The following is a 104,388-nucleotide window of genomic DNA, read 5'->3' as shown; positions in this document are numbered from 1 at the left end:
CATCAATTATGATTATAAGCTCTGTTAAGTCAGCGGGCCGGGGGAACCTCACATCCGAAAGCGAGTCAAATAAAATAAGTCAGGAAAAGCCCGGAAAACAATTGTTTGCGGGACTTCCCCAAAGTCTTAAATCATGTCCGGTTACTGCCTGAAGACACACAAACAACACCTGCAGTCAAAAATGCACTTTGATTTTACAGCATTAGCACGTAGCAACATGCTACGCTTGGCGCGGCTATGCAGTCCATCCCGTTGTTATTATTATTATGATGATTAAAGCTCTGATTTACAGTTCTATGTACTACAGTATTCTCATTTGTGCAATGCTTCACTACAAGCAGTTGTTTTGCTCATGTACACACGTAAGCCTGTGGAATGCCTTCATATGTATAAGAAACCAAAATGTTTATTATTATCGTTGGTCTTGTTTACAACTACGCAGGAGTATTTATTAGGGACTGAGAGAAAAATGGAAAAAGTTCAAACGTTACCAGATGCTCATAATATTTATTATGAGCTTATATCTGTTTCTTTTTGCTGTTGTTTTGACCAGTTTTACAAATGCTACTTTAATTCAGTTGGGATTTTTATACTAATATTCAGATTTTATTTATATTCAAATGCTTTGTACTTTTTTTTCTTGCAAAACTACAACTTTATTTCCAATTAATTTAGATTTTTTTTTCTACAAAATAGAACGGTTTTTTTTTCAATTAGCTATTCTAACTTTTTGCGCAATATTATAATTGTACTCCCTGTAGTTTTCTTAAACATATAAGTATACATACTGTATACAATATAGCATCTGTATACATACTGTATTTACACGTATTTGCCCGAATACTCCTTAGTACACACTGCGTTATGAAGGACTATGGTGCTAAAATGTACTCTCATGGTCATGGTCTTTTGGTCATGTCACATGACCAAAAGTGAAAGGTGTATTTATGTTTCAAAATATTGTCCCAAAAAAAATAATAATAATCAGAATGAAAACGCAAGCTGTATGAATGGTTAAGACTATTTGCAGTGTGTCAAAAATATCATTTATTGAATAACCCAGTTTATATTAGCGGGGCATTCACATTTGTTGGTGACATATTGCATTACTCTTGTTTTATGATTTTTTTTCATTTTTTTTTTAATTTCTGCTAACCTGCTTCTTTTGCAGTGCAAAAATGAAACCTGCTAAAAAAAAATCTGCCACATGTGCCCAATATACTTTTTATTTTGTGATATTTTTCCCCCTACATTTTACAATTGCATTGTATAATTTTTCTACCCTGCATGTTTAGACTTTTATTTGTTTTTAGTATATTTCTTCTACTGATGAACACCAGATGAATGTCTTTTAGAGTTTTTTTTTTTTTTTTTTAATGTACGCTACATGAGTAGAAAATATACTCAAATTGAGCTGTTGTCACGTTTACTGTCCTCCCTGACGCTGAAATTGTTTTTATTACTCCAGGTACAAGACAATTAAGTCAATTTTTCTCAATTTTACACGCGTCACTTTTTGATCTCGTCTTTCGAGACGACCAATTTGTCTTTTAGCTCATATCTCAAACTTGAAATGAACGATGGAAATCTGCAGGCATTGCGAGCAGCAGCACTTCGATGCCAGCGAGGTTACGCAGATCTTTGTCCCCGTCCGTCTTTCAGCGGGACGCCGTCCCCTTGGGCAGGATGAATGTTTGTAAACACAAGAACTACACAAATCAGATGATGCAAAACACTCCACAGGCTTTTCTCGAGCTTCTTTCACGACTTTTCTTTCTATTTCGGGAGCACTAAATGCAGAACTGCGCTCCAAAGAAAGAAAAAGAGAAAAAAGCCTAGAGGCTGGTGGGCAAGAATGGCTCAATTGCCGCGTGTGTAATCCTCCCTCCCGCCACTCCAGTCTTCTTCTTTTCTTTTCGGCTTGTCGCGATTAGTGGTTGCCACAGCGTGTCATCTCTTTCCATCTGGACCTATCTCGTGCAGCCTCCTCTCTAACACCCACTGTCCTCATGTCCTCCCTCACAACATCCATCAACCTTTTCATTGGTCTTCCTCTCGCTCGTTTGCTTGGCAGCTCCATCCTCAGCACCCTTCTACCAATATACTCACTCTCTCGCCTCTGGACATGTCCAAACCATCGAACTCTGCACTCTCTAACCTTGTCTCCAAAACATCCAACTTTGACCGCCCCTCTAAAGAGCTCATTTTTAATCCTAGCCGACCTGCTCAATCAGAGCGAGAACCTCAGCATTTTCATTTCTGCTACCTCCAGTTCTGCTTCCTGTTGTTTCTTCAGTGGCACCGTCTCTAATCCGTACATCATGGCCGGGCTCACCACTGTTTTATAGACCTTTCCCTTCATCCTAGCGGATAGTCTTCTGTCGCATAGAACACCAGACACCTTCCGCCAACTGTTTCACCCCGCTTGGACCCGTTTCTTCACTTCTTCACCACACTCTCCATTGTTCTGTATTGTTGACCCCAAGTATTTGAAGTCGTCCACCCTTGCTATGTCTTCTCCCTGGAGCTTCACTCTTCCCCCTCCGCCCCTCTCATTCATGCACATATTCTCTGTTTTACTTCAGCTAATCTTCATCCCTCTCCTTTCCAGTGCGTGCCTCCGTCTTTCTAATTGTTCGTCCACCTGCTCCCTGCTTTCACTGCATATCACACTCCAGTCAATATGAGTTAATAACGTTAAGGTTGACATGCATTCAAGTTAGCGAAGCCCCCGGAAAATCTCTTGAGACTTTGCCACCTGTGGGGCAGCTTGACAAAGATGATTTTTTTCTTTTTCTTAACTGCAGCTGAGGACCAAGCAGAAGCCTATTAGGGGCCAACCCAGAATTATTTTTGGAACCCATCCCTTGTTATTCCATGAAAATGTCAAAGAAATTAAAACTAAGCCCCATCTAGTGTAAAAATACTTCTCTGGCATCAACCTTTTAGTAGGGGGTGGGGTGGGGGGTATAAATTACTTGCAAGTTTTCACTATTTGCTGTGACATTTTTGTCATGGTGTGCCATGAGATTCTTCTCAAGTAAAAAGTGCTCAGTGGCTCTGTGACGGTCGGGAAACACTTTTATGTCACCTGCGACTGCAGCACAGGGGACTCATTTTGTGATGGACATTAAACGAAGACACAAAAACAAAATGAAATGATGAAACTGGGGCAAAATAGGTCACACTCCAACAGTAGCATTGCGACGTTGTGGTTTTAAGGTGAATCAAATATTCTATTAGGAGATCAAGTGTTCTCTCCGTGGGCCGGGTGTCACTTCCTGACACTGGCCGCCGCTTACACAGTGTTGCCGGACAGAGAATGGCTCAAATCATGCATGCGGCTCAGGGGTCGGACAGTCGGTCGTTCTGTCCGCCCGGCCCGCAGACACACACACACACACACGTTCGGAGGTCGGCGCCAGTCATAACATGGCCCCGCTTTTCCCCGTGTGCCAGGCCACAGTTGATTCTGGCACCGCGGCTTCCATCAACAGTATCCGCTCTGAAGTGTGTGTGTGCGTGTGACTGGCCCGTCCGGCTCTCTCCGTTCCCATGACCCACAATGCACCGCTTCCAGGTGCTTTTGAAACGCACAAGCGGGAGACGCGCTCCGATTGTTGCCGACGTTGGCGTGAAGCTGACCTCAGCTGACACGTCGATAACCTTTGTGTCTATAAGTGGAGGCGATCAATGTTTATTGATCAGCGAGCAGCCGTCTGATTGCATCTTGAAGCTCGGCCCATGTTAAAAAAAACAAAAAGAAAAAAACCCCCTTACCTAAGCATGTTTAAATTAGATAAAATAATTGCTGTGGAGCATTTCACACTTGTAATCAGAAAATACATGAACAAATATAGCGAAATACTTTCGTACTGTACCGCTCATGTTCACTTAGATAGACACGTGGGCAAATGAAAACATACTACACACTTGTAAATACAAACATGGGTCAAGCAGATGGGGCATGTGACAACGTGTGGTTGTTTGTGCTGCCAGGGTGGCAGCAATTATGAGCCGATGACCCATTACGTTCATATTTGTTTGTATTATTAATAGCTACTGTTATTATTTCGTTGACTGTGATTAGGCTTGGCATCATTAGTTTTTTTTCTTTTCCCAAACATAGAATATATACCATAATTTCCAGCCTATAAAATGCGACTTTTTCCCCCCCGCACGCTTTCAACCCTGCGGCTTATGCGGTGATGCAGTTAATTTGTGCATTTTTTCTAATGGCCGCAAGGGGGCACTCGAGCCGAAAAGGTAAGAGTGAGATTGGTGGAATATTGGTGCCGAGGAAGTGACTTTTATCAGTTTATCCCTGTTAGCGCTGCGCTAGCGTGTTACTGCCGTGTCTAAGTGATTTTTACTGGTATGTTTTTGTTTTGTTTTTTTAACCGGTCCTGCTAGCACAGCGCTACCGTGGCAGCACTAGGGTTAAACTCTCTGTGTACCGTCTTTCTTTGTAAATATCTCGTGTTTACATGTGGGTTTCAATGTAGGCACTTGCGGCTTTTACACAACTGTGGCGTATGTTGTACCAAATGGTATTTCCTTTACAAATGTACGTACAACCAGGTGCGCTCTGGAGGCTGGGAATGATTTCTCGGCCTACAGAGCGCATCTGGTTACAAGCTTCACCGAGTACATTTGTAAAGGAAATAACATTTGGTACATACATATGCCGTAGCTATTTAAAAGCAGCAAGTGCCCAGATTGAAACACACATTGAAACACGAGATATTTACAAAGAAAGACGGTACACAGAGAGTTTAACGCTAGCACCGCGCTAGAGCTAGCGCTAAAAGGGCCAGTTAAAATAAAACTTACCGGTAAATATCACTGAGACACGCCAGTAACACAGCAGCAACACAGTAGCACAGTGCTAATGCTAACGCAGTGCTAACAGGGCCGGTAAAAGTCACTTCCTCGGCACATATATTCCACAGGTCTCATTCTTACCTTTTTCCGCTCGAGTGCCCCTTTGGGGCTGTTAGAAAAAATGCAAAAATTAGCCGCATCTCTGCATAAGCCGCAGGGTTGAAAGTGTGTGAAAAAAGTCACGACTTGTAGGCTGGAAATTAAGGTAGATAATATTTTAATAATTTTAGCAAGAATCATGCAAGATGCACATAATTTTCTGATCTTACACTTGGGGTGTCAAGGGCATGACCATGTGGGTTCAGGAATACTTCAGAAAACCTTTATCAGTTGACACAGCTTTTATGACAAACGCAAGTTAAAACTCTACCGTGACAGTCAACAGAAATGGTGCCAGCTTGTGTGTCCGAGCTCGTCTGAGGTGGAATCACTAAAAGGAAAAGTTCTGCTCTGTGGCTGACACCGCAAGGATGACAAATCACAAAAAAAAAGATGAAAAAGTTATCTTTGACAGCACGCCCGACTGCGGTACTGAATGTGGATGTCACACGTTGACGCTCAACTGTTTGGTCAAGTGCTGACTTTGTGGTGACTCGCATGGAATCATGCCACCAGATTCCCGTTCCTAATTTGTCATGCTAAATCACAATTATGATAAAAACATGATTCAAATGGAAGGATTTGTTCAAGACAGAGAGACCATACATAATGGGCTGTTTGGACAAATTTAATAAAAAAAAAAAAGTATTTACAATGATCACTAACCTCAAAGACCTGGACATGAACAAAAAGCAGCTTTCAAGTTTACATCAAATTGTGCTAAATAATTCTTCTATGATTAGAGAAACACGTTTGGATGTTACCAGACTATAAAAGGTGAAGCAGTGCAAGCACAGAAAAGGTAGCTGCCATACTGTACCAAGAATTAATTGGAAACACTCGTCTAAACTGTACAAAGAAGGAACACAGGCTAAGATCACAGTCGACTCGATAATGAAATGTACAAAGCACGTGACAGTGTAACAATGTAAGCGGAAGAAAAACATCAGCCGTATGTGAGTACACAAACACGAAGGAACACTTTTGAAATGTCTTGCAAATCAAGCATTTTGTGTCCATAATGCTGTTTCCATATGACCTATCACTAAAATTCTGAAATAAAATTAAGAACTGTTAATGTGGATAAACTAAGTGTTGAAAACAATTTAAAAAGTGGAGTGTAAAAAGAATTTTTTTTTTTTCTTCTTACTGAACTCGACAGTTTTCTTCTTGTTCTGGCGACGTCTCCATATGAGGAGCGGCGGCTGCCTCGTACTTGGCAGGAGAGGACGGACTCTGCTGCAGTAAAGGGAACAATACCTGGGGGACAAAAAGATGACAAAAAATTACATTAATAGGAGAGAGAAAAGTAGGGTGGACATTTTTAAGTGAAACATTAGGACATAGCATGATCTTCAGTTGAGTTGATGAGCTAGTAAGCAGAACTTGACTCAAATGGACTCTCTTGCTGTTCAAACAAACGTTGCGTAGCGTTATTTCATGTGATTAATGTTGCCCACCCAACATCCTGGAAGGGGGGGGGACCCCTCCATTGGTGATCCTATCTCAAAGTTTCCTCCTTTTTTTGCCCCAAAACATGGACCTGTGAAGCCCTTTCGACTATTTTGGGGGTATTTAAATAAACTTGACTCAAACACAAACTGCGCGGCCCGACTGGCCCACCTCTCTTACGAAAGATAAAGTCGACGCCCCCCCAGCTGTATTTCTTGTCCCGTGTAGAGTTGCACGTGCTCCAGATCAAAAGTTTCCAAACATCTTTGGAAATGTTCAGCCCGATTGACTGTGAATGTTGGTTATCGTACAGCAAACGATACGAAAACGCTTACTTGAGGATTGCGTGCGTGTTGAGTTATTGCTCACCTTGCTGTCCGACGTGCGTCTGGCAGCCAGTCGAGGGCTGCAGCGCTTCACAGTGGTCCTCCTCATGATGAAGGGGCTGGCCTCCCCCAGGGGGATGTCGGCAAAGCCTGGCAGAAGCAAAGGATGACTCCACGACATTGACGCGCTATACTGCAAAGTGATCTTTTTTTTAATGGCAAAAAAAAAAAATAAAAAAAATGGATCCATACCTCTCTGTACCAACTCTGGAAGTCCCTCAGGCCTGAATTCATCCTCCCGCTCATTTCTTGGTTGGGGTGTGGTCGCAGCGTTGGCTCTGATCTTCTTCGTGAGGTTGTGAAGAGCTTCCTGAGCGCTGTCCTTGTCGGTCATAAGTTTGTGACCCCTCTTTCCGTTGCCCTGCGGCAACCTCTGAGGCGTAGAAGGAGCCGTGTTTTCAGTTTTGTCATCCAGACACTTGGCAGAGGACCTCGCTGAGCGTCTGCGGCCTTCGGCGGCGCCGGAGTGGATGATGCCATCGTTGTCGGTGGGTTTGCTCGCCGTTAAGTACTCGACCCTCGCTGTCAGCATTTCGTTGGCCTCCTCCAACTTGTGCATTTCCAACATCGAGCTGCAGTATTTTTTCATGGTATCGTCTGCCTCCTTTGTCTTCTCCTCCAAAAGCTGTTCCACTTCTTTCACGTCACCTTTCGCCTGTTCCAGAGCTCTGCTGCCTGTTTCCAGGGCGGCCTTGAGCTCCTCCACCTCTTTAGCTTTTTCCTCACGCTCCGCTCTCGCCTCTTTAAGGCACGACATCAGCTCCTCTATCTCCTTTTTCCTCTCCGCAGCTCGACTCTGCAGCTGTGTAACCTCCACCTGCGCCGCCTCACTGTGCACTCCATCTGGGGGGGAAAAGGGGGTCCCTATTTGAATTGTATTTTTTGAGTGGAACGCGTTTGTCGCAGAAATCTGCAGTTGATAGCGATCATTAATATTGCACAATTGGGGTCCAGTCCGTGTGTAGCGGGTTTTAGACAAAGGTCCCGAACCCACTGTATTGAAAACACTTTATTTCCACTCCAACATAACCAGCTGAAGAACTTCATATCTTGGAAATTGCTGCCATCTAGGGGTATTCACAGCACACAGTACTTAATGCTGTTCAGTATTTTCCATACATTTTATGCTTAAACTTGTTGTGAGTTCAAATACATCATTTCATGTACAGTGAAGAAAATAAGTATTTGAACACAGCTATATTGCAAGTTCTTCCACTTGGAAATCGTGGAGGGGTCTGAAATTTTCATCGTAGGTGCAAAGAAAAATCCAGAAATCACAATGTATGATTTTTTTATCAATTTATTTGTGTGCAACTAAGTATTTGAACACCTGTCTATCAGCTAGAATTCTGACCCTCCAAGACCTGTTAGTCCGCCTTTACAAGTCCAAGTCCACTCCATGTATTATCCTGAATCAGATGCACCTGTGTGAGGTCGTTAGCTGCATAAAGACACCTGTCCACACCCCGAACAATCAGTAAGACTCAAACTTGTAACATGGCCAAGACCAAAGAGATGTCCAAAGACAACAGAGACAAAAATTGTACAACTTCATACGGCTGAAAAGGGCTACGGAGAAATTGCCAAGCAGCTTGGTGAAAAAAGGTCCACTGTTGGAGCAATCATTAGAAAATGGAAGAAGCTAAATATGACGCTCAATCTCAATCGGGGTGGAGCCCCATGCAAGATATCACTTTGTGGGGTCTCAATGACCCTTAGAAAGGTGAGGTATCAGCCCAGGACTACGTGACAGAACTTGGTCAATGATCTGAAAAGAGCTGGGACCAATGTTTTTTCAAGGTGACTGTTTGTAATACACTAAGACGTCATGGTTTGAAATCATGCATGGCACGGAAGGTTCCCCGGCTTAAACCAGCACGTCAAGGCCCGTCTTAAGTTTGCCAATGAGCATTAGGATGATACAGAGGAGTCATGGGAGAATTTTTTGTGGTCAGATGAGACCAAAATTGAACTTTTTGGTCATAATTCCACAAACCGTGTTTGGAGGAAGACGAATGATGAGTTCCATCCCAAGAACGCCATCCCTCCTGTGAAGCATGGAGATGGTAGCATCATTCTTTGGGGGTGTTTTTCTGCATATGGGACAGGACGACTGTATTAAGGAGAGGAAGACCGCGGCAATGTATTGTGAGATTTTGGGGAACAACCTCTTTCCCTCATTGAAGATGGGTCAAGGCTGGGTCTTTCAACATGACAATGACCCGAAGCCCACACCAATGAAAACCAAGGAGTGGCTCCCTAAGAAGGATATCAAGGTTCAGGCGTGGCCTCGCCAGTCTCGAGACCTAAACGTAATAGAAAGTCTTTGGAGGGATCTGAAACTCCGTGTTTCTCAGCGACAGCCCAGAAACCTGTCTGATCTAGAGAAGATCTGCGTGGAGGAGTGGGCCAAAATCTCTCCTGCAGTGTGTGCAAATCTGGTGAACAACCACAGGAAATATTTGACCTCTGTGATTGCAAACAAGGACTACTGTACCAAATATTAACATTGGTTTTCTTAGGTGTTCAAATACTTATTTGCAGCAGTATCACAAGTCTGTAATCGTTTATAAAAAAAAAAAAAAAAAAAAAAAAGGGCAGGAGGGGTAAAACTACAATATATGTTTCTCATACAGCATTGCAGATTTTCACATATTACAGGTGGGTCTAGAATGGAACCCCCACCTTGAAAAAGGGATGAACTGTACAGTAGTTGATTTGCAGCCAGACTGGAGGAGTGTCGGGTGAACAAACCTGATCCGCTAAGTATGAGCTGCTTCTCTTGCTCCAGCTGTTTGCAGGTCTTCATGCAAAGGCTCAACTTGCTGGAGGCGGCGTCTCTCTCTTTGGACACGCGAGCAACACGAGACGACAGCTCAGACACCTGGACGAAAACAAGCAGATTGATGAAGGTATTCGACCCAGCGATTAATACTTACTTTACTGTACGTGTAAGTGTGCATTTTTATCCAGCCATCTATTATTCCATACTTGGGTGGGTGGTGCCAGGCGTCCATACCTGCTCGTTGAGCTTTGAGACAGAGCGCTGCTGAGTTTCCAGCTTCTCCTCCAAGGAGGCAACTGTGGACCGAAGACTCTGTTGCTCCTGTGACAGTTTCGCCTCGTCTTCCTCAAGTCTCTGATTCTCTTGTCCCAGCAGAGAAAGACGAGAGGACAAACTGTTCTTCTCTTCTTCCAGCAACGACATGGCTGTCCGAAGCTTCTCTGTCTCTTCCTCCAGCCTCTGCCTGTCCTCCTCTATTCTATCTCTCTCCTGCTTCAGTGCAATTTGCTTCTCCTCGCTTGAACGGAGAGTCTCGTTCTCCTGCTCGAGTCTCTCTTTTTCTTGCTGAAGTCGTTTGTTTTCTCCTTCGAGGTGTTCCTTGTCATCTGCCTCTCTGGCTTTTAAAACGTCTTCTTCCAAGCTCTCAATGCGAGCCATCAGATTCTTTTTCTGCCCTTCCCACTGCTCTCCATCCATCTTCCACGTCTCCAGCAACTTCTGAAGATGTTGTTTCTCTTCCTCCAGCTCCTCCATTCTCTGTCGTTCCCTCTGCATTTCTGCACTCTTTTCTTGGAAGGACAGCTCTCGCCGATGAGCTGCTTCAAGCTGCGCTCGGAGGTCGTCTACTCGCTTCTCGACTTGCGCCCTCGCCCCCCTCTCCAACTCCTCCACCCTGCACCTCTGCCTTTCCTGCTCTTCTCTTCGCTCTCTCTGCGCTCTGTCCAGCTCCCTCTCCAGCTCCTCCTTGGCAGCCTTCAGCTCCTCCAGTTCTACTCTTTTCTTTTGCAGCTCTCGCTCCAGTTGCTCCTTCTCAGATCTCAGGATGTCCAGAGTGCCAGAAAGCTTCAAGAGCTCCTCGTTAAGTCCTCTCTTCTCTTCCTCTACCTGGGGGCCAGAAAAGAACAGAACTTGGGAAGAATTTTACAGTATTGACCAAAACTTTATTTGCAGTCTATGCAAAAAATTACCATTACTTTTACCTCTATTTGAATATAATTTGAAGATCCAGTGTACTTTTTGTAAGGTGTTGCATCAAGCATTTGCAGTGAAAAGATCAGATGGATCATCTGATGCTAAATGGAAAAATACTGATGTACTGTAATCTCTTCAGTATAATGTGTACTGAAGTATAATGTGCACCCCTAAAGTTGACCTTAAAAAAAAAAAAAAAAAAAAAAAAAAAAAAATTGCTGCTACCCATATGCTCAAAATATCCATGGCGTTTGTGGGGAAACACAGGTTTCGCTATGGCGCCAGGTGGCTATCAAAATCACGTGAGCTCAAACTACGTAAAACGAGGGTAATGGGCACATTAGGGGGAAAAAAAAAAAACAAAAAAAACAAACAAACACGGCTGTTTTTTTTTTTTTTTTTTTTTTTTAAATGTGCCCATGATGCTCGTATTACTTAGTTTGATCTCACGTTGTTTTTATACCCACCTGAAGGCATTCAGGCAAGCTATCGTTGTTTCAGACTGGCGCGACTTCCATTTTGGCGGCGTCATCGGCACGAGTGATGGCACATTTCTTTTAAAAGTTACCGTAATAAATATAAATGGGCAACATAAGACATCGAATATCATATAGAAATTTATATACATACCTTTTTAAACCACTCTATGTACCTTTAAACAACTATACAAAGTGATTTTATTTTTCATCCATACCTAAATACAGTGTAATGCACTCTATTAACTTTTTTTTAAAAAATATTTTGGGAAAAATATGCGCATTATTTTTTAGAAATTACGGTATTTGCAGCAGTGTATAACTGCAGAGGCATGCTGGGACAACTGGTTCGCACATCTGTGTCACAGTTTTGAGGACCAGGGTTCAACCCCCCCCGTCACAAGTCTTCTTTGTCTGCTCGGGTTTCTTCCCACATCCCCAAAAGACGCTTGGTCGGTTAATTGTGTAGGATCTCATTGATCTCATGTGGTGCTGATGAGTGTATGTTGCTTTGTTTAGTAAACAGTACATCAGAATCAAACGGGCTCAACCTGAACCTCAACCTCGTACCTTTGTCCTTTCCTCCTCCAGCTCAGATTTTGTGGTCTCCGCCTGTATCAGATGGCAAATCGCAGAGTGTTACAACGGTCCGTTTCATTGTTTGTCTTTAAGCATTTTAGAATCAGAGACGTGTAAACTGTTAGCGTGTACCTGAAGGGCAGCTTCCTCGAGGTCTTGCTCTACATCTTCCTTCTCTCGCTGCAGAGCATCAATGCGGTCTTGCAGCGAGTCAGATTTTCTCTGAGCAGCTGCCGACACACGCAGTCCTGGTCAGGTTACTAACAAGACCGGGAAATTTGACGGCGCTGCAAAAGATGAGGGTGGGTTACCTTTGAGGAGTTCGGACATCTGCTGCTTCTTCCTCTCGTCGGATTCGATGCGGACGCGCAGCTTTTCAATGCCGCGCCGCATCTGCTGGACTTCCTCTTGTGTGGAATTCAGACGAGAGGCGATTTCTCCCTTTTCCAGTAGGGAAGACTCCAAAGACTGCGTCAGCTGTCGCACTTCTCCCTCCAGAGCCTGGCCAAAGGAACAGCAGGGGGATTCCACTATCCTTTTAAAAGCCGATATTTACGGACATGCTCTCGTCGCTCTTTTTACTCACTTGGATTTTGCTGAACATGGTCTCTGTGCTTTGATTGGCAGACGTGTTATCGTCTTTAATTTTTTCAAGCTGCCCAAGCAGTTGTTCCTTCTCGCCACTCTGATGACACATGGTTTCCTCCAACACGTTCATCTGCTCCAAAAGCTTGAGGCAGAAAGCATGTATCACACAAAGCATGATTGTCAAAATGTGTGGAGGAAAATAACACATTTGTTTTGATTCGAACGTGCTTATTAAAAACAATAGCAGCGTGGTATACCTGTTGCCTCTCTGTCTTCATCTTGTCCATGCTGACTTGCAGGGCTTCATTCTCCCTCCTCCCTGCTCTGATGTCCTCCTCCAGGATGGAAATTAAAGCCCTGGTGTCACAGTTGGTCTTCTCTAGGCCGTTGACCTTCTCTCGCCATTGACCTGCAGCCTGGCTCAGCTCCTCTTGTTCCTCAGTGCAGGAAACCAACTCAGATCTCAGGTGGGTTGTCTGAGGAGGAAAAGTATCATTTGCTATGCACATCCACTGTAAATGAGTTACAGTATAGACTGTTTTCAACCACGTGACTACATCCGGGGTATTTGGCCGTGTTGGATGGGTTCACTCTACTGACGTGCTGTTCACTCTAATGCTATTTCCATATAGACCGGAGTTACACAAATGTTTGTACAGCTGTTAAAAGTGAAGCATGATGTTTAAAAAGCCTTTGGAAAGTTATCGGTGCTCATTAGATGTTGTTTCAAGAAACCATGACAACAAAAAGTGTCCTTTGATCGACAATATCGACCGATATGCCTTGGAGAAACACAAATGGAGCACACAAATGTAGGTGTCGGTAACCTATCCAGACATCGGCAACTATCTCCTCTTCTCGACAAGCACTTATACCGTGGACAAACTAAAGAATGACAAAGGTCTGGAGGCCTACAACCAATTCATCAATGGCTGGGTTCGTCATGCGGCGGTATCCATTGTAAGCAACCCGTGTCTCCACACTGCTAACGTTAGTTTACCGCACAATGCAATTTAAATATGTACTGAATGATTACAGTCAGCGTTGTGTAAAATTATGTTCATTATACCAACAAAAGAGGTGTAGATTATTATTTTTGTTTTTGTTACCGAGAGGGAGAGAGAGAGAGTTTCGACCGAGACGAGTCCCAAGTGGAGCCCGCACTTTTTCCCCACATCCACGGCTACATTTTTAACTCGACTCACGAAAACAGCTAGCGGTGCATTAACTCATTTGTGCAAACTTATTATAATGAAGCAGAAAATACAGAGTTTGAAGACATGCATTGCATTCACACACGAGTATTGTGGTTGGCTGCTAGATCAGGTCTGCTAATACGAGACAGCCACAGTTGTTGCCGTTTGGTTGCTAACTGCTCCGTTTTCTCGCATTGGCTCTTGATCACAGCTGGCAGTCGAAAGAAAGACGCGTTACAACGCCCATTTGAGCAAACGATAACATAGCATTGCGCCCCCATTCATACGCCTTTCTGAAATAATTCCTGGTTAGTATGTGGGTTTAAGTTAATTCACCAAACCAAGATGGCGCCCATCTTCTAAATCAGAATGTGTGTGACGTCAAGAATGTGTCCAATTTTAGGCTGAAAGTACAGAAAACCTATTTTGGGGGGGACATGCGGTATTCGTACATTTTCTTTTCAATTTGAAAAACAACTGACTCCGAAATGACACCGCTTTCAAGGGCAAACATTTTTTTTAAAGCAAAAAGACACACACTTCGGTACAGTTAACAGCCACTATTGGCAGAGGATACAGACCGAGCCTTGCAGCAAATGTTGCCTAAAGATGACAAGATGGCAGAAAAGAATCACATGAAGGTACTCATCTCCCTTCAATGTGGTTCCCTGGTAACAAAATGCCACAAAATTGTGACAAAATAACACTTTTTGCTTAAACCTAAGCACAAAAAAACGTGCAAAACGAATACAAGGAAAAAACTCAATTGGGTAAATTTGCCAATGCCGAACAATACACATTGTAATGATTTGGGCTGACATAGAACATCGAGAATGAGTGCTCACCTCAGCAGAGAGCGTTTCTATCTGCTGCTCCAAGCCCGAGCACATCCTCCTCTGTGTTTCCAGCTCGTCCCCCAGCTTGCTTCGCTCCTCCTGCAAGGCCTCCAGCTCACACTCCATGCCGAGGATGTGCTGCTCCAGGTTGGCCTTCTCGGAGCGAACCCTCTTCAGCTCGCTCTCCTGTTGGAGGAATTTTTCGTCCCATCCGCCTGCGCGGCAAAACGGTAATATCGAACTCAAGCCGCTGTTCATATTCGCAGATGCTTGTTCATGAGTTATACAACTACAAATAATTGGCAATGTTACAATTTCACATGCATATACACACACACTCAGAATTTAACTGTATATTTACCTTTAGCCATTTCCAGTCCCTCCACCATCTCCATAACATCAGTTAGCTGGCATTTAGCCGTTTGGAGCTGCAGGGTTAATGCTTCTTTGTCCTCTGACAGCTGAGACAACTAAATTCAAATATACAGCGTTGGCATCACAATTTAATAAATTCTATACATACACACTAGGAAATGAGACTCGAACCCACCTGATCAGAGAAGCTATTGTTCTCCTTCAGAACTTTGTCTATCTTATCAGCTGCACAACGTGCTGCTTCTTCTGCTGCATCAACTTTCAGCTCCAAGTTTTGAACTTGCACTTGGAGGTCAGAGGTCAGCTCCTTCCTCAGTCCAAGGTCCGAGGTGAGCAGGTCAACCTCTGAGAGCAGGGAACGGATTTCCTCTTCCCGATTTGAGAGGTTTTCATGGCCATGTTTTAACTGCAAAAGTTCTGTCTCGGCCAAAACAAAAGGTCAACGTGAGTTATTCAACTTTTTGAATAAACAAGTGGAATAATCTATAATGTCAGACATTGTCCAGAAAATGTAAAAAGAAAACGTGTGCTCCGTTACTCACTTAAAGAGTGTAGCTCCCTAGTCTCCTCTGCAGAGGAGGAACATCGTGACGCTTCACATGTAGCGGCTTCATTTTCAAGGACGCCCAAGTGAAGGTTCTCATCAGGAACCTGCAAGCAGGTTTCAAAATTCACAGCCAAAGTCAATTTGTTCACTCAATCAGATCCTATTCGGGAAAAGCACTAAAAATAATCATTTGTGAGGAATCTGGTCGAAGGAAAACTCAACAAAACAATTATTTCATACCTGATCGTGACCAAATTGCTGCTTCTCAATAGCCTGCATTTCACGTCCATCTTCGACACAAGCGTCTCTATCTTGGTCCATGTTTTCCTCGATTACTTCCGGCTTGAGGACAGGTTCTGTTTCACTATAAGATTCGAGGAAGATGAGCCGCATTTCTCCCGATAATTGTGCTTTAATGACAAGCCGAACTGTCACCATACCTGAGGCTCTCATCAGGCTGGATCGATACTTCCTGTGATTTGGGCTCATTTACCGGCAAGGAGTCTAATGCTGGTTCCTCGGTGGGTTCAGCATAAACGTGGCTTGCTGCCTCTTCTGGAATCACCATTACAGATAAATCAGTCCCACACAGCAGACACTAAGGTTCAATCAAACCGCTTTTGTCATGTACAAGTCACAGTAATTCAAGTCTGCGCTCACCGCTGATGGCTGCCTTTCCGGGCTCTGCGGAACTCCATTTTTCTTGGGGGCTGCGTCGGTCCTGGAGTTTTGAGAGCTGCTCTATGAGGAGCTGCTGCTGGCCGACCTGCTCCAGCAGCGAGTCATACCGGTGCTTGAACTCGCTCAGCTCTTGTTGTAAGCACGACAACTTCTGATGCAGTTCGGCCTGCTCCGTTTCAAATTGCTGGTTCCTGAGACACAGTCAAGTCGCACCAGTCATTTAACAGCACATCAACAAAATGGCAGAAACACCGATAGAGTGAACCCCCACCTATTGCGGGAGATACGTTCCGCAATCCAGACCCGCGTGCATTAGTTAAAAATCTGCCATGTTGTTTTTTTTAAGGTAGTCATCACCCCTTCTCTGTGCTTTAGACACATCCGCACTTTTTAAACATGTTAACATATATGAAGATGAAAACAAACAAATGTTTAGAAAATACTGCACACATTCCAGTGTGTGTGTTATATGTGCCTTGATGAGGCGGGGCCTAATGTGTTTGTCCTGCTCTGTACTACGGAAAATGGATGGGAGAGAAAAAAAAACTCAACAGGCCAACAAAAAGAAACCAGCAGAGTGCTGGTGCAAAGAGCTAGAATTCAATTACGGTAGTTAAAGAGTGGAAGAGGAAAACCGAAAGAGTACCTGGCTAGTTTCTCTTCCTCCATTCTCTTTTCTGTCATCTCAAGCTGATCCTTCATCCTGTGACGCTCCTGTTCAGAGGACCCAAGGAGGTTTTTGATGCATTCCTTCTCCTCCCTCAGCGAAGCCACCTCGCTGTCATGCGTCTTTACGCTCGCTTGGAATCGCTGCCTTTCCTCCATTAGCTGGGCTTCACAGGATTGCAGAGCCGCGTTCTTTTCCATCAGGCGAGTATTGGTTTCCTCCAGCTGAAGTTTGTCCTCCAGTGCTTGATTCAGCTTTTTTGCCAGATCACCGAGTTGAACCCCAATCTGAGATTCCTTTTCCCTGAGAAGACCAAGAGTGGCGAGCAGCTGGGCTCTCTCTTCGGTGAGCTCCTTCACTGTTGACTCTGTGTTTTCTTTCCCTGCGGTCAATTGTTTTGTCAGTGCTTCTGCTTGCTGCTTCTCCTCAGTTAAAACTTTCACTCTGGCCTGCAGGTGTTCGTTCTCCTCAGCTAACATGTCAAGCCTGCTTTCCAACTGCTGCTTCTGAACAGTCAGCTCACTCATGTCCGATTTTAATTCCTGTTGGTCATCGACTAATTTCTTCAGAGTTGCCTCAATGTTATTTTTCTCTTGAAGTGACGCTTTGTCATCATCATCTTTGTCTCGGATTATCTGGTTGAGGGAAGCAACTTTAGCCATCAACGTAGCAACTTCCTCTTCTAATCGAGTACATTTGACAGCATCCCCCTCCAGGCGAGTTATTTCACAGCTCCTCTCCATCAGTTCCTCTGTGGCTGTCGCATACTTTGTCTCCAGCATGGAGTTCTGACACTGGACCTCATCCAACCGTGCTTCCAAAACAGAGACCTAAGAAAATTGAAAATAATTCATTCGTATTTTTCACCCAAAATTTTGTTTTTAAATGTTAACTAATTGCTGCAGAAAAAGAATCATCACAATTCACAGGCAAAATGACCGATCACTCTTTACATGTCTACCTGGGCTTTCCTGTTCTCGAGTCGGACCAGCATGTCAGACATCTGACTTTGGTTCTGAGCTAACTCAGATTCCAGTGACTGGATGGTTTCTTTTAGAGCCTCTATTTGATTTTCATAAGAGTTGACAGTGGTCTCGTTGTCCTCCAGATCCATCTGAAGCATTTCGAGCTGCACCTTTATGGGGAAAAAAAAAAAAAAAAAACTTTGACACCACCAGAGAGGTAATCAACAATGTGCATTAAAACCCATTCGTGGGCAGCGTCACATTTTTGGGACATCATGATTTTCACCCATTATATCCTTCAGTCTATACAAATATTTAAGTTCTTTAATCTGAAGCCATAACTTGGTATCAGGAGAGGATAACTCATCGGTCAAAGTTAGCACTGAGTTATTTCCCTTTGCTTCCTGACCCAACATGGCTGCCTCAAGTATACATGGAGCGTTTTCCAAGAGCAGAAAGGGAGAAAGGTCAGTATGCAACCAAGTTTGTCTTCAGAATGCTAATCCATCAGTATTATTAATGCGTAAGTGTCATTCTAGAATAAGAATGAATTAATAAACATATCTGTAGTATGTACCACATCACAGAAGTGATAACATACCCGTCCCAGTTTTGGGACGCTGCCCGCGAGAGGGTACATCTTTTTTTAACTTTGTTTTATGCGTTAAACGAAAAAGAAGTGTCATTTCCTTGATTGTGGCCTGTAAGGAGACTTTTATCTCAATAAGGCAAAAAATTACCACCCTCCCCATGAATGGGTTTAATATGTTTGTAATTTCCAGCATGATAATGGGTGGTGTTTCATTTATCCATCTTTTCAGTAAACTAAGAGCAGTGCACATTTGCTCCGCTTTGTCCTTATCTGTCTCACTGAAAAGTTACATTTTCAAGAAGGCTTGTAATGTTTGTTGCATGAATTTACCAGTTTTTATATTAAAAAAAGGTTCAATTAATATATTAAGTCACTCATCACATTAAATAAATTTTTTTATTGATTGTGAATATGGAATAGAAAAAGAAAAAAAAATGCTAAGCAGCAAACCTCGATTTTGTTCATGGCAACTATCTTCTCTTTCAGGACTTCAGTCGTCTTGGCATGTTCCGCTTCAGCGCAGTTGAGCTTCTCCTTCAGACTCTTTATGCTGGCGTCTCTTTCCTCCAAACCTTGTGAGGCTGCAGACAGAGTCGCCTTCATGGTTTTCACTTGTGTTCGGATGTTACTCGACTCGGCCTCGGCGGCGTTCAGGGCTTTCTGCGCTGCTTCACAGCGCTCTCGGAGGCTCTTTTCCTTGGTGAAGAAACTTTGGGCCTCCAAAGCTTGATTCTCAGACAGTCGGCCCACTTTCTGCCTGAGATCTGCAACTTCTTTTTCCAAAGCAGAACCCAGATTTACTCTCTCAGTCAGCGTGTTCTCTAAGTTGGTCTTGACTTCAGTCATGGAGGAGAGACTCCTTTGAAGGGTGTCCACGTGCGTTTTGAGCTCGGCGTGTGAGCGGTTGACCACCTCAAGCTCACTCTTTAAAAGTGGGAGTTTCTCAGCTGCGTCTTTGCATGCAGATATTTGATCCTCTAAAGAAGATATTTGCTCCTGCAGGTTGTTTACCTTTGCAGCATGTGTATCTTTGAGTAGCTTCACAAGAGAAACATTACATTTATTAGCAAATTGATTTTTTTTTTTTTTAAATCTATATGTGATAAGACTTTACCTCCGTTTCTTTCACCCTTTCTTGAAAAGCATTTTCCAGGTCTTCATTTTGTTTCTCAAGAGAGAAAAGCCGAGCCCGGTCTTCTCCGAGCAGCCTCTCCTTTTCTGTTACTTGGGCGCACGCCTCCCTCAGCTCATCCTCCAGCCGTTGTAGCTTTTGCACCTTCTCCGCATCGATTCTTTTGTGTTCTTCCTCACGCTCAGACATCGTCTTACTTTGTTTCTGCAGCTCTGCTCCAAACTGCTCCTGTGCCTTCAGCAACTGCTCCATCGAGGTGATCTGAAATGAGCAAAAACATGACGTGTAGTCAAAAGACTACTATAATTTTTCCTCTAAATTACAAGAGCTACCAATGAATCTGTGGTGATTTGGAGTCATTTGGGAATCCCCGTGGAAAAAAAAAAAAAAAAATCAGATCAAGACATAAGGTCGCTGATTAATGGTCATAATCATTTGTTATTGTCAAAAACAAATCGATGAGGTTTTATGGTGCCAATGAGTCTGACCCTGATAAAACACACCTGTTTTTGCGTGAGCAGGAGATCCTGCTGAGTTTCCTCCAACTGAAACTTGATTTGCGCTGTCTCCTCTGCCTTCACTGCAATGCTTTCCTCACATTGTCTCAACAAAGCCGCTTTCTCCTCTGATAACCTGGATCCAAGAGATGAACCATGTTATGAATTTGGTTTGCTTCCTTTATACGCTCAAGTCACCGTCACCCTGCAGCGAACGGTGTGACGTTTGCGGGGATGTTTCTCGTGCACCACAAGCCCGTAGCTGAGCTCAAATAAACGGAAAGAAAGTGGTTCCATTCGGAACATTCATTCAAGATTCTTTCATTTGAAGAGGTTCTCATGGAGGACGTCCTTACGCAAAGCCCACCCGTCTACTGCTGTGCAAAAAAAAAAAAAAAAAAAAACAAAGAAAAAAACTAAAATAATTGGTGTGTAAAACGGCACTGACAAACCAATTGGGTGTGCTTGCAATATTTTCAGTGTCTTTGCACACTAGTTATGTGCATCCCTGCTTCTAGTTTATGATTGAAATCCATTCATCCATCCATCCATCCATTTTCTTTTGCCACTTATCCTCACAAGGTTCGCGCGGAATGCTGTAGCCTATCCCAGCTGTCAACAGGCAGGAGGCGGGGTACACCCTGAACTGGTTGCCAGCCAATCGCAGGGCACATCGAGACAAACAGCCACACTCACAATCACACCTAGGGGCAATTTAGAGTGTCCAATTAATGTTGCATGTTTTTGGGATGTGGGAGGAAACCGGAGTGCCCGGAGAAAACCCACGCAAGCGGGGCCGGGTTCGAACCCGGCCTCAGAACTCTGAGGCCAATGATTTCCCAGCTGGTCCACCATGCCGCATCATGATTGAAATAATATTACAATTTATCATGCACTATGTACTGTATTTACCGCTCATAGATAATCTTGCACCACCTGCCATAAACTAAGAAAGCAAGTTACAGAATACCATATCTGGGCTGCATGGACTGTATTTGGTGCTGTAGTGGACCACCAATCCCTACACTGAAATACATATTACTATATATTTGATCTTGAAGGTGGGGAAAACAAACATTAAGAGATTAGGACTTTTGATAGAGAAATAGAGCAATACTGATTGGAAGGCAGGCATAGGAAAGGGAAGCATATAAACATTTCACCTTGAATTTCTCTCTTCATGCTCTGCAGTGACCTGCGCAAGGGTGTCTCTCAGGTGGCGTATTTCAGCTTGGCCGAGTTCAATCGCTTGCTCTTTGGCGTGCGCCAGGTCGGAGGCTGCTCGCTGCTCATCTTGCAACTGGGCGATGCTCCTCTCAGCCTGCTCCGCTCTGGCAATTTCCTTTTCCAGCTGCGACTGAAGATCTCTGAGCTACACACGTCAAATTATTACCAGGATGCCGTTTCTGGACCAAGTCTACAGGATAAACTAGAAAAAGCCATCGTAACTCACCTGTGTTTCTAGCTGGATCACCTGTGCACCAACAGTTTCCAGATCTTTTGCGTGTTTCTGGACAGCCTCAGAGGATTTAGTCTGGAGCTCCACGTACTGATGCTCCTTGGCCTCTAGCTCTGTACTCTTGATGAGGAGTTCTCCCTTTAGGCTGACAACGTGTGTCGACATCCTGGCTTGATCCTCCTCTGCACAGCTAAGCTGCTTCTACAACGCACACGTACTGTACAGTACACTGATGCGCTTTCCTAATATATTCTGTCGGAGGATTATCTGATGAATTTACCTGCAGTTCTTTGTTAGCCTCAGTCTGTGAACACAGAGTTTTGTCCAACTCAGTGATTTTGTCCGAGAGTTCCTTCAGTGTGGCCTCTACATCGTTAATGATGGAGTTTTTCTCATTCTTCCACTCCAGCAGTGCTTGATGTTTTTGCGTCAGCTCCTTGCATTCGTCAAGACTCGCGCCAAGACTTTTCTTCAGCTCTTGACTCTCTTTCACAGCCTCTGTCAACTTGTTGGTCAGCTGCTGGGCATCCTGCTTTTGCGTCTGCATTTCCTTCCGGGACCTACAGTGCGATTGTGACAAGGTTAATTGGCTTTCATCTAATCGAGGCGTAAGAACGGATGGTTCGTTTCTCCCGCCAACGTTTACCATTCATTTTTCGTCTCAGCGTCAGACAGAGTCTTCTTTAGGTTTTCCAGTTCCGTCTTCGAAGCTTGAGACTGCTGCTCCAGTTTGCACTGAAGTCTCTTCAGCTCTTCTTGTTGACGTTCACATTTTGCTGAGGAATAAAATAGCAATAGAGATGCGATAAAATAAATTAATATGACTAACATCAATGCAGGACCAAATTTTGTCATCAAGGAACACTTTGATCTGAGATTCAGGGAAGCGATAAGACAAAACAGCCAAAATGTGTATGGGTATGTGAAATTGTTTAAATAAACATGAATAGAAATTTGTATTGATTTTACCTTAAAATAATACATTTCAATAAAATATTCATTTGTATGTTTCTATGAGTCTTTTTTGCAGTTATTTATGTTTAATATTTTTTTAATAATACCATATTTCCGGCCTACAAGTCGTGACTTTTTTCACACTTTCAACCCTGCGGCTTATGCAGAGATGCGGTTAATTTGTGCATTTTTTCTAACAGCCCCAAAGGGGCACTCGAGCGGAAAAACGTAAGAATGAGACATGAGGATTATATGTGCCGAGGAAGTGACTTTTACCGGCCCTGTTAGCACTGCGTTAGCATTAGCACTGTGCACTGTTAATTATTATTTTTTTCTTTCTTTCTTTCATTCTCTGTACATAAAAATGGACTCTGTGAAGCTTGTAACCAGCTATGCCCTGTAGGCCGGGAATTACAGTAGATTATTTAAAAAATGCATACATTAAATGGAATTAACAGATGTATTGAAAAAAAAAATACTCCAAATATTACAGTACAGAATAAAGTAAATGCTCGCTGGGTCAGATGAAAAAGGGCGCTCTGCGGGTCATCCGTCACCTATCCTGGCTTTAAAGACACCGTTAAAATATTACCTTTCAAGTCATCCAGGAGCCCTTGGGTGCGTTTGAGAGTCTGGTCCATGGTCTTCTTCTCAGACTCCAGTTGTGACAGCCGTCTGTTGCTCTGGTCCAGCTGCACAGAAGTACTGTTCTTCTCTCGTTGATGCTCCTAGAGTCAGAAAGAGAAAAATAAATCAGAATAAAAAAACAGTTAGCTACCTCAACCAAGAAAAAACACAATAAAATACAATAAAAAGATTACATTGGGTTTAATTCCACCCCATTTGGAAAAGAAAGCAGTCGATAATCAACCACTAGAAATCTCAAAAGTCAGGGATTACAAAAATGTCACCTCGAGTTTCTTGCGGAGATCCTCCTCTTTGGTCTGGCTGGCCTGGAGGCTCTGCTGCGAGCGCAGCAGCTTCTGTTTGTGCTCTTCCACCTCCTTCTCAAGCCGACACTTCTGCGAACACATCTGGAAACACGGCAAGTGGAGATGAGCGTTGGGCAATGTTCCACTTCAAGAATGGGAATTTTAAGCAGTGTTACCTTCTCCAAATCACTCTGCAGTATATTGTTGTCTTTTTTGGACTGTTGGATCTCTTGCGTTAACTTGGTTCTGGTCTGCTCCATCTGTTGTTCTAAAGCCTGACTGGATCTTTGCAGCTGAGCTCGCTCCTACACACAGTGAACTGAAGTTTCGATCGGGTGGTACGTTTTAACCTCATATCAGGTCGCAAGTTGTGGGGCTCTGTCTTCTTTTACCTTCTGGCTGTCTCTCTCCTGGTCCTTGACTTTCTGTTCCAGGGCTCGTTTGCAGATCTCAGCGTTGTGTCTCTGACAGCTCATCTCCTCTGTAACTTGTTTCAACTTCTGCTCTCCTGAAGAACACTATGAAAAAGAAGCAACACCCTTTCGGAGATCTTTGACGCAAGGTTCTACACTTTCCTCTACTAGATGCTATCATACACAAAAATGACACAAATAAGTGGAAAGAAAGGAAATTATGACTCACCTTGAGCTCAAGCTGTTGATATCTGTCAGTGGTTTGACGCAGCTCGTTGCTCGTCTTGACCAAGTCTCGATCTCGTTCATTCAGGTCTTTGTGGGCCTGGGTCAGCTGGACTTGTAGGTCCTGCAGCTTTGCGGCCTGACTGCTAAGCTCTCTTTCGTGCGTGGACATGCTCTTCTCCAGCTCTGACACACGGCCACGAAGCTCTGAAACAATGAACAAATGCCTAAATTATGCCATATGCAATGTTCCCTCTGATCTGCGCAACTGTGCATTTGTGCACTTGTCGCAGCGCAGAGGAAAACAGATCCAGCGCAGTGAACTACAGCCGACATCTATTATTTTATTTTTATTTTTTTTGGGGAGTAAAAAAAAAAAAGTCTGGTCTGAAGCCAAAGTAGAAAGTACAGAATGAGATGGTTTCCACCTTGGCACAGCATGACTGAGGATGAAACCACAGACGATACATTGCCCAAAAAGCTAATTCTGTATTTTAAATATAGCATGACATAACATGAACCTTAAAACTGTTTGGGAGCATCATTCAGCTTTCAACATGCATTGCGAAAGATATTCGGCAAGTAATGATTCAGTTTTACACCAAGAAAAACAAACAGGGATATCATTGTCGGTTGAAAAAAAAAAATGAAACAAAGTTGGAAGTGACATTTCAAATTTATACTTCATAGTTGGCTTGGTATGTATTTGTATTGTAATGTATTATTTTGTTGTTGACATTTTCAGTGTAAGTTTACAAAAACACAAAATTGCTTGTTCTGATGGGAATGTAATATGAACCTTTTAATGAGCCATGTAACGTCAATGGATGACACTGATCGACCACAGTCCATACGTCTGAAGTTGGTCAAAGGGGGCGCTCACGGGCTTAGTGTGTTTGCTCAGACTTAAAAAATTAGAGGGAACATTGGCCTTATGTCTCAAAAGACAACTCTTCTAGGTCAAACACAATAATACAGCAGTTACAACTCAAACACTTCATTTTAAAGAAGTATCCAAAAACTCTGCTTTTGGAAAGACTTTTTTTCGTTTTCTTTTCTTTCAGGATTGAACAATGTGTCCAAAAATAGTTTACATTTGTAAACAATCTGTTAATCCCACAGTTGGTTATTGTTGTTGACCGGCGCTGCGGCGCAATGCAGGCAGAGAATGGGACTTGACCTATTTCCAGGTCACAGTCAGATATACAATATGACTAAATCCAACACCGTAAGACAAACGTCCGATCCTACATAGCAGCCATGTTGGATCTGGCGACCATATGAGGGTGGCTCTAGTGATTGGCTGTTGTACAAGAGGGCGCTTGCAGAGAGAGCAAGGTAGAGATAGATAGACAGAGATAGAGAGATCAATAGAGTGAAAGATAGAGCGAGAGCAGCATTCCTGTGGTGCCAGCTCTGATGAATACAAACAAGTCACTGGAGTCAGGAACATGCTGGTCTTGGTACACGATTTCTTTTTGTCAAGCCGTTGGCCTTTGGCAACAGATTTCGAACTAGGTAGCACACTAATTCCTTGTGTTTTTTTTTTAATTTTTTTTAAATTAAACTTCAAAAAAATTTCAAGATTTCTCTGTATTCATTTACAAATAACCTTGCACTGTACTGGGTGTTTTTGGCCTCAAATACTACATAGCAAATTTTGTTTTGTAGAGAATTATGAGTGGCAAAAAAAGTGCTTTAATATAATGGACAATGGTCAATTTTAAATTTGATTGAGCAAATCACTCTTAATAAAGTTTGCTGTTGGTAGGAATCAGAGGCTGTAGCAATTTAATTGACCGATGATTACAGATCAATGTTTTTTTTTTTTAATTGAATATATAAGGCAACGTTTCTTAACCAGAGGTGGAGTGCGCGAGCACATTGCAGGGGTTACGTGGAAACACGCTTGGACGGGTGTCAAAACACACGTTACAATTTAGGATTTAAAAAAAAACCCCGCCGGATACAGAAAAAGATGTAAAATGATTACAGGTATATTTATCAAAAATTTGGATTATTTCACAGTATCATATGCCCACAGAGAGGGGCAGGGTTGGGATAAAAGGTTGGGAACCACTGATCTAAGGGGTGAATCTTGTGAAAATGTGGTTTTAGTATTTTGCTGATATCATAATATATATATATATATATATATATATATATATAAAATATCATTGTTGTATCTGATGTACAGTCACAAGCTTATAGAGGCGTACCTATTGTGGTTTCTGAGTGCATGTCTTATAAGTACAAACAGTACCTTGATTTAGGATTTTCAGTTGCTCCATCTGTTGTGATCCACCGGGACTCGGGGCTGTTCTGGTAGAGCTCATCCGCTGGCTGGGTTTAATGGGCGTGTTTTCGTGGGATTCCCAGAGGGACGCGCCCCGCCTCTTCAGACCCGTTTCCTTCACTTCCTGAGACTGGCGGGCCTGGGCCTGATCTTGCTGTTGCCACGGGAATATAGAGGACCCAGCTTGGCGAGCGGCCACATCTTTGTGGCTCGCGCTGACCGAAGGCTGATTTGACAGCTGCGAAAGAGACCGTTTAGCAAAATGTATTGTGAGGACAACACAGCCAGTGACCCTGACTCACTTTCACATGCAGGACTTTGAGTTCATTTTCTAGCCTTTTTCTCTCTTCTACTTCCTGGTTGTATTTCTCTTGAAGGTCCTCGAGTTTGTTATCTGGAGCAAATATACAAGTTGTACGTCAAATATTTATTCACAGGTACAACAATACATATTATGGCTTAAAAAGTTAGGAAGGGCAATTTTGCAGCAGTTTGATACCTTGCTGTCTGTAAGCTGAAACCGGAGTGGGGAAACTCTTCTGCGGAGTAACAAATGGCTGCAGCTCGGAGGAAGAAAACGAAGAACTGGCAGGTTGAGAACGATCCAGCTCAGTTTTATACCTGAAATTAGAGTATTTGATTATAATTAATGAGTGCTGCACATTCACCTCAGCTTCTCTTGAATCAGAATTAGTACAAAAGCACAACTCACTTCTTCAGCTCCTGCTCCAGTCGCTCTATCGTCTTCTTACAAGTGTTAAGCTGCCCCTCCAAATATCTCACCTTTATTAAAACAACAGCAGTTATCAAAAATGGCAATTCCATTTGTATTTTAGACGTGCCCCGTTGGCATTTGGATGAATTTACCCTTACACTACGAATTTCTTGCTGATGAATTGTGTTTTTCCAAACAATACTACCATATATGTAAAATTTAAATGTATAAATCTACCATATTTGGATAGATGATTGAACAAACTCAAGAGACAAGGACTTTTCAAGACTGGATTCATATTTAAATATTTACACACTCACATTTATGATCAAACAGTTCATAATAGCATTGTAGATATGCAAGTATACATTTCCGATTGTCACAGATGTGAAATTGAAACTTACCTGCTGCTCTTTGATCCCCAGATCATGTAAAACCTTCTGGCGAGCCTTTTCCACAGAGTCACACGACTCAACTAAGGACTGGTTCTCTCTTTTCAAAGCAGATGTCTCATTGCGTTCACTGTCCACCTGCAACACAACAACAACAAATAATAAGATACAGTTTTTAATTACCGGTAGCTTTCCCCACAGTGGAATTTGCAATTTTCATCTTAGGTGCAGCCATGACACTCTAATTTCGAACGGCTGAATAACATGGTTACACCCGTTGACAGTTTCGAATCCAGCCACGATACCGTTTTGACCACTGACCTTTTGTTTCTGCTTCTGTAGAGCCGCCTCCAGAGAGTCAAGCTGGAACTGCTTTTGAGTTCTCTCCTTTTTCACTTTGTCCAGCTGCACTTCCATCTCCTGGATCTTCTGCAGGGCCTTTCCCGGAAGTCCATCCTTCCACTCCTCCACCGCCCAACTCATTGTTGCTCACCTGACAAAACAACCAACACGAGCTCGGTTAGGCAGTGATTCCCAATTATTTTGTTACGACCCCCCAAGAAGAACAGAAAACTTTGCGTCACCGCAAGTACACCTCAATATAAAATTGTATGCAAAGTATAATCTATGCTTATAAACAATGAAGAAAGTATAAAAGAAAGCCACAGACCAATTTACAATGAACACATTTATTAACGTGGTTTTCAGTGTCTAACACAAAACAAAGACCATCAATTTTCCTGAAATAGAAAATAAAAAATGAATAAATAACTTCGTTCATTTTTAAACATTTCTTCCCTACTTATATATAACAACATGGAAAACTCCTTAATTTACTAATTTATTTTTCCTATTTACGTCATAGTAGAGCAAATACTAAATAAGTGCACCACTGCCATCTACATTTACTCTTTGTTTAGTACAACTAATCGTGTTTTGCAGGGTCTCACACAAGGTTTCGGTCATTTCAAAAGGGACCCAACATCTTTAACATTAATCTGTCGTTAAACTAGTATAAGTCAGGGGGGAAAAAAAATAACACGGAGTGTAACGTTAGGCAACGGGTTTGACTATCCGCTTCGAGGAATTCGTACTACAGTAACAGAAAGATGAAAACTTACTTTGGCGCGATGGTTCTCTTCCACGATTGTTGACGACTCGTTGAAATTTCAAATTCTACACAAACGGACCGAATTTCATCTAACTCGACGCTCATTGGCTGGAGCGCATGACGTAATTTTGTTAAATGACTTCTGTCACTTGCCCTGTCACAGTGCCACCATGAGGCGAGGAGTTTTATATCCCATTATCAGGACGGCCATTGCATCGTTTGAAATTCGGTAGTATTTATTTCCCAATTTCTTTTGTATAAAACATTGAAACTTTGACCTGGAAACGCCTCGGGACCCTCCTGGAAGAGCTCGATTTAAATTGACCCAGGTCGGAAGCACTGATCTAAAAAAAAAAAAAAAAAAAAAAAAAGACTGGATGGCTCATTGGCCACCAAAACTGAAGTCGCCATCCGCTATTTTCATACTCCCAAAACAAGCATGCCGACCTGTGCAGCGACTGTGCCCGTGAGAAACAATCCACAGGTAAATTAGAAAGATTTATTTTGACACTTTTAAAGTTTGTTTGTAATTTTTTACAAATTTTCTGATGAGCTGGAACAAAGTTTTGTTTACGGTGTTTGTTGTTCACTGTTCACTCTCTGCTTCACTTTTATAGGCAGACGTTTTTTCGTGAAAAAGTGATGGAAATATTTTCCCAAACTTCATCAGCGGATAAGCAATAAAAGACATTTTTAGTGAACTTTTTTGATGATTTTCATAATACAGAACTCTGCAAATTAAATTGGATTTTAAAATCCGGGGAAATGGAGTTTAAATTTTCTATCTGAAATAGGATGTTGCAAACACAACAAATGAAAGCTGCATTTAGCATGTATTTTCCCATTCGGAATTATTTCCCAAAATATATCAAACTGAATGACTTAAAATTTAATATTTTTATGACAAAAAAATGCTTGTTTTTTGCTGTTATGATGATATTGCTTCACAGCGTATTTTGGGATAAGTTAACGTGTCACGGAAATCGGCCCTGATGTAATGATGCAAGGTTTCTTGGTCGTCACTCTGTTATATTAGCCTTTTTTGGGGGGGGCTTACCAAGTCGAATTAAAAAAAAATCCTTCATGTTACCAGAATTGAAAAAATTTAAAGGGTCACCCGACGAGTTTTAATTTTACATGCCAAATTTTGAGAAAAACAGCGCCATAATCCAAACTGTAAGTCATGACCTCAAAACGTTTTGGGAGTACCAAGATGGCGGCCAACTGGCTTCAACCAATCGACATACCGCTCGATGTGGATGCGCTATCGAGTCTTTTTTTTTGGTCAGTGGACCAGACCAGGGATGTTAGTAAATGTTCAAGGTATGTTTATATCAAAATAAACAGGGATCAAGTACTGATGCACAAATGAAATGAGCCCTGGCTTGTTCCAATATAATAAGGATGAAAGAGTTTTGGTCAAATTTGTGGCACCAAATAAGCGGGCTTACTGCATCATGAGCATTGTTCTTGTCGGTGAAACCATGATAGCCTTCGCCAAACTAAAACAAATCCATCCATCCATTTTCTTTGCCACTTATCCTCATGAGGGTCGCGGGTAGTGCTGGACCCTATCCCAGCTGTCAATGGGCAGGAGGCGGGGTACACCCTGAACTGGTTGCCAGCCAATCGCAGGGCACATCAAGGCAAACAGCCCCGCTCACAATCACACCTAGGGGCAATTTTGAGTGTCCAATTAATGGGATGTGGGAGGAAACTGGAGTACCCGGAGAAAACCCACGCAGGCACGGGGATAACACGCATACTCCACACAAGCGGGGCCGGGATCGAACCCAGGTCCTCAGAACTGTGAGGCCAACGCTTTAACAGCTGATCCACCGTGCTTCCTCCTTTTAGAAATAAGTATTGAAAATCAAACCGTTATCCATTTTTTTTATTTGCTTGTTCCAGACAAGAAAATTGAGACTTTTTTTCAATTTTAAAACAAAAATCAAACAACCAGTCATTTATCTATTATAGCTATCTATTTTTTAATATCTTCCCCCAAACCTTATATCCGTCCATTTAAATTAAAAGTAAGCTTCTTTTGGCTTGTGCCTTTCGGGGTCACCACAGCATGTCATCTCAGATGAACGCACATATATGTTTGGCACAATTTTTTTTTTTTTTTTACGCCGGATCCTGACACAACCCTTCTCAGGGAGTGGAGGCCCCAGTGGGATATGAACCCACAACCCCTGGTTTATCAAACCAGTGCTCTAACCACTGAGCTACGGGGCCTCATCTGTCTATTTAAATTATTAGGAATTATTTCAACTAAATAAAAACTCCTGATTGTAAAGGAGGACCATACTGCTATTTATTGGAATTCACTGACAAGAGTACAGAAAGAGGCTTTATGTGTGCATTCCACAATACTGTACATTCATGCCAAACAGTAGAAGTTTTGTCAAATGAAATCAACAGTTTTGTTCATGCAAAATGTATAGTGCATTGATTGTGATGGCTTGATTTTGTGTGTCTTACAATTAGTCTCATTTTATGACCCGACTAGAAACAAGGAGCATTTATAATCAATGTAGCTTTATGATAGCCCTTGAACGTGATTTCTGCAAAGCAACAGGACAGGGAGACAGAGCTGTTGTCACCTGTTGCTTTTGATTATGACACCTAATCGACAACAGTTAAGATGGACCCATAATTGTAAGAGGGGAAAAAAAAAAAAAAGGGGGGGGGTGCTACAGATGCATGCTGGCAGTGCATGAAGAAAAGACCCATTAAGACAAAAACATGAAGTTTGACAACAAAATGACATCTCTTTGTTTAAGCAAGATTTGAGTGCACAACGTATCCTGCGTTTTCAAAGCCTTTCATATATATCGGTGTGGGGAAAAAATATCACAAAAGCAATTTGCAAACCACTCATTCTAAATTAACGTTAGCTTGCATTCCAAGCCAATAGTTCCAGTCACCATTTCACGAACGGTTTCTCTTGGAAGAGTGCAAACGAGGAATTAATGCTCATTTTTCTTTATGATTCAAATGTTCAAGTGTATGTAAAAGATAAGTTGACTATAGCAAAATGACACCCTGTGTGAATGTTTGGCTTCATAAACATTTAGAGGGAGTGGGGGAAAATAGTTTAGTGTGGCTTGACAAACAAGCCAAAACAGCTACAGTTTTGCTGGCCTGAAGTCAGCATATACTTTGACATATTTACTTAAATTACTGTAAATATTCCCCCATGAGAGACTTCACTACACACATATCCAAAAACAGTATCAGAATATCAGAAATCCCAACTACAAAGATCAAGCTCAGTTTTGAGTGACATGTTGTGATTGGTATTAATTTACCAATACATCCTGGGAAGTGTTTCCTGTCGTTACATAGAGCACGCATACCAAATGTACCTAATCGTCCAATCAAAACAGAGAATTCATTATAGCTCACTGTGCTTTTGGTCAATCATAATTTTATATATATAATGTACACACACAAATAAACATACAACAGACTATAAAAACATGCAAGTCATTTTTTTCCCCCCAACTTCGGTAAAACATGACAGACTCAAGCTAATCACTGAGTGACAGTTGTTTTGCATTTTTTATTCCGTTGCTACAGAACCGCTGCTGATGTGCGATCAGTCTTGAGGTCACCCAAACCAGAATTTTAAGGCGCAAGGAAAACTGACGCCTGCTCAACTGACTGAAAACCTTTTGAAACGCTTCTCATTTTCAGTGTTCCGCTGAGAAGACACTTGATGAAGTTGCGTTTCATCCTCAACTTTGAAAGGTTGATGGAAAATCCTTCCATAAGTAGCAGGATGAAAGAAAATGGGGGGCAGGGGGGTGGGGGTGGGGGATGACATGCCATGCAGTCGGGGGTGTGTGCTTCCATCATCTTTTCATTTCTGTTCCGCAATTTCCCTTTTGACTTCTGCAACATAATGGTGATCCTTCCCGTGGGCCACCTCCATGATGGCCAGCGCCTTCACACAAGATAAAGCGACATTGACGGGTTGATTTACTCAGCTAAAATGCGAACAACCTTATCCGCTCTGGCGCGTTAATCCGCGAAAATACCTTCTTCAGAGCTTTGACGCCTTGCGTCTTCTTCTCCAGCCCCAAATACAGCCGGCCCAGCTTCAGATACATGGACGCCACGTTGAGGGAGTAGGCCGGGTAGTGCACACTGCGGCGAGAGCGATGTTGCAACATCAATGGCCACTTCATTAGGTACACCTGCTTCATAACGTGCTTAGTTTTAATTGAGAGGATTTTACTACCAGTTTGTAGATTAACAAGATTTTCACAACTGCAGTCGGTAGGGCTGGCCAAATACTCAAATTTTAAGCGTGATTTTGATTTTTCAAAACATTATGGTCAAAGAACACCAATTAATGTACCGACCAGCACTGTGTGCGTGTGTGTGTGCAAGTTCACAATGAACTCAACACAATAAAGTGGGGACATGAATCATTCCTTGAAGTGGTTCTACCTGTACGGCTGTACGATCTTCTCTCCGTAGCTCATGGCACCGTCCCAGTCCTGCATGTAGAGACAGACGCCCATAGCCTGATACATCATGTGCAGCATGTAGACATTTGTGTCTGCAAATATGGCGCCCATCTTCTCCTGGCTCAGTTCACACATCTCCAGCAGCTCGCTCGGGCGTGCAACAGTCAAGGAGTCAACAAACAAGTGTTGGCACCTGACTTATTTGAGAAAAAAAAAATGGAAAACGTGAGGACGGAGGAAAAGGATATTCTTGTAATGTTTAGCTCTTCTGAATTCCTCAATGACATTCTTGGCATATCGAACCATGGCTTGGATTTCCTCTGGCTCAGGTGCTCTGGAGATCTGGTCCCGGATTTCCATCTTTTCTTTGTCCTACAGAAAAAGAGCAATAGAGAAAAAATATTTTGGCAGTGCCTCTTCTTCTAATTACAAACAAGTGAGGATGCAGAGCTTTGAGCAATCAAACATTCTTCAGTCATCGCCTTATTCCTAATTGTGTATTGGCAAAATAATTACACACAAAAAAAGCTGAGGTAAATAATTAAATTGCTCATGTAGTCTTTATCATTGATTACTGCCAAAAAAATAAACTCACTCTATAAGTATATAAATTCAGCAAGTTTTAGTACAAATAAATGAGGGCACGTTTGAAGTTCCACATTCACAATGGAAATGAAAACTCCACATACAACCTGTTCAAATGCTGTTTTTAAAAAGAATTACATCAGGTTTTTATTATTATTATTATTTTTTTTTATTTTTTATTTTTTTTTTTAAACATCCACCGAGTATGCGGCAATACCTTTGACCTGGTGGTGCACTCAGTACACTGGCAAGTGAAAAAGTAGGAATCGAACAAGCGTTCTCTGCGGTCCTCTGTGGGGTAGAGCAGGTCGATGTAACTGTTAAAGACCTCAGGAGAGAAAACAAAGCGTGGTGAACCATCGCTTAATGGTGTTAGGAACAGATGTGATCAAGTAAGCGCCTATGCAGATGCACACCTCCTCTCCAGGGCTGATTTCCTTCACTGCTCTTACTTCTGCAACTGTGCCTTTGTAGGTCACGATGACATTTGGACTGCAACTGTGGTTCATCAGTGCTACACTGAAAGGAATCACATCATCACACCGAGTGGAGAATGGTCAAGAAAGGAACATCTACTTCATTTAATCCAGCACAGAATACTTAGACGTAAGCCCCGAACCTCCCACCAGGGCTTGAATTGGGGTTGAGCGTGGCACACCGTGGACTGGATGCTGCCCAATGGCAGGGCACATGAACACAAACATCCATTCACACTCACACTTGCACCAATGCACAATTTAGTCTTCAATTAATCCAGCGCTTCTCAATTGTTTTCTGTTATAACCCCCCAGGAAGACAAAACACATTTGCGACCCCGCCCACCTCCACGGCCAGGAACTCAGTGAATTCCAGCGTGGAACCATGACAGGATGCCCTCAATGCATCAAGTCTCGTCTTGAAATTTTGTCACTCCTGAATATACCACAATCAACTGTTTGCGGTATTGTAAGAAGTGGAAGCGTTTGGAAACGACAATCGCAAACTATAAATCACACTTCTCCATCTGGCAATCTGATAGATGAGTCTGGGTTTGGCAAATACCGGGAGAGCGGTTTTTGTCTGACTGCATTGTGCCAAGGTGGGCTTTTCTGGAGCTGGGTTTGGCTTCTTACTGTAGTGCCATTGAAAGGACTTATGAATATGAATGCTTCAGCATACCAAGAAATGAAGAATTTGGATGCTCCCCAATTTTGTGGGAACAGTTTGGAGCAGGCCTCTTCCTCTTCATACATGGATGTGCACAAAGCCACAAATTAAGATCCATAAAGACATGGACGACAGAGTGTGGTGTGGAGTGGATGAATTGACAGGCCTGCAGAGTCCGGACCTCAACTCAATAAAAAAAACCTATGGGATGAATTAAGAACGAAGACTAAGAACCAGGACCTCTCGTCCAACATCAGTGTCTGACCTCACACATGCGGTTCTGAAAGAATGATTAAAAATTCCCGTAAACACACGCCTAATCCTCATGGACAGCCTTCTCATTCGAGTTGACTTTGGAAGTAGATTAGTGCCGCTAGGATTTGAATTTCAAACATTTTCAATAGTTGTATTTCAGTGTAATTTTTCAATGTTAACAATTCAACCAACTCCAATTCGCTGTCTTGATTTCACCATCTGTGCCACCAGGCAGGGTTACTTCAGATCAGAACCGAACACCCTGCCAATCCAGTTACGCTTTCTTCATATGTGATGTCACGTGACTAAGAAAGTGTAACTGCGATGTTCTGGCTGGTGGCACAGACAGTGAATTTCAGACAGCTGTTGAAAATGCGATCACTTTACATTTCAAATTCAAATCCTGTTTTCTGTGGCATTTCAAATTCAAATCCTATTTCACTTTACAATTCAAATTCAAATCCTGATGGTACTAATCTACTTCGATATTTGTAAAGGCCTGACCAACATTATACCGAACTCTTAAGGATTAGGAATGGGACGTCACTTATGTTCAAATGTGAGTCAAGACAGGTGATGAAGTACTTTTGTCAATATCCTGTATATCAGAGAAAGTAATTGACAAGTAATTCTGCCAAATGTAAAACAGTCAAACTCCCCAGACTTGACAAAACATGTCACAATCATGATAATGCAGTTGCAACTCAAAGACAAGTGGCTAATTTAAGATGCTAAGTTGTGGTAAAAAAATGCTGAAAGATTCAGAGCTTCAAATTCAGTTCATTGAACAGAATGCATACAAACATAAAAGAAGTTCCTGCATTGTATAACTTATTTGTATGCGTCCTTGCTTAAGTACTTTGGCAATTTATTTTGGTGTGTGATATGGAAGTGTTAAATGTAAGTGTCAGACAAATGACTCATTAGTGCTTAATCTTCTTTTAAACTAGGCTGAGTAAGACCATGGCAAAACACACTATATGCCCCAAAGATGTGTGTAAAGCATAATTATGGAACAATAAAGATCATACTGACCGTCAAAATAATATAGCATTACCTCTGGTTATATGATATTGCTCTACTTACTCTGGAAATACTGCCGATCCCAAATGTGAGAGCTCCTCATCCTCTATTGTGAAACCATTGCAATTAACCTGCACACACAAAGCGCAACAGGAGGGGACAGAACAGCAGTCGTAAGTACAACCACCACAAGGACTTTCGTAACAATTATTTGAAGCAAAGCAGGCGTAAAGAAGTTTGTTGGGTAATTTTAACGCTCTCAAGATGTATGAAGAGTAAAAGAGGGGAAAAAAAAAACCTGTGCAAAAAGCTCAGTGAGCGCCTGGTCATCCGGGATGTTGCTGATATGTTTGGCGTAGAAGTGGTGCAGGGCAGCGACGTCAGTCTCGTTTATTTCGTCCTTCTGGCTATCCATTTTGTCTAAATCTGGTCAAGAAATGAACCAACAAGGACAAGGAATGGATTTTTTAAAAATGTCAATTATTGCCACGTCAACTACATTATGACAATAACTGTAACCACCAATTGCACCTCTAAAAATAAACCCAAAAAAAAAAAAAACCCACCGCATATAATAGCACTAATCCTACTACGTAGCGTTGCAGTCACAGAAATACACACAGATGGCAGCAACTGGTCTTGCTTTGCTGTGTGCGTGCGTGTGTGAATGTGAGAAATAGACACGGCATTAAATGGAGAAACCAAAAACAAGCAAGTCGAAACTTTTACAATGTGAAGACCTTTCTACAAAAAGAAAAAGAAAAAACATTCCTGTAGCAGCATGTTCTATTACACTGTCACTGATTACCTCGCTCAAGGGCACAGTGAGAGTAGTTTTGTGGAGAACATGAAATTACACCAGAAGGAGTCTTGGGATTTAGGTCCCCAGTGTGCTGAACATTTTTTTTGGTGAGAAAAACGGAGAGAAAGATAACCCAAGGACACGCTGCTAACACAATTCAATATGAAACTAATATTGCTTGTAGATGTAACAAGGGACAAGCTATAGGAGGAAGTCATTCTATGCTGTGGATGAATTTACATACTCCACTCCAAAAATATTGGAACGGCAAGCTAGTCCTTTTTTTGTTGTATGCTGAATACATTTTAGATGAAAAGATGAATAGCAGACAAAAGTTCCAAATTCATAGTATTTACAAGCTGGATTCATGTTGAGTACTGAGAAGAACAAACGAGAACGTAGAACAATAGACAGTCAATGAATAGGCAAATATTTCTTGTAAGAGTCACAGTTTTGCAAAGAGTTTTCTAGCATTTAGAGTGAATCAACCCCCCACATTATGTTAAACCCTTACCCGTTCGCGGTTCACCTTTATAGACCAGTGCAATGACAACTGTGTAAAGGGAGCCTTTTAAAGTGCGAGAGTATACAGTATATATTGTTATAATACTAATACTTATAGGACCAACAGGATATGGGGGTGTGTCCCAACAACGGCGCAAAGCAGAAAATAGTAGGTTCTGAATCTGATCAAGAATTTAATGACTTATTTCCAAGAGGGAAAAAAATAATGTTTGAATGCCTGCTAGTTCTGATTTGCAATGATTGGAAGAGCTTCGCCGACAGAAGGAGCTGAAAGAGCTGGTGGGCGGGATGTGGAGTGTCCGAAAGGATCCTGCCCACCCTGGTCCTAGTTGGAGTGATTATGCAGGCCACACCACATGATCCAAACCACTCATGACCAAAGAGAATCGGAAGGCCAGATTCATCCATCCATCTATTAGACTATAATCACAAAGGTCGCAGAAGTGCTGGAGCCTATCACAGCTATCTTGGTACACCCAACACTGGTCGCCAGTCAATTGGAGGGAAGGAGGAAATTCAATATTGCAAAGAAGTACAGATATGAGCCACAAAAGTTTTGGAACGAAGTTTTATGGCCCGATGAGACCAGGATTACCCTCTCCCAAAGTGATAAAAAGAACGGAAGGATCTGCTTATGATCCAAAACGTAGAGGCTCATCTGGTCGAGGGAATGTCATGACTTGGGCTTGCATGGGTGCTTCTGGAACAGGCTCACTAATCTTCATCGATGATATAACTCATGATGATAACAGCATCAGGAATTCTGAAGTCTACAAAATCATTTTGTCTGGAAATTTACAGAAAAATGAATTCATAGTAATCAGGAGAAGCTTCATCATACAAGAAAATAATGAAGCAAAACACTGCCAACACAACATAAGTAGGTCTTAGACTGCACAAGTCAATCACCAGACCATAACCAAATAAAGCATGCATTTTACCTTCTGAAGAGGAGGTTAAAAAATGAAAAAGGACCCCGGAGAAAACAAAAAAACTGAAAGAGGCTGCAGGGCCTGGAAAATAATTTCAAATGAAGAATGCAGCAGTCTGGTGAAGTCTTTGGGTCTCAGATTTGATGCAGTTATTGCAACTAAGGATTATAATATTATATTCAATTATTTGGTCTGATATTCATCGTTTGATCTGAAACCCTAATGTCTTCAGTACACAACAAAAACAAAGGAATCTACCTTGTCATTCCAACCCCTTTGAGGGGGACTGCAAGTTCGAAAGAGATGTCGTGTTAATTAAATAATCTACACTATTAGTGCTGAGCACAAAAGCGCAAGGGCTAGATGAGTGTGATCTCTTATTTGCTGGTTGGTTCGCGAGCAGGCTTACACAAAAATTACAATAAAAAGCAGGCCTTGGTAGCGAATCTGGACTCGAGTATTCAGACATACGCCATCCATACTTACGTGCTTCAAACTCTTTGAGCATCAGGAGTCTTTCTGACGGCGTGCGTTCTGTTGTGACTTTCTGTAAACGTGACAAATTAAAAAAAGGAATGCTAAAAATAACCATCTTTGTTGCAGCAGCAAAACAGTTTGTTGAGAACTTCTTTTTCAAACAAGCAGTACAGGCTACAGGCATGGAGGCTTTCACTGAGACTTGAATCGACTTGGGTCCAACACAATCCTTTCTAGATCAAAAACTCTCTCTCATTTGGAACAATGAGAAGAATAATAAAGAGCAGCCAGGAAAGGTTCCACTACAGGCTGTATTGTAACTACCAAAATTGTCCTATTTGCCATCACTGATACAGAATGATAGCGCCCTGAGGAAATTGCAAAAAAAAAAAGACACAAAGAAAGATGACTAATCACAATTCTGAGCCATATTTTGGATTTGTGTTCAATTGAAAAAAAAAAGGAACATTTAAGAAGTTAGATTTTACAGTTCTCTGTATTTATAAATGCATATATTCTACTTTCAAAACAAACAATTTGTAGCTATTCCCTCACGGGCTCAACGTAGTACCGATATACCTGTCGATCTACATAGACACCCCCCCCCCACACTTAAAAAAAATGTTTCAACATGCGTGGTGCTAAGCAGCTAATTTTCACTATACCTGTTTCATGATGATTCTGGCTACCAATCTGACGGTCTCAGAGGGACACCAATTTTCTCCGTAGGAACACATGGCGACACACTCCAGTTTATGCATGGGCCAGTCCCCTCTCTGCATGCATATTAAGCCACAATTAGTAACCCAGAAATTATCACATTAAAATATACCTACTCTACATTACCTGACAGTCAATGTTGCAATAGTAGGCCTGCTTACATTTCCCGCATTTAAAAAGGTCTTCTTTCCTGTAATGAATACAACACTTTATTGATGTGTCTGTGAGTGAGTTTACTCACAAAACGATAGTTTTTAAGACTAAATTGACATTGGATATGTATTTCAATGAGTAACGAACAAACTCTCTTCAAAACCTTTTCCTTTGCATCCCCGCTTTGAAGGGTTCTTTTTGGTTGGGGTGTTTCCAGTGACTAGAATGAAGCAAATGTACAACACATGCACCCCTGGCCTTCCCTTCCCCTTCACGACAGGGACACATGGATGTCTATATTTAGCGCCCTAACCTTTCACTGCTCCACAAACCTTCATGCAGCTTGGGGACGACTTGCATTTGTGCGAGGCAGCACGGGGGAGAGGATTTAATTAAAAAGACAATAAACGTCAGTTGAATTTGGCTCTCGTTTTCTCTTCGCCTACACCAGAGAACACCTGAAACGTTATACTGGGATCATGTTTCACACCCTTAACCTTTTCAGCAAACACGTTCACTTTATTTGTAGAAAATGGATGCGACGTTCCAAAGGATTTGACAACATTTTTGTAGCAGACTGCTGCATACCCAATTCTTGCTGAAATTAGCTCAAATTTAAAAAAAAAAAACATGATGATAAACCTAACAAATTTCAATGTTCAAATTTACCCGTCTGTTGTGGAAAAATGTATAACATGATGCCTAAATTAGAAGAAGTGAAATAAGCAGGATAAGTGCCTATTTAGGGTTAGGTAACATTTCCAAAGAATTTCTAAATAACTATAGAACTTTAGGACCCAGGTCCTATACAATTTCTATAGAAATTATATTGTTCTGTAGAATTTCAATAGAAAATCACAGCCAAGGTTCTATAGAACAAGTTCTTCTGTACAAATTCTATAGATTTCTCTAGATTTTTTTTTTTAGCAGGTGATTTCGGCCTTATGAGTCATGAGGTTGTGCAGGTCGGGTTAGTTTGTGTTTGACTAAATTGAGTTTAGTACAAACCCAGCGTGTGTTTGGGTGAGTGAACGTCTCCAAAAGCAATGAAGGAAAATGTATGCCATCGTGTTATTTATCAATCATTTTTACGGAAATATTACATATCACATACATCACCGACCCACTAACTTGCGCTAACTGGGCATCCAGAGCTAAAGCAAGCTAAACTAGCCAAAGCGTCAGAATGGATGCTAACTTTAAAAGACATCTTGAAGTAAAGGAAAAAGAGGTGGGAGATGAGTGATGGTGGCTAGCGGTGTGTTACCTGGTGAAGCAGTGCTCGCAGTGCGCTCCTCTCTCGGTCTCAGTCAGCACGTACGAGTAAGCTGGGCAGGCGAACACCAACTCCCCCACCGCGAAGTGCCTCAACGCCCGGAGACCTCGGCCCCTGTCCAGGCTGAGGAACCGCTCAGTCCCCTCTATGCCTTCGTTCTTCATGCTTCGCTTGTATCACAGCGTACGTGGTCTTCCACGCAGCGACTGGCTTCTGTTTCAAGCTTGAACTGAAGAATGATCCTTTTTCTTCTGTTGCGGTATACATTGCCTCGTTTCTAGTTTTATTGCCCCCTGGTGGACAGATGGCAATACAGTCACAGCTGCATAAAGGGGAAAAAAAACCTCGTGTCCACTTGTTCTGGTTATGATTACTGCGCTCCTAAAATTATAGAGATCATTATGATAAAATCATAAAACGCATTCATATATATATACAAATAATCTGATTAAGAGGCGGGAAAATCTTTGTGTAAAAGGACATTTAATTATTTTTTTTCAATGGACAGATGGACCACTTTTTTGGATGACTTAAAAATCAAGAAAAATAACAGCACAGTACTGTAGCTACAATATGTCTAAATATTTTAATTATAGATTCGTGCTATTTTTCACATCAAATGTATTACTTTAAGTTTTATTTTATAAATATACGGTGGGTCAGCTGGTAAAGCAAGTCCCGGGTTCGATCCCGGGCCCGCCTGTGTGGAGTTTGCATGTTCCCCCCGTGCCTGCGTGGGTTTTCTTCAGGCACTTCTGTTTCCTCCCACATCCCAAAAACATGCAACATTAATTGGACACTCTAACTTTGCCCCTCGGTGTGATTGTGACCAATTCAGGGTGTACGCTGCTTCCTGCCCGTTGACAGCTGGGATAGGCTCCAGCACTCCCTCGTGAGGACAAGTTCCAAAGAAAATGGATGGATGCTTATCCTCACAAGCTATAGCTGTAGCCTTACTGGATAAACTGGAGTGTATCCCAGCTATTATGGGGCAGGAGGCAGGGTACACCCTGAACTGGTTTCCATCCAATCGCAGGGCACAAAGAGACAAACAACAGTTCCACTCTCAAGCCCACCTAAGGGAAATTTAGAGTCCCCAATTCATGCATGTGTCGGGATGTGGGAGGAAATCAGACTCCCCGGAGAAAATCCACTCATGTTACAGTAGCTCCACAGAGGTGGGGCCGGGATTTGAACTGAGGTCCTCAGAACTGTGACGCCAACTCTAACCAGTTTCCTCACCGTGCTGCCCATACTACAGTAACCTGGAAGTGCAAAACATTATAATTGTGAAACACTTTAACAAAAAGTGAAGCAATCCGTTGAGATTTAAATTTTTTTTTCCCCCCCATAGGTAGGTTTTCTAATTTCCATATAGTTGGGGCACCCGAAAAGTATGCAGCCCGAACGGTGAATGCTCGAGAATTCTTTTTAGAGGAAAACCCAGTTCTATCCATTCATCCATTGATTTTCTTTGCCGCTTATCCTCACGAGGGTCGCGAGGAGTGCTGGAGGCGGGGTACACCCTGAACTGCTTGCCAGCCAATCGCAGGGCACATGGAGACAAACAGCCACACTCACGATCACAGCTAGGGGCAATATAGAGTGCCCAATTAATGTCGCATGTTTTCGGAATGTAGGAAGAAACCGGAGTGCCCGGAGAAAACCCATGTAGGCACGGGGAGAACATTCAAATTCCACACAGGCGGGGCCGGGTTCGAATACGGGACTTCAGAACTTTGAGACCAACGCTTTACCAGCTGATCCACCGTGCCGCCCAACTCAATTCTAATTGATCCTAATATATTGTCTTAGTAAATGAATTATTAAGGCATTTACAGTTGATTATCACTAACAGTGACAGCTAATGTCCGAGTTAAATATCTCCAAGTAGCAGCATATATCTATACTGAAGAGTAAAAAGGAAGAGTACTGATCCCTGCTGGACTCCAGAGAAAACGGAACACTCAGAATTCTGTACTTGAAATTAGATTTGGTTAATAAGCAAAGACAAGACAAAATAATATGGCATCCAATCTGAACATGTATTTTTAAGCATGGTATGAATCTGCAAATCACCAAAATTTCAACAATTTGGTGCCATTCCGAATGAACATTTATGGAAATTAAATACATTCGGAAATATTTTGGTGTTATAAAACATGGAACACCTAGGGCGATCAATATTAAAGCAGGATGGTAATTTCATGACTCGCACCTCAAATGTCATGTTGCAGGGTCAACAAAGAAAAATAAGTCGGTTATTGATTCATGCAAAAGGGACCATTAACGACATTATAAAATGCAAACACGCCAAAACAATTTTTGTATATAAATGCATTTATTTAAGTTAATCATTTCTCTTCATTCAAAGTTTGCAATATCTATAAAAGAGGGAACAGTTAGAAGCACTGTAGAGTGTGACAAAAACAAAACCTGTTAGCAACCTGGGGCTGGGTACACTTCATATATGTACATGACGTACACACATTAGGATGGAGGTATGTACAAAAATATACACTTTTACACACGGGACAACACAGCTTCAAGCATAAAGTTCATGTCATTAAGTCGTTATTACCCAGGTAAAACTTTACTATCTAAGGGCTGGTAAACTGAAATGGATGCTAATCTAACAACTAAGATTAGCTATAATTAGGGAAATAAATATGACATAACTAAACCGCCTCTTTCATGTCCACTCAATTGCATTCATTCACTCAGCACTTTAAAATGAGGATGCACGCTTTGGATGATTTTGTCACTAATGTTAAAAAATATTAAATCAGGAAGCTGAGAGGTTTATACCCTGTGGAAAAGTCACCTTATTATAATATTCTTATTCACCCTCATGCAGAAAAAAAAACCCCAAAACTTTGGCACGATGTGCTAAAGATGTAAACATTTAATCAGCTAATCAACGGGATTGGGTTGAGATGCCAAATCATTTGCTGAAAATGAAAAATGGCATCGGGTTAAACGGTTCTGGTTGATGAATATAGCAGACCGTGTCGCCTTGGTAACTCAGATATGTACAGGCAACAGAACATAAACGCAATCAAATTTAATAATACGTGTGAACCTTCAGCATTCACACAACGAAACCTGAAAGTCTTTGGTGACGAATCATTGGTTTTAGATGCAGGATATGGGTCGGAACTTTTTTTCTTATCGGGGTTCATTTCAGGTTTAAAAGTCCTCTGAAGGCCACAATGATTTTATAGAAAAATGAAAAGCAATCAAACATTTTTTTGTGTGTGACTCATAGCATTCAGTGGGCTATTGTGCTCAGGTTCTCTGAGCTTTTATTTGTTTTCAGAATCGCACATGGGACTGGATCAAACCCTTTTGTGGGCTGCCTGAGGCCCACGTGCTGCTGGTTCCCCATCCTGAAGGGATTTTTTTTTTTTTTTTAGCAGTTTGAATTGCTAACATGTGGCAGTAGATGGAGAAACATTTTCTCTTCTTCAGGAAGGACAAAATCTATAAAATGCCTAACAAATATCATTTGAGAAAATCCGTACAATGCTGAAAACGTGGTAATGCAAATATTGGGTGGGTGGTTGCCATGACAAAACTATTAAGAGTTGCTGCCTTTGAGTGCTGCTAATACATTATTAAAATTTGATAATCTAAAATGTTGATTTAATATCAGATAACATAACACTAATGTAACTTTCTTTTGCATTCTTCAAACACAACGACCCCCCCCCTCCAAAAAAAAAAAAAAAACAACAACATCCATCCATCCATTATCTGAGCCAGTTATTTGAATTTTAAACCTCCTAACTCACTAAGATTGGGGCCGTCAGAGTATAGTACAGTCACCATGGTAACAAGGCTCTCCTCACAACCGAGCCAGTCCCGCTCTGTACCTGCCCCGGCACCCGTGGGTGCTGGCAGCTCAGCGCACAAGCCTATCAAGTGTCAGGATAGGCTCTGCATGCAGCTGCAGTGTCAGCATGGTCACCTCAACTTCAGTTTAAGACAAAGGCATAGACATACAGTAGAAAGAAAAAAAATGGCCAAATTGGACAGCAGAAGGAAAATGTTAAAAATTAAAAACACAAACGCCACAAGAGGTGGAAGGAAAGCTGGAGAAAATGGAATATTTAATTCCCCAAAAATATATATAGGCTGCAGTTTCTCTCTAGTAAAAGGAAACCTTTTTTTCCCACTTGAATTCCTTAAATGGTCATTAACATTGACTACAGACCATTAGAATTAATTCATAATTAAAATATGTGTTCCCCTTATTTCAATATTCAGTATAGGTCTGATATATTCTGCCTGTGCTACCGAATCCTTTGTTGCATAACACTTCCAAAATAATGCTGGGTAAGAACTAGAAATGCATGAACACAGACAACCACAATGTAGATCATACCGTAATCGTCATTCAATTGTTTGTTATCTTAGCATTGCTGTCCAAGGACAACTTCGAAAGTCCACTTTGATTTTTACACAAGATTCAAGCGTGTTGTGCTGCATGCACTAAGTGTAAAGCTGTATAACCAATAAATACACATTTTATTATGTTTCTAATGAGTATCTCCATTCAGAGCAGAGCACATCTCCTCCATTCATTTCATATTGGAGATAAATGATTGGCTCGCTTATTTTAATGAAACAACTGTCATGATTTGACAGATGATTGGCATGGCAATATTTCCCGCTGAACTGCATCAGATTTGTGGAGCACTAAATCAGGCAGCTAAATCTATAATTAATTAGTCGGCAATTTTGTCATCATCAAGACTCGACAGTAGGATATGACAAATATCATCTGTGAATAATCTCTGGTGCCATTTTGTGTCTAACAATACACGAGAAGTTCATGAGGAAAATCAATCACAGACAGAAGGTGGGATGTAGGTTTCAATCGTTTGTTACACCCCCGTGGGTACGATCATCAAAAACTTGAAACCAAACATTTAAGGGTACAGTAACACCCAATTTGGAATATGTTGTTTTTCTGGGTTAACAAAGTCACAAGTCAGCCCATGGGGGAGCAACAAATGAGTGGTATGTCAAAGGTCACGGCTTCTGTGTCTGATCGGTCGCATTTCCTCAGGAGAGATGATTTCTTCTGTAGTAAATTAGTGACACGAGATGTGGCCAGCGAACGCAGATTTGTTCATAAAATATATTTATAATGTACTACAGTCAAGTCATTATTTGTTTTAGTAAAAGTCATCTTTTTTTGACACAAAATCTTTTCCTAGACAGAATATTTCAACGTAAAATGTAAATACACTGATAACAAGGTTTGCTCAGTGGAATCTCATTACACAGAAGTTGAGAGGAACGGAAAATATTCTGGACAAGTCCTCTTATTTCAAAAATCTCAAACACTATATTATGGTTGTTTTTGCTTTTCATGCTAACGTGTTCTTAATTGAATCCTTCCGGATGTCACTGGACAGCAACAATATGTAGCACACAAAAAAAAGAAGTAAAATAGATCAAGTTCAGGCTGAATAAATCCTTCAAACAACACTGACAAAATGAAAGTTAATGTTTCTACCGTGTTGAGAATGACAGTTTGACAATTTGTACCCGATCCAAATGAAAACAAAAAACTGTGTTCCTTTCCCTTAGCACGCACCGTATGGAGGGGAGGATAGGGCTGTGGATGTGTGCCCACAAAGGGATTCAATAAATAAAATTGTACAAACTCATGCTACCAAGTGAGGAGCTACAAAAAGTATAACAGAGAAACTAGTAGGAGTTGGTGGTGGTGATAGAAGTTCCACTATTTATTCCTCGTTACCTCTAGAGAGAAACCGCTGCAACAGTAAACAACACAAATTCAGTTCAATGTGCTGAGCAAAATAAAATCACAACGCAAACAGAAGTTGTATAAAACGGTTGCACTCCCGAGAGAGCAGCTGGAAAGCAGCAAGAGTAAAGAAAAGACATCAATCCTCTAGAGTTCATTGTCCTTGCAGCTTTTTTTTTTTTTTTTTACTATTTGCTTGAGAGAAATAAGAAAAGGAAAAAAAAGGTTGCTAAGAGCTTTGTGGTGTGTGTAGTTGACAAAAAAAAAAAAAAAAAGGATGCTAAAGTGCAGCAGCCAGGGCTACAGCCTGAGGAGAGAGGACAACTCCTCAATGTATGTTCTCCGAGAATTCCTCCAGAACTTCTCTGCCTGGTGTGGGAAATCTTCGCTTCAACTTCTGCACATGTATGTGTGTGTGGGGGGTGCGGGGGGATTAGTAGAAAATATGTTATTTTCCTCCAACTCATCTCTGCCGATCCTGTAAACCGATGAGATTCAAAGTAAGGGGTAAAAAAAAAAAAAAAAAAAAAAAAAAACACTAAAAAGTTGTTTTCCTCCAATTCGACTTCTGGATCGGGTCGGAAAAGTTTGTTTCTGTTTTGCGAAAGTTCTTAAAAACAACCCCCCCCCAACAAAAAAAAAGCTCCTACAAACCTCCACTAATTAACAGTAATTAAAATAGTCAAAAGAAAATTACAAAATAAAAACACTAAATGTGTTCATTTTTTTTCTTAACCAACATTCAAGAAAACAAACGACTCAAAGAATTCACACGTTATTTTGCCTCCGAACCGTCAATGAGAAAAACACTGAGGTATTATAGTATTTGGATGGAAAGCAGCCTTCATCGCTTTGATCCCCCTCTTTGTCATCAGCGTCGCCAGCACTGGTCCTCCCACTAAATATTGACAGTTTCCTGTTAAAGTTCTACAAGGCCCTCCGCCGGTCTGTAAGTTGGAGGGGCGGTGGGGAGTGGTGGTATTGAAATGACCTCAGAAGCCTGCGGAGGAGCAAGATGGACCCATTCATCCATCCATCATGTTTGTCTTTCTCCTCCAGTTGACAGCGTCTACTTCTTCTTAAAGTCAGTCGGTGCGTAATGTTCTTAGCAGAGCCTGGTGTCTTTTTGTCCCCTAAGATTGTAAATTCAGGGTGAACTTCCATTGCTGGCTAAGGTTGGGGCTGCACACCTCCACGGTGAGACCGCCCATGCGGGCGCTGCGGCTGTCCAGGCACAGGTTACTGCCCACGTGACGGAGCTTCGAGTTGGACTCAATCTGCTCCCACTTCTGCTCATATTAACAAGGCAAAGACAGCACAAAATTACCGTCGTTTCTGACCTATAAGCCGCAACTTTTTTCACACGCTTTCAACCCTGCTGTTTATGCGGTGATATGGCTAATTTGTGCATTTTTTATAACTGGCGCAAGGGGGCACTGGAGCGAAAAAAGGTAAGAATAAGACCGGTGGAATATATCTGCCGAGGAAGTGACTTTTACCGGCCCTGTTAGCGCTGTGTTGGCGCAGTGCTAGCGTGTTGCTGCTGTTCCTGGTGTGTCTCAGTGATATTTACTGGTAAGTTTTATTTTAACCGCCCCTGTTAGCGTTAACGCTAGCGTTGCTTTAGCATTAGCTTTAGCGCAGTGCTAGCGTTAGCATTAGCCCGATGCTACGGTTAGCGCCGCATTAGCGTTAAACTTTCTGTGTACAGTCTTTGTAAATATCTTGTGTTTCAATGTGAGTTTCAGCCTTTGTATTTACCAAATGGTATTTCCTTTACAAATGTACTGGGTGGCCGGGAATTACAGTAATGGACAGAATTCACGGCTCATCTCAGAGCTGACTTTGGGCGAGAGGTGGGCTACGGGCTTCACCGGTCGCCAGACAATTGCAGGGGCATGTATAGACAAAAAAAAAATTTTAAAAATCACAGATAATTCACAGTCTTTCATTAATCTGAGAATAATGGTTTTTGGAACATTACAGTGGTGCCTTGAGATATAAGTCTTATTCATTTGTTTCGTGACCACGCTTGTATTCAAACCAATTGCATCTCGTTTGAGATGAAATGTAAAGTGATAGTTCCATACACAAGGGTCACTCGCTTTTTTTTTATGGACTTGAATGACACCAAAAACGTAAACTCCGTGAACAGTTTTCTGACGTTTCCGTGTCAGAACTGCATATCATAGTTTGACTCTCTTCGTGCATTTTTGTGTTCATGATTTACAGGACAATACAAAATGATGCCAAACGTCAGCTTGAAAAGTAAAAGTTAATTGCTTAAATGTTGCTATTGCAGCTGTTTGCTTGAGAAGCCATTGTATTTGGCTCCGGTCCATAAAACGCAAACCGCACACAAACACACACAGTACATTACAATGGCCAGGAGATGAGGAGAGTTTTGCTTAATCAATATCGAATTGCGCTAAGAAGAATAGCAATGCACTGCTAAATCTATACCATTACCCAGGCCTAATTTCTCTTCCAGTCTTCCCCCCAATAATCAACATTTCTTTTGATCACTTTTTAGGTGTCCTATTGGCCTCATGTTAAAATCTAAAAAGCAGGATAAATACAATAGTAGCAATTCTAAATGAACCTGGATTTTTTTTTTTAATCGAATATTAAGAAAATATCTTGTACGGAGCCCCCCTCCGTTTTTACTAGTGAATCACTCAATATCAGGCCAGGGTATTGATATTTATGGATTTAACTGTAACTTAATTTATGACTCAATGGCACCACTGCTAGTTTAACACAATTCTGAAGCATCAATTACAGTACAGGTGTCAAACTCAAGGCCCGGGGTCCAGATCCGGCCCACCACATGATTTTATGTGGCCCGCGAAGCCAAATCTAGTGTCAATTTCAATTATTTTATTATTATTATTTTTTGTACAAACATTTCAAATGGTCATGCTTCATAAATTATTAAGTTGAGATAATACCAGCATTTTTATGTTAGCAAACATGAATAGCTGAAAAACACATTACCCTTGATTTCTGATTCCAAAGTTGATCATAAATTGATGATGTAATACGATGAGACCATTAAAGATTTGTATTGTTTCATAGTCATAACGGCCCTCTGAGGGAAACCAGAACCAAAAATGAGGCCTGCGAGAAAAATGAGTTTGACACCCCTGAATTACGGTAATCAGTTGACCATTTGTAATTGTTTGTGCCCCTTTTGGATGTTAATTCAGTTGTGTTATAGTAGCGTTGTGTCCGTGTACCTGTCTGGTGTCATTGTCTCGACAGCCCTGCAGTTTGATGAGGGAGCCCGCTGTTCTATCCACCACAGTCAGACACAAATCCATGTGTTTGACTGACTTATCCTTCGTCAGGGCCCATTCCTTGAGCGAAAAATACACATTTAGCAGAACATGCAGTGGTCAAATAATTGTATTCAAACGCAACACAATGACTTTCATCACATTATATGTCGGTTCTGCCATTGCCAAATTAAATTACGAATTCAAGGCATTGCAAACCCCTCACAGAATAATAGCACTATAGTTGAGTCGGTATTGCATTATATTCTAATCATCTCTATGCTCACGGGCAACTTTCACATCCTAATGAGATCCAAGAGTTACAAGAAAAATCCACCTCAAGGTAATAATACCTCTGTCAGAAAGCTACGGTATTAAGGAGAGAAAAAAAGTCTTAATTGTCATCAAAGCATGTCATGGAGCCCCGGGATACCAAATGAAGTGTAAAATGCAATAGGCTATGAATAAAAATGTAATAAACAGATTCCTAGTGGATAAAACGGTGCATAATTGAAGTCCTTAAAATTTAAGTGGGTTAATGGATTTGTGGAGTGGACGTGTCGCAGCGGTTTAATTAGAGCAATTGACTCTTCTGTTACAGCTGGGTATTTTGGGGTGGTGTAGAATTGCACTTTTTACACATCTGCTTCACAGTTCTGAGAACCTTGGTTCAAACCCTGCCTCCCCCATGTGCAGTTTGCATGTTCTCCCTGTACCTGTCGGGGTTTTCTCTGGGTATTTCCTCCCACATTCCAAAAACATGCATAATAGGTCATTTGAAGACTCTAAATTTCCAGTAGGTGTGAAAGTGAAAGCAAAAGATTGCTTTTCTATCTGTGCCCTACTATTGACTGGCGACCAATATGCCCAGAGTCTGCTGGTATACGGTCTAGCACCCCCACGACCCTAGTGAGGATAAGCGGTATGGAAAATAGATGGCTGGATACTAAGTGGGGCATCTTCATCATTGGTTACCTGATTTAGCTTCAGGTACGTGACAAAACACCTCGAGGCAATTTGCTGTTGTTGTAGACGTGGAGACATGAACACACTACACTTATTTTACATGTGAACAACACCGATAGCAGAGGCTAATAGGAATAGGCTGTGGAATGAGCATTCTCAATTTACTTCTCAATTTACTGTTGTCTAAAATAAAAAAAAAAACAAGACCAGTAAATTATGTTGACATTTATTGCAGCAGCAGGATGATTAGGTGTGACTTTATTCAGACTTACATAAAGATACCCGCCATCCTGTAAGTGCCAGTGCTACCGTTTATCTCCCAGGTGAGTCTAAAGTGTAAGTTGAGACATGCTGACCTGTGTGTGTTGCCTTGGTAACGCTACCTGGTTTCCGCCGCCGTTGTGGCACTCGTAAACGCCCACCACGCCATCAGCAAAATGTCCCAGTGTGTCAAGGCAGTTTCCTCCCTGCTGTAAGGCTCCGAAGGCAATGTCCTGGTGGTCTGGTACACTAATCACACACACATACAAACATTTAAATGGCGTTTAAATATGTACAGTATGCTCATAAATACAGAACCGCCCACAACAGGTGAAAATCCATGATATAGACCATATAAAAACTTCTTTAATAGCTGGACTTTTTGCATACACTTTTCACACAATAAAAGCACATACAGCATATATTAAAACACACCTTCTAAATAATTACTTTGGGCCTGTTCTCTCTCTTGCTTGCTCTTCTAAAAGAAAAGTGCGCTCTTTCAAGCTGTTTGCCACTCCCAGTTGATTTTTTGTGTAAAAACGGAAGCATAAAACAAAAGCGAATTCAAAAATATAAGAGGGATGGACTACATTAAATATACAATATTGGGATGCACGATATTTATAAACACTAAAACTGTTCCACCAAATCATTGAATTTCAGCTATCTAAATTCCCCTATCTTAATGGTAACATAAAATGTGAAACACCAAAGATGGGCTACCAGAAATTAGCATTGGTCTTACAGAAATTATACACTTATAACGACTGTTACTTGTTACATTGGACTACCAACACATGAATACAGAATATTAAAAAAAAATCCTCATAGGAATATTCTCTCTACTGTGCGGGAACAATGACTATTACTGTAGTTTGATGCTGGTGGGCATGTTGTGGAACAATGTTGTGCTACACATCTACTGAAGATAAAAGCCTTGAATACTGCAAAACCCATAAAAAAACGACATCTTACAAATCCACAATGTAGTGAAAGTGCAAACGAACTGCAGTTGGAGAGAAGTGTACAGTTATTAAATGCACACCCGTTTATGCTGCCGTAGCACACAGTCACGCATATGAAATGAAGACATCTTACCGCAGCTCGGGGTAGACATTCTCCAGGTACCACTTAAAGGGCTTGCAGGCTAAACGCTTCTTCATATCCAAACGACTCTGGATACTGGAGGAGACAACCGGGGAAAGAAAGGATGGGAGGGCTGTCAATCACGGTGAAAACAGATTAAATTAAAGTGATGAGAAGGACCAGAGAGGTCCACAGCATGACTGCAGCAGAGGAAAAGACCATCAACTGGGAGATATGACGAAGTTCCTAAAGCGCCACAAAATGGTAAAATCATCTAGAATCTCCGTGGAGGGCATTTGTTATGCACATAAGCACAAAACATGGCCCACAAATTAACCAAAAATAATTAATAAGTAACGAGCACCCGTAGAGAAGAATAATTTGCTACTGAAGTATTAAGTTAATATGAATGGTTACAATTTGGATCTTGAATCAGATCAATTTAGATACCGAATTTATTTTAGTACGACCAATACCATTTTTTAAAACAGATAAATATTACAAACAAACTTGGATTTAAGATTTCATAGATTACATCTAAACATTTTAGTTTATTATTTTATAAACTACTTTAAAAACTACACACAAATTTACTATAGTTGGCAAGGCAGCCCAGTGGGTAGCACATCCATCTGATAGTCGTGGGGTTGGGAGTTTGAATCTGGGCTCTACCCTCCCTATGTGGGGTTTGCATGTTCCCCTTCATTCCAAAAACATGGATGACAGGTTTATTGAAGACTCGGATTCATCCTTAGGTGTTAACGTGAAGGCGCCACGGGGGATAAGCTGGTAAAGCGTTGGCTTCACAGTTCTGAGAACCCGGGTTCGATCCCGGCCCCGCTTGTGTGGAGTTTGCATGTTCTCCCCGTGCCTGGGTGGGTTTTCACCGGGCACTCCGGTTCCCTCCCACATCCCAAAAACATTAATTGGACACACTAAATCGCCCCTAGGTGTGATTGCGAGTGCAGCATGTGCCCTGCGATTGGCTGGCAACCAGTTCAGGGTGTACCCTGTCTCCTGCCCGTTGACAGCTGGGATAGGCTCCAGCACTCCCCGCGACCCTCATGAGGATAAGCGGCAATGAAAATGGATGGTTGGGATGTTAATGTGAATTACTTTTTTGTCTGCATGTGCCCTGCGTTTTCCTGGTGGCCACTCAAGGGTGTACCCTGCCTCTTACCTACGGTCAGCTGAGGAAGGCTCCAGCTCACCTACATGCCTAGTGGGGATAAGCGGTATGGAAAACAAATTGATGGCTGGACATACAAATTTAATATTACAGCTGGGGAAATAAAATACAATAATTTCAGTTTTTAAGGAGCAATAAAATGTTGATAACTTGCGCTGATTGCAACCCGCATTTAATCCTCAGTGATGTATCAAAAATTGTAGACAGTAATTTGCATACAAAGAGATCCATCCATCTTTTATATTGCTTGTCCTCATTAGGGTCATAGATGAGCAGAACCCTGCTTGCTATGGGCAAGAGACAGGAGGCAATCATTGGCAAGAAACAAACAGACAAACAACCATTAGACACACACCGAAAGACTACTTTTAGTCTTCAACTAACCAACTTAAAGACAATTTTTCATCTTCAATTAACCTACTGTAAGAATTGTGCTTTTGGAATGTGGAAGGGAATCCGGCTTACCCAAAGAAGAGTCAATCAAGAACTGGGAGGACATGCAAAACTACACACAGGAAGGTTAGAGCACTGATTCAAAACTAGAACCTCAGACATGTGAGGCATAATACTAATCACTAGGCTACTGTCCTGCCATTCCATACAAACGAAAAAAAAAAAAAAAATCTCATCCCCTAATGCAACCTACAAGATGAGGCTGAAGGGGGCGCCATTCGTTTTGGAAGTTTTTGGTCTCCCCAAGCAACATGTAACTGCTAGCCAATTACAGCCATACTAACATTTTCACCAGTGTTATCACTGCCTGCACGAACAAGCAAGATTACAATGTAGTAAAAAAACTGTAAGCTTGCACCAAAAAGCTGTTCACATATTCATCTATCCTTTTCATGAGGGGTTGAACTAAAATAAGAAACATCAAATCATGTGGTCGTCTTGTGATTGGTTCAAAACCAGGCATTTGGCTGTCACACAACTGTGGAATGGTACGGATGCTAATGATTTATCCCGTTTGAAAAGGTTATGTGATGTGATAAACAACACGAGAATTTGGTGTGTTTACTCACTTTCCATACGGCACATTTCTCGCAGAGGGAACGGCAGCGTAGTAGAAGTTTTTAAACTCGTCCATCCACACCTCAGCAGCTCTCCTGGTGTTCCTAAGATGGAGAGAAGGAATAGAAGGGAGAGTCCATGAAAAGTGTCTATGCGATATCAGTTTTTATCTTCACAGCTAATGAAGGGCAGAATTCCCCTATTTATACAGTCAAGTGGGGTTGTGTGTTTATTTCTCGAATTACTACTCTCAGTGTGGGTTGCCAGGCAAAGCAAAGGATTGACACAGAGCCCAGAGCTACTTTACTATATTTACATTCTTTCCTAATGATGTCACAGACTGCTGTTAAACCCTGAGTCAGCCGGACTCACAGTAATGGCAGCAGAATTACATATGGTAATTTAGCTTTAGAGCCTACATCTATATGAAGATATAGCTGCTTACAGTGGGTGTAAATGAAAAAAAACTGCATTATTGGCGATACCCTAGCGTCGCTATAAATTCTGATTAGAGACCTACACATTGCTGATTGTTGAAATTTTTAAAGGGCACTAAGGTAATGCAAGGTGAGGGGAAATGTGGTTTGTACACCAGTACAGAGGTGCAAACTAAAACCACAAGAAACATTCTTGAACTAATACCATCAAAAGTCAGCATTAATAGACAATTTATCATGCGGTGTTGCTCAGGTGTTCCCAATGTTGCATTTGGATCAGGTACAGTGTATTCTATACCAATAAAATAAAACTTACAATGACCTCAATGCAACCATCCGAAATTGTCCATCGTGAATGCAAACCAGATTTCTCTACATATGGAGGAATGACACCAGATGGGGTTAAATATTTAAACAGGAAGAGTTCATTAGAGAATATCTTCATGCATGAAGTGTTTCTTTCTAAAGATGTTTGAACATGTTCTTCCTAAAGCCCACTCGCATCCAAGCACAAGAGACAAAGTAAACTGGATTTATTGCTTATGATTTCCCCCCGTTGCGAGATGCCAGCACAAGCGCAATATATGGGAGCAACCAAGGGAACAAACATAATGTCATCAGCTGGGACAGTCTCGTGGCTCCCTCGGGTGCCCACTGCCAGAAATGAACAGCGTGTCTAGCCCTTTCATCAGTGATAAGCAGCTGCTGTGCATATTGGGACAACTAATACACACATTTTTCATGACCATCCTTAAAATGTTTGCATCTTTATCTGGCATGTTGTGCTGCTGCATGACTCATCGAGTGATGTTCAGCAGCAGCTGGAAATACCATCAAGGATACTCCAATGAGTTAAAAATTAAGATTAAAAAATTAACTACTACTACAAGAGTAGAGTGCAAACTACTGAACTCTAACCAAAGAGCCTAAACTTCAGAATTCAATACGCCATCATGCATGACGCCATACAAGACAGCAGCCGAACACGCAAACTCAATTCAAAGAGCCTCAAAGGATTAATTATTTGCTTTGTCGTAGCTATTTTGAGACACTTTTCCCACCCGGCATTTATGATATCACACAAATCAGTTGTTGCATGAAACCTTGGCGAATTGCATAAGTATCACAAGATTAACCTTGGCATGACTTTAGCAGTTTTTTTTTTTTTTACATTTTATTTCTTACCACTCTTACTCAAAAAGAATCAGAAGAAGACGCTACATTCACAGTATGTTCCCAATGAAAATGACAGCCCCGTTGCAGGCCACCGTGGCCATATTGAGATGGTTGTGAGATAATGCGGGGGCACGGGGAGAGCAAATGTGACGGGCCTTTGCTGTTGTGGATGACCGGTGAGACGTTTAAATAGTTAAAAGGTTTTCCATGCCAGTCACGGTGCCGATGAGAAACCGAGTCGGCCCTGGTGAAAAGGAGTGCACGCAACTCAAACTGACAGCACGGAAAAGGCTTCAACGCAACTTGGACGGAGTCGTCTGTGTGATGGGAAGAATTGGATTTCCCTGTATCTCACAGTCTTTGTTTGATTTGTGTACTAAGAGTGACTGGGGGTGTCACAGACTTACAGAGGGAGGGAGGGAAGGAGCGAGTTAGAAAAAAACCCACTATGTAGTATGTCTATTAATCACAGGATCTTTTACTATTCAATAAACACTTTTGAAGTGGTGTTATACATGTGCCACGTAACGCTGGCACCAACATTGGAGCCGCTTCAAGGAGGGCCAAGGGAACCTTCTTTCAAGTCTGCCAGCAATAAATGTGCTCCAAAGCTTTTCACCTCTAGAAAGCCTCAACAAAAAAAAATGACAAACATGAGAGACCCCGTCAGAACATGATAAGACGGGAAGGAACATACTGGCATCCTTGGTGAACAGCTGCCATGACAGATACTGTGATGGACTGTCAGAGAACGAAGCAAGGCTTCATTACGGAGAAGAAGAAGAACGAGGGGAAAAAAAAAAGACCAAAGTCACATGGCGCAAATCATTTGGGGCAAACAGGGATGCGGTGCCTGCCAGAGACATAGTGTGAACATACAGTATATGTGTATACTGTAAATAACATAGCTTAATCAGACTCACCAAAGCTCACGGTTTTATTCAATACATACTTCAAGTCTATTTTCGAATTTTGATTATTATCCATTCATCCATTTTCTAAGCCCCTTATCCTCACGAGGGTTGCGGGAGTGCTGGAGCCTTCCACAGCTATCTTGGGGCAGGAATGATTATTAACATAGGTTAATTTGTTTTAAACGCATAACACTTAAAATGCTTGAATATAGTCTGAATGACATGGTTCCGTAGTGCCACCCAACACCCTTAGCACAGACTATAAGTTTTTATATTTGAGTAAAGCAGTGGTAAGATTTTGTTTACACTTGTTTACACAGCAGGAATGTAGACAATTAGGTCCTGGAACACGTACGGTCTTCTGGAGGTGTTGACATTCACAATACAGAATGTAAGAATCAGGTCTCCAGCTCGGGCAACATGCACCAACTTGTAGTCCCACAGTTTCCGACCCACTGAACGGATAATAAACGTGTCACTTCGCACATCTTGAACTATGTAATACAGGAGCGGTGCACCGCCTGCAGAATTCATTGCGTTCATCTAATGAGATGTACAAATGTTAATGACTAACTAATGTAGGGTGTGTGAATATGTTACTGTTGGATATTAAGAGTGGAATTGAATGTTAGTCTCCAGCAGCCAAACTTTAACGACTAATAAAATTACTCCCCAATGCTACGACGCTGATTGCCTAAAAAGTCATAATGAAGGTCATTAAAGCGAGACGCTGTAATTGGGAGTTTGAGGTCGTGTGTGTGCGAGCGTGTGTCTGTGCACCACCTTGCAAAGACAGTGCCACTGCCACCAGGGAAGGTGTACGGATGCTGTTTCCTGAAGACATGACCGACTCGGCTGCACGGGATGATTTCCAGACTACCGCCACACTGCCACACACGAAATGAGATCTCTGAAACACAACACAGGTGCCCCCCCCCCAAAAAAAAAAAAAAAAAAACATTGATTACATGAGCAACCCTCTATACATGTGATAAAACAAATAAGCAATCTTGCTTAAAGGAGGAATCCAGTGCTTTGCATGAACAGTGTATCCAATAGGTCATGTAATATGTACTCTATTTTGACAATGTGATGTTAAATTCTCTCTCATTTAATAGTGTTTTGAGAAGATTAGCGACAATCACGAATTTTAAGCAGCGCTGCCATTTTCGCGAGTCACATGACCTACATGCGCGGATGTTACGTGGGGTTCCAAACGCTCGATTACATGGGACATTATTATGCCCAGTGTTGATTTCTTGGATTTATCCTTATCTTTTGAAGAAATAGCAGTATCGGTTGATCGGGAAGATGGAGGAATTCTTCCATACACAGCCGTGAGTGGCTCTGCTGCTCGGTTGATCGGGAAGACGGAGGAATATTTTTGTATACATCAGTGAGGGGCACAGCCATGAGCGGCTCGGCCGCTTGGTTGATCGGGAAGACGGAGGAATACTTCCATACACAGCCATGAGCGGTTCCTCTGTCTTCCGATCAACTGAGCGGCGGAGCCCCGGGGCTCACTTGCACGGCTCGGGGAGCGAGCTCACAGCTCCCCCAATCCCCGGAGCTGTGCCGCTCACGGTTGTGTATGGAAGTATTCCTCCATCTCCCCGATCAAGCAGTACTGCTATTTCTTCATCAGATGAGGATAAACCCGAGAAATCAGCACTGGGCATAAATGGTGTCCCGTGTAACCGAGCCTTTGTTGCGGCACGTAACACGTCACATCCGCGCACCTAGGTCATGTGACTCAAGAAAAAGGCAGCGCTCCTGAAAATTCCTAATTGATGACCATTTGACATGACCTATCGGATACATTATTAATGCAAACCAGTGGAATTCCTCTTTAATCAAAAATCCCATCAAAGGAGAATGCATCTGTCCGACAGCTGCCTGCTCGAGTCATTAATTTGAACAAAATTAGAGAAATACCGTTATGGCATTATGTGTTGGGATGAACTACTGTACAACACAGAGGTTGAAACAGGCTAAACTCCAAACAATAGAAAGTTCCCAAAAGAATAAAATCTTTTACAGCTACAAAAGCAGGGACCAACCCAATATGATGTTTACACGTTCCTGTAGGTATTAATGGTCAGATGTACCAATACCTTTGGCTAGATTGTATGTAATGCACTTGTAAAAAAAAATGGTCCTATAAACCAGACAAAAGGTTTTAACAAGAGTCATTAGTCTATTGATTTGATGCCGCACTTATACTCTATATTACTGACATTTGCATTAGCTGCACTCACCCAGGTTTTCTCCACCCCAAACATCCATCATCATGTCATATTTCCCCAAAAGCTCAAAGTATTCCTTATCCATGACAAACAGACCTCCTGCTATCATGGGAGTCCTGTGTGGGGGTGGGTCAGAGAAAAAAGTACACCTTAGTAGTTGGTATTCAATGGTATACACTACATAAGTTTTTTGTTGGCGAGTTGTTTTGTGTTGTGTGTGTGTGTGTGCATGTGTGTGTGTCTCACTTTATGGGGGCGATAGGGTTGCCTTGTCTTGCTCGTCTCTGGTCAAGAGTCATGTAATCCCATTTAAACACCAAATTCCAGTCAAAACCTACACAGGCATATTGCAATACTTAAGTTGGAGTTTGAGTGTACAGTGGTGCCTTGAGATAGAAGTTTATTTTTGGTTGCTTTAAATACACAACATGTAATTGTCTTCGTTGAGTTTAGTTTGACAGTAAAGTTCAACTGGGAATGGAAATAAACAGCTTGAGGCCCGTTTTCTGAAGAATTTTTCAGCATCTGCCAAACTGCTACTTCTTGTGAAGGGTTGTTGACTTAATTCACTGCCATCATACTGCGTTCATGACTCAAATTTATGCTCACAAGTCAAGTCAAAAACGTCCAAACAACAGCTTGTATCTCACAAAGTCACAACTCAGAAAACTGTTATCTCATGGCACCACTGTATATCGTTTTGTCAAGGTCTTCGTGAGAAAGCACAACCTTCCCGTTCTTATGTTTGATTAGTCGAGAGAACAGAAATTTGAAAAAATGTGTGCGCCTAACAACACTTCAGAGCATTATACAGCAATACTAGAAAATGCTGGCGGATAGGGATGCACGAGAACCATCAAACTGATAAATTGGCTCTATATTGCGTGAAAATGACCTCACATTCATTGGTCTGATGACAAAAAAAGATATCAGATATAGATAGATAAGATATCATCCGGCTGCGCACTGGTCCCCACTCGCCAGATTTTTGCATTGGCTCCTTAGGGTCATAGATTTCATGATCAGAATTTTTCACCTATGACACCATAAACTATCTCTACAGTAAATTAGCTCATGATCACCAGCACTTGGTGAAATTCCGACCATCCAGTGGCTTTGAGTTCGTAACAATGAGACTCGCGGCAAGGCCTGGTGGCCCATGAAGCAGCGGGCTAACTTTAATATCTCAGGCTGGCAACAGCAAAGGTACAGCTAAGCCCTGCAAACGCTGCTCATTTGCATCTTATTTTACATCTTCAGTTCAGTCGGAAAAAAATATACAAATGAAATTAATATAAAAACATAAAAAGTCCCTGCTTCATTTTAGCAGGGAACTGTGTGAGCACGTATCCACCACACACATTTGTCAGCTTCCACGATCAGCACCATTATTTCAATAGCCATAAATTCACATCTTTAAATAATCATTACCTTGAATGATGGCCTGTATTATTCAAGTTTGAGAAGGGACTTTTTTTTTTAGTTTATACAATAGTATGGATTGCACTAACAGATTACATTTAGACATCTCATCTCAATTCGATTGTACTTGTGTAAAGTGAAACTAAAAAGGCAGTTTTGTTTTTATATTACATTATATGTTATTTACAGATGATGAATGATCATATTACATTAGGATAGTACCATTTTGATTTTAATTACCGTATTTTCCTCACTATAAGGCGCACCGCATTATACGCTGGACCTTCAATGACTGGTCTATTTTAAAAGTTATTTCATCTATAAGGCGCACCACATTATAAGGCGCATAGAATAGACGCTACAGTAGATGCTGGGGTTACGTTAAGCATCCATGAGATGTGCTTCGCTAAAGGCTCAATATTGATCCATATATAAGGATGATTATAAGGCACACTGTCAGCTTTTGAGAGAATTAAAGGGTCTTAGGTGCGCCTTATAGTGCGGAAAATATGGTATATGTTATTTAACTAAAAAGTCCCTCTCTGACGAGATTGATCATATACAATATACTGTATATAAGTAAGGGATGCCCGCTCCTACTTTACATTATATATCAGTTATTAGTATTGGCTTGGAGAAGCAGGATGTTATCGATATCAATGGGGGGGGGTGGGCAGTTATCATGCATCCCTACCAGAAAATACTTGAGATCGAAAGCATCACATTAGCTTGAGCTCACGCTCACTCGCCCCCCCTAAAACTGTGCACTGTACCTCCTTTGAGATCAGCCGAAGCTCCTACATACTGGAAGTTGTCCATGTTGATGACATCAATTATGGGAGAAACTACTCTGGTCTTATCCTGGAAAAGGGGAGAGAGGAAACATAATTGCAACTTTCTGTTCACATGGATGATATCATTCATACAGAAAAACTTATGACGGATTCAGCCATCATTAATATGTACATCGTACACTAAGTCTGTTTATTGGGTAAACAGGATGAATTTGAGGAACCTATTTCTCACCAATCCGCTACCTAATAAATGCACATTCCACAAAAATTTAAATGGTTACACAAGTGGACAGAGAGTAAAATACGTACCAGAAGAAATCGTTTTGTGTGGAATTGAAATCATTGTCTTGAAACAACAAATAAAAATACTTTGTTGCATCAAAGAGGGGCAGTTCATTCAATTGCAGCTCATTTGTAATCTTGAAACAGCTAACAAAGTCAACAGCAAACAGCATACATGATATGTTCTATTGTGTTTCATGTTAGATTGTTAAAACAAGTGCTGCAGTATCTACACTACATGGAAAAGCCACTTTCCTCAATATGTTCTACCATTTAAAATTGATTTAAAAGAAATCATACCAATAAATAAACTGTTATAAAAATGGAGTCAAACTAAAATAAATAAGGCCAGTTGGTAAATCATGGATAGAAAATTGCTTTTAAGTAGCCTCCATTCCAACTTGGAAGACAAAACGATCTCTGTAGTATAGAAATATTTCACAAAATTGTTAAAACATGTGAATTCACTTCTGATGAAGATTTATTTCCATATGGAACAGTTTTGTGATGTCTTTTCCTAATGGTCTCCCTTCAAAATAGCCAATTATTTATAATGAAGTTGAGTTCATTTATATTTTATTAACGCTAACGTTTTTGTTTTTATGCCAATTTGAAAAGATTTCGTACATAAAATAACTTGCACCACACTATAAACCAACTATTATGCTATATTAAAGAAGCAAATGGCACACTTTAATCTTGATATCAAACAATATCTGAAGCAGTTTCCTCTTGTATAGGCCGCAAATAGTGTTAAAGAACTACATGATCAACATGACACTAAGTGCTAGCCAGCTGGCTCCATGGATGAGTGCTTGACATCGGACCTCTTAGTGAGAAAAAGGAGAGATATATTTTCTTCCGATATAAATAAGCACACTCTGCATGATGAAGCAATTGGCAGCAGTGTGATGCTGCGTATTTTTAAAATACTGAAAGGCAGCGAGAGAATAAAAACACTTCCACCCTGAAATTATTCCAGTGTGGAAGTGACATTTTGAGGGCGTTTGGTGGCAACGAGTGTATTTTTCTTAAAAGTGAAGACAGCTGCCTGAAAGTAGGCCAAAAGATAGGATTTTCACCCATTCAATTGACAAGAAATGTGTATCATCACTTAAACAGCACTTGAAAATGTCTTCGTCTTTATAGAATATAAATGAAAAACAACTTTAGACACTCAATGGTGAAATTCGGTTTATACTCTTAAAACAGAGCACTTTTGTGCAGACATTCTCCATACCCAATACACTCAATAATTCAATCACAATAATAAAAATTGTGAAATTAATACCTCTCTGATAGTGTTAATCAAAACCGAATATTATTGTCTTCTTGTTTATGCCCGCTGCACACCGAGCGACGGAGCCAAAGGGGACTGAACGGGACCATCGTAATCACATTACAGTCGGTGACAAACAACTGCACGTGTGAATACTTGGGGACTGTCCCTCCCACACGCATCCGCTTGCTGCGACGGAAAAGCTGTGATCCTGATCCTAAAATTGCTGCCGTTCAGTTGGATACATGATCATGTACATGTTTATCAAAAACAATTACAAGGTATTCTCAAATTTTAAAAAATGTCGTAACTATATCCAAAATTAGATCTTAAATTATGTTGCAAACACCAGATTAAAAAAAGAAACCAACCAACCTACCAACCTTGAAGTGTAAATGTACCAAATAGAAGAGTCTTTTGATCATAGATACAGTGGAACCAATCAAAAATACACACGCACAATAAGACCTGATGGTCATTTCTATAACATTTTGGGGTTTCTAGCAGATTTTCAAATTGCGTCCCTGACTGGGACAGCTCAAGTCCTTAACAAGAAAATGTTAAGGACAAATATTCACACATCAGTGGCACTGTATGAGAAGGAATTGGGGGCTCAGTAACTTTGGTCAAGGGTACTTAAACAAGGATTCTCCCTAGTGATTCAAAGACTAAGCACCCAGTTTCCTTTGATTCGGTGTGGACTAGCTGTTGTACACAGGACAAAAAGGCATGTGCAAATAATGATCTATGAGCGATTTTGACGCACGCACCTCGGCTACTCTCTCCAGGAGCGGCTCAAGCCAGTGGTCATTACATTCACAGTGGGAGTCTAAGAAGGTGAGGACTGGCGCCGTGGCAGCATCTGCACCACGAACCCTCGAGCGCATCAGTCCTAAAAGAAAATTTAATTACAAAAACCTCATGCACAACACTTCTCTAAAACAGAACGTCTCAATCCTGAGCTTTAGGCTGGTGGTCCATGTCAAAGCAAGAACAGCACTAAGAGGTTTGCCTTGAGATAAAAAAAAAAAAAATGAAAATTTTCTTTTCTTCCTTTAATTACCTTCTCTGCGGTCGTTTCGCAGAACACGGACTTTCTCAATTTTGCCCAGCAACGCTCCATCCTCCGCTGCAAAAAAAAAATAAATAAATAAAATAAAATTCTCACACAGTGGAATCAGAGCCCCCCAGATTTTGTGTCAGGATGGGCATTTGGCAAAAAAATAAATAAATAGAGCAGTTATGTGGAAAATTGATTAGGTTTTCGATTGTTAAATCTAAGAAATATTCAATCAATGGGATAGGAGACGCTCTTTATGTTTGAAACTTGTTTCAATGTGGTGGCATGGTGGCTCAGCTGGAAAGTGTTGGCCTCACAGTTCTGAGGTCCCTGGTTCAATCCCGGTTCGGTCTGTGTGAAATTTGCAGGTTCTCTCCGTGTCTACGTGGGTTTTCTCCGGGCACTCCAGTTTGTTCCCACAAATCACAATGCAACAATAATTGGACACTCTAAATTGCCTCTAGGTGTGATTGTGAGTGTGGCTGTTTGTTTTGATGTGCCCTGCGATAGGCTGGCAACATATATATACATGAAATTGTAATAAAATGCATCTCTGAGCACACCAAGTTTCTCCGCCCATTACTTAGCAGCGAGGCTGGGGGGAAAGATGGACCATTTTCAAGCAATGGCCACAGTCCAACTGTGGGTTGAAGCCAAAAAGTAAGCGGTTCTCCAGTGTTGGCGTGGGTGAGTGTTAGCTATTATTGTTAGCTTCAGATAAGTGCCACTCAGTGTACACTAATAGAAAAGTGTAATTTGTTTTGAATTGCTGCCTCCACAAGTGAAAACTTTTACTATGTATACGCTGCATTTTGAGCGTGCTTTATTTTGGGGGGGGGAGACTCTGGGTTTTGTCTCCAGCAGATAACCCCTATCTCCGGCTCTAGTAATCAAGGTAATGAATTCCATTTGTAAACCCAGAACCAATTAATCAATAAACATTGTTATGCCCATAATTTGTGTGCATTGTGCTAGGAAGTTATACTTACGATTATCACTGTAGTCGTCAACCAAGATGATCTCTTTGACAAAGTGAGCTGGACTTTTCTTCAAGACGCTAAAGCAAGAAGAGGAAAGAGTAGCTAAAACATTTCGATACAAACATTTGTTAACATGGAACTCTAACAAAAAGCATTTTTGTACCTGACAATGGTGCGTAGCAGAGCGGAGCGGGCTTCATTGTGGAAGGTGATGACCACGCTTGAGGCTGGCAGGTCTGACTTCCATTGCTTATGTCTGCATCTACACACACACACACACACACACACACACACACACACACACACACACACACACATATAAAGTACATACAATTAGACAAATAAATGTATGCAAACATTCCCCCTTCCTTTAAAGTCATAATGTGAAGGGGAAAGGCGTCGGACACAACTGGGAGCTCAGTGCGCATTAAAGCAAAGGTGGACAGACAACCGTTATGCTCTACTGGAGCTGGAATTGACTGGACTTCGCCAAACACACATTTGAATTTGCAGTCGCGAACATGAGACACTGAGGTAGAGCGACAAGACAAGAAAAAAAAAAAAAAAGGAGGACCTTGACCTCATTAGCAAACACCTCTCATCACGTCTGACCCTACCACTACAAACATCCAATTAAAATTTTGCCATATACCCCACACAGCTTTTGATGTGCGTGCACAACATTGAAGTTAAGGTGCCGTAAATTGATTTGTGTGTGTGTGTGTGTGTGTGTATGTGTGTGTTTGTGTGAGAGAGAGAGAGAGAGAGAGAAATCCCTTGTGCCTTTTCAATTTGTGTCACAGCATTGCTGGCTTCAAAATGGTCAATATGTTAAAGGGGAATTCCGGTGGTTTACATTAACAATGTATCCAATAGGTCATGCAATATGTACTCTATCTTAATAATGTGATGTTAAATCCTCTCTCATTTAAAAGTGTTTTGAGAAGATTTTTTTATAGAAAATTACGAATTTTCAGGTGCACCTCCATTTTCCCAAGTCAGATGACCTACGTGCGCGGATGTGACGTGTTGCATGGCGTTCCAAAACGTTCGATTACATGGGACACCATTACGCCCCTGAAAATTCGTAATTGTCGATAAAAATCTTCTCAAAACACTATTAAATGAGAGAAGATTTAACTTCACATTGTCAAGGTAGAGTACCGTATTTTCCGCATTGTAAGGCACACCACATTATAAGGCGCACCTTTTATGACTGACGTATTTTAAAAGTTTTTTTCATATATAAGGCACACCGGATTATAAGGCGCATAGAATAGATGCTACATTAGAGGCTGGGGTTACGTTATGCATCCATTAGATGGGCTGCGCTAAAGGCTCAATATTTATCCGTATATAAGGCGCAACTGATTATAAGGCGCACTGTCAGCTTTTGAGTAAATTAAAGGCTCTTGGGTCCCCCTTATAGTGCGGAAAATACGGTACATATTACATGACTTATTGGATACATTGTTGATGCAAATCACCGGAATTCCCCTTCAATGTAAAATTAACATCCTCTCAATCAGCCTACAGGCAAAAAAAAAAATACTATTTAGGTGTCATTTCCAAGAAACCTATAACGTCTTGTGATTGAGTGTTGAAAATATTAATTAATCTCTGGCCCGAGGAGACTCTGCCATCCTCTTTTCACGCTCCCACGGTCAAGAGCAGCTGCACGCTCGGAAAACTGTCAAATAACTGCAAAATCAATATGAGACTCATTGAGCTTTTTAGTAGGCTAATGGCTTTAGGTGGCCACGTTAGGTGAGTGTATCAGTGAGGCATGACCGCTGTCACTCTGAAAACACTTCACGAAGTGCGTTTCTGTGGCCGGACTGAAAGTGCAAAAATAAAATCTCTGATAAACAGAGAGGAATGTTGGCAGCAAATATAGAGCGCACATAGCGTTTCTCTAATGGGCTATTAAAGCAAGATCAGCATCACTCGGAGAATGTTAACAAACAAAGTAGAATGGGATAGCAAAGCAGAGAAGCAATAAAACAGATGCTAATACTCTTGCTGTAATGGGATGACTTCAAGGAGAGTGATCCAATCAAATGGGCTTTGTCTCCAATGCGACAACAGAAGGAATGTGAAAAAAAGAGACATATTTAAAGTTGAGCAGGACAAGTGGCATCTGTGTTTAGAGCAAACTGAAGGAGGGGCCAGAAAAAGGATCGGTGCATTTAATTTGAGACGACAATGGCACTTAGAGAGAAGACCTACGAACGAGAATGAGTAGTAGTTGTCAATTTTCTCACGAAAAGATTAATGCTCCATTTAATACTGTACATACACATGGTGGTATATATGGAATACGCCACGCTGTCATGTGTAAATCTGAGTATGAATGGTTGTCTGTCTATAGTGACTATAAAAAGTCTATACATACGTTAAAATGCCAAGACTTCTCGAGCCGTCAATGGCAGTGAATGTGTTAATATGACCTATAACCCGTACAACTCGATTGAACAAATCTCGTTTATGGGCTGAAATATGTGCCAACAGAGACTATGAATTTCAAAAATATTTGAATTCCTACACCTAAATAATTCACAATAATAAACCATCCATTTTCCAAGCCGTTTATCCTCACAAGGGTCCTCTAAGTTCATTTAAAACAAGGCTGTGTGTATCAGTATATGCCAAGTGCGATTTCTTCCCCTCGGTGGGTGAGATCTGCGCATCCCCCATTGACTGCTGCTCCTACAGTCCACGTATGTCTGTCAGCTAATTTGAAATTGAATGCCGAACAGAATCTGAAATGATCATATTGAAAGTAAAAAGATATAATTTGATTTTTCATTAGGGATAAAATAATATTACATTCAGAACAGACTCAGGTCTAATAGTGGAGCGCAAAGTCCAAAAGCAAACATGGTGATGCAGCATTTGGCTGTTATGCTGCACATAAATGAAATAAGTGACATAATCCCCAAGTGTGAATGTTTTTAAATTCAGGTTAAAAAGTCTTCTTTTTCCTCATGCTTTATAAGAGTAATTCCATCTTGAAATTATATTTCTTAAACCGTATCCTGCTATAATTACACTTTTTTTCCTCCGTTTTAAATGGTTTATCTCTTATTTGAAATACTTTTAATCATGTAAGGCACATTGAGTTTCCTTATGTATGAAATGCGCCGTACAAATAACTTTGCTTTCATTCATTTTTAAAGTTATTGGACTTCAGCTGGAAACCAATAAATTCAATTTTGAATTATACTATTCAGATTTTAAATGCTAGATTTCAAACAATACAAATACTGTACAGTTTTTCAAAGGCTTCTAGCCCAAAATCAACGAAGGACAGGCTCAAGCTCATCTGAGACCTTGAACAGAATAAGCACTATAAAATGGATGGATCAAGCTGAAAAAAAATCCAGTAAAGAGAAGGATGTCTGATTTTCTCAACCGCTGCTGACAAAGTGCTGCAGACGTGTAACTTTGGTTAAATTTATAGAGTGGTCCTAAATATGCTTGATATGAAAAATGCCTAGAGAAATTCAGTGTTGTTAATCGGTTCTTTATGAATAAAATTAAATTGAAAAGAGTCCACCCTATAATATTTGATTTCATTCAAGATCACGTGGGGCAGAAGAGGTCAATGTAGTGTGTGTCTTGGCTTTGCTGCAAAATCCTGATGTCAGTTGGCCAACCATGACAGCAGAGTGTGTTCAGTCAGATCTTATGGTTGTCGAGCAAATGGGTCAAAACAGACATGCACAAAGACCAGCACACTCGAGTTACACGTGAAAAACTGTTCAGAATTGAAATGGAGTTGATGGATGTTATCAAAAAAGGGGTCTGTGTGTGTGTGTTCATCAGTGACAATACGCACTGGTCATGTCTGGTATCGGGCACAGCTCTGTCCATACGGAGCTTATCACTCTCCACCTGATTGAACTTGTTTCTGGCGTATGGATCCTGACCTGGTCGAACCACCGTAGCTCCAACATACAGATCCTGGTCGAAGTCCTGCCAACGGACCTTACCTAAACACAGACAGACACAAATATTTAACAATAGGCACAAACTGGGCAAATAAGCAAACCGCTGTGCTTTATTGCCACTTCACGAAGATTATTTATTAGGTTCGTTTACAGCTAATGTTTTTCCATTCAGAAATAGGTATGGGGAAAGTAACCGGATGATTGATCGTTGAGAATTCTGTCCAATGTGTGCAGTTATTCTTGATCAAATATGTCTTGACACAGTGGAGAAGAAATGGAGTTCACGACTAAGCAACAGCCACAGCAGAGCCATTGTTGATTCAGTCTCCACTCGGAGATGCCTTGAAGAACAACTTGGGGGAGGATTATTCCTCCTAGAATAATATGGATGGATGGAGTTCTGCATTTGAGGTTTATTTGTAAAGACAAACAAAAGTGACTTTTAAAGTCAGAGTAATTCCAAGTCCCACTTCGTAGACAAATACTTCTTCTTTCGGATTGTCCTGTTAGGGGTCGTCATCTTTTTCCATCTTTGCCTAGCTTGTGCATCCTCCTCTCTAACACCCTCTGTCCTCATGTCCTCCCTCACAACATCTATCAACCTTTTCTTTGGTCTTCCTCTCGCTCTTTTGCCTGGCAGCTCCATCCTCAGCACCTTTCTACCAATGTACTCACTCTCACACCTCTGACCATGACCAAACCATCGAAGTCTGCTCTCTCAAACTTCGTCTCCATCCAACTTTGGCTGTCCCTCTAATTAGCCCATTTCTAATTCTATCCAACCTGCTCACACAGAGCAAGAACTTCAGCATCTTCATTACTGCTTTCTGTTGTTTCATCAGATCCACCGTCTCTAATCCGTACATCATGCCCGGCCTCACGACTGTTTTATAAAATTTGCCCTTCATCCTGGCGGAGACTCTTCTGTCACATAGAACACCAGACACCTTCCGCAAACTGTTCCATCCCGCTTGGACCCGTTTCTCCACTTCCTTACTACACTCACCATTGCTCTGTATTGTTGACCCCAAGTATTTGAAGTCTTCCACCCTTGCTATCTCTTATCCCTGGAGCTTCACTCTTCCTCCTCCCCCCTCACATTGACGCACATATATTGTGTTTTACTTTGGCTAATCTTCATTCCTCTCCTTTCCAGTGCGTACATCTTTCTAATTGTTCATCCGCCTCCTCCCTGTTTTTACTACAGATCACAATATCATCTGCGAACATCAAGGTCCAAGGGGATTCCAGTCAAACCTTGTTTGTCAACCTATCCATTACGACTATTTTGTAGACAAATACATGTCCAATAAATGTAACATTTCCAAAATCACTAAACCCTTCAAAGAGTCCTTGCCTCCACAAATGTGTCTGGGCTAGAATGGGGATTATACCTCAGGTGGGGTATAAAATGCAGGCAGTCGTGTTGATGCAAGAACAACTTAAACAGGTGTCTGGGAAGAAAGCTACTGAGCTACCGTGAAATATTCCCTACTCATAAAAATGAAAAAAATAAATATGCAATAAAGTGTGAGCTGAGAAACCTGCCAACAATCAAAAGGACGTTGCCCCAGTTACCAAGACTGCTACACAGTAAATCCCAGTTAATCATTACCACTGAGCCACACCAACAAAACCACGGTTAATTAGCTGGATGCCACTGCAATGTTAATGACTTGTGTTCAACGTATGGCAGCGTGAGATTAGAACTATTTGTCAGTGGAGGTGGGCGCATGTAATGACAGACAGCCAAGGGAAGCCTGACGAGGATGAGAGGTGACAACCGAAACGTGGACGCGTCTGCCTTGACAGTATGTGACTGTGTTTCGCATGTTAATTAGCTCACGGTGATCAGCAGCCTGTGAAGAAAGCGACGCCTTTGAGACATGGCAGCGCTCTGTCCTTGTTGATATCAGGGCACCGTGGCAGCCAGTAATTAATGACTCAAATGGATGGATGGATTTTGTTTGTCAAATATTTCTTCCATCTTTATGTCCAGCGTAATAGATGTCTTTTTATCACCCCTCTAAGTACAGTTTGAGTGGCACATCAAACAAAAATGTTACAACAAGTATACACATTACACTGAAGTAACGTACATATTGATTCAATTTACACACAAATTAAAAGCGCGAAATCTGGACCCGTTTAGTAAAGTATAGCTGGCAGCCATTATTTAGTTGTGTGAATAGCAAAAGGTGTTAATTGTAATTAATTGTACCTTACCTTAATTGTACCTTCTTCTATCATTTACGCCATGTAATTTGCTTGAGCGTAACTATACATTGCTGCCACTGACAGATGAATAAAGATACTGTGGGGGAGAAGCCAAATACGGCCAATTTCATATTTGTTCACACATCAATCCTATTGGTCTGTCCAGGTCGACTGATATTTTTAAGCATTCTTAAAACTAAATTCTTGAAAATAATGAGGACAAATCTACTAAATCTATTGAATGCTCAACTGTCAGGGACAAGTTGTCAAACTACACCCCATTCCTCACTCAGCGGGAGCTGTGCGGCATTATATTAACTCAGGAGTGAAAGTCTTGATTGAAAATATCGTAATGTCTGGTCTATAAAATACGCCTATTTTCACAGGCTTTCAACCCAGCAGCTTATGCGGTAATGCAGCCAATTTGTGCATTTTTTCTAACGACTGCAAGGGGGCACTCGAGTGGAAAAGGTAAGAGTGAGACCAGTGGAATAAATATGCAGAGGAAGTGACTTTTACCTGTATGTTGTTGTTTTTTTAACCGGCCCGTTAGCGTTGTGCTAGTGTGTTGCTCCTGTGCTACTGCCGTATGTTAATGATTCTTACCGGTATGTTTTTTTTTTTTTTTTTAAAACCGGTCCTGTTAGCGCTGCACTAGCATGTTGCTGCTGTGTTACTGCCGCGTCTCAGTGGTTTAGGAATGTTTTTTTCTTTTTTGACCGGCCCCTGTTGGTGCTGTGTTACCATGTTACTACTGTATCGCTGCAGCGGCTGTTTTTTTTTCCATTATTATTATTATTATTATTTATTTTTTTTTTTTTTTAGACCAGCCCTGTTCATGCTACTCTGTTGTTACTATGTTAAGATAAGCTAAGGTATTAAAACTTTGACAACTCTGTGTACAGTCTTTGAAAATATCTCATGTTTCAATGTGGGCACTTGCGGCTTTTACACAGGTGCGGCTTACGTATGTACCAAATGGTATTTACAAATGTACTGGGTGAGGCTTATAATCAGGTGCGCTCTGTATTCCAGAAATTATGATAGTTAGGTTACATACAGTTGAGTAAGTTAAAGATTTATTGTTGTAATTGCTTCAGCGGAGAAGGGACTGGTGAGCCACGAAGGTGATTATGTGTAGATGAATTATTCGCCTATTAAACTCATCCGTTAGTGTGTTTTATTCCCTTCATCATTCTTGGCTGTGAGACCTTTTAAAAGTTTTTGATGTACTTCATTGCTTTATGACTGGTCGGTGGATTGGAATGATCGCAGACATTGATTTAGATTTATTTGGTGCCTGGCAATGTATTCTACCATTTTATTCAATGACAGCGATAAATGATAGGTTTGTTGTATATAATTTGCGATTGAACATGGTTTTAGGGTGGTGTTAAGTTGATGTTGGCGTGCAACCGCATATAATAATGTATGAGGTAAAACATCAACGTGAACAATGTAATCTTTGGTTACTAAAGCAAGATTTTTTTTAATTTCCTGAAAGATAGGCACACCTGATGATCCTCTTTCAGAGCTAAAACACATGATTAAATCTCGACACCCTCAACCAGCGGATTTCTCCTTCATGTCAAATGAATAAGAAAACAAGGGGCCATCTTTTCGAGGGCATCCCCTACGGACCTGGCTTGTGTTTTGCATGTGTGGACTTTTTCCACTGGACAGTTTGAACAGTCTGCACTTCTTTACCGTGCCGTCTTGCTCACTGAGCTCTTTCCACCCTTCGCCTCTTCTGTCTGTTTGTGTTGGCTGCAGTAGTTTCTGGAAATCCCACGACGCTGTGGTCTTGTCATACTGATGGTGCATGACAGACAGGACTCCTCTGTGTAACCATTCCAAAGGAATCCATCGGAACCTCAACCCACCCAGTCCACCCCCCTCTCAGCACACCATTGTGTGCACACGTGTCTTTAGATTCACTCCCAGAAAAGGATGAGCTCAATACTTGTCTTTTCATTGTGTGGTTAGGTTACTAAAAGTGTGACGACATCAGTTCATCAATCTCAAAGTAAAAATGTCTAATTATATACTGAAACAAACAGCAACATGAAAAAGATTATTTATTTTTGTTGTTTGATTGGAGAGATGATTGAAATGAAGACAATTGTTTCTGGTCATTTGCTTAAGGCAATAGCTCGTGACATGATAAAACCAATGCAGAATGGATTTCTTAAAAAGCGCCAGGGGATTCCATCTCCAAGGATTTGATTGACATCTGTTCAAATCTACTAAATGTACTTGTTCTTTATAACACATTTTATTGCACCAATCCCGGGGAATATTATTGAATGTTGAACTGTCATGGTGATGTATAAAGTAACCAAACTTAAAATGCACCCGACTCCTGCAGCCAAATTGGACTCCATTTCCCCCCTAACGGATCAATCAGATCAATGCAGTTTAGCTTTTCATGGGTCACAAGGACCGGGCAGGAGGGAGGGGCAACGGTGCTGAGGAAGGCTCCGGACAAGAGCTGCATGACAAGTTGCTCAGCTATGGCTTTTTAATCTGCTCTGCTTTTGGATTCTGGCGTTTCTGGAAACAGTGGGTGGAGATGCATAGTTGGGTTTGTGGACATGTTGCAATGGAATTTAAAATCATCAAACTGCCCTGTGAACGGGATTGTCGTTTCTGTTTCTAGTTGGTAAAATTGATGAATGTTAAAGATGCTGGGAAACAACAACAACAACAACAACAATACAGATCTAGAACCCTAGAAACCTTTGAAAATCTGACCACATTAATAGACCAGGAAATGCTTTGCTCTGTGAAACACTTGGGAGGTTCATATGCTTTCTAGATGCAGCTGGAATGCATTTGTCTTGCTTTTTTGTTTTGGTAAAACCACAACTACAAACCCCAACAACTGGATGTAGATGGACATAGCAGAACCGCCTTTTAGCCTGATTATACTACTAAAGTAAATACAGCTACGTGGCAGTCAAGGTCGCTACAACCTCTTTCATGAATATTGTGGAGGAACTTCATAAAAGGGACAGGGGTCTTGTTTTTTTTATTTATTTTTTTTTTAAATCCAGATTCTATTAGTATGCACATAATGGCAGCAATTTGACTTGACCTGAAACTTTTAGGCTCCTTGGCAAATTTACAACCCCTCATGACCCTCATGAGCTAACGAGAGTTGCCCCATACTGTGCTTGGAACAAAGCCAGCTGGCTATGCTCAGTTTAAGCGCAAGGATGTCACTCTAGGATTTATTTACAGACAACAGCAGGACACTTCCTGGATGCCTGCACATATTGTACGTTAAAATGGTGAACGTTTTGGATTGCAGTAAAAAGAATTCTAAAAAAAAAAAAAAAAAAAAAAAAAAAAAAAGATGTCTGGACAAGTTGGAGGAGAAAATTGCAGGAGGTCGTAATCTGCCCATGGGGAGGTTATCTAAAGACTGAGGTGTGTGTGTGTGGTGTGTCATTTGGTTATGAGAAAAATAATGGAATCACTTGGCATACGATTATGCTGAGCTACTATAATCAATATGAGAAAATCTTTAATTTTCTGTTGTGATTCCTCTGCTTAAATGTTATCTGTGGCATTAACACTGTGATCCAATTAAACCAATATATAGAGCACTGGAATGTCGTGTTAGTATGCTTTGTGTCGTTAGCTCAATAGTTTCCCTGGATGCTGTCAATCTTATGTTGCTGTTGAGATGCAAAGGAATGACAGAAAACCTTTAAATGTACTGTGAGAAGAAGGAGACATTTTGATCAATATTCTAATCACCATCAGCATCAATATTCAATCATCACTTAATGGAGCCTTAACCAAACATTCGTGTAGTGGCTGGCTGACTAAGTTTTGGGCATAGCTGCAAATGAAGTAATTTTCAAATGCAACAGTAGGAGATTTTAAATGTAATAAATGAAATTATTAAATAAATAACTTTATGGTTTTCTCCGGGCACTCCGGTTTCCTCCCGGATCTCAAAAACATGCAACATTAACTGGACACTCTAAATTGCCCCACGGTGTGATTGTGAGTGTGGCTGTTTGTCTATATGTGCCCTGCAATTGGCTGGGAACCAGTTCAGGGTGTACCCCGCCTCCTGCCCGTTGTCAGCTGGGATAGGCTCCAGCGCTCCCTGTGACCCCCGTGAATGATAAGCGGCAAAGAAAATGGATGGATAGCTTTATTTATTAAATGAGCCAAAGATCAGGCTCATTTAAACATGGCAGCCAAAAACACAATTGAATTTTGTTGTGCAGCCCTACTCACAAGAATACAGATGAACAGATGATAATGTCAAAAAACAAAGTGTGTAGTGGTTGGAGGCAACCCTACGATCCTCGTGTAGGTCCGTGTCAGAAAGAAGCTTTCCCTTGTACAGAGAATCAAGCTTATGTGTCACTACAAGCTGTAGAGTACCAGGTCCCAATTGGCACCAAATCTCAGTCAGACCATTCCCAGATCAAAGTCTGATTCAATTCAAAATGTTAAAAAAATGGCAAAGTTACTGGATGTATTCAAGAGTCCTTACTAATTTAAGCACTCTCTAATCAACTTTTTGTTTTTTTAGCAAAAGTTGAGAAAGGATTTGGATGGACAATGGGAAAACGATCCAGATCTTTCATCTAATTGGAGAATGCCTCAGACAATACACTGTGGTCAAGTAAGTCTGAATTTGTAGTAACCCTCTCTTTTTACTTGTATTTCCACCATAATTAACTTTGTATGATTGTGATGCATAATGAGTGAGATTCTTACCGGGCGGCAGAACCTCCTGACTGTGAGTCTTGTCATCAGAGATCTGAGCTTTGTTTCGGGCAGAGGAGTCTCTGGAGTCCCAGTCATCCTGCAAGATAAAACAAACACATTGAACACAACTTATCAAATGAAAATGTTGTTGAACAATAAATCTAGAAGCGAAGAAGTCCAGCAAACATATTTCTATGTTGCACGTGAGGCATCCAACCACTTAATCCAATTGAACATTAAAAGCCACCGGATCAATATAATGTGAAGCGAGGCTATTAAAAGTCAAGACTTCAGAGAACTGCATGCAACAATTTGTTAAAGGAGTCATTTTTGATAACCTGTTGAGTTTCAAAAAAACTTTGGACTGTAATCATCACATATCTTTTCATGTCGTGGTAGCTTATCCAATCTCCAAGTATCCAAAGACAAGTATCTGTAACCGAAAAGATAATTTATTGCATTTTTTTTTCACTGTGTGCTTAGGTTTATATCCTTTATGTCTCTTGATATTGAATGTACATACAATTGTCTCCAAGATGGGGTTCGAGAGATATTTACAAGACTAATCCATCAGAAACAGTCTGAGCTATTAATTCCTTTTTTCCATCGGTAATTTTTTTCCCCAGACAGTTTGCAGTGAGGGAGCATTCCTCTTATTTAATTTTTTAGATATTTTGGACAAGTGTGTGCTTTCGTCTTTGGGGGAATAGAGAGAATACCTTTGGGGGTTGACTTTGAGTGGACGGTGAGACAGGTCTTCTCATCCAACATCAGTACATGACCTCACATATATACTACCTGAAGAATGAGCAAACATTCCCATAAACTCGCTCCTAAACCTTATTGAAAGCCTTCTCAGAAGAGGTGAAGCTATATAGCTTCAAGGGGTAGACCAACTTTATATAAAACCAGAACGATTTTGAATAGGATCTCACTTAAAAACGTACGAGAGTCAAGGCAGGTAAACGACTACTTTTATCCATATAGTGTGTTGTTCTGAAATGTAAGATCCAATGGACTGTAGTGAACTCCCTGTAGAGGGCCGCGGGAAGAGAACCGATGTTCAACTGAAGAGATGGATGATATGAACGGTAGCAAAAGAGCTCAGGACAACCTCCAAAGAAATTAAATTTGAACTCAAAGGTCAAGGTACATTAGTATTATATCTGTCAGTATATGAGGCAATGTGGACATCATGGGAGACGGCCAAGGAATACACCACTGTTGAAAATAAATAATAAAAAAAGATATACTAGAATTTGCCGAACGCAATGATGACAAGCCAAAAAGCTTCTGGGAGAATTTCCCGACCGAAATTTTGGCAAGGCACAGAATGATGTCAACAGATACAAAACTGAACCATAGCAATAAAAGAATACTGTCTCTACTGTGAAACACGGAGGAAGGTCTGTTAGAGAGAGAGAGAGAGAGAGAGAGAGAGAGAGAGAGAGAGAGAGAGAGAGAGAGGAGAGAGAGAGAGAGAGAGAGAGGAGAGAGAGAGAGAGAGGAGAGAGAGAGAGAGAGAGAAGAGAGAGAGAGAGAGAGAGAGAGAGAGAGAGAGAGAGAGACAGAGACAGAGACAGACAGAGAGAGAGAGAGAGGAGAGAGAGAGAGAGAGCGAGAGCACACTAATTCCTAGGAATGCATGAAAGCGACTCACTTATGAGTACTGTACGTCAACAATGTCACCCTGCTCATGCAGACAGACATGGTACTTTTATATAAAATGTGAAACTTTCAAACACTTGTACTTTACTGGGCATTTTAGGCCACAAAAAAAGTTTACATTTACTGTACAGTAATGTGTGCATATGGACTAAAAAAAGTGAAAATTTTGTGAAATGTATCAATTTCATTAGTCATTTATATAAATTTCACAGTTCTTGGATGTAAAAGCATTTGATAAAAAAAAACTAATACATTTATTTTTGGGTGTCTGAAATGGACAATCTGTATTTATATGATTTGCTATGGAAAATATTGCTTTGCTTTAAGTATGATTTTGTTTTACAGACATTTCAGAAAGGATTAAAATTAAGGTTCCACTGAAATTAAAAGACACCCTGACAAAGAAGAAAGTGATCAAAAGGTTCATTCACAACATTCTGATTTGCATCAGTAAATTCAGTCTATCTCCCTCCTCCTTCTCACCAAAACCAAACACATTTATTTGAAAGGCACAGAGCTCAAGAAGAGATGACTGTTTATTAGGTTGATACGATCATACGATACTATGGTCATATCAGACTAAATGAAGCACATCACAGGGAACAACTGAACTTCAGTTTTAAATGGACCTAAGGGTACTAGTGTGAAAACAGCCCAAGGAAGAAATCTTGAACAGAAACTCAGAAAGACTCAATGTGGCACTCAGCCATCTGCCATGACTTGTTGGGTTGAGAACTTGAGATGGAAAAACAGAAGCAAAAAGGCTTAACAGTAGCTAAATCAATAGTAGTAGGAAGTGTAGCACAATCTAATAGCTCCTGCCATGTATGGAAGCAGCATTTAACCAGGTGTAATAGTTCAAGTCCATTTCATGCCAAGTGAAGGATGTTTGCTGGGTGTTCTCACACATGTTGCTTGGCTAATAGGATGAACTGAAAATCCCCTAACACATCACGTCATGTGTGTGTGTGAGAGAGAGAGTGTGTGAGTGTGAGAGATTTAGTTGGTGACAGCTCATATTTATATATTATGTGCACGTGGGGCCATTGAAACATTTGTGTGCCAGAAAAAGGTGACACGCACACACTGTGTATATGACCGATTGTGTGAGTGCGTGTGTGTGTTCATCCTCTCATGGTCAGTGTATAAACCACGCTAATCTGATCACATTTGATGAGAGATTAACTCAGAGGAGCCGAGAGCTCTCACACACACAAACATTTTGATTGAGTCAGTTGGCAGGTGTGACTTTTCCAGCTGTAGACCTCCAACCTATGTTGTACATAGTGCACATTGACAAGAGAAAGGCCAAGGGTCATATTTATCCATTTAAAACACAAAGTTTTAAATGGTAAGGATCAGTAATAATCATAGCCAGTATCACATGTAGTTAATGTTGAAAATATGACAAGTCAGCAGTAATGCATAGTGTCCTGCAATAATCAGTCATAAAAATCTACATAAATCACCAAAGGAGAGTTTGTAAAAGCAGAATTTAATAGAGATATAATAATAGCTATATGATTCAGTTTGTTGTTTGAATCCATTGTAATTATTTGCAAATTCAGTTTTTCCATCTAGCTAAGTTAACGTGGCTGCAGAGAGCTGTCAAACAAACCAATATTAAATAAAACTAAAAATAAATACAACAGAAACAAATACATAAACAACAAACTTGACAAAAATAATACATTATAGCATGTGATACTGACCGTAAAGTAGTGGTAGGGGAGAGTGTAGCTCAATAGCATAGGATGGTGGTGTGTAGGATGACTCTGGTGGTGGGTAGGAAGATTAAGAAGACAAAGATAGAGCAGAGAACCATGTGGTGGAAGCTGAGAAAGGAAGAATGTTGTGCGGCCTTTCGGAAAGAGGTGAGACAGGCTCTCGATGGACAGCAGAAGCTCCTGGAAGACTGGACTACGACAGCCAAGGTAATCAGAGAGACAGGCAGAAGAGTACTTGGTGTGTCTTTTGGTAGGAAAGGGGAGATGGAGACTTGGTGGTGGAACCCCAAAATACAGGGAGTCATACAAGGAAAGAGATTAGCGAAAAAGAAGTGGGACACAGAGGACTGAGGAGAGGCGAAAGGAGTACATTGAGACGTGACGTAGGGCAAAAATAGAGGAGGCAAAGGCTAAACAAGAGGCATATGAAGACATGTACACCAGGTTTGACACGAAAGAAGGAGAAAAGGATCTCTACAGGTTGGCCAGTCAGAGGGATAGAGATGGGAAGGATGTGCAGCAGGTAAGGGTGATTAAGGATAGAGATGGAAATGTGTTGACTTGTGCCAGTAGTGTGCTAAATAGATGGAAAGAATACTTTGAGATGTTGATGAATGAAGAAAATGAGAGCGAAGGGAGAGTTGAAGAGGCAAGTGTGAAGGACCAGGAAGTGGCAATGATTAGGAAGGGGGAAGTCAGAAAGGCACTGAACAGGATGGAAAATGGAAAGGCAGTTGGTCCTGATGACATACCAGTGGAGGTATGGAAGCAATTTGGAGAGATGGCTGTGGAGATTTTGACCAACTTATTCAACAGAATACTAGCGGGTGAAAAGATGCCTGAAGAATGGAGGAAAAGTGTTCTAGTTCCCATTTTTAAGAACAAAGGCGATGTTCAGAACTGTGGGAATTATAGAGGAATAAAGTTGATGAGCCACACAATGAAGTTATGGGAAAGAGTAGTGGAGGCTAGACTCAGGACAGAAGTAAGTATCTGCGAGCAACAGTATGGTTTCATGCCTAGAAAGAGTACCACAGATGCATTATTTGCCTTGAGGATGCTCGTGGAAAAGTACAGAGGTCAGAAGGAGCTACATTGTGTCTTTGTGGATCTAGAGAAAGCCTATGACAGAGTACCAAGAGAGGAACTGTGGTACTGCATGCGTAAGTCTGGTGTGGCAGAGAAGTATGTTAAAATAGTACAGGACATGTATGATGGCAGCAGAACAATGGTGAGGTGTGCCTTAGGTGTGACAGAAGAATTTAAGGTGGAGGTGGGACTCCATCAGGGATCAGCTCTGAGCCCCTTCCTGTTTTCAGTGGTAATGGATAGGCTGACAGATGAGGTTAGACTGGAATCCCCTTGGACCATGATGTTCGCAGATGATATTGTGATCTGGAGTGAAAGCAGGGAGCATGCAGAGGAACAATTTGAAAGATGGAGACATGCACTGGAAAGGAGAGGAATGAAGATTAGCTCGAAGTAAAACAGAATATGTGTCCGTGAATGAGAAAGGTGGAGGGGGAAGAGTGAGGCTACAGGGAGATAGCGAGGTTGGAGGACTTCAAATATTTAGGGTCAACAATCCAGAGCAACGGTGAGTGTGGTAAGGAAGTGAAGAAACGGGTCCAAGCAGGTTGGAACAGCTGGCAGAAGTTGTCTGGTGTATTATGTGACAGAAGACTCTCTGCTAGGATGAAGGGCAAAGTTTATAAAACAGTGGCGAGGCCAGCCATGATGTACCGATCAGAGACGGTGGCACTGAAGAAACAACATGAAGCAGAACCTGAGGTAGCAGAAATTAAGATGTTCAGGTTCTCGCTCGGAGTGAGCAGGTTGGATAGGATTAGAAATGAGCTCATTAGAGGGACAGCCAAAGTTGGATGTTTTGGAGACAAGATTCAAGAGAGCGGACTTCAATGGTTTGGACATGTTCAGAGGCGAGAGAGTGAGTATATTGGTGGAAGGGTGCTGAGGATGGAGCTGCCAAAAAATTTAACACTATGTACATTTCAGTGCAGTGAGCTTGTTTTTCCTTTTTTGAAAAGCACTATTTTAGGTCTCTTGTTGGCTTTCCATAATACACTTCTCACATTTATACACAACTACAACCTGGGAATGTTACACAATATGTGCCTTCAATGTCCTCGTTTTACTTTATGAGTAATCTTCTTTTTCCTCCCCAAACACACAGAGTCTGGTTCAACATGACAGCTATTTTTTCCCCTCATTACTATCACTACAGCGACAAACAAATAAGTGGTGATTCAGATTGACACGTGTGTCCACTTGAAAAAAAAAAAATCCTGGATCAGAACTTTCATAGTCAAATAAAGGGTATCCAAATCCGATCTTTGACACTGGATAGCAGTCAGATGTCAGGGGAAAAAAAAAAAAAAATAAAATAGTTTACTGAGACTCCAATTGAAGTTCACTTTAAAACTAAAGACAAAATAAAGAATTACACCTACTGAATCGTCAGAACTATTAAGACTGTTTCTTTCTTGACTTTTCACAAAAAATGTTAAAAGCTAACACAAAGAACCACTGACGAGCTAACGAAATTGAGCAGAAAACTCGCAGCACTTGTAGGTCTCAAAATAATGAATATTGGTACACAAATGCTGGTTAAACATACAAACAGCCAATATAACACTCTCTGTCATATATTCTTCAGACTCTGAAAAACGAGATGTATTACAATAAACGATTATTCGATCGTGACTTCTTTCGTCATTATCTCATTGCGTGCATCAAACCAGACCCGGAGGTCGAGATTATTCTGAAAAGAGCTGCGATGCATGCCGCATTTACTTTCTTTGCTTACATTTGGCTACTGCCATTTTGACTTAGTACACATGTATAGGCAAGAAGCGGGCCCAAGCGGGGTGGAACAGTTGGCGGAAGGTGTCTGGCGTTCTATGTGACAGAAGAGTCTCCGCTAGGATGAAGGGCAAAGTTTATAAAACAGTGGTGAAGCCGGCCATGATGTACGGATTAGAGATGGCAGCACTGAAGAAACAACAGGAAGCAGAACTGGAGGTCGCAGAGTTGAAGATGCTGACGTTCTCGCTTGGAGTGAACAGGTTGGATAGGATTAGAAATGAACTTATTAGAGGGACAGGCAAAGTTTGATGTTTTAGGAACAAGGTTAGAGATAGCAGACTTCGATGGTCTGGACATGTTCAGAGGCAAGAGAGTGAGTATATTGATAGAAGGGTGCTGAGGATGGAGCTGCCAGGCAAAAGAGCGAGAGGAAGAGCAAAGAAAAGGTTGATGGATATTGTGAGGGAGGACATGAGGACAGTGGGTGTGTAGAGAGGGAGATGCACGAGATAGGCTTACGTTGAAAAAAAAATGACACGCTGTGGCGACCCCTAACAGGACAAGCCGAAAGGAAAAGAAAACACATGCATAGGCACAGTTGTACAGTCAGATACTGTAACAGATCGCATGGATCACGGAACTGCCCCGAGGCAATATTATGATCGGAATGAAGCATCCAATGGCCGCACTTGAAGACGTTTACAGGTTTGTTGATGGAATAGATTTCCTTCAATTTCCTACAGCTTTCCAGATTGCAAATATTTGGTAGTTTGACCACCATCTTTGAACAGACTTTACAAACTTCAGTCCTCCCATTGTACAAACTAAGAACATATGTGCAACATGACAGCTGTCACTACATGTGGTCAGACAACAAACATACTCCAGAATAGAACAGATGTGACACATGACAAACATTCTGGGTCACGGGATTTACAGTGTTGGGACAATACATCTTTAAAGTTTTAAGGGAATTAGTTTAGAAAAAAAAAAGCCGGGAAAGTTTTGCAAAAGGCCTGAGGTACTTTGGCAATCTTGAGTTGCGTATCAGTCAAAAAGGAATATGCACTTCTATAGATCTGAGACAGCAATCCCTGAAATTGGAGATGTTATTATACAATCACAGGACTCCTGGTGTGTGTTACCACAAGTAAGATCCCGAAGAAAGAAAAAATAAGGGAAAATCCAGTGTTAACTTGCAGCCGAGCCATTTTGCTGAGGCGTCACTGACCAAACTGAAACAAGTTACACCAAAGTGTGTGTGTGTGTGCGTGCGTGCATGCGAAAGAGCAGGAGAGACTGAGTGTTAAACAGCTCAATGGTACAATTGTGTGTGCTGGCCTCCTTCCCGAAAACCCATCTGCATCCAACAAACACACACATAATTGTCAGTCTAAAACAAGAGTCTGCAGAAAACAAAAAAAATGCAGCAATGCAGCAACTGACCTTCAGCTTCAATCCTTAATTTTAAAGAGGGGGGGCCCCCAAAGTGCCAGACATCATACATATGACTCCTCAGCTGTCAAATCGATTTGCAAACATTACCGGTAACAATAAGAAGCACAGAGATGATGTTGAAAAAATGTCTAGAACCTCTTTCTCAGGGGCACATCAATTTTTTAATTTTTTTTTTTGCTACTGAAACCGTGCCAAAAATGAAAGTCTGTGAGGCAGCAGGAAACAGCTATTGAAAGCTAACAGCATGACTTGATTCCCGCTGTAATATATATTTTATCTTAGTGGAAGAAGCATTTAGTTATGCTGCCATAAACACATTGTAGGTCAGCTTTCATACCATTAATTAATCATTTATACAACAATTCTCCAATTTGTGACATTAAAAAAAAATCCTGCAAAAATTGCAATAAATGTCATCTTTATTACTAATATGCATAATACTGATTGTGCCTGTGTACCAAATAGTATTTACTTGATGATATTGCTATACCTCTAAATAGTTCTACTTGTAGCATTGTTAGACTACTGTAAATTTAATACTTCCCATATTCTAACATGCATTTTAATCTTAAGGGTTTTTAGATTTGATTTAAATATGTAGCTTAACACAATGCAGGCTCTTCAATAGAGAATTGTTAAGAATGGAATTGGGAAATATATATCCCAAAAAAGCTTGTCACACACCAGGAAAAAAAACAAAATTGTTGTCTTGTATTTTTGTGCAGTGTCGCAATTCTCTGTTGAATTTTTGAGGCAGTTTCAACAGGTTCTAACTGCTCTGTTATACTATTTAGCAGTGCTTCTTTTTTTAACTTTCTTTAACTAACTTTATGAAAAAAAAAAGTTTAATTTAAATTCTCTTGAGTTCATTTATAAACATATACAATCATAATTCTTGTGAAACAAATATAAAAACAAGTTAAATGAACAGGAACAGCAGTCTTCATGCTGCCAGGGATCAAATAATGTCCACAGCGGTTGAAAGAATAGCCGACACAGGACATTGCGGTGTCATCTGTTGTAGTAGTACTGGAGGAAATTATTCACACACGCTGTTACTTTATGGTTCACATATCGAATCATCAAGAACCCTTGTCGTGAGGACATGAAAGCGCATCAAAACTGTGATCATAGAAGCAAGGGCGAATGCAAAGCTGGAAAAGAGAAAACAGCAAAGATCTCCCATTCATTCATTTTCTGTACCACTTATCCTCAATAGCGTCCCAGGTGTGCTGGACCCTAGCTGTCTTTGGAGTAGAGGTGGAGTACACCCTGAACTGGGTGCCAACCATTTGCAGGTGTTTGATCATTGAACCAATTGGTGTTCTGTTTCAATTACAATTGGTAGTTGAACAGTGAAGTAGTTTGCTAAAACTATCACGGAATGAAAGAAAGAATGGTCAGATCCAAAGAGATAACAGGCGTGAGGATAAAAGTTGCCTTTCAGGGCCCTAATGGACCTTTTCCGACCTGTAAATCACTCGCACAATAATAGCCAATCAGATAGCTGCATTGTCTTTATTTTAAACCTTAATCTAAGAACAGTGATGTGGTCGTGCCAGCTAAGACACTCTCTTACCATGGGGTGCAACAGAATTATAAACCGTGGCACCTTTCAGTGGCATTGACAACTACAGTATATCAGTCAAACAGACATGTCAACTGAGAGGGGTGGCTCCTGCCATCCTCGTGAGGATAAGCGGCTGGATTATTAACTGTATTGTGATTAAGCATAGGTGAAGAACTGTTACCTAACCTGTTTTTTGCACTAAAATGTTTGGTTTTAGTTTCTGTGTTGGGCACAAATTTGACAATTTATTAGTTTAAAAAAAAAAAAAAAAACAGTTACAGTCCAAAGCTGCAACTGACCAATAGGGAACAGAAGGAAAAGCATGGAGGCACTGTCGAGGTGAAAGAGACGAGTGCTGAATCATCCCAATGTCTGTGAGCCGGTGGGACGCGTAGGCTTGGGTGCTGCCGGGCCGGTGGGGGCGGAGTTTTATAATACCTAACTTGACTGTAGACACACTTTCATCAACCATAAGCATCCTCTCTTTTCTTCACCTCACCACCCTCCTTTTTCCTCTCTGCTTCCTTTGATGCTTCCCCTCCCTGCTCATCCTCCGCTCAGAGAATACTAGATGACTGTTGTCTCCTCAACCACACTGCCCCTATGTGATTACGCCCACGACAAAAACTATGTATCTGCTGGGTGTGAGACAATCTGCACGATGGGAGGCTCATTGCGCAAAAGTACGGCCAGTACTGTTAGTTATTAACTAATGCACGTTTTTCCATAGAAAAGGGCAAAAGTAAATTTATTGCCAGAATGAGGTCATGAATGTTACAGCGCTGATGTGGACAAAAATCACTTAAATGGCATATCCCTATGTCTGAAGATTCCGTAAGACGGTAAATAATCTGTTTTGTCAAACAAGGAGAGAAGTTTTCAGTTTTCAGTCAGTGAGACATGTATTTTTGTCAGTGTTAAGCCTGCACTGAGATACTCAGTTGATGTCAGGTTCTTTTGCATGTATTTATTATGTGTGACCCGCATAAACAGAGTTTGTCAGCCCAGAGACAAAATATGTGCATATAACCTTCACATTACTTCTTATTATATGTCAGTTCTAATTAAATGAAACAAGCGTGCACAGGCCTGATTACTTCTGACAGGAGATAAACCAGACTCCAGCTGTCTTTTGCCACGTTACAGCAGGGCCAAAGCAACATTTCATGACATTACGACAACGTAACATACTGTAAGCCTGCTGGCAGGTCAACAGTATGATCCTCTGGTTCCACTCCAACATTAAATCATCTTGTGTGCAGTACCACAGATGTAGTTCCGCTGGTTTGTGGAATTTAGTTAAAATCAAAATTATATTTCCCTAATGTCTTCTGACAGTCAAACATTAGCCTTAGGAAACTTGATGTGTTCAGCAAACTCCTGCATAATTGAGGCTCAGCCCATCCTGATTCACCTATTCATGGATTTTTTTGTTTTGTTTTTGTTTGTCCTTTTGTTTTTTTTATTGAGGAGCCAACCCCGAATCACTGTACATATTCAAGAATTTGGGGTTTTAATTTTGATTTTTACCCAGTGGAATTACAATTATCTATGGATTTTTTATTTTCATTTTTTAATTTTAAACGTTACCCTGACAACAATGGATCGTGCATGCATTGTGTTGGTCAAAAAAGAACAAAATGACGAAAAACGTGTGCTTGTAGTCACCGGTGCACAGGAGAGGACTTTGATTCAATGATTGGTTGAGATATGGTTCACATACTTTTAATATGATAATACTCACAAGCTGGTAACAAAATCTTACATAGCCTGGCAAGCTAGTGCTAGCACTAACAATTGTACGTAGACATGATGGCGTTCTGTTGAATCATGTCCAACCACTTATTTCTGTCTTTTATTACTTAACATAATGTATGAGCAAGAAACATGGTAAGAAGTGTCCCTTATTCATCACCATAGAAGCAATGATGACATACAATGCGCTGACACCAGACACAAAAAAATTATTTTGCCTTCGCAGCTTGGCAGCATAAGAAAATAGGGTGCCCCCAAGCAGATTTTCCCCTCTCTTTTTTAAAACAATATAGTGTTTATTATTTCATGGAATTCATTTATGAAATTCTCTGTACACGCAAACACACACACACACAGGATCTGGAATAATTGGTACTACGGCCGTGACGAGTCAGCGTTGAGTGAGATCTGTAACGAAATATGGATGTTCCATAACATTTGGCAGCTCTGACAGAGTCTCTTTATTTGCTCAGAACACTAATGCTGGGAATTTGATAAAGGGATGAAAATAACAGTAAAGAAGGAGTCAGTCAAATGTCTGGTGAGTTGTGATTGATTGATGTGGTCTAGTCTGCAGCCTGCAAACACTCCAACCACCGAACATGAGCCCATCTTATAATGCATCAAACTCACCAACAGGCTAGGCGCAGATGTAAGGAATCTAATGAGGGCTAATTACACACTATTCCCCTGTAACTTGGCTGAGGGGAGATTTTTCTCTAATGGTGCGCAGGCCCTTTGAAACAAATTGCTACTCTCTGTGGGGGAAGCGTTCCTCCTTTTCGAGAAATGACCTATATAGTTGTGGTCAGAGGTTTGCATTCACTCATCGACATGAACGTCTCCATAGTACTGGGTTTTCCATGATGGCTTTGAAGTGTTTTTGGTCACTCCAATGAGTCACAACGGGGGTTTTTTGTTATTTTTATTTATATATTTATTTTTATGTTGGCACAAGGAACTTACCATCTGCAGTCAATTCTAAACAAGAAGTAACGGGAAACAAAGTCTGTTAAGCATGACTCAAAAGACCTAAAGCAGATTGAGGTACATTTTCTGTTTATATCATTTTTGAAACTGTAGATACAGACGTGAAGCAAATATGTTGCAAAACCATTCTGTCCCCAAAAGTTCATTTAGCTGTAATCACTGGTGAGTTATGTGCAGTGTGTATAAATGTGCTTGAGGTTACAAGACAGTAGAACACCTTCCTGTACTATCAGTGATTATTGTGGTCTGTGAGGCACGGTGGCTCAGCTGTAAATCGTCGGCTTCACAGTTCTGAGATCCAGGGTTCGATCCAAGCCCCGCTTGTCTGGAGTGTGCAAGTTCTCCCCGTGCCCGTGTGGGTTTTCTCTGAGAACTCCGGGTTCCTCCCACATACCCAAAACATGCAACATTAATTGGACACTCTAAATTGCCCCTAGGTGTGATTGTGAGTGCAACTGTTTGTTTCTATGTGCCCTGCGATTGGCTGGCAACCAGTTCAGGGTCTAGCCCGCCTCCTGCCCATTGACAGCTGGGATAGTCTTCACCACTCCCACAAACCTTGTGAGGATAAGTGGCTAAGAAAATGGATGGATGTGTTCTTTAACAAAACACTGCTGTGAAAAAGCATTGGCCCCCTTCCCAAATTCCTATATTTATGGCACAGTTCCCCACTTTAATGTTTACAATTGTAAAACAAATGTAAATTTGGGACAAATTTAACCCAAGTTAACTCAAAATGCTGTTTTTAAATGGTAATTTCATTTATAAAGGGAAAAATAAAGATTTAAAATTACCTGGGCCAGTGCAATAAGCAATAACCGCTCTTGTTAAATCATACCCAAAAAGTTTTCTTAGCCACAATTGATTCATTTTTCCACTGGTCACCGGAGCCTGATTCCCTCCACAACTGTTCAATTCAAAAGAAAAAAGAAAAAAAAAAAGAAACTTCACCAGAATCTGTTCAATCAAAATCAAATTAGATAAAGGATCCAAAAAAGCTAGAACAAAATGACACGATCCAAAGAATTTGAGAAGAACTATTAGCCTGGAAGAGGTTATTAAAAGAACATTCCTAAAGCTTTAGGATTACACCAAACCATAGAGAGAGCAATTATCCTCAGAAGGAGGCAACAGTGGTGTACTTTCACAGGGGTGGTCGACCTGCAAAGATTACAGCCAGAGGATAGCAATGACTCATCCAAGATGTAACAAAGGAACTCAGGACAACTTATAAAGAATTGGAGGCCTCAGTTACGTTGAGTGTTCAAGACACACAGAGACGGACCCATGGCAGAGATCCAAGGAGAAAACCACTGATCACCAAAAAGAACATAAAGGCTCGTCTTACTTTGGCAAAAATACCATCCAAATGATTCCCAAGACTTTTGGGAGAAGTGATGCGGGCATCAGTAAATTGGAGTGTAATGAGGGCTGGCTGGCTACATGCAAAAACACCAACTATGCAATACTCTTGTACTCTGCTCAATAATAAACTACCCCTCTGTTGGCTCATTTTTAGTCCGTACTGTATACCCAACATTGTTAAAGATAAGCCAAAAATGCAGTAAAAATACCAACATTCAGCCCTAATGAGGATTCAGAAATAAAACCAAACCATCAAAATACTGTAAAAATGTTTTTTTCTGGCTGTAAACCTGTCTCTCCACACATAAAATACATGCTAGCTTATCGCGGTAATCTTCATTGAATGCTTGAATGCTCCCCTTGTTGCCATCTTTTCTGTATGTTTCTGTTCATTCTAACTTCAATAATAATCATTTGTATATAAAACAGACTTGGCAGAACAAGTCTTTGATGTGGTTGTCTAACAGTTTAACTTGAACTGAGCTAATTGTAAAAGATTTTTGTTATAAAAAGGCAGTTACGTTATAGTGCTCTTAAATGCATGTTTCTATCAAAAGGAGGCACAGTCCAAGGTTTAACAACCATAGCTGTCAGTGTAACACACTGGTATGGGTGCCTGGAGGATTGTATTAAAGGTGATCTGAAGTTCAGGCTTTACTCTTACCAAACTTGTGAAAGACAGCTGTTCATGTGCCATTCAAGCTCTAATTTGACAACAAAGACAACATCCTAACGTGGGTGAATGGAAAGAATCCCTTAATGTTCCGTTTTACAAGCATGTGGTATACTCTGGTTTGCAAAGTCCAACATCATATTGATGGGATAAGAGAACTCAGAAATCCCATTTCCATCCATCAAGTCACATAACACACCACTATTCCAAACCTTAGGAGGATGCATTGGGCGGAATGATCAGTTTCTTTAGTTTCCAATTACTTTTAACATCATTTCATCAAATGAACCAATCAATCAAACATCAGCAAACCTGCCAAAGTTTCAATGTAATTCTTCCCTCTTTTCAAGACCGCAAGCTGAGTCAGCTTGTCTGCTTCCGGAAATCATTGAACAGGCTGAAAAGAGACGGTCCACAAGTTTCTTCTTTGGTTGCACTTTAACTTTGTTACAAGCGTGTATGAAAGAGTGCACACCGTCACAGAGAAGGTTATAGCTACCAGGGGTACAATATGGATAAAAGATGTTCTGTAGGGATGCACAGATACTGTACATGGGTACTCATGCTGAAATTACTTCATCAGCCTTACAAATCCTCTAGATAAAAGCCATGTCAACCGTGTATATGTCTAAATTATTTAGAGCAGGAATGAGACACTGGCACCCAGGGTCAGATTAAAAAAGACTTTTCTTTCTGATTAATTAGGAGATTTTTAATGAGATGCAGCAACATAGTTCAGTGATAACTCTACTTGTAAAATTCATTCATTCCAGAAGTTGTTTCGTAACACTTTTTACATGTAAATAGCCTAATCCGTTCAAAGCCCCCCGACCCCTGCCAAAGAATAAGAATTCAAAGTACATAATGTGAAGAATAATAAAAATTATGTTCATTTACCATTGGCGTTGGGTGACTATGTGAAGAGAAGGATGAGTGCAAGAGAAGCAAAAGGGTTCGCAGGGAACGGAGGAGGCAAGCATTTGAAAGCCAAGAGAAAATCCGTACGAGTGTATGCGCCCACACAACTTAACTCCACTAAAGTTTCTTGGGGCCCATGATGAAGAAATTAATAAACATGCAAAAAAAAAAAAAAAAGTTAAACTCGAGAAAAAGTTGTATTTTACTAATGTGCGCTAGCATGTGACAGTTCTAGCGTCTGATTCGGTTACGCTCGAGTGTCCAAGGGAAATGAAAATCATCATGATTAAAGATTGATGCCCCTCCTAGCCATAAAGATGCTGGGGCAATAGCCAATGGGAGAGCAGCTCTATCACGCCACTTTCAAACCAAGATGTCGGAGGTTTACGTTCAGTGGAATTTGGGGGCTGTGAATAGCAGCGCCTATTTTTGCCTTTCGTATCCTAAATTTTCCTTCATAACAGATGACGTTTTTCAGAGGAGGTGGTTTGTAACCTGAACTTTTCGTGACTAAAGACGTTCGTAAGTAGACGTACCAGTGAATATAAAAATTTTTGAGTGAGTTGATTCTGTTGGACAAAAGCGTAAAAAATGAGTTCTTGCACTTAATGTTGGTAATTTTTATGGATGAGAGCCCCTTCCACGGGGAACGGGAGGGGGGCAAAAATCACAATGTGGTTATTTTGTTGTTTTCTTCAAACAATTTTGTTTTAGGGTTGATGTACTATACATGCATTTGACAATGAAATATATTAAGATACTGTGATGTACACTGGTTCAATTAACTGAACATATTTTACTTTGAATATGAATCTCACTTCACAGCAAATCTTTACAACAGCGTGTAAACAAATTGTTCATGATGACTGTTAAAGCATTTCCCTTCCATTCCTCAAAATATTTATTAAATTCAAAATTCTACTAAATGACCTCAGGGTGAACTTTAGAGGTTCCACGGAGAATTAGTGCAATTTATTTTCAGAGCACACAAGGACATTGTACAATCCAACAGTAAAATCAAGGGAAATTTTGAGAACACAAGAAGCAATGTAAAAACAAGACAATGGGGAGTATGATATTCTGATCATATATTTCTTTTGTTTGGCTTTGACAAGGGAAATGGTGTCGGTGTTGCTCAGCAACTGAATTCTCTGCTCTCTTCCGAAGTAGAGAGAAGATGAGGGTGCAAAGGGCGCAAGACGTAGTGACAATCTGTACACTGGCGAACAAGAGGCGGCGAGGTTATGTATGCACTCGAAAGAAGGCAGGATTTTCAAAACGTATTCTACATTTACCCAGGAGCCAACACCATGGGGGCGATTTAAAGACGGGGAGGACTTGGTGGACAGATACTAAAAAGTGAAATATGATGCATCCACACTGGCGGATGAGGACACATAAAGTCAGCAATAAGACATACAATAGTAACCTAGATGCAACATATGTCTGGAGAGATGTCTACTTTAACTGAACCTCGAAGACCTTGTTGCAGGGCAGACAGGCTTGAGCTGCGAGATCTAATGCAAGGATGATGCATACTGTCTACAGATCATGCCTAATTTTTAATCAACCTACTGCAACGCTGGATCATTACGTGTTGGAATGTTTGTCTCACACACAGCTCATCTTTCTCACCTGGTGCTAATGCTGATTGATTGGCCTTCAGAAGATGACTGCAGAAAAACAAACAAACAAATAAAGCCGGCCAGCATCTGCGTTTTCTGCCATCAACTCTAAATACACCTTCCAGAAAGAATTTACTAGCTCAATTAATTCGTTATCACACTCTTTCAGCTGTGAGTGGAGGCTAGACACGACTGATGAAAAGAGATGACGAACACTTGCCATTTATTTCATCGTTTCAATGTTCTAGCCACAACGAAGGCCAGCATGACAAGTGTGTGCTCGCCCTCTGAAGAATTTGACCATCATTGACACGATGAATAGAAGACAGCTGGTCTCCTTGGGAAAAAAAATGTCACCAGAAGAATAAAATTTGGCTCCACAAAGGTAGCTACGACATGCAAGCTATACCTCCATCAACCAACAAAGGGCAGAAGAGGTCATAAATAATGTATGGATTGTCACGATCCAGAGAAGCATACAACGGCATCTCTGAAGTCCAAAAGGTTCTGGTCTGAATGAACCATTGCCCCTTGCCAGTGGGGAGAGAGTTGAACAGCCTGTGTACAAGGGAGTAGGGTCAGCTGTAATATGATGCCCTGTGCGGAAAGACATACTTATCCTGAATGGAATCGAGCATACAACTGCCAGATCACCTCAGCTCACCTCAGTTAAGTATTATTGCAAAACGATGTTTATTAAGGCTGCACGACATCAGAAAAATAAGCGCTATTGGATATTGCAATGACAAATGTTGATGTTATTCTGTCAATATAGACCCCAGACAGTGAGATCCTAACATAGACATTGGGGGTGAAAAGCTAAAGCTTTTATTGATCACTGTAGTAGAATATCTTAAAGCTCCACTGACACGAAAAGCATGATTTTTAGTATGTTTTTAATAAAAATTTAAAAAAAGGCAGCCGGAATGGACCCTTCCAATTTTTTTTCCCCCACCACACAACATGATTTTAACATATACGGCTTTTTGTAACTCCACCCATTAAAATCCTCTCAGGGATGTGTTTTGGAGAAGAAGCAGAAAGTGAGGTTATCAGCAGGAGCCCACTCGGGCGGCCTCATGGGTTTATACCAGTTTTATCTGTGGGAAGGTAGGTTTTTGTTTCTTTGTGTTAGCCAAAATGGCGGCTTGTTGTATTGGTGGATATTGTTCGATGGATTTGCTCTTCATACGTTTCCAAAAGACCCGGTTCGTCGTCAAAAATGGATTGCACAGGTGCAAAGGATGAGAGTTTCATGGGGTCCAAATGACAGGTAGGTGTGTATAGAGCTATTGAAAAAACATAATTGTTGGGGGGGAGCTTAATCCATCTTTCAGCAAGCGACTGGTGGCGGGCCTCGAGCCACCGGCTGCGAGCAAGCTCCAGCGGCATCTAAATATAGCTCGAAACGATAGGTTGCGATGTTCTCTTCCTCGAAAAGAGTTTCCGTGTCCCATAGCAGGTGCCACTACGTAATTTCAATGGCGGATGTCTTGATGTGAGGTCTGCTGATGACGTTGCAGGCAATATGGCTACCACTTGGATGTCGAATGAGACTTCTGCAACTTTGTGCATGGATGACACGTTCTCCGCTCATATTTATTTTTTCGTATAGACATTGAAGTGAATAATGTTGTATGTATTTTTCATTACAATCTCTATTTTACAATGTATATAGGGATGTCAGTGGAGCTTTAATGTCCCCGAATAATGTTGTGTTCATTGAAACTAAACTGGATTTTTGGAACTCTTCATATAACATTTCGTGGTTGTAGTGAAGCTCTTGTTTCTTCCACAGTAGTGGCTGAAACGAGCTTTCAGCATGACTTGCATAGTACCTGTTTGTAACACGAACTCTCATATACAAAACTATTTCCAAAAAAGAGACACGCTATTCTTTTTAGCCACAAGTTTGTTGCCCAGATTTTCATGTTTGTATCTCTCCCCTCGGACATTTTGATGCCAACTAGCTCCATCTTCATTAGCTTCACCATCTCAGCTGTCAGCAAACATATTGGCATATGGGGTGGGCGCGGTATTATAAATCCCACGAGTTTTATATGACTCGCTGCTGCATCAAGTTAGGCCATGGCCTACTGCATGCAAGCTGGAAGAGCTTTATCTGACTCACTAGTGCATCGTGCCTAGAACTCAAATGGCATTCATAATAAGGTGCGGTGGACAGATAGTATATGGTAGTAAGGCTCCATTTGATTGGCCAAATACATTATCAAGCAGCGAGTGAATACATGTGACACAAAGTACAATAAATCACAGTTCAAGCGACAAAGAGGAGTGGCCCCAACCACTGGACAGCGGGTCGGTAACAGGCCGTGTCGCATTTGTCATCGGGCCGCAGAAAAAGAATGACCAATTTAAATAATTCCTCTTTTATTGCAATACGGCAGAGGAGGTGCAGAGCGTTGGCCCCACAGGTCTGAGGACCATGGTTAAAATCCCGGTACCAACAGTGTGGAGTTTGCATGTTCTCCCCGTGCCTGCATGGGTTTTCTCACGGAACTCCGGTTTCCTCCCACGCCCCTAAACATGCATTAATTGGAGAGTCTAAATTGCCCCTAGGTGTGATTGTGAGTGCAACTGTTGGCCATCTTTATGTGCCTTGCGATTGGCTGGCAGCCAGTTCAGGGTGTACCCTGCCTACTGCGCGACGACAGCTTGGATTAGGTCCAGCACTCCCGTGACCCTCATGAGAATAAGCGGCTCAGAAAATGGATGGATGCATGTAGTGCAATACGTGTGTCATTTTCACCGGCATCCCATAAAATGCTTCGGAAGACACCGAAATTCAGATTAAAAAGTTTATCAGCGCTTAGGATACAGCAAGATACAATCGAAAGGAAAAAAAAATTAAGTTTCATCGTGTTCACTGATCTGGAGGCCCAAATCCAGGAAACAGACCACATTCCATCATTGCAAAGTTTGAAAACTTTCAGCAGAAAGTGTTTATAAAATCCAAAGGTTGGGAGCTTAAAAGGGACTGAGTGAGTGCGATATTTAGCTAACTGTCGGTACTGGTTTGCTTACAGGTTAAATGTTTATGTTTATATATATATATATATATGTATATATATATATATATCTTCAACCTTCTCATTCGCAAAGTAGTGAACTGCAGACGTTGCACATAAGTGTTGTGACTAACTCCAACCTCGCGTGAGGGACAACATCTGAACAACAGATATATCACTATGGAGGAGGTTGATGATGATGTGGGCGTATAAACCACTTTCTTACTAACAATGTTTGCTTTAAACAAGCAAGAGAGGTCTCACTGCCTACGATGGGCAGCAGATGTGATGATAAAGTAGGAGTCTGAGACATGTACAAGCGGGAGGAAGAAGCAAGATACAGAGAGATGAGATGAAACTTTTTTCCTCTTCAGTTTTGCGCTGGTCAGTGTTATGCATCACTAAGCAAGTGTGTGCACTGAGGTCTGTAGCCTCACCCACCATGACCACCAAGCATATCCAAACCACTGGCTAAGCACAAAACTCACTGCTCTGATGATCTACTTTCAAAAGACAGCCATATCAGCACTGGAGAATGTGGGTATGACATCCGCTTAACTTTGTTGCCGGCAGCCTTAATTAAGGCTACTGTGGACAAAACAGAATTCATTAAGACAATGCGACGAAGCGGGAGGGGCAAACATGACAGGCAGCGATTGATGTGGATGCCTGGCGAAATGTCAAAAAAATCTGCCACGGGAGTCACAGTGCAGATGAGAAACCCAAGTCAGTTGTGGTAATATGAGGTGAAGGCATCAAAAGCTGACGTGATAGGGCGTAAGAGAAGCCATATCTTTAATTTACCAACAATCCCCACTGTGGTGCGGTCCCTCTGTTTATGTTTAATGTTGAGTGTGGGGATAAAAAAAAAAATAATCATGGGAGAAGGGAAAAAAATAAAATATTAAAAAAAAAAATAATAAAAAAAAAAATCAATGCACCAAATCCATAATAGATGAACTGCAATACAACGTTTGAACACTACAGTGAGTTTTCCATCAATTTTCTGAACCAACTATCCTCACAAGGGTCATCATAGGAGTGCTGGCCCTCTCCCGGCTATCATAGATAGAAAACTAATGTTCTGAAATATTTATTGAGTGTAGTGCAACTTTGACCCTCTGAGACTTGGCAGTCAATACTGCAAAATCACCCTATTTTCCGGACTACAAGACGCTATTTTTTTCAACAGGGTCTGAATCCGCCGGCCTAAATGACAATGCCGCTAAAAAAATGTTTAAACATACAACAAAAACGTATTCAAACGTAATGTTTTAAACATTAAAATAAATGATACATAATAAAAATAAATTAATTTAAAAAATAAAAATAAACATTAAACCAACAGACCTTTAGTGCACGGAGGAGGATAAGACTTCACCTTCAGTGCACAAAGAAGAAGAATGTACCTCAACTGTGCGTAGAAGAAGACGGCACTATCTCAAATGTGTTGAAGAAGACAGCAAAAGTTTTCGGTGCGTTCAACGCAAAATGCAGCATGACATGCACAAACGTAAAATATATATTTTTTAAATTTGATTAATCTAAACTTTTTTACAAAAACTGTCCGAACGCGAAGATCGTCCTTTTCTGAGGTGTGCCAGTGAATCTTAAAAGTGTGGAGCAGTGTAAAAGAATAAACAATCACCAACAGATTTCCAAAGGCTGGACTGCTACGTGAGGAGAAAAGCACAACTCAAGCAGTAACTGGGTCTCCAGATGAAAATGACATTGAGGGTGACAGAGAGACTTAAATTGTGTGTGACAGAAACATTCTGAGCCTCTCCAACTGCAATACTGAAGAAGATGACTTTAGTGGTTTCAGTGAACAGGAGGAATTAAAAAAAAAAAAAAAAAAGACTTTTTTGTTACGTTTGAGTCGTCTTATTACCGTGTGACTGTCAAGGTTTGGAAACAAGGTAAGTAAATAAAAATTTATAAAGTGTGAATCTGTAAATATCAAATTTGACAATGTACGTAAACATCTGCGGCGTACAGTCCGGTGCAGCTAATGTATGTACAAAAAAATAATAAAAAAATTCTACAGAGTGGGCACGTCTTACAACCTGGTGCAGTCTGTAGTCTGGAAGCATGCTCATGTCATTTCTTTTGCTTAATGGTTCTTCACTCAACCCATTGGGGTGAAAAGATTCAAGATTTATAAATACAAAACTATTCAATAAATCATTGAACTATCAAGTTGTCAGCCTAATATACATCTTAATTCAAAATTTGTAGAACAACTCGAGGTCTGATTTTAGTGTTTCCAACTGAATTTGCAAAGAGATGCAGCTAACATATTCATGATGCCTCATCACAGGTTGGAAAAAGCAGCTTTCCTTTAGTTGCCAAACATTTGTAGCAAGGCTTGAACAGCTGACAACATTAATGACGTGTCCTGGCTTTTCCCGCGGCTCACAACAATTTTGGCACTGAGCTTCCCTCTCACAGCCGTGATTAGCATGAAAGTAGACGCTCCGTTCCGAAGAGTTGGCAGAACGCAAAACATTCTTGTTGGTGGAATTCAGAAGAGTATCCTGAAAAAGAGTTTGCAACACTATCTCCCGTGTACCACACTGCATCAACAAAAAGAGCTTTGTGCGATGTCCAGGTTGTGGTTCTGCAAACTTTTTGTGAAACTTAACTAGCTAATTAGGGATATTTTTGTATTTTTTTTACATTTAGATATGCAACTTCAAAAGTTTTACATGGAATTTTGACAGCAATAACCACTGCATTCATTTAATTCTGTAAAAAGTAGAAAAAAGTATAGGTTTTGTAATCAGATTTTTGGGGGGGTACTGCCTAGAAGCAAGAAACTTTAGTCCTCACCCTCACTGAAGTCAATAAATTTGAGAATCAAGTTATCTGCATTGACAGTAGGGATCGCAAAAAAACACTTACTTTCATAACCGGTTTTAAGCGAACACCTGTAGCAAAAAAACGATTAACTGGTTTTAAAACCAGTAACATTGTGGTGTTTACATAATTCACCCGCGGGACCACAAGTTGGGGTGCGGGGTTCCACACGGACTGTTTTTGTTGTTGCTCGCCCAGAGTGACGAATTCATAGAGTTATGCGAGTAGTGTTTTGATGTCTGCCAATAAAACAAGTTTTGTTCCTGTGTCCGACACGCCGCCTCCGACTCCTTTTTCTCCGGCGCTACAACTTCGCTACAACTTCTACAACTCCAATACTTTGGAGCGTTTCCTCGATGCCATGTTTGATGTTTCCTTGATTTAACTGAATGTTCTTTTGAGTCCAACTTTACTCTTAACAACGAAACTTGAAAAAAGTGGAAATGATATTGAAAAAAATGTGGAGTACCGGAACTGGAAGAAATGATTGGAAATTTTAAACGATTTCAAAAGTCCGATTACAGTTTCAAAAGAACGAAAACCGGTTATAACCGGTTATTTGTAACCGGTTGCGATCCCTAATTGAAAGTCAATGACCAAGACAAAGACAGACATATCCTAAGTTTCCATTGAGTGGTACAGTCCAATCTCTCTCATCATGGCACTTTTTGGCATGGTAAACACTGATCTGGGTTGTGTTTCCCTGCACGTGGTACAGACTGGATTGAGCTAGATGCCAAATACTTCAAACACTGTGACATCATAGCAGCGTGACGGTGTATAACCTGGCAATAAATTCAACAGACGAAGAACACCCCAGATCAACAAGAGGACAATAATGGACGTTATCCAACAATAGTCATTCTACCCAATATGTGGCAGTTTATTACAGGAAGACAAGCAATATTTAACTAAGCGCATATCAAATTCCACTCTGGTAAATCAATGTAGGTTACAAAGCCCCAGGTCCTAACAGAAAAGCTACTGCCGCCCAATGCTACTGATTAAGATCAATGCAAATCATGAATTCGTCCTTCAGCCAATTCCTATATTGCTCATTCTGCTCAGGGTGCAGTGAACATGAGCCGAGAGAGCTCGTGGACGTGATGTCACCATTTTCACAGCACCAAATTGCCGGTCAAACAGAGCTGCTCTACATTGTGGAAGACATTGAACCAGAGGAGAATATTTACAATACCCAAGACCTGTTGTGGTGTTGGTTGTCACAACAGACGAGACACATATTCAAAGAGATCATTCTATGGAATACCAGCTGAAAAGAACAGAAAATAGTGATGGATTTCAGCAATTAAACATGATTGATGATGCCCAACCAAAATACATACATGCCTGTGTAGCGATCACTTCATTTCAAGTAGGAATTGTTCTTCTCAATCTCGAATTACCAAGAAGTATTTGTAATGCAGAGTTGGCTCATTTGAGAACAATGCGTATTAAAAAAAATAATAATAATTCTGTCGCAGAGGTTTACGGAGGTTAAGTGTGGCCGCAATAGTTGTAAGAAAGTGTAAGTTCTGTGGAGACGACTGGATTCCGTCCTCTTTTTTTTTTTTCCCCAATCATAGTTAATGAATGCAAGTTTGTGTAAAACCTGGGGTCATTTATTTAAATATTGCTATTTGTACTGAATACTATCTGAAAACATCGATGGATTAAGGCGAAGGTTAACGTCTGGCCGAATGCTTCTGTGTTCACAAGCCGTCACTATGTGGGATTTAGTCCCGATTGAGAACAGAGCCAGCAACGAAGTATTTGTACGCATCCAGACTTTTATATGCTTTCAAACTTTTCCATGTAAATCTTGACAATCTTGACTTACTCACCAGATACATGTGTAGATCCAGTTGTCCAAGACAAGCGGAAGCGAATTAACAGTCCACTTTCTTATCGGCGAAAACATCGACTTTGGCATTAAATCCTCTATGCCAAATGTATCTCATTTTTCCACGCATCTTCATTTATTTTCACTTCCTACATGTCTAACAGTATTGGACAAGACTCTGGGTGTCGTGCTATAAGACGTATTTTCGTGTCGTCTCCAACTGACTTAGCACTGAACAATGCTTTGTTAGACCAGCAATATGGCGAGGTAAACAAAAGTCATGTGATTTTATGACGTAGGTGCACAAGCTCTATAGATATAGAGAACCATGAATAAGTCAATGAGTGTTATTTTCCTCAACATTGCTCAATTTAGGAAATGTAATAGTCAAATATATCTGCCTATTTCGAACAATACAGTATGCTTCCCTACAAAGCAGGTGCAGCTCATCATCCAAGCTCCAAATCGGCCTGAACAAGACATTGCTGCCACTTTGACCCCCTTAACAAGCATGAAACACATGAATACACACACAGCTATCAACATAATTGGAAAGTAAAACGGCTAATGTGGTTGACTGGAGCAATGCAAACACAGAGGCTGATATGGCCAGGCACAAGGCAGGTGGCGTACACACAGTATTTTCTCACACACACACACAAATGTAGCACTGAGTCTACAACCACCCATGCAGAGCACTTCATATACACACGCAGCAGGATGCAAACCTGCCACCTGCATGAGGGCGTGCATAGGTGTGTGTGTGTGTGTGTGTGTGTGTGTGTGTGTGGTGTGTGTGTGTGTTGTCACACGCACAAGGATATCTGAAGGATGTTTACCTTCTATTAACTACATATGTCTTGACTGGATCCTAAGCACACTAAAGTGGAAAAAAAAGTTTCAAACATCCGCTTCTTGTGATACAAAGCATGGAATCAATTTAAAGCGTTTCAAAACTTTTTCCAACACTAATGTGATCTATGACTTGTGCAACTCATTTGGAAATGCCTTGGAAACCCTTTTATAGCTTTCTTTATTCCTTCATAGGCACTTTAGAGTTTATTTTTACTTTTCAAAATGCTATTTTTATCCAATTGAGCAGTACAGATTATACAAGCTACATGAATTGTGTTGTTTGAAAAGGTTGAAATGATTAATCTTGGTTTCTTTTTTTCCACAGCACAAACACCTCGCATTTGAACAGTGTTGAGAGTATACAACTGTCCAAAATGTTAAAATTGTTTTAAGTCCATCCCTAGCCTGGACAAATTCAACTTCATAAATGCAGGTTTCTAAATGTTGTTTTTACAAGTTATATGTTTTGTACAATGATTGTCCTGCAGCCTATTTTATAGTCTTTTGATCTACTGTACACTGATTGCATATATTGTAGGTGAAATGAATCAAGGCAAGAGTCAAGCTGGCATCTGACAGCTCAAAGAGGAAGTGGTCATCAGGTGATTTATTGTATTTTTTTTTCTAGGTCACGGTATAGGTTTGCACCAGTTTAAAGATTAAAGTGACCATCCGAGTCACCCAGTTGCAGTCAACGGGTTACTGGTTCAGGTACAAAACCTCTAATTGCCCTTAATGAGCAGATTAGGTTATTGCATGACAACTTCCAGCTGGTCATGTGCGTGCCGATGGGTGGCAAAGCACGATGGTGTACTCAAGTACATGATTAAAGTCGCAAGAATTAGTTTTTGGGAGGGTGGGAGAGTTTACTTGTTGGTGAGTTTAAAATCCAGTTAATTGAGCAATAAAATTGGGTATCCCAAACTTTTCCACATCAGATCGACCCTTTCGTTTTGCCACCAATTTAGTACATCGGTTATTCTGTTCAGGAGCTGCAGACATCGGATTTCGGGCAAAGGGCAGATGACACCCTGGACTGGTCACCAGTCAATCACAGGGCAGATCATCCAGAGACACACTAAAACACACTCGGAATCATGCAATCAACAAAATGGGAAACGGAACCATGTTCCTGCACAGAAGTCAAATCTAGTTCACTACTATGCCATCAGTGGCAACAAGAAGACCTATTAAAGACCATTTAAAATGTGGTTGATCTCCTGACACTGATTGATGACAGGTTAAGGGTGTAATTAGCCTTTTGTCCAAACTGGATAGGATCCAGCTCACTCTAACCCTAAACAGGATATGCAAAGTGTACATAAATGACCTTGATTTCTTACCCCAAAAAATAATCCAAAAGCAATTTACCGTTCTGTTTCACAATCAATAACACATTACTGTATTTTAATCGGCAACCCAATACTAAATTACCTGTTTGGGAAACATGCTCGAAAATAATTAGTTAAATCCGAGGTAAAAAAAAAAAAAAAATGTGTAGGTATGATTATTAGGTGAGGGTACGGGATAAAACAACTCTTTACGATGCGGGATGTGGGAATAGATCTCCGAAACGGAGCAGCAGAGTCCAAATGAACAACTGTTCGAATTTCTGTCACATTCTCTCCCACTTCGGTGCTAGGTTCACTTCCTGCTCTCAGCTCATGTGCTGACGTCCTCCAGCCCGCAGGCGAAGCCCCCCCGGCCGGCCCTGTAAACCAGGCCGGCAGCCTCCCATCAAGACACCGACCCAGGAAGTCACACCGGCCGGTGCTGACCGTGCCTCCAAACCGCCGTCACGGGGGAACAACAGACGTGCGAATTAACCGGCCAGTCCCGCAACCCTGACACCCTCCTTAAATTGGAATAATCAATTTAAAGATGATCTTTATATTGATACTAACAGGGCCTTCTATTCGCTTAACACATCACCGGTGTGGCCAGAACAGAGCGCCTCAAGCGGGTAGAGGGACCCCGGCAACGGGTCTCTTTCGCCGCTTTGTCCCCCAGAAGAAAACGGGTTGGTTAAAAAAAATAACTAAAATTTTTTGGGAGGACCCAGTCTTACCTTTCGACCCAACGCCGTCCCCGAGTAGAAGTAGTAGGCTATCCCCAGCACCCACAGCACCGCAAAACATAAAAATATCCTCGATTTCCTCCGCATGGTTTTCTGCTCGTCTCGTCCGCCTGCCCGGTGCTCGGTGGCTCTTGCTCGGGCTTCTCTAGTGATGGCGGTGGAGGTGGAGGTGGCGGTGACGGCGGCGGCTCGCCCCGGTTTGTCGTAATCGCGCAGGGCGCTTCGGCGCTCGGTCCGCGGTCCTCCGGGGAGGGGAGCAGGAAGCAGCTAGCCAAATTTCAGCAACCGAGGTTAGAGGGCAAAGGCTAACCCCGCTTTAATCCAATCAAACATCGGATAACGCAGTTGCGGAGGAGGGCTCGGGGCCGCGAGCGTGTCGAGGGGCGAAATCGTGCTAAAGTCGAGTGGGAAAGACACGGGCGAATGGTGAACTAAATGGTTGCAGTGACTGTTTTAGTTGGAGCTCTCGGAGCCAAGCGGCGATGGTGTGTTCGCGCTACAGGCTGTCTGATGCTCTACTCCGACGCGAGCGCTAGGGGCGCTAGAAACACAAAATTAATGTTCTCACATGAAACTTACTTCAGTATTCGAAGTAGAAGTACTTTTTGTGGGAACTTGCTGAGGTGGAAGTATGTCATATGTGCAAATCTCAAGTCACTGCGGGGAAAAATTTAAGCAAGTCAAGTCATACAATATTCCTATAGCTGCAACACGTTGGGGTAGTAAAAAAAAATTGTCATAATTAATAGTGCTAATAAATGACACCAAAATGTGCACTATTTCTGTGTCCTTTAATTAAATCACTTAGTCGGGTTTGTCGATTTATTTTGAAGCACCGATTTTGGACAACTGATATTTGTCAGTCGATCAAAAGGCTGTGGTATCAATTTTAAAAACATAGTGTGGAAAACTTTATCACAAAGCATGACAACAGATATTTTGATTGTGCCACTTTAATAAACACGTTCAGAAGAAGGAAAATTATATTGACACGTAGCAGCTCAAAGTTTTACTTTACACAGTCATAGTGGAATGCACTTTTAACATTTTTGTCGCATTGATGGCCATGCCAAATAATCCGATACAGCAGTCACGCAGCACACTTGGCATCTTCTAGCTCAGGGGTGTCAAACTCATTTTTGTCGCGGGCCACATTGTGGTTCCGGTTTCCCTCAGAGGGCCGTTATGACTGTGAAACAATACAAATATTTAATCGCCTCATCGTATTTACATCATCAATTTATGATCTTCTTTGGGAATCAGAAATCAAGGGT

At 41.2% G+C, this 104,388-nt stretch overlaps 3 protein-coding genes and 1 non-coding gene across 5 annotated transcripts; all 4 read right to left on the bottom strand.

Annotated features, from left to right (window-relative positions):
• Positions 1 to 5,316: 5,316 nt before the first annotated feature.
• Positions 5,317 to 28,654, bottom strand: cenpf (centromere protein F). The gene is made up of 38 exons (XM_061814416.1): positions 28,436 to 28,654; positions 27,636 to 27,807; positions 27,327 to 27,452; positions 26,920 to 26,990; positions 26,707 to 26,828; positions 26,510 to 26,601; positions 26,175 to 26,445; positions 23,916 to 24,118; positions 23,666 to 23,791; positions 23,450 to 23,578; positions 23,253 to 23,375; positions 22,934 to 23,069; positions 22,034 to 22,163; positions 21,668 to 21,947; positions 21,382 to 21,588; positions 21,092 to 21,300; positions 19,935 to 20,064; positions 19,414 to 19,692; positions 18,750 to 19,337; positions 17,704 to 17,877; positions 16,722 to 17,572; positions 16,055 to 16,266; positions 15,835 to 15,949; positions 15,635 to 15,758; positions 15,390 to 15,498; positions 15,023 to 15,264; positions 14,834 to 14,942; positions 14,482 to 14,687; positions 12,698 to 12,916; positions 12,439 to 12,582; positions 12,164 to 12,353; positions 11,985 to 12,082; positions 11,844 to 11,885; positions 9,841 to 10,710; positions 9,576 to 9,705; positions 7,014 to 7,664; positions 6,805 to 6,911; positions 5,317 to 6,243 (listed from the first exon to the last, which is right to left on the bottom strand). Exons 2-38 carry the CDS (start codon positions 27,795 to 27,797, stop codon positions 6,130 to 6,132), a joined length of 8,091 nt encoding a protein of 2,696 aa, XP_061670400.1. The 5' UTR covers positions 27,798 to 27,807; positions 28,436 to 28,654; the 3' UTR covers positions 5,317 to 6,129.
• Positions 28,655 to 30,593: 1,939 nt separating this feature from the next.
• trnai-gau (transfer RNA isoleucine (anticodon GAU)) lies at positions 30,594 to 30,666 on the bottom strand. Its single transcript has one exon. It is a non-coding gene; the product is annotated as a tRNA-Ile (tRNA).
• Positions 30,667 to 32,227: 1,561 nt separating this feature from the next.
• On the bottom strand, positions 32,228 to 41,050 carry smyd2a (SET and MYND domain containing 2a). The gene is made up of 12 exons (XM_061815015.1): positions 40,795 to 41,050; positions 39,501 to 39,564; positions 39,320 to 39,430; positions 38,664 to 38,724; positions 36,217 to 36,344; positions 35,982 to 36,049; positions 33,911 to 34,013; positions 33,712 to 33,822; positions 33,158 to 33,281; positions 32,890 to 33,064; positions 32,475 to 32,583; positions 32,228 to 32,380 (listed from the first exon to the last, which is right to left on the bottom strand). The coding sequence occupies exons 1-12, from the start codon at positions 40,965 to 40,967 to the stop codon at positions 32,297 to 32,299; spliced, it is 1,311 nt and encodes a 436-aa protein (XP_061670999.1). The 5' UTR covers positions 40,968 to 41,050; the 3' UTR covers positions 32,228 to 32,296.
• Positions 41,051 to 43,132: 2,082 nt separating this feature from the next.
• On the bottom strand, positions 43,133 to 103,664 carry galnt2 (UDP-N-acetyl-alpha-D-galactosamine:polypeptide N-acetylgalactosaminyltransferase 2). Of its 2 annotated transcripts, none has more exons than XM_061814351.1 (16): positions 103,106 to 103,664; positions 75,886 to 75,973; positions 68,811 to 68,964; positions 65,133 to 65,231; positions 64,979 to 65,046; positions 63,993 to 64,058; positions 63,700 to 63,821; positions 61,348 to 61,435; positions 59,399 to 59,486; positions 59,165 to 59,268; positions 57,690 to 57,816; positions 54,391 to 54,483; positions 52,192 to 52,275; positions 51,186 to 51,339; positions 49,825 to 49,944; positions 43,133 to 47,874 (listed from the first exon to the last, which is right to left on the bottom strand). In XM_061814351.1, the coding sequence occupies exons 1-16, from the start codon at positions 103,199 to 103,201 to the stop codon at positions 47,719 to 47,721; spliced, it is 1,707 nt and encodes a 568-aa protein (XP_061670335.1). In that variant the 5' UTR covers positions 103,202 to 103,664; the 3' UTR covers positions 43,133 to 47,718. The 2 variants fall into 2 exon arrangements, with proteins under 2 accessions (XP_061670335.1, XP_061670336.1); XM_061814352.1 differs by having other exon boundaries at positions 51,213 to 51,339; positions 103,106 to 103,663.
• Positions 103,665 to 104,388: the final 724 nt, after the last annotated feature.

This window comes from Syngnathoides biaculeatus, chromosome 3 (genome assembly GCF_019802595.1).
Source record: "Syngnathoides biaculeatus isolate LvHL_M chromosome 3, ASM1980259v1, whole genome shotgun sequence".
Classification (NCBI taxonomy): Eukaryota; Metazoa; Chordata; class Actinopteri; order Syngnathiformes; family Syngnathidae; genus Syngnathoides; species Syngnathoides biaculeatus.
This window is presented reverse-complemented; position numbering and strand designations above follow the sequence as displayed.

Excerpts from the sequence above, each read along its gene's own strand:
- smyd2a (XM_061815015.1), bottom strand. The coding sequence starts at position 40,967 with ATGAAGAACGAAGGCATAGAGGGGACTGAGCGGTTCCTCAGCCTGGAC. Across the intron at positions 36,345-38,663 it reads GCTCAAAGAGTTTGAAGCAC|ATTTAGACAAAATGGATAGC; the intron begins GTAAGTATGGAT and ends TTTCTTGACCAG. Across the intron at positions 33,823-33,910 it reads AAATCAGCCCTGGAGAGGAG|GTCTTTAACAGTTACATCGA; the intron begins GTGTGCATCTGC and ends TTCTCTCCTGAG.
- cenpf (XM_061814416.1), bottom strand. The coding sequence starts at position 27,797 with ATGAGTTGGGCGGTGGAGGAGTGGAAGGATGGACTTCCGGGAAAGGCC. Across the intron at positions 26,829-26,919 it reads CTGGAGCAGGAGCTGAAGAA|GTATAAAACTGAGCTGGATC; the intron begins GTGAGTTGTGCT and ends CTCTAATTTCAG. Across the intron at positions 15,499-15,634 it reads AGCAATTTGGTCACGATCAG|GTTCCTGATGAGAACCTTCA; the intron begins GTATGAAATAAT and ends ACCTGCTTGCAG.
- galnt2 (XM_061814351.1), bottom strand. The coding sequence starts at position 103,201 with ATGCGGAGGAAATCGAGGATATTTTTATGTTTTGCGGTGCTGTGGGTG. Across the intron at positions 64,059-64,978 it reads TGACGACTACAGTGATAATC|CGGAGGATGGAGCGTTGCTG; the intron begins GTAAGTATAACT and ends TTTTTTTTGCAG. Across the intron at positions 57,817-59,164 it reads TTGGGGTGGAGAAAACCTGG|AGATCTCATTTCGTGTGTGG; the intron begins GTGAGTGCAGCT and ends GTTGTGTTTCAG.